The 127,251-nt window shown below is 38.8% G+C and overlaps 5 protein-coding genes across 8 annotated transcripts; 2 read left to right on the plus strand and 3 right to left on the minus strand.

Moving 5' to 3' along the window:
• The first annotated feature begins 6,898 nt into the window (after positions 1-6,898).
• LOC124862562 (protein shisa-9B-like) lies at positions 6,899-30,697 on the plus strand. The gene is made up of 4 exons (XM_047356546.1): positions 6,899-7,705; positions 10,140-10,246; positions 27,900-28,040; positions 30,098-30,697. The coding sequence occupies exons 1-4, from the start codon at positions 7,200-7,202 to the stop codon at positions 30,478-30,480; spliced, it is 1,137 nt and encodes a 378-aa protein (XP_047212502.1). The 5' UTR covers positions 6,899-7,199; the 3' UTR covers positions 30,481-30,697.
• A 9,322-nt stretch (positions 30,698-40,019) lies between these two features.
• LOC124863194 (insulin-like growth factor-binding protein complex acid labile subunit) lies at positions 40,020-42,258 on the plus strand. The gene is made up of 2 exons (XM_047357478.1): positions 40,020-40,093; positions 40,220-42,258. The coding sequence occupies exon 2, from the start codon at positions 40,225-40,227 to the stop codon at positions 41,956-41,958; it is 1,734 nt and encodes a 577-aa protein (XP_047213434.1). The 5' UTR covers positions 40,020-40,093; positions 40,220-40,224; the 3' UTR covers positions 41,959-42,258.
• A 2,942-nt stretch (positions 42,259-45,200) lies between these two features.
• LOC124862829 (putative E3 ubiquitin-protein ligase UNKL) lies at positions 45,201-64,314 on the minus strand. 3 transcript variants are annotated; one of them, XM_047356980.1, is made up of 16 exons: positions 64,161-64,314; positions 63,305-63,514; positions 60,567-60,743; positions 60,213-60,346; positions 59,940-60,075; positions 59,743-59,860; positions 59,452-59,536; positions 58,378-58,544; positions 57,923-58,111; positions 57,331-57,381; positions 57,061-57,238; positions 56,878-56,967; positions 56,561-56,797; positions 56,239-56,426; positions 55,899-56,156; positions 45,201-45,301 (listed from the first exon to the last, which is right to left on the minus strand). In XM_047356980.1, the coding sequence occupies exons 1-16, from the start codon at positions 64,223-64,225 to the stop codon at positions 45,254-45,256; spliced, it is 2,331 nt and encodes a 776-aa protein (XP_047212936.1). In that variant the 5' UTR covers positions 64,226-64,314; the 3' UTR covers positions 45,201-45,253. The 3 variants fall into 3 exon arrangements, with proteins under 3 accessions (XP_047212936.1, XP_047212935.1, XP_047212937.1); XM_047356979.1 differs by lacking the exon at positions 45,201-45,301 and adding an exon at positions 50,320-55,723; XM_047356981.1 differs by lacking the exons at positions 45,201-45,301; positions 57,923-58,111 and adding an exon at positions 50,320-55,723.
• A 3,998-nt stretch (positions 64,315-68,312) lies between these two features.
• LOC124863399 (G-protein coupled estrogen receptor 1) lies at positions 68,313-72,197 on the minus strand. The gene is made up of 2 exons (XM_047357760.1): positions 72,061-72,197; positions 68,313-71,008 (listed from the first exon to the last, which is right to left on the minus strand). Exon 2 carries the CDS (start codon positions 70,575-70,577, stop codon positions 69,519-69,521), a length of 1,059 nt encoding a protein of 352 aa, XP_047213716.1. The 5' UTR covers positions 70,578-71,008; positions 72,061-72,197; the 3' UTR covers positions 68,313-69,518.
• Positions 72,198-81,432: 9,235 nt separating this feature from the next.
• LOC124863533 (probable G-protein coupled receptor 146) lies at positions 81,433-91,263 on the minus strand. Of its 2 annotated transcripts, none has more exons than XM_047357948.1 (2): positions 90,911-91,263; positions 81,433-84,228 (listed from the first exon to the last, which is right to left on the minus strand). In XM_047357948.1, exon 2 carries the CDS (start codon positions 84,185-84,187, stop codon positions 83,186-83,188), a length of 1,002 nt encoding a protein of 333 aa, XP_047213904.1. In that variant the 5' UTR covers positions 84,188-84,228; positions 90,911-91,263; the 3' UTR covers positions 81,433-83,185. The 2 variants fall into 2 exon arrangements, with proteins under 2 accessions (XP_047213904.1, XP_047213903.1); XM_047357947.1 differs by lacking the exon at positions 90,911-91,263 and adding an exon at positions 90,302-90,446.
• Positions 91,264-127,251: the final 35,988 nt, after the last annotated feature.

The raw sequence follows: 127,251 nt of genomic DNA on the forward strand, positions 1-127,251 counted from the left end.
CTTATTTTAATACAAGTTGCCAATCATCCGTAACCTGTTGCCATGCCACATATCAAACAGACTGCCAGACGTTCCTGGAGCAAAGTCTTGGTTTCTCAGTAGAGGAGTAAAAAATGAAGTGCAGTCTTCTCTACCCGGCCTCTTAGAGAAAGTTTAATCAACCAATGATACAATTATACCCATTTAGCACAGGGGTGTCAGACTTTTAAATTCAAAACTTTATCCTATAGAGGACCACAATTGTGTGGTCAATATTTACTATAGCTTTATTAATTGCATCAGCCAGGGTATCATGCAAATCCGTACATCCTAGAAGAAACTCCAGTCGTGGCATATTTTAAAATTTAAGAATAAAAGGAGTTTTGCATTCATAGAACTGTAAATTTAGACAGTTTCATAAAGTTTGAACAAAAAGACGGGACAGACAAACAGATCCATCCATCCATCCATCCATCCATCCATCCATCCATCCATTACACCCATCATTACCTAAGGGCAATTTAGAGAGACCAATAAACCTGAGTCATGTTTTTGGAGGAGAGCCGGAGAAGCCGGAGAGAACACACACATGCGTGGGGAACACATGCAAACTCCATGCAGAAAGACCCCAGGCCAGCAGTCGAACCTAGAACCTTCTTACTGTAAGACAACAATGCTACCATGCAGCCCCATATACAATTATTTAAAATAAATTTGAATATGCATTCTGATTAAGCTTGTTAGTCAGATTCAAAGTACCTTTTGAAAATAATAATCTTTATGTAGATATTAAACACACTTTTATTAAGAACACATTTCTGTATTAAAAATGTTTTTTATTGGTCTGTTGTAATATTCTAATCCTATATATCATGAGCTGTAACTGGAAAAACATCAAAATCTACAGATATAAAGGCTTAAAAACATTAGCCTGTGTGAAATTAATCTACATATTGTGTTTTCATATTGCGCATTAGGTTACGTTAAACACTTTTTAGATATATTTTAATTTATTGAATAGCAAATCAGTGTATCAATAAAATGCTGTTTACTGAAAACAAATGGTTTCAGACTGTCTCACGGCAACATTTTTAGTTCCTGTTATTTTGTGAATATTGTGAAGGTTTAGAACTACTTGGCCTTTCAATTAAATATCTCTTATGTGCATACTAAAGACAAGTGTGTACTTTGCTACCAAATACTCCTAGAAATATAAATATTTTCTCTATCAAGAGAGAAGAATTTATTCACACAAGCATCATATGTTTTTAATAAATATTGTTCTGGTGCTTTGTTTGTTTTTATTCTCTTTCTCAGCAAATTTTACTGTGGCATATCCTTTTTGTGGTGGGCATCAACAATTGTTAGCTGGACAACTGTCACATTCATGATGTAACATTTTTGTATTTTGAAACTTTTTTTAAAAAATAATTTCAGAGTTTTGTTAAACATCAAAATTAACAGACATAAATACTTGGAATATGTAATTTTCTATGTAATGATCATCTTATTTTTTCATTAAATTGCTGAAATAAATTCTTCTTTCAACGATATTATTTACTAAGATACTCTTTATATGAAAAAGAAAATCTCCACTGTAACTTTATGAGCTAAACTCTTCCAGCATATTGGTACAACAGACTCTTTAATCTCAGCACTGAGATGATGCACATGTCTGCTGCACTACTCATTTGTAAAGAAAAAAAAAAACAGGATTATAATAAAATTTCCCACTGTGTGAACACGCAGTTTGGCTCAGTTTCTGTCTAAATTGAAATACAACCCTCCCATCTGACCACCTGCTCCCGTCACAAGCGTGGCATAGAATGACAAACCTTTAGGAAAGGATTTACCTGAGGGAGTCATCTAGTTGTCACATAGTCGTAACTGATTTCTGCAGAGAAGTCGTGCAGGTATAAATCACTTGTTCTGCTTCAGAAATAACACCATAAATTAGAAAAATAAGCTAGAATAAAAAACTATGACCAAAAAATGTGGTCATAGTTTTTGATTCTAGCTTAATGTCAGTATTTAACCAATAGGAGGAATTAAAGGACAAGCCAAGAAAACTTTTTTTTACCAAATTACCAAATTATCATCCTTGGTATGTAGGGAACAATATGTTTTTCTTAATTGTACAATTTAACATTATTAAATATGGTTGTTAAAAAGTGATGAATCATCCATATGTTGTAAAATCCCACTGATGGAGGGATTGAGTAGACAACAAAACATTAAAAAAGCATATTTTTTTATCTCCAGGAAAAAGAGCATTATCAAAACAAATCTGCTTGTGCAACTAAACAGTTTTTACAAAAATTCTCTGATGTTCCATCCTTGGTTAGACTGTGAAAACTATTTATAGGGAACTTTAAAGACGATAAAAACACAAGACAAGCAACAGCTTCCCTGACAGCAATTTGTAAATAAAAGTAGCCTCTTATACCAAAGATAATTCAACATAAAACAGGGAAAGAGTGAGATTTCTCTTGTGACTTCTAAGAATTATAATTTTAGATGAAAAAGTCCTTCTAAAAATAATTTGCCAGCTACTTCTTCAGCACATCCATCCTTGTCGAAGCTCTGTCATCATTTGTTTCTTTCTTTAGATAATCAGTAATCTAAAGCTGAAGTCTGTTGTATGAAATGAACACATAAAAGACATTAATTAAAGAAGAAAATAGAGCAATTTATCTGCTTTCTTATTGACATCCAATCTTCAATTTAAACTCAAAGCTAAACAGTGAGGTACTGGTATGCATCATTTCTGCTTCTATAAACAGAAGCAAAGTCAGAGTGTCATGCCATCTGCATCTGGTCCACTGTGATTTATCAAGTCCAAAGTCAGCATTGTTTTAGAGCACTTTATGGAGTGTTGTCCTGAGGAAGATGAGTGACATCACCAGATGCAATAATGTAGACAATCTACGGTCAGGTCCATAAATATTGGGACATCGACTCAATTCTCATCTTTTTGGTTCTATAAACCACCACAATAGATTTGAAATAAAACATCCAAGATGTGCTTAAACTGCAGACTTTCAGGTTTAATTTGAGGTATTTACATCCAAATCAGGTGAACAGTGTAGGAATTACAACCGTTTGAATGTTTGCCCCCACTTTTCAAGGGATCAAAAGTTATGGGACAAAGTAACAATTATAAATCAAAGTTTCCCTTTTCAATACTTGATTGCAAATCATTTGCAGTCAATCACAGCCTGAAGACTAGAAGGCATATACGTCACCAGACACTGGGTTTCGTCCCTGGTGATGCTTTGCCAGGCCTCTACTGCAAATGTCTTCAGTTCCTGCTTGTTCTTGGGGTATTTTCCCTTCAGTTTTCTCTCTGGTGGCTTTTACAGTATGCTCGTATGGTCGTTGTCCATCTGCACTGTGAAGCGGCGTCCATTGAGTTCGGAGGCATTTGGCTGAATATAAGCAGATAATATTGGAACACTTCATAATTCATCCTGCTGCTTATGTCAACAGTCACATCATCAATAAATACAAGAGAACCAATTCCATTGACAGCAATACAAGCCCACGTTGTTACCACTATGCTTCACTGATGAGATGGTATGTTTCTACTCATGAGTAGTTCCTTTCTTTCTCCATATTCTTCTCTTCCCATCACTCTGGTACATGTTGGTCTTCGTCTTATCTGTCCATTGGATGTTGTTCCAGAACTGTAAAGGCTTTTTTAGATGTTTTTTGGCTAACTCTAACCTGGCCTTCCTGTTTTTTGAGGCTCACCAACGGTTAACATCTTGTGGTGAATCCTCTGTATTCTCTCTGGTGAAGTCTTCTCTTGATTGTTGACTTTGACACACATACTCCTACCTCCTGGAGAGTGTTCTTGATCTGGCCTATTGTTGTAAAGGGGTTTTTCTTCATCAGGAAAATAATTCTTCGGTCACCACATTTGTCTTCTGTGGTCTTCCGGGTCTTATGATGTTGCTGAGCTCATCGGTGTGTTCTTTCTTTTTGATGATGTTTCGAACTATTGATTTGGCAACGCCTAATACTTCTGCCATCTCTCTAATGGGTTTGTTTTGATTTCTCAGCCTAATGACGGCTTACTTCACTGATGATGACAGCTCTGTGGATCTCGATTTGAGAATTAACAGCAACAGTATGCAAAATGCAAATATCACACTTGAAATGAACTCTGGACATCTCATCTGCTCCTTATGAATTGGATAATGACGGAAGAGCACACACCTGGCCATAGAACAGCAGAGCAGCCAATTGTCCTATTACTTCTGGCCTCTTGAAAAGTGGGAAGCACACATTCAAATGGTTGTAATTCCTACACCCTTCACCTGATTTGGGTGTAAATACCCTCAAATTAAAATTGAAAGTCTGCAGTTTAAGCACATTTTGGTTGTTTCATTTCAAATCTATTGTGGTGGTTTATAGAGCCAAAAAAGATGAGACTTGATTCGATGTCCTAATATTTATGGACCTGACTGTAAATGCCACTAGTAAACCAACCAGGGGTTCCTTGACATCTCAGCAAAGCCATAGGGACAGGCTGATTACTTCCATGTTGCCTTAAATTGATGCAGTAATTCAAGCAAGAGGAAGCCTGACAAAGTACAGTACATGGGCATTATTTTTAGTTGGCGGACATTTCTGTATTTGTTTTCATTTATTGGTTTTGTCAAAAAACAATTTTCTGATACACCACATTTTTTTTTTTTATTAGCTTTGATTCATACACACCAAACTTGTTTTGCTCATAGTTGGTAATCAGGCTTTCATTTCTTTGTACAGGTCCTTCTCAAAATATTAGCATATTGTGATAAAGTTAATTATTTTCCATAATGTCATGATGAAAATTTAACATTCATATATTTAAGATTCATTGCACACTAACTGAAATATTTCAGGTCTTTTATTGTCTTAATACGGATGATTTTGGCATACAGCTCATGAAAACCCAAAATTCCTATCTCAGAAAATTAGCATATTTCATCCGACCAATAAAAGAAAATTGTTTTTAATACAAAAAACGTCAACCTTCAAATAATCATGTACAGTTATGCACTCAATACTTGGTCGGGAATCCTTTTGTAGAAATGACTGCTTCAATGCGGCGTGGCATGGAGGCAATCAGCCTGTGGCACTGAGGTCTTATGGAGGCCCAGGATGCTTCGATAGCGGCCTTTAGCTCATCCAGAGTGTCGGGTCTTGAGTCTCTCAACGTTTTCTTCACAATATCCCACAGATTCTCTATGGGGTTCAGGTCAGGAGAGTTGGCAGGCCAATTGAGCACAGTGATACCATGGTCAGTAAACCATTTACCAGTGGTTTTGGCACTGTGAGCAGGTGCCAGGTCGTGCTGAAAAATGAAATCTTAATTTCCATAAAGCTTTTCAGCAGATGGAAGCATGAAGTGCTCCAAAATCTCCTGATAGCTAGCTGCATTGACCCTGCCCTTGATAAAACACAGTGAACCAACACCAGCAGCTGACACGGCACCCCAGACCATCACTGACTGTGGGTACTTGACACTGGACTTCTGGCATTTTGGCATTTCCTTCTCCCCAGTCTTCCTCCAGACACCTTGATTTCCGAATGACATGCAGAATTTGCTTTCATCCGAAAAAAGTACTTTGGACCACTGAGCAACAGTCCAGTGCTGCTTCTCTGCAGCCCAGGTCTGGGGAATGCGGTACCTGTAGCCCATTTCCTGCACACGCCTGTGCACGGTGGCTCTGGATGTTTCTACTCCAGACTCAGTCCACTGCTTCCGCAGGTCCCCCAAGGTCTGGAATCGGCCCTTCTCCACAATCTTCCTCAGGGTCCGGTCACCTCTTCTCATTGTGCAGCGTTTTCTGCCACACTTTTTCCTTCCCACAGACTTCCCACTGAGGTGCCTTGATACAGCACTCTGGGAACAGCCTATTCGTTCAGAAATTTCTTTCTGTGTCTTACCCTCTTGCTTGAGGGTGTCAATAGTGGCCTTCTGGACAGCAGTCAGGTCGGCAGTCTTACCCATGATTGGGGTTTTGAGTGATGAACCAGGCTGGGAGTTTTAAAGGCCTCAGGAATATTTTGCAGGTGTTTAGAGTTAACTCGTTGATTCAGATGATTAGGTTCATAGCTCGTTTAGAGACCCTTTTAATGATATGCTAATTTTGTGAGAGAGGAATTTTGGGTTTTCATGAGCTGTATGCCAAAATCATCCGTATTAAGACAATAACAGACCTGAAATATTTCAGTTAGTGTGCAATGAATCTAAAATATATGAATGTTAAATTTTCATCATTACATTATGGAAAATAATGAACTTTATCACAATATGCTAATATTTTGAGAAGGACCTGTACTCATCAGCTCCCACCTGGAAGGAAATGGACGTTGGACCACTAAAGAAGGACTAAACATCACTTGACCCCACCCCCCGTACATTGAGCTCCTGTCAACCTCAACTCTGTGAATAGACTCACCTTCTCCAGGAACTCCAACTAACTCTCCATCAGTAAGCCCTACTCGCTTAATATCAGCCCATTACGTTTCATCTCCACAGTCATCTACGTCTCCTAGTGCCCTCCTGGAACCTGGTCCTGAAACCTGCAGAACATCATTTGTGTACATATTATACAATAAATCATTTATTAACTTTCACCATCGAGTCAGTAATTGTCACCTGCAGCCTTATCATGAAACACGATAATTCTCAAAGATGCTCAAGATATTTAGTTTGTTTTGGGTAGATTTGGATTTCAGATCGTCTCTGTGCTGTGCATTTTTGCCACAGCGCAATAATAATGGGCTGTAAGGGGTTGTAATTAGAGCTATTGCACAGCCCTCTCTCTCTTTCTCTATACTGCCTCTGTTCCTCTCTCTCCCCCAATTTCGATCACAGTGTCTGCTTTGTCTTTCTCACCTCCTGTCTGTTTTTAACGCGTTTGGTGGAGTGAGGCTGCCTCAGAGGTATTTGACACCCTCCAGCACATTTTTGAGCAGAGCTTTAGAAGACGCTTAATTGCAACTTGCTTCAGTCCGCTTCCCTCCAGATGTCTGAACTGCTTCCGAACATCAGATTTAATTTTTTTACCTTAAGGTGAGAACGTTAAGCACAAAGCGGCACTGTGCTTTTACGCATGGAGGTTGGAATCAGTCTGACATCAACGCAGAACTGCCTTTCAAGATGCAACCGAGTACATGAGACCTTTTAAGGGCTTGAAGAAGGGCTTAAAAGGAGAGCAACGATGCGAGGCACTGAGTTGCTGCTCGGTTACTTTCTGGTGAAAGTTCTGGTGTGTGACGCGGAGGGCGAACTGGATCAAACCGCGGATCGCTTCATGATAATAACGGGGTTTAACGAGTCAGCAGAGGGGGAGAGCGCAGCCACAGAAAGCCCGCACACGGAGGACAAGTGCCGCGGCTATTACGACGTAATGGGTCAGTGGGACCCGCCGTTCGTGTGCAGGACGGGCAACTACCTGTACTGCTGCGGCACCTGTGGCTTCAGGTTCTGTTGCGCGTTTAAAAGCTCCCGGCTGGACCAGACCACTTGTAAGAACTACGATACCCCGCCGTGGATGATGACCGGCAGACCTCCACCAAAAGTGGACGTGGCGCTGGAGTCAGCCAAGGATAAAACCAACCTCATCGTCTATGTCATCTGCGGGGTCGTGGCCATCATGGCACTTATAGGGATTTTCACCAAGCTCGGTTTGGAAAAGACGCACCGTCCTAACAGAGATATGACAAGGTATGTAACTCGCAGCTTGAGGTGTGTGTAAATAAATTTGATTATTATCAAATTTACCAAAACAATATTTTTTATGCAGAAATCTTATGGCCATGTTTTGGCCTGTGCAATATTTGAAAAGGCTGCTTAATTGACAGTTGTCCAACAGACAGACATTAACAGAGGGCGATCCACCAAGGTCATTGCTATAGAAGCTGACAGTTCATAGTGCTGTTTCCAAGCACATTAATGGAAAGTTAAAAAGAAAGGAAAACGTGTTGTACAAAAAGGAACAGGGATAGCCACTGAGAAGATTGTGGAGCAATGGCCATTCAAGGGTTTGAGGGTGATTCAGAAAGCAGCTTGCAGCTGGAGTCAGAGCTTCAAGAGCCACCACACTAGACTGTTTTAAAGCTGATTTTATCTGTAGCGCCACATGAAACTACGTCTTTGCGAGAGAAAATATTAGCATTTAAAGCAACAAAAAAACAGGTTTTTGAGTGGGCAACAGTGTCATTTTGGAAACAAGTTGTGAATTTGAAGCTTTAATGTCTCCTAAAACAAAACAAATAATAAAAAAAATACTTTTCTACTTTTCTGGTGTTCAGTCAACAATACTCACCAGGCATTTTTTTTTAACATGCCAAACTTATTTAAAAACAGATTTCTCAAGAGAGGGAAAATGTTGCATACCTACAATGATGAGATACATTTATAGATTGTTTTTGTCATACCAGTTTGTTAAGAAAAGGCTTGTTTATGACACATGCAAGCATTTATTTTTTTAACTACACACATAAACAGTGAGTTATTATTTAGCTCATGGAATCTGCCAATGGATATGATGACTGAATATTACTATAATTGATACTGCAAATCTATAAAAACAAATTGCATCATAGAAATTCACGTTGTTGATGCAGACTGCAACAAAATAATATCCTTGATGAGGCAAATTCAAAAGAATCAGAATTCTTTATAGCATTCTAGAAATTGGAATAAAAACATTATAATTCCTTATGACAGGACCAGTCAGGTTATTAAATGGTCTAAAAAGTAAAATTTGATGGGCAGGCCCTGGGCGGATACCTGAGTAACTCCCCAGGCATGATGCAGTTTATGTAAGAACACAATTTGTCATAAGGAATGAACAATAGTTCCAACCTAAATGTTTTTAGTTGTCATTATTCTAAAGTAGTCGGGATGCCCAACAACATTACCATCAGTGAGGTGGAAAAACACATTTTTGAATCCTTTCAAATCACAGTTTGGGATGGTTGGCATCTTTGTTTACTTCCAGGCAACTAGACTGTTTGAGCACCATGTTTAAATATGAACCCATGTTATAAATATGATGGGTAACATATATTTAAAGCTCTTCAGCAATCTGACAGACGGTACTGGCAATATTAATGCTGTGAAACAGCTTTCATAAAATAACACATTTGCGACCACTGATTATTTCATACTTATGTCAAAACACCTGATATTTATAAGTTGACTTACCCCAAGTGACAGACTTGTCTGGTATGAAGCTTTATTAGGAACAAAGAGGGTCAAAAGAAACGTACAGTTGAGTTGCATTATATAAAATAAAGGTCATGGAAAACATAGACCTTTTTCCATAGGATATAATTAGGAATGTAGCAGCCAGTGGTGCTAATCACATGCATTTAAAAAAGTAATGATCAACTTGTGAGATCAGTTCAATAAAAGCAAGACTTTTGGCAGCATGCTGGTCTGGAACATACAGGTTTGTGTTAATACAATGTGCCAAGTGGGAAAGACAACAGCAATAACCTTAAAGGAAGAACTGTTGCTGTGCATCTATCTTGGATAGGTTATGAACCCATTTGAAGTCCAGCATTTACAATGAAAATTATTATTCACAACGTAAAATATTAAGTACAATTGCCAGTCTTCCCAGGATTGGACGTCCCAGCAAACTCACCTAAACATCATACTGTGCAATGCTCAGAGAAACTGCAAAAGCCCAAAAGTCTCTGAAGGTTACAGTTAGCATGTTAAATTTTAATGTATGGGTAGTTTGGAAAGGTTTCCTTGAGAGATGCTTTTCTACAAAAAGAATATGGCAGCATGACCTAGGTTTGCTAAGAGTAATCTTAAACAAATCAATGCAACAATGTTTTTTAGACATTTGCTGAAAACCATAACACTGCATAACAGCACAATCACCTTATATCAACTGTCAACCATGGTCATGGAATGCTAATTGGGCTTGTTTTGCAGCCACCGGGTCTCAGCACTTTGCAGTCCTTGAATCAACCATGAACTTTTCTGTGTACCAAATATTAGAGTGTCAAAAGGGAGGCCATTTCCAATAGAAATTTGATGGTCTTCATTTTTATTTTTTTTGTGCTGGGCAGCACAAACATTGTTTGTGTGTGTTTTTACAGAATGATAACCTCTCTCAAAGTATTCTTTATCTTTTCAGAGCTCTTGCACACGTGATCCGCCATCCTGCTTCAGAAGATACAGATGACATCGGACTGAGCCAACACTATGAGAACCTACAAACGAGACTGACACTTGACAATTTCCGTAAGTAGCCCCCCACCCCTCACAAAGATTATAAAACAACATCGAGCTCCACTAAATATATTTGTTTGGGAATGTTCATGCTATTGGGGCTGTTGACCTGTAGTTGCTTCTGATACTTTATTTAAAAAAAAAATCAATTTAGGCTAAGTGTGTTTGCATCAAAAAGTAGACTTTTTTAGCAAAACGAGCAAGAAATTTCTTGTTTTATAAAAATGAATCCATAACCTGTAGTTTAGTTTAATCTCAGCAGCTAAACAAATGCTAAAATATGTGAAACAAGTGTTTTTAATTCGAAATGCAGATTTAGGTAAGTAAAGCTAAACACAGGAAACATAAACTCAACTTACTTTGTACAAGTTTTGTAAATATAAAGCCAGGTTTCCTCAACAAAATTAAACTAGGAAGCCAAAAAATGGTAACAGGCTGGTTTAATGTGCTACTTCATTTTTGTTTAATTCAATTTGAATTGTTAGGGTTATGATTATTGATTAATTAATATTCATCAATAAATATAATTAAAAATCATAATTTGAGAAAATCAATTTCTTAACCAAAAATCCTAATTTATGATTCGAAACCAGAGACGTCTTCTGGTGTTGTAACTGTGGCTCAACGCCTTTGATAATTACAACCATTAAATACTCTGTAATAATTGATAACTATTACTAGATGTCACTGTTTAATCAACCGTTTCTGCCGAAACGTTGGGAACTTTAACCTTATTTTCACTGACAAATCACTCTTGCACAAAATAAACACAAACGCCTTCTCTTTATCTATGTGAAATTTATTAAATCAGCAGCCTGATATACCTCGCTATTCCGATTCAATAATCTTCACCTAATCAAACATGCAAAGTTCTACACAGAAGGGTAAAAAAATATCTAACTAAACAGATAAAACAAAACAGCAGTGGGTGTGTATGGAATCAAACCAGCAGTTATGGCAAACAAATGAAAATGTGACGCGGAGTGGAGTTTTGGGAAGCGGCCCGCCAGAAGGTGCAGCTCAGCGGGACACGGGCGGTCATAAAACCCCGAAACAAAGTTGTAAGCTCAGTGCACAAAAAGGATCATAAACCTTTTTGGCGGCAAACCAGTAAAACATGAAGTTGAAGACAAAGAAAATGGTTGATTTTCACCATAAGGTTATTATAGCAGTCCAGCTTCACACCGCACCTGCGCTCAGGTGTTCGAACAGTAAAAACACAACTTGTGAGACTCGGCAGCCTCCGAAATTCAACAGCAGTCAAGTTTCAATAAGATGTTGCATGCACATACAATTCAGAACACATTAGACTATAAGTGGCGATTCTACATCGCACTAAAACCTCCTCTACCCTGCCCATGCTATTCCTAATAATAGGTAAATTTTACTTGTCGTCTCCTCTGAGCAAATGGAGAGGGGGGGGGGTGAAGTGTTCCACGCGTCCGCGGATACTCAGCAAAGCAGTCCGTTTTCTTCCTTGGTGGCCTCTGTGGCAGAAAGGTAGAAAAATTATGACGGACTGTCACTAGTCGACTGGTACAAAAAGAAGGAGGAAAAATTGCGTCTTCTTGAAAACTCCATGGTTTTTTTGGTTACGTGTTAAACTCAAGTCTTCGATCGGTAAAGTTGAAAACTTACAAGCCTTCTTATTCCTGTAAGCTTAATTCGCTTAGTTTTCTCGTTGGCCAACGAAGGAAAATGAATGAAATCCACTTGGGACCTCTTCTCCAGAATGCTGCTTCAGTTGCGTGGTAACCGCGTCTAGGTCCCAAGCTGAAAGCATGGTGGGCCATCTCATATTCTGTTATATAGTTGACGGTGGCCTCAGGGCTGCGACGCCCTCGTCCTATCAGCCGTGGTGCCCCCCGGGACTTGTAGGAACAGACTATCCTGCAGTACAAAATGGCCGATGACGTTGGAAAGGCATAATGGCATTGAGCAACGTGCAAATGGTCCAATATTCAGCAAACAAGTGGTCCAACATTCCCCCCTAGGTTCAAAGGGTGAGATGAATTGCGGTCTTTGAAGCTACTGGGACCATTCTGTTTTTAGCTGAACAATCAGTGATCCGTGGCGAAGCAAAACAACAGGAAACCGTCTCTGTGTTCCTGTTGGCAGAAACGGAGGTTCACCATTCAGTTAGTTCCTCAAAAGCCTATGATTGGGCAGGATAGAAGTTAGCCTGGGCAGGGCTAAACTCTGACTAACTCATACCTTTCTATGTTGTTCAATGAGAAAATACAAGACAATACATTCATATCATCATTACATTCTTTTGATCATCAGCTTTGGTAACCCTGAGACAAAGTGAAACAACAACAAAGAGATACAGTACATATATATGTATATATATATATAAAAACACTAAATCATGGTTCATAGCTTATTCGTCCAACTTCTATTAGGCACTGGAACCTGACTGTGTCATTGGCAAAGGCGGTGCTATGAACAGTGGGGGAATGAATGTGAGGGAATCAATCCTGGCCTGTAAACGCTTAACTTGCCTGTATGCGGTGTGTTATCTTTAACCAAACCAACGTTTACACCGGTTTAGGGTTAAACCATTAGCTCTTCCAAATGATGATGGGGTTTAATATAACTCCTGTCTCTAAACTATCTAGATGCATGCAAAAAGAGAGAGAAAATAATAATTGAATTGCAGTACCTAGGCTATAAGCCAGGTGTGTTTGTGGAGGTTGCAAGGTGTCTGCTGTGCTGGACTTAGGATTTTCTCTACTAAGTGCAGCAGGTTAAACATCCTTGGATGTAGACCCGGGTGTCATGAGACATTGGAGGCCAGTGTGCCATCTGTTGGAGGGTGTTGAGTGTGGCTTTGTAGCTCCTATGGCTTCCTACAGGAGAGTAATGGGCGTAGGTTAATGTGACCCCCTTTGGTCTGTTGTAACCATGGTGAAAGCATGGGAGAGCTGTTTGATGCCAATCTGCACACTGGAGGTGCACACTCTGTTTGTCTTAAGGAGAGGGCGGAACCTGTCTGCTAAAAGGAGTGTGTGCTTGTGTTGTGCCTCAGTTAAGAGGGGATCTTTTTGGCACAAGCGGTCATACAGCTCTCTACTGGTTGATGAATTCTCCAGGCAGAATGCTAGTAGCACTTCTGGTATGAACAGGGTTTCCAGGTGTACACCTTCCATCACTTTGGGGTTGTAAGTGTTCACACCTGGGTTCTTTAAAGAGCAAAGCAATGCATGACTGCATCTGGGAGACGTTTTCTGGATGGTTGGGTGCAGCTGTGTCTCAGAGGTGCCCATGACTGGCTCTGACGAGGGCCTGAGAGGTTCTTTGGGCTCCTCTAAGCTGGTGACTTGGTTGGTCACACAGGTTGGTGTACTGCTTGCACCCAGTGGATTTGGCACTTCCGCCTGGACCCAGAGTTGGTCCTGGTGGCAGTCAATGAGTGGGGCCAGCCTGTCCAGTAGGTCCTGGCCACCGAGAAAAAGGTCTGTGTTCAATGTGCACATACAGATGGGGTACACCAGAGTCATGTGTGATTTCCAGGTCCACCCAACTAGTGATGCATGATCTGTCTTGGGTGTGGCTAGTGATGCTTACATCACAAGCTTCGGCCTGAAATGGTTCATTGAGCGAGAGCATGGCTCTACTCACCTCCTAAAACAAGACCGAGAACATCAGGCTGATCTCTGATCCCTTTTTAAAATAGAAACTCAGTTGGAAACGTCCTCCTATAATGATCAGACAGTATAGATGACGTGCATGTCCATTTTGGTTTAGTTTACCTGAGAACCTTAGAAAGATGGTTTGTGGTGTTTCTCCTGGAGAGGTCCCAAGGGGTACTTGGAGTTTCCCAGGTTGGTCTCCCAATCCGATCAGGTAGACTCTGATGGCTGTGGAGACTGGGTCCACGCCTAGTCATGCTGACGGGGATTTTGGGTCTGGTTTAACTGGAGGGTCGGGTTCCTGTTTCCAGGGCTGTGGTGGCATGGTGTCCTGATGCACCGCTTCTGTCACCATCTTACGTAAGGCCTCCTCCATCTCTTTCCCCATAATCCCTTCTGCGTGTCGGTTCCATCCTTTACCATCAGGTTTACCTTTAGGCTCCACGTGATGGTCAGGTCGTCTGTTCGACAGGAAGTGGTCCGGCAACTTTAACTGTGGTTGGTATTCAGTACCACCCCTCCGGTCCAGCTGACCAAACCTACGTTGTTCCCTGAACCTGTTCTTAACATGGGTCCTGGTTGAAGGCATTTCCTGATCTTCCAATGCAAGGCTGTTCCTTTCTGTCTGTATCTGTAAAACCCTAGCCTCGCCCTCTGATCCCTTGGTTGGGCGAGCACGTGTTTCCCACGCCATCTGAGCAGATTTCTGGATCTCTTGCATGCTCATGGTCTTTGTTCTGCAATACATAGTAACATTGTATCGCACTTTCATGAAGGTTGTGGAGGAACAGGGATTTAAAAGCATGTTCCTCCTCAATGCCGGGAGCATTGCGTCCTCGGATGTAAGCAGCTCTCAAGCGCCGGTAATACTCCCCGGGTGCTTCGCTTTTCTTTTGCTGGATAGTGAAAGCCCCAAGTGTGGCGGAGGCCCGGTCCGTGTACACAGAATATTCTTCCCTTAAAGCTTCGCAAAGGGTTTTTTTATCTTCCACCTCAGCCCTAGACCCTTCTGCTTCTACATGTTTGCCTTCAACCATATCAGAAGATGCTGATGCTTCCTTTGGTTCCACCTGTGTGTCTCAAGAAGTCAAGTGAAGATGCAACTGGAGAGACTGAATCGGAATAAGGCTGCAGGTCCAGATCATGTCAGCCCTAGAGTCCTGAAGGCCTGTGCAGAGCAGCACTGTGGGATTCTGCAGCACCTCTTCAACCTTAGCCTGGCCCAGAAGAAGGTTCCAGTGTTGTGGAACACAACCTGTCTTGTTCCAGTACCAAAGAAAACTCACCCATCAGTCCTCAATGACTATAGACCTGTTGCTCTGACATCCCACATCATGAAGGTCCTAGAGAGACTCCTGTTGGCCCACCTGAGTAAGCAAACAGTAAACCATCAGGACCCCCTTCAGTTTGCTTATCGCTGTGGAGTTGGAGTTGAAGATGCCATCATACACCTGCTTCAACAAACCCACTGTCATCTGGACAAAGCCAGCAGCACTGTGAGGATCATGTTCTTTGATTTCTCCAGTGCATTTAATACAATCCAACCTAATTTGCTTTGTCAGAAACTCCAGAAGACTCAGGTGGAGGCCTCAACAATCTCCTGGATCAAAGACTACCTGACAAACAGACCACAGTTTGTGAGACTGAAGGGTTATGAGTCTAACCAGGTAGTCAGCAGCACAGGAGCACCACAGGGGACTGTACTCTCACCATTACTTTTCACTCTGTACACCTCAGACTTCCAGTACAAGACAGACTCCTGTGATCTGCAGAAATACTCGGATGATTCTGCAGTCGTGGGGTGGATCAGAGATGGACAAGAGTACAGGAAGATGGTGGACCGCTTTGTGGCATGGTGTGGAAACAATCATCTCATTTTGAACGTGACTAAAACAAAGGAGATGATTGTAGATTTTAAGAGAAACAGGAATAAGTCAAAAACAATTTCTATCATGGGAGAAGACGTTAGGTCCTTTGGTGTTTGCAGCAAGATGCTGCAGATCTTCTATAAGTCTGTTGTGGAAAGTGTGATCTCTTCTGCCGTCATCTACTGGGGAAGCAGCATCAGAGCCAGGGACTTAAAAAAGCTCCACAAGCTGATAAAGAAGGCTGGCTCTGTTCTGGGGACTCCTCTGGAACCTCTGGAGATCATTGTGGAAAGACGGATTCTTCATAAAATGAAGAACATTATGGAGAACCCTGAGCATCCTCTTCATGAGACTGTCCTACAACAACAGAGTGTCTTCAGTCAGAGGCTTCTTCAGATCTGCTGTAAGACAGAGCGCTATAGGAGATCCTTCCTGCCCACAGCTATCAGCATTTACAATGGCTCTTTGAAGAAACCCTCATAATGAGCTACAACAACATTTAATTTCCCTTTGGGATTAATAAAGTATTTTTGAATTGAATTGAATTGAATTGAACTGAATTGAATAACGGTCTCGGACTCCAGGGGTCAGGCTCTCCATGAAAACATGGACGCTCCTGGATGTTGTCTTCCAGATGAGCTTCAGTTTTTCCCGTGCTGATGGACAGTACAAATCTAAAAGACAGCGTTCAACTTCCCTAAGATAATCATCAATGTTTGATTCTGCATTATTAGGATCGAAACGCTCTATGTCTTTGGCCAGAGACTCAAGCTGGCGGGTGCGCAATCCACTCTCAGGGATTGGTGCCGGCCCATCTGAGTCATCATCTGAGAGTTCACTCCGGCTGCACTCAGGGTGTGTCAGTGCATCCCGCTTCATCCTTGGGGGAGGCAGTGGAGGCTGCTCAGGGTACAACGGTGGGCCCTGTGCTCCCCGGACTCAGGTCCTGGGCCGCGGTTGAGGGCAGTAGGAACCACCGGAATCCCAGGGGCGCCTCTCCTGTCGCCTTGGTGTAGGTGAGGGATCGTAGAAGACCGTACTGCGAGTCAAGTTTGAAGGTTGCTCGCCTCTAAACCTTGAACTATTTACTCCTGCTGGATCCACAGCCAGCTATTGTTCATGGCTGCTGATTACAGTGGGGTGGGGCATCTCACCACTCAACCTATTCTGACTATTTACACCTGTTCTGGCCTCGGTGGATGAATGGGGAACCCCATGAGCCTGGAAAGGTAATCTCTGGAGAGCAGCTTCTACATCCCCCAGATCTGACCTGCAGATTCTCTCAGGGTATCGCAGGTATGGCTCACCTTCAAAGGTTTCAACCTGTGAGGTGGGTTTCTTTTCGCCCCCATTCCTCCAGGGATGGGGGAGTGGCCTGGTTACACTCAATTGTCTTCAACCTATTTCCAACTTCTGTTAGTTCACCTCTAAAGACATCCACCATCTGCAAAGTATCATTCAGCTCGAACTGCAGTTTAACACGCTGGTCAACCTCCAACAATAACCTTCGCTGATACAAAAGGAGTGAGCTGTCCTAACACATCTGAGACCTGTCTTTTGGTAGCTTTTTAATGACTTTGAGCAACTCCTGAATCGTGGCTTCACATTGCTCAATGCCATAATCATTGAGACCTTTACGCTCCTCTGGGGATAACAGAATCAATGACCCAATCACCTCTTGTGCCTGCAATCCAATGGGGTCCTGCGACATACCCACATCTCCAGCTGCAGACTGGGATGTTTCCACCATCTTTGGCTAAAATGCACAACAACAAAGCTGTTCAGCTCTGACGACCACTAAACAATTAGCAGTAGTACAAACAAATTGGACTGCTCAGTTATGTATAATTGCTAAAATCAATTAGTGATACAAACAATCTAAGCTGTTCAGTGATTAAATGATGGCTAAATTAATTAGCAGCAACACAAACAGACTAAGCTGTTCAGTGATTGAATGATAGCTAAATTAATTAGCAGCTACACAAACAGACTAAGCTGTTCAGTGATTGAATGATAGCTAAATTAATTAGGAGCAACACAAACTGACAGCTGTTCAGTGATTAATGATGTACTTAAAATGGGTGCACAGGTTTGAGTATTCACTGTGGCTTACCGTATGCTTTACTGGAAATAATCAAGCACACACAACACACAAGGGAGGAAAGAGAAAAACAAACAAAAGAAAAAAAATATTTTTTCTTGAAATAGCCCAAAACCAACTTCAAAATGAAATTTTAAAAGTGGGAAAACGAAACGAAAACATTCAATGCTGTTCTTAGTTTCAAATAAATGTTAGTGCTGCCTAATATGGATCATTTACCTTCTAGTTGGTCTACAAAGTTAGACAACTAAGTTCGTTTTATGAGTCAGATCAAACATGCTTCACACAATAAAACCCAGCAAAACTCTTAAATTTTATCCAAAAGTGGTAATGAATGATCAATAACTTCAACTTTAAACTTAAGTTGGGCCGTCCCCTGGACCTCCTTCCGGTGGGACGTGCCTGGAACACCTCCCGAGGAAGGCGTCCAGGAGGCATCCGGTATAGATGCCCGAGCCACCTCAAATGGCTCCTCTCGATGTGGAGGAGCAGCGGCTCTACTCAGAGCCCCTCCTGGATGGCCGAGCTCCTCACCCTATCTCTAAAAATCCCTCATGAGGATGAAAATATCGAGGCACGTGACGTCACCCGGTATGGCGGAGCCGGGGTCCCACCCTGGAGCCAGGCCTGGCGTCGGGACTCGCCGGAGAGCGCCTGGTGGCCGGGTTGCTCCTCGCGAGAGGTCAACGATCGACTTTGTTGTCGTATCATCAGACCTTCGGGTGAAGAGAGGGGCTGAGCTATCCACTGATCACCACCTGGTGGGGAGTTGGATCCGCTGGAGGAGAAGAAAGCCGGACAGACTTGGCAGGCCCAAGCGCATAGTGAGGGTCTGCTGGGAACGCCTGGCGGAGCCCTCGGCCAGGGATGTATTCAAATCCCACCGCCGGGAGAGCTTTGACCAGATCCCGGGGGATGTTGGAGACATAGAGTCCGAGTGGACCATGTTCTCTGCATCTATTGTCGATGCTGCTGCCCGTAGCTGCGGCCGTAAGGTCTGCGGTGCCTGTCACAGCAGCAATCCCAGAACCCGGTGGTGGACACCGGCAGTTAGGGATGCTGTCAAGCTGAAGAAGGAGTCCTACCGGCTGTGGTTGGCTTGTGGGACTCCTGAGGCGGCTGACAGGTACCGTGAGGCCAAGCGTGCTGCAGCCCGGGCTGTGGCAGAGGCAAAACCCGGGCCTGGGAGGAGTTCGGTGAGGCCATGGAGAAGGACTAACGGTTGGCCTCGAAGCGATTCTGGCAAACTGTCCGGCACCTCAGGAGGGGGGAGCAGTGCTTCGCCAACACTGTTTATAGTGGGGGTGGGAGGCTGCTGACCTCGACTGAGGACATTATCGGGCGGTGGAAGGAGTACTTCGAGGATCTCCTGAATCCTGCCATCACGCATTCCGTGGTGGAAACAGAGGCTGGGGACTCGGGGTTGGACTCTTTCATCACCCAGGCTGAAGTCACCGAGGTGGTTTAAAAGCTCCGCGGTGGCAAGGCTTCGGGGGTGGATGAGATCCGCCCTGAGTACCTCAAATCTCTGGATGTTGTTGGGCTGTCATGGTTGACACGCCTCTTCAACATTGCGTGGCGGTCGGGGACAGTGCCTCTGGACTGGCAGACTGGGGTGGTGGTCCCAGGGGACCGGAGGGTGTGTTCCAACTACAGGGGGATCACACTCCTCAACCTCCCTGGTAAGGCCTACGCCAGGGTATTGGAGAGGAGAGTCCGGCCGATAGTCGAACCTTGGCTTCAGGAGGAGCAGTGTGGTTTTTGTCCCGGCCGTGGAACACTGGACCAACTCTATACCCTCTACAGGGTGCTCGAGGGTTCATGGGAGTTTGCCCAACCGGTTGTGTTTTGTGGACCTGGAGAAGGCATTCGACTGTGTCCCTCGTGATGCCCTGTGGGGGGTGCTCCAGGAGTATGGAATCGGGGGCCCTTTATTAGGGGCCATCCGGTCCTTGTACGAGCGGAGCAGGAGTTTGGTCCGCATTGCCGGCACTAAGTCGGACCTGTTCCAGGTGCATGTTGGACTCCGGTCCTGTTCATAACTTTTATGGACAGGATTTCTAGACGCAGCCAAGGGCCGGAGGGGGTCTGGTTAGGGGACCAGTGGATTTCGTCTCTTCCTTTTGCAGATGACGTGGTCCTGCTGGCCCCCTCTAGCCAAGAACTACAGCAGCCGAGTGTGAAGCTGCTAGGATGAAGATCAGCTCCTCCAAGTCCGAGGCCATGGTACTCGACCGGAAAAGGCTGGCTTGTCCTCTTCAGGTTGAAGGGGAGTTCCTGCCTCAAGTGGAGGAGTTTAAGTATCTCGGGGTCTTGTTCATGAGTGGGGGAAAAATGGAGCAGGAGATCGACAGACGGATCGGTGCGGCTGCCACAGTAATGGGGGCACTGTGCCGGTCCGTTGTGGTGAAGAGAGAGCTGAGCCGAAAAGCAAACCTCTCAATTTACCGGTCGGTCTATGGGTCATGACCGAAAGAACGAGATCCCGGATACAAGTGGCTGAAATGAGCTTCCTCCGTAGGGTGGCCGGGCACTCCATTAGAGATTTAACACTTGTATTAGATATTATAATTCTGCACTACCATACTAATAATTTGTTTATGTATTTTAAGCAGTCAACAGTCATGAAATCTTTAACTGAAAATATTAGAATGTGAACACCTGATTTCCTCTTCTGAATTTTTTTATTGAATTCAGTAATGGAAAAACAAAAACACCCAATCAAAAATCCTGCAGGCTGGTGAACGCATTAGTCATGCCATCAGAAATCACCAAGCACAGACTCTAATTACGAGTGACAGCCTAGAGCTCTTTCTCGGTCAATGCCAAAGACTACGGCCTCATGCCTTTTAGCTCAGCCTTGTTCTTTCATTCATCAACATGAACGCCTACACACACCTACAGCGATGTACACATGCAGCGTTTCTTTTTTTCCTAATCTACCCTGCCAATCTTCTGAAGAGTCTCACATGTGACAAATCCCATCTGTCCTATAATAACATTACACTGAAAAACTGTTTTTTTTATGCATAGTCAAGCAGCATTTTGTTTTTGACATTATTTAAAACAATAAAAGCCCGTATGAACATCATTCAAAACTAAAGGATCTTTGAAATGTTCTGCTAATTGTTAGGTTCAGTGTCAAGTGGCAACTGGAAAAAAAATGTAGCTGCTATTTTTAATGATAATAATAATACATGATAATCGTTGGAAACAGTGGTGCAGTTGCTGCTCTTGCCTTGCAGCAGGAAGGTCCTGGGTTTGAATCCCGGCCAAGGGTCTTTCTGCAACCAGTTTAAATGTGCTCCTTAAGCATGTGTAGGTTCTCTCTGTGTTCTCTTCCACCCACAGTTCAAAAATTTGCTTGTTAGGTTAACTGGTCTCTCTAAACATCCCTCAGGAGTGAGTGTGTGTTTGCATGGGTGTTTGTACTGTGTGCCTCCGTTAGGGCAACACAAACACACACAGGGATGGACTAGCGACCTGTCCAAGGTGTACTCCACCTCTTGTCCAATGACTGCTGGAGGTAGGTGCCAGCAGGCATAGAAAATGGATGGATGGACAATAATAAACTGTACAGACGAGATGTGAGTCAAGTTTTCCATTTACAAATGATCAATAAAATGACCTAAAGACAAAAGTACTGACTATGGTAAACACAAACAATATTCACCCACATTTAAGAATTTCGAAGAGTTAAGAAATAGAGAATTTTGTGATCTTGACTTTGAGAGCCAGGAACTATTGAAGAAGAGAATTTGGTTTAAATGGGCTTCAGTGGTACAGGTGTTCTTTTGACAGCAATCCTACGAAGGTTACAAGGTAAGATGATATTTTTTCACACATTAATCTCTGCTGTACAGGTGTGCTTTCTAAAGATAAAGTAGTAAGCAGTAATTTTTTTTTCCAGATGTTTTAAAGCAGTGACTGAAAGGCTTTGTTTAAATCCTTCTAGAATGGGCAACTGTCCTTGGAACACCAGTAATTCAGGTTTTATGAGCCTTTCCAGTTCCATCATACTTAAATCTTACAGGATACCTGCTTACATGGAGCAGTTGTGAAGCGGGTTCTCTTTTTGCCCTGGGAGTCCTGGGAGTCATCCAGAGAGAACAAAGTCTTCCTTCATTGCCATAAGTTCACAGATGTATGACAGCCCATTTTCTCACCTCTAAATGGAGATGTATTACTGCTGCATAACCTCGGATAACAACTGAGAAAAGGATACTGAATAAAAAGTCTACATATGACTCCATCTCTAGAGAAGATAATTACATTTCGCCGATGGATAAAGTTCAAAATAGGCTATTTGAACATCAGAATCAGAATCAGAAAAGCTTTATTGCCAAGTACGTTTTTGGAAATACAAGGAATTTGTTTTGGCGTAGTCGGTGCAATACAATACAAATTAAACAGTATAAACATATCTACAATATAATATAAATATATATGCACAGTTTTAAGTGAGTGAGAGTAAATATAGAGCAGTATAAGATGCAAGAGCAATACAACAGTGCAGGTGATCATTGTGCAAGCATGGCAATGCAAGTAAAGCAGGAGTCCATGCTGAACGTTAATGTAACGCATAGAGTTACAGGTTACGGGTGTCCTGTCAGCAAAAACAGGGGGGGTGTGGGGGAAAGGGAGAGTGTCAGGGTGGTTTCCGGGCTTTGTTAACCAGGCTGGTGGCAGATGGGAAAAAACTGTTCTTGTGGCGTGAGGTTTTGGTCCGGATGGACCGCAGCCTCCTGCCAGAGGGGAGTCTCAAAGAGTCTGTGACCAGGGTGGGAGGGATCAGCCAGAATCTTCCCTGCCCGCTTCAGGGTCCATTGATATATAGTTGATTTGTGGCTCCCTTCCTGATGGTTTGTGATTAAAAAAAAAAGGTTTAAGCTAAGCTATCATTACAATTACAGCTGACTAATTACTTGCAACCATTGAAGTACAAAGAAACTTAATCTTCATAGTAGTGTAAACACTGATACTGCCTGTGATTTGTGCATTAACTCACACTGAATTTAGAAAAATAATGTAAAGATGTGCCAGTATATCTATGGCAGATAAATGATTTTTTGTTAAATCTGAGCTATGCATGGGCCAGTGAACTTTCACAATATCATAACCTTGAAAAATACTAGTTTCAGTGTATTAACACACACAAAAAAAAAAAACTCAAACCAAGAATGTATGCCGTGAACAAATGACATTTGAAACTTCTCATGTTTTTTTTTTTTTTGCTTTAAATTAGAATTTTGTCTCGAGTCCCAAAATTACTTAATGAAGCGAAACATTCCTTTTAGCCATTGTAATAAAAATAGTAGCTGTAGCCTTTTCTTGTAAAATTTATACAAAGTGCAATCAAAAAGTTAGCATACTAAATTCAAATTCTTCATGAGAGCCTTCTTTTAAACATTTGAGCACATTCTTGTTCCGACTTTACCGAGGTTCCCCTTTCGGTCTGCTAAATCAAAAGGGGAACTGTTGATTCAAGTACACTTTAATTGAATTTAAAGAGGAACTGTGTTAAAGCTTACTCACCACTGCTCTAATCCACCTATGAAAATAAGAGCAGCAATGGTCATGAGATGTAAAGGTAAACTGGTATCACAGACAGCAGGAAAGCATGAATCTGTGGGTACAATATGAGCCAAGCCATTGGATAATCTTACACTTTCCGTTTGTGTACTCTGCAGAACCACCTTTCACTGCACTTGCAACTGAAATTATTTTGGGGTCATGTCCCTACCAGCTTTGCATGTCTAAAGATAGAAATTTTGCCCATTCTTCTATGCAAAATAACTGAAGCCCTGTGAGACTGGATGCAGAGCATCTGTGAACATCAGATTTCAAGTCATGATTCTTTGTTGGATTTAGGTTTTGACTTTGACTGGGCCATTCTACCACATGCATAAGCTTTGATCTAAACCATTCTATTGTAGATCTGTCTATATGTGTGGACTTGTTGTCCTGTGTGAAAGTGAACCTCCAACCAGTCTAAAGGTTTTTAGCCTCTTACAGTTTCCCCACAGGAAGACACTGCCACCACAGTTCACGTTGGGCGCTTAGGGTGATCTGCAATGTTAATTTTCTGAAACATATAGCAGAAAATGTTCTGCATGTTGGCCAATAAGTTCAGTTTTGGTCATATCTGACTAGACAACTTTGTTCTACCTGTATGCAGTGTCGCATAGATAGCCTGTAGAAAACTGCAAACAAGACATCTTTTTCACCAATAGCTTTCCTGGCAAAGTATTTCATAAAAGCTAGGTTTGTGGAGTCCAAGTGATAGCTGTCCTGTCAACAGATTATCTCACTTGAACTGTGGATCTCTTCTTTGATTAATGTTCTCCTTGCTCAGCCTGTCAGTTTTTGTGGATTGCCATATCTTGATAGGTTTCCAGTAGTGCAATACTCCATTTTTGGAAGATGGATTAAACAGTGTTCTGGGAGATGGTCAAACCCGGGGAATTGTTTTATAACCTAAAGTTGTTTTCAAAATTCTCCACAACTTTATCTCTGACTTGCCTTTAATATTTTCCAAGAAACCTTTAAGGCCTTCTCAGAACAGTTATATTTATGTTGAGATTACATTACACTCAGGTGGACTTTATGTAGTTATCAAATCAACTTTAGAGGCAACTGATTGCACATTTTTGGGGGGTATCACAGTAAGGTGGGCTGGATTTACTGTATATGCACGCCAAACTTTCAAATTTGTTTTTTTTTTTGTAGAAAAGTTTGAAAACCATGTATTATTTTTCTTCCACTTCTTTGAGTTGGTTTATCAGAAAATAATGAAAATAAAAATATAAAGGTTTTGATTTTAGTATTTGGAAAAGATTCAAGTAGAATAAGGGGCAGTATTTGAAGCAATGAATCAAAATAGCAATCAGCATGAGGATCCTGACATAGAGCTTGAGCAGATTTTATTGGGAAACAGCAAAATGGCCAAGATACATCTTATGCACAATGCTCAGATGAATGCTGGTGAGTTCTCTCTGGTTCCATGATGGCAGCTCCATGCAAATGCCAAAGTGATCCGTAAAGGTATGTCATGGTTGGGTGTATTACAGTACCACTGTGTATTCTTAAAGGAGCTTAAGTGTGGACTGTTTACCATTTGTATATACTATGCAACAAACTTTTTTTGACAAATGCCTGCACAAAAATATCCATTCCATATAATATTTTAACAATATATCTAAATTGTTAGACAATTGATTAAGTAAGTAACCTATATATATGGTACATATGTATACAACATAAACCTTGAACACAAATCTACTCTTTCAAGTGAAGAAGTTCTAAACTCAAACAATATTGACAGGAAGAAAATGGAACATCTTCATCACTAACTTGAAAGTAGCTTCCTTTAAATAACAGTTCCGAGTGTTAACTTGCTTATTTTCTCCATCACCCATGGAGTCTTTAACCTTACAAGTCTCCAAGAGTGGCTTACTTTTTTTCCACCCAGCAGCTGATACAAAAGTTGCACTGGTACAGATGTCACGCTGACGACACTGTCGGATAAATATTAAAATAATTCATACGCCAGGACAAGTCAGGCTACAAAAAGGTCAGATGTGACAGAAAATATAATAAACATCTTGTCTAAAGTGTTTGGTAGATGATAGTTATTTAGGTAATTTAGTTTAGAAATGTATACAGTAATTCTGACTGTAACTGGAAATAAACTGCATAGTTTACAAATGAGGTTTTCTGGAGATGACCCAAAAATAGTTTTCCAAACAAATAACTTGCATAGAGTGAAGCTGGATGGAGCCTATTTAGATCTACATGCACTACTAATTTTATTTTAAAATCATGCATCCAAACATTTTGGCAAATATGTAATTACAGAATAACACACTGGGTAAATCAAATTAAAATTGAGTATTGTATCCTAAAGAGAATTTAAACTTTCATCTTGAAGAGATCACACCAAACGAGAGCCTGTGTTCATGGCCCACTTAGTAATGAAATGGAAACAGGTCAGTAAACTCAAAATATAACCTGAAAATTTAACACAGATAGACAGGATGTCGGTTTTTAAATAAAAAGGTCACAGTCGCTGGATTCTTTGTAGCAAAATCTTTGGTTTGGGAGATGTTGATTTTATTGATCAGATATCAAACAACTGTTTATACTGCATTGTTGGTCATGCCACTTCAGAACTGGAATGGCTTTACAACCTAGAGTTGCTCTTTTTGCACCAAAGCTAACACCATCTAAAGTTAATTTAAGTTGTGTGATGCATTTAGAATACAAAAAACCCCACAAATGTGATACAGAGACTGTGTTTTGAAAAAGGAAGGCAAGCTGAGATGGGCATTCCCTATGTAGTGTATGCCATTGTAAGCTTTGGATAATGATGGAAAGAGGCTAAAATTGGTCGTTAGTCGTAGGTCAGTTGTATCAGCTTCTCTGATACAACAGTATAACAGACAGCCTTTGTCACGGTGTAGTGAGAAAGATTTGTTAAAAATGTCCCTACATTATTTTGTAAGACTGCATTGATAATTTGAGACTTTCCAGTTTAATTAGCACATTATTAAAGTTTCTTGCTGACCAAAGGGGAATAAGAGCCTAATTAACCTATTTTTTTTTATTAACGATCTGTTTTTAATCAGAACACTTTTTAGACCAAAGATTTTTGGACTCGGTTTCTTTAAAACTTTGTAAATGGAAGCTATCAACAATAATAGTGAGACACTGATGGTTGCTGTAAATTAACTAAGTGGGACCTCTTCTTATACTACAGGTTGCCTAAGCGACACCATACAATACCATTTGCTAAAACAAACCCTGAACACATTTTGCTTTTTTAGAGAAAAATTTGAACAGTTCCTTTTTTATACATTACCACATTGTCTATTAGTCCATGACAAACACCATGTTTGTGTACAAGGTGGTCCATAAGTGTAACTGGTACCAGTCCACCTTGCACAAAAACGTTTATGATAAATTTTGGAATAATTATTCCTGTGACATTATGTCTTGAAAAAGACATAACTTGCAGGACACTGGCCCTCAAGGACTGGAGTTTGACACCACTGCTCTAGGAGGTTGGAAAGGAGGTTCCAGACAATCTTTTAACCACTGATTTAGGAAGAGGAGTATGGCTTTTGTTCTGGTTGTGGAACAGTGGATCAGATCTTTACCCTAGTGGAACTACAAGAAGGGTCATAGGAGCTTGTTCGTCCAGTCCACACATGTTTAGTGGATCTGGAGAAGGCTTAGGATTGTGTCCCTCAAGGCATTTTGTGGGGTGTTAAGGGAGAATATGGTACTGGAGTTGTTTTTATGACCTATCTAGTACTGGTACAACAAAAGCAAGAGCTGTATCCACATCTTTTGTATAAAATCAGTGCAGATTGGATTCCACCCGGGCTGTTGCTTAACTGTTGATCAAGCTTGATGTTTAGTCCACTAAGAAATGTTTTTTGGGGTCATCAAGACGTTTTCCCTAAATCATGAAGAAACTGTATTGCCATGCAAATAAGTTGTTTAGCTCCTACTACTGCATTGATGGCCAGATGCAGTTTTTAATGGAAAAATACAACTGTTGCTGTACAAATGTTTGTTTTCAATGTCTGGTGTCTACCTCTGCAGCAAGCCCATAGTAGAAAGAAATTATTATTTGCATTATAAGTCTTATCATCATTGCAATGCTGAAAAATTTTATTGCAAATCAAATATTTTACCTGGTATTGTGCTTTTTGCAATTTGAAATGTTCCACTAATCTTCATTAAACTGAGCAACGAGAGGACACTCCGAACATCTGTTCCTTCTTTCACGCCAGGGAGGCAGGAAACCAGCCCATTTGCTGTATACCCCTTAATTTACCAGATGTCTACTATAGGATTAGTTCAGTGCAATAAAGACCAGTCAAGATTCTCCAGCTGCATCTCAAAAGAAGCCTTCTTTAGAGAAATGTGACACCGTCAAGTTAGAAAAATGTAAACCTTGAATGCAAAATTTGTGGTATAATCAGTTTTAGTTCTACAAACACCAGAAATGTTAGCGGTTGTTGTGCTAATGACTTATTCTTTTCTTATTTTAGACCACAATCAGATGAACAATGTGGCCCAATCTCCAACTTTAGTATGTCAGCCATATCCAGCAGTGGGACAGATCACCAGTCCATATGAACAACAGACACCCCTCAAGGATCTCAACACGTACAACACTCTGAAGGCTGTGGGTAAGAAGTAGTTTTTTATGAGAACAAAAACAGCAGTTGTGATTTATCATTTGATATAATTAAGGAGAAGTTAAAGGCTTCCTAAGAACATTTTGATACCTAATTAATATAATTATCTGCATTACATATTGAGTTAAACAAGTAAACTGTAAGTACAAACAGTTTATTTTAAGCCTTGGAGTTGTGTCTTTCCTTTGCAGCAGTTCTTGTAAATGATTGCAGAGTCCATCAATGTCAGCATGGAAAGAAACAGAGAGCTTATTTATAGTAGCAGGTTTGTGCTAAAATTAAAAAGTCTGTTGTCAAGAAGCATTTGTACAAAAGATCATCTATCTCCATATCACAACATGGCACTAAATTACAGTTTCTTTTCCTTTTCATATTGTACATTTCGAGCTATATACACAAAGATGCAGAAATTAAAATATCAATGAGATTCATATATAATAAAATAACTTTACAGAACACACTTGTTTCAACTACCATTATAAGCTAAGAAAAACAGTATCAAAGTATGCCGGGAATGGATTTTGGTCACCATTAAAGCAAAATGCTAGTCTTTTTATGGATTCTACCTGAATATAAACCCTGTTTTTCTCAAATCTAATACACTGATTACAGTCATCATAATTCTTTCTGTAAACTTAATCAAATTTTGCAAGCTTTAAAAAGTTCACACAAGCATCTCATTTATCCTTGTTGTCAATCCACCACAGTACCATCATGCAAACTGATTAGAAAGGAAAATGTTAAAAGTCCTGATTATATCAGATAAGCATATGTCAGGATGCAAAACAGTGTAAACATTTGGGATAATTTAAGCTTTAAAGAATTAAATAATTAAATTCAATTAAATAATTCCTAAGGTTTTGCTCACATGGTGTCAAATTTTCCACATGTTGTCATGTTACATCCACAAACATCAATGTATTTTACTGGGATTTCATTGTGTAAACCAACACAAAGTAGTGCTTAATTGTGAAGTGAAAGGAATATGATACATAGTTTTTCAACATTTGTAATAATAGAAATTTGAACAGTGTGCCGTGAAAGTATTTAGTCCTTCTGAGTCAATACATTTTACAGCAGTTATAGCTGCAAGCCATTTGTAGATGTGTCTCAGTTTTGCACATATAGAAAATATTTTTTACTTATTATTCTTTGCAAAATAGCGTAAGCTCAGTTGGACTGGAAGGAGAGCATTTAGGATGATCACTTTTTTTTAATTGTGCCACAGATTCTGAATTGGATTTAGGTCTGGACATTGGCCATTCAGACAACCAAAATGATTGAACTAAACCATTCTATTGTAGCTTTGACTGTAGGGTTTTAGTCTCACTGGAAGGTGAACTTTCACCCAGCTTCAAGTCTTTTGCAGCCTATTACAGATTTTCTTCTAGGATTATCCTGTTTCTTTTTGCAGATGGTGTGTTCACGTTGTAAGTTTTCTGCCACGCATAGTGTTGTGCATGTAGACAGAATATGTTTTTGTTTTTTTTTCTCATCTGACCAGAGCACCATTTAAATTTTTAGCAATTCACCATTCTTGCTGATCTTCCAATATGGGCCAAATTTGTACAATAAGTTTTCCGTGTTCAGATGATGAATTGAACACAGCTCTGTGAGATGTTCAAGGCTTGGGATATTATTTTATAACCTAACCCTGCATTAAACTTCTTCACAAAGTTAATCTCTTTAATTTCTGCTGTGTTCCTTGTTCTTCATGATGCTGTTTGTTCACTAATGTTCTATGACAAACTTTTAAAGGCTTTCACTGAACAGCTGGATTTATTCTGAGATTATAATAAACACAGGTGGGAGTAAAAGGGACCAAATGCATACAAAAGCCTTTAGCCTTTTATTAGTAAAAAATGTTAATTACATAACATCCCAATATATAAAACTAAAAGCTTGTGACTGTTGTGCAACAAAATGTGAAAAAGTTCTAGGAGCATTCATTTTTTTGGAAGGCACTGTTAGATGTGATGCATGGTTCAATTATTGAAGAATGACAGCTGAACAATAACAATCTCATCTTATTATTTCCCCATTTTTAGCAGAGAAAGCAAATGACAAGTACCAAACCAACCGCAGGCAAGCGATTGAGATGACAGCCAAGGGCAGCCTTCCCATGGAAAGTGTGGATATGGAGTCAGAACCTCCAAATCCTTACAGCCCACCAAGACAGCACTCTATGAAGCACAACGAACACAAGTACAAAAGCCACAGGAGCCACAGCTCCCAGTCACTGTCCCACATCTCCAACATAGCAGTCAGCCCAGGGGGGCTGAGATCCTGGCAAAGCAAAGACATGCTGGGACTCCGACAGAGCTATGGCCAAAAGAAACCCGGCATCACAGAGAAAGAGCTACACAGCTCCCGCTACATGCCTCCACAACCTTACTTTGTCACCAACAGTAAGACAGAAGTGACAGTATGAGCGTCTGTCATCTTCAGGCTGAAAATAAGACCGAATTTATATATTTAAAAAAACTGTAAGTGCTGCCGATGAGTGGGGCAACATGGACTGTACTAAGTGCATCTGTTTTTGGAGCGAGCAGCAAGATGCCATCTAAAGCGGTGATGGGGCCCTGAGTCTGTCATTGAGCCTCTTGGGGGCACTGTAATCAAAATGTCGTCTTTGATGCTCATATAATCTCACTCTACTAAAGATGCATAAATTACCTATCACAATGTTGGGATGTGAGACACTTATTACTGTCACAAATATCTACTGAGATATTTAAGGAGACTGATCTGTGTTTTTTTAATGTATAGTTGAAAGATAATCCAATCAAACTGAACTAGCCTGTGGTTGTGTATTGATCAAATGAATCACATGTACTTCAAAAAGACTTAGAAACTAATCCTAAACTAAAAATAGTATTAGTTATTCCATCGATAGTACAGGTATAAAATGATGCTCATTATGCAGGATTATTTTTTTTCACATATCGTAAATCTTTCATGTTAATTATAAGCCCTCTAAAGTATTACCTCAATTTATATTGCAATTCACAATTTCTTATACCACCACCCCATGCAGGAACTGTACACATTTAAGGAAATGCCTGTTGTAATTTTTTTATTTAAATAGTGGCACAAATCTGACTCTAAAGTTCTTGTTTGTTCCAGGTTTATCATAGTGTTCTTAAAATATAATGAACACAGTCTGTAAATGTGCTACTGTTGATTTAAATGGCTCAAGACACATTAAAACGTCTATTTAAAACTTGTGATTCTTGTGTCGCTTAAAAAGATGTATATTTTTGGTTTAGGATTGTAAGGCAGTTCAACATGTTAGGTTTGTTTAACAATAAAGAAAAACGCATTAAACAAAAGGAAATTTTTCAATTAAGTGAATATGTGTTATGTGTTAGATAGAGAGTATAATAGTGTGATCGAGGACTTTCGCTTTGTTTATCACTCTAGTTCTGTTGTTATCAGATAATTTAAAATGGACTTTAACTGCCGTTTTCTTCTGTTTACACCCTGGTTTTCAATCATAATTGAAGTTTTATCAGACCTCTGGGAGCTCCGTCATTTTCTTAAGATGCCAGGAGACATTTTTGTTAATTAGCAAATCATGTTTCCTACCAACAGGGTTGTTCCCTTTGGAAATTAAATTAGCACAGTAACCCAGTTCAGTCAGACGGTGTGCAACAGCTGTGCGCTTGGTTGTGAAAGTCTTCGCACTACAGCCATCACTTAAAAAAAGCTTTTAAAAAGTCAAATTAAACAGGACTGTACTGTTTATTTGATTTACAGAACATAGGAAGCAGGACTATGAAACTTAATGGACACTAAATAATGAATTCATTATGTCAACATCCCTGTTGTGTCAAGGTAATGGGGAAAACTTGATTGAATGTTTTATACATTCATTTTCTTTACTATATTTAACATATCGAAGTCACACAGGCAATAGTGTGAAATTGTCTTTGAGTTGAAACAAAAACAAAGCTCCTAGCTTAATTAACATTTTTCTGATTTTGCTCTGTTTCCAAATACATAGATTTAAATCTCCAGAATCATTAAAAAGCTACAATAATTCTTGCCTGTTAACGAAAGCTGCACAAAACATTGCAACTTATTCTTATCTATGCCAGTCAGATACTTTTGCTGGACAAATAGTCTTTTCTTTGCAGAGTCCGTGACAATGTGCCCATCTACCATCAGCTGTAAAAGAATTTAAGCAGGGCTTGTCATATTATCCTCATGCCAAAGCTGCAGCTTCATCATGTCCACACCAAAATGGCAGCGCTCTAAGTAAATCCTTGTAACACACTTTGACATTATGGCTGCTAAGTACGTAGTTTTTAGTCGCTGCTCTGGCTTCAACCAGAATGATACTGCCAAGCATTTTCAGAGAACAATCCATGTTCTTTACAGCACAAAAAAAACACTCCATGTTTAGCCCCCCGTGCCATACAAATTAGTATGTGCAGGGCTTCTCATGCCTGTTCTCCCTGTGCACATGTGGGTTCTCTCTCGGTACTCCGGCTTCCTCCAACAGTCCAAAAACATAACTGGTAGATTAACTGGTTACTCTAAATTGCCCTTAGGTATGAATATGTGTGTGCATGGTTGCTGGTCCTGTGTATCAACAAATGACCAACAACCCCACCCCCACCCTATAAGGACAAGCAGGTATAGACAATGAGTGGATGGTTAGGATTCTTTCCATAGAAGAGCTCTAAAGAAATGCACACATCTCCAGACTCAATCCTAGTTAAGCTGTGCTTAAGTTTAACTGCTAACTCTTGTTGTCAGGTGGCCTAAGTTAAAGCCCCAGCAAAGTAAGTAGTAGTGAGGAGAATGAAGGAAAAAGTGCAAATAATAGCCCATTGGGTTGATAAAAGACATTTTTAATAGTCGCAGCATGAATCATTATAATCAGTTCCAGGTGTTTGAGCTCTAATGTCATGTAAAGAATTATAGGTTCCTTCCCTGAAAAATGTTTTAATATTTCAAACTAAAACAAATTTTATTTGCAATAACATAACAAGAAAACAAACGCTATGATTAATGTTGTATCTCCCCTCAGCTATGGTCACATGAACATACATCTTCACCGTGCAATAACATTGTTCTCAGTAAGACTGCAATCCTCGTCGACAACATGTATAACATTTTCAGTTTTAGAAAAAACAGGCAAATGGGTTAATGGGTTGATTTTAGAGGTGAGAAACACATGTGGTAAGTGCTCAGCGGAAATCCATTTTACAGCAAACAAAAGACTTAAATGTCTGACTGATATGACCCCATTAATGGGTTCTACACTGCAGGTCATCTCTGCTAACGGGGACACCAACAGGGAACTCAAGGGTTTATTAAATGTACATTATGGTGTCATATTTGTTGATCTAAATATAAATACAGTCACATATGGTTTGTAATTATGTCACAATCTTCTTATTTATATACAATTTGTTAATCGCCCAATAAACAGAGCACAGTGGCAAGCTCACTTTATGTTCCTATTATAAAAACAGAAAAAACAGTAAGAGGCTATGAGTGGTGAGCTGTCAAGTTCTCTTGCTATAATATGAAGGGACTGCTAAAGCCTTTTTTTTTAATGAGCTTTAGAGGCTTATTTAAGGTTTGAGAATGATTCTGGTTTTGCTAAGGTTATTGTTTTTCCACACAAAAAATATAGCAGCACAAACTTTCTGTTGGCTTGACAAATTCTATGTAAGCTAGACCTTTTATTGTGGGCACAATAGGTGTATATTAACTCAAGCGAATAGAAAGATTGTGCACTGCTACCAGTTTTGGAAAAGTTTGAGCATGTCAACGTTGTGCACAGTAGTGTGCTTTAATTGAATTTTTCAGGTCAGGCTTCTTAAATAGGTCAGAATGAAACTGTAAAGTACAAGTCAAGGACAAAATAAATAAACCTCAGGTTTTCTTTCCCATAATAAGTGGTTGCTTGCAATAATACCATATGGCATACTAACATGAATGAATAAATATAAACATGAATAGAATGTACTCAGTATATTTTCTCTTTTTCATTACTCCCTGTCAGCTTTTTATGCTATTGTAACGTTGGGAGTTTTACACCTCAACATTCTCATACACTCAACATTACTGCTCTGTAATACATAAGTGGCACAATAATACTGTAGAAAAATATGTTATTCAGAAATCATTTTCCCACTTGCTTTACACGATAAATAAATTTAACACAATCATCAAATAAATGTAGTTAAACACTGTGAATAGTTATATGTTTGTATTTGTCTTCTACAGGAAATAGTTTTGTAAAATTCACAGTTACAAGCTATGAAACTGAACAGAATTGGATCAGCAAAATATAACAGCAGACCATAGAGAGTTTGAAGTAGAAATAATAATTAAAAAAAACCTCACACACTTATCAGCAACCTAAGGAATATAATATAAATATGACACAACAAATTTACTGTAGTTATCACAGTACCTTCCAAAGGTATTCATGCCTGTTGAACAGTTTTCCATTTTTTAATTTTGGAGCCTCACAAATGCATGACTTTGTGTTAGTCTATCATTCCTAGTAAAATACATGTAAATGTATGCTATGTTATTGTTGTTTTTGCTTACAAGGACAAAGGACATCAACACCAACCTGAATATGAAGCTGAATATTGGCCAATAGATCTGAGTAAAAACATACCTGTTCATTCAAACTCTTGAAATAACAACCTATCACTTTTAGTCATTTTTACGAATTATAAATTGCAACCAAATAAAAAAATATCCTCACATGTATGTTTTTGCTTTATGGTTATGGAAAAAAAATATAATCTGAGAGCCTTACCACCGAAATAAAATTTGTTATAAACAATAGTTTGAACTGGCTCATTATCTACTCTGATCTTAGTTGATTACCAAACTGTGGCCAACTTCCAGTATCTTACAGATGTCAAGACAAAGCCATTTTACTCTCTCTCCTCCTAGAAAGCAGCAATTGACTGTGAGCTCCAACTGTTATAAATAGCCACTGCAGGGGTGTTGAGGTTCCTTGGCTGTCAATGGATGAGGCTGCACTGAGGTACAGAGCTGCACTAAACAGTAGCACCTTCATAGGTGAAAGGCCACAGAACAACTTGGTTATAAAGATATTTTCTTAGATATGTTTCTAAATTAGTCATGAAGAGAAAGCTGTCCAACAACCCGCCAGTGGATGGCAGTGTTGAATTAAAACAGAAAAGCTCTTACATGAGTACAGGAGCCTAATTTTTAGAGTCTAAAAACTGGGCTATGTACAACAGATTAGACAAAGAGGGAGGGCATAGCATTATGCACATCCAAGGGGCCACTAACCAGCACAAGAGGAACAATCATGACTTTACTGAATGGGTTTTCAAATGTAGAGTTTAGGTTTTACTGCCTGCAGTTGGATTTTATATATCCAACTTTAGATAGGATGGTTCTGTCTGGCTGTCCAGGCCTTATAAAAGTGTAGTTCTGTTATTAATGCATTGGTGTAACTAACTCTGAATTATATTTACCACAGGAATTGTTTTATGTTTAAAAGGTGGCTGGGCTGTGAAAGAAAGATGTCCACCAGTTCTTTAACAGTAGCTTATAAAAGATTTTGAAATTGTTGTGTTAAAACATATTGATAATATCATTAAGATTACTATGAGGTTACATTTGAGGTCATTATGCAGTTACAATAGTTTATACATACTGTACCACTGATAGCATTCCTTGACTTTATTTTCCCAAGTTTGAAAGGAAAGACATGAAGACCTTTAACAATTCCAAAGGACAGGAATCCAAATTAGGATGACATTGTGATTTGTAGGCCCCTCTACTGCTGAAGAACAATAGTACATGTTATTTTGTCCAACAATAGGTTTGGTTCGGCTATGAATAACTATTAATAATTAATAATTAATATTAATTAATTATCATAACGTTAGTAATTTAATCAAAATTACCAAGTCGGGGCACCACCTGATTATCAGGAATTAATAGCCAAACAACTGTCAATCTCTGACAGTGAATGTCTGGTGAGGTGGTATTACAGAACAATGGGAGTGAAGGAATGAATTCACCCACTAGAGTTCTCAAACAGCAAGCACTGCACACATATACAACATAAACACTATCAACTTCTCTCCAGGACATAAGAATGTATTTACAAAATACTTAAAGTTCAAGTTAAAATACTTTAGCCAAGAAATTCTTTAACTAGGCTAGCAACACTTAACTAAACAACTAAGTAAAAATTAAAAGAATAAAGAAAACTAATGACAACAGAAAAAATGTAAAAAGGAACATTTAAGAATAAAACTGAATCCAATAACCAATAAAACAATGCAGTGATATCCCAGTTCAATGTGAATATATATGTTTAAGAACCAAGGTTTGTTTTGAGGAATTTGGAAAGAGCCCAAATTAGCCTTAAAAGCTAACAAAGAACAACAGTTGCTATGTGTTCAAACACCCAATTTACAATGCAAAGCAGAAGGGAAAATAAAGCTTTATTTTAATAAAATAATGTTTCAAAAATCTTTTGCTGAAAAGCTACCAAACTGGTGGAGTGCTATGACCAATCGCAGTGCAAACAGAGCGAGCTGGCAGTACTAATGGTGGCTACAGTCTTAGCATTAGAAGAGCTTTTAACGTTTTTCCGTGTTTGCTGTGGCATTTATTTTTCTAATTATTTCAACAGTAAGCTGACAGGAAAGGGGTGGAGAGAGGGGAAAGACATGCAGCAAAGGTCACCTAGGCCTGGAGTCGAACCTGTGACTGGCTGTGTCGAGGACTGAAGCCTCTGAATATAGGTTGTGCGTTTGAACCCTGCACCATACCGTGCTCCATTAGCAGAGCTTTCAGCTTTGATTGCAATTTTGCAAGTTTAAAAGGACTATACGGGGGCGCGGCACTGATGGTGTAGGGGTTAAGCGCGCGACCATATACAGAGGCTCCAGTCCTCGAAGTGGCTATCTTGGGTTTGAGTCCCGGACCCGGCGACATTTGCCGAATGTCTCCCCCTCTCTCTACCCCTCTTTCCTGTCTGCCTATTGTCAAAAATAAATAAATAAATAAAGGCCACTAGTGTCGAAAAAATCATAAATCAAATATCTTAAAAGGACTATACGGATATATTGTATGCAGGTTAGTGAGAAAGATGACTCACAGATAAAATGACACAAGCTCACGTTAGTGAGTGTTCAATCCACTCATTGAAATTGTTTGTCACATCGTTAAAGCACAACTTAAAATCAATTTTGCAGCCTGAGGCTGAGTAACCAAATTCACTCGAACACTTAAGCACCACAAGCAAAGCAAAATAAAATGAAGTGAACACTATAGTTTTATCTGAAACCAATTTTATCTGCCCAGACACAACCTTTATGATGACATAAAGAGCATATTGAGGTTAGCAGGTGCGATAAACAGAGAAGACGTGGCGGTCTCTCTCAGGTAGCGTGCAAAGCTACAGTTCCCATGTTGGCCTCGCTGAGGGCAGTAGCAAGAAAAAACATTTCTCTAACATTATTAGAGACACCGTCTCTTCTTGGGGAATCTATCATTCTTTCAGAATTCTTTCTACGACTGGGTGTTACAATCACCAGATACATAAACAAGATGCTGTACTTTGGATCCAAGGTGTCTTCAAAGATGCAGTCTTTTACTCAGTCAGCGAGATTGAGATGCTCACACACGTCCTCCCAAATGCAGCCTGTGGAAAGCTACAGACAAAGAAATGCTGCCCCAAGCATAGGTTTGTAGCTCTATGAAGTCACAGGTGAAACAGCTGCTTGGAATGCGTCCTTAATGGGAGGTGGGCATGAGAATGGGCAAATACTGTGCAGTCTAGGATTCAAAGTCTTGTTTGCTCTCTGTGTGTAGTTCAGTCATTGATCCTTCAAATAGATGGGCCCAACAATCATGGATAAATTGAGAAAATAATTTTTCCTTAAAGAATTCAAAGACCGGTCAAAATTCACAGCCTTGCCAGCAGGTTCTGCCACTCACTACTAAGACTCTCCGTCTCCAGTCAGGGAACCCTTGAAAGAATGCCTTTGTGTGTGGCTGAGTGCCACAAAATGAACCAATTAGAGGTGTTTGTCAGGAGAGCAACACTCATCGAGCACTCACTGTGCCAGCCATGGCACAAGGAAATTTTCTGAGAAAAACTGTAGTTTCAGTTATTGTTCTTCTGTTGGCAAAATTATTTGATTGTTACCCTGTGACATATATTTCTAAGCAATGTTTCTGATGTTGAAAAGGAGTTTAATTATTAAATTGTCCGAGAAATAAAGATCTCTGCAAAAAGCCTAATATATAATTAATAAGCCTAACCTGGAATTCTTATCATTTTTGATAAGCTATTAATGTGCATTCATGCAATGCTCTCTACAGACAACACCGTTTAAATGGTTGGTTTATTAGAACCTCATCAAATATTTCAGTGAAAATGTACTATTTTAATGCAAAGACATCCCAAAAATCTTAAAATTAACACAAAAGGAAAACAAAGTTAATCTCAAAATTGGCAGTAGAGCATGCGACCCATATTATTTAGGCCTCAGTCCTCGACAGAGCTGTCCGAGGTTCGAGTCCCGACTCCAAAGCCCTGTGCTGCATGTCCTTTCCCCTTTCTCCACCCTACTTTCTGTTCACCTCAACAACTCATCCAAGATGTCAGAAAGAAACCCAGCACAACATATAAGCACTCCATGGCTCAATTGTCTCAGTTGGTTGGTTCTGGGTTTTTTTTTAAATGAGGTTCTGTGAATTTATATATTGTAATAGTTAATAACCTGTTGTAGAAAGACATCATATCACCATAAGCTTTTTGGAAATTAAATAAATCCTCAGAGTGGTGGAGGGGTGAAAGCTAGTCAGACATACAATATCTGTTTTAGCTCACTTTAGCAATTGAAAACAACTTAAAATAAAATTTTTCATATTGTCAAGATACAATGCTAGGTCAGTGGCCATTAACAGTGCCCAACGTTACAACAGACTGTTACAACAATATGCATGGTCCTGTTTTGTCCAGCCGAATGGCGTTCATGTGTCTATGTGGAGCATTAGTCAAGCTGCCAACTCTATCAATCTTTTTTTTCCATGTCTCCTGTTGCAACATTTCAGGCAGCTATATCAATCTGCCAGATTTACTCTGACTCATAAGATTACTCTAGCTCTGTGAAGAATGGAATAAACTTTAGAACTGTGAGTCAGCATCGAGGATGTTTCCTTGCCTTTTAAGGGCTCATATTTGTTTGAAATGTATCTTGACTGACTCACAGTCAGCTCATTTCCCAAATTGGCCGTTTGATACACATGTGTCTGACTAACTTGTTAGCATTCACCACATTCAAGGATGTACTTAATTTCCCAAAGTATTGGACCAGATCAATACAATTTATGTGCAAAGAGACATTATTTTCTAGATTTGCTTGTTCCTCGAACAATGACTGGGTCATGACTGTATAAAGAACCCTGACACCATGTAGAAGAGTAAACAGAACGTTATCCATTACAATCATCTATGTGATTAGGAACTGGACCTCTGGAACCTTCGGACCTCAGACTCAGGATAGATGAGTAAATAAAGCAGTAAAAGCACCAACACACTATTCCTTTTCCAACTGCTAATATTATTGTTGAAGGGTTCTGCAAACAGATATATTTAAAAGTTTCATATTGCACCTAAAATGTGAGTCACTAGTTGAAATCCACTATGGTTTGTGTCCTGCAACAGGGTATTGATGTTAGTTAACACCCAAACACTATTTAGGTTAAAGTTTTTATTGATTAAACTGTCTTTCAAAATTAGGATTAGTTATGATCACAGTATAATATCTTGTTTGCAATTTACGTGAGTTATAATTTTAAAAACATATCTACATAAAGTATATTAAGGAACTACTAGAAATTGAAAATGGAAATGAATGGGTTAATGGTGAACATTCAGTGCAGCTGACTTCAAAAAAAGTTTGAGGGCTTGGCATTCTTTCCATTCAGTGTACAAACAATTGCACAAGAATCAGTCATTCAGTGTTTCACGGTCTGTCCACTTTAAAGTGATTCAGCAACTAAAGGTAAGCAGGATAAATTAGACATTTAGGCAAGAAAATGATTGTAACTGAATCTAATTTAAAATGAACAGATTTTAACCACACTGTCCACAGTAAACGTTTGATTTGATATCAATCCTCTGTCCATAGCTGGAATGCAAACCATTATACTGCTTGGGGTGTTGGTACTGGGAGCATCAGTGGTGTTGCCAGACCCAGACACAGCTGGAGAGAAGGTAGCTCAGGATCCAGTTCCCTGTGCAAAAGGCTGTAGCTGTATGCATGATGACTACAGCTTGGAGCTCAACGTCTACTGCAGCGCTCGAAACTTGACTCAAGTACCAGCTGACATACCACTGTCCACTCATTGTCTCTGGCTAGATGGAAACTTGTTTACTTCCCTCCCAGCGGCGTCTTTTAGGGATCTAATAAATCTGGACTTTTTGAATCTACAGAGTGGCCAGCTGTTGACCCTTGACCCTCAGGCTTTCAGAGGCCTCAGATCCATAGCCCACATGCACCTTGAGAGAAACCGCATCCGTGCGTTACCAGGTCCAATCTTCCAGAACACACCTAACCTTGCTACACTTAGTCTGCATAATAATCAGATCAGCCGCACTGACGAAAGACTGTTTGCTGGGCTCTCGCACATGTGGTTTCTCAATCTAGGATGGAACTTACTTACAGTCTTGCCAGAGACAGTTTTTCATGACCTAGTAGGTTTGCGAGAGCTGAACCTTGCAGGGAACAGACTTGCTTACTTGCAGCCGCAGCTATTCCAAACTCTTGGTGAGCTGAAAGAACTGGATCTGACAGGAAATTACCTAAAGGTTATTAAAGCTAATGTGTTTGTTAAACTGACTAAACTGCAAAAGCTTTACCTGGCTCAGAATCAGATTGGGACTGTGGCGCCCAGGGCGTTTGCAGGCATGAAGTCGCTCAGATGGCTAGATTTGAGAAACAACAAACTGACTTCTCTACATGAAGACACATTCTTAGGCCTGCACAGTCTTCATGTATTGCGCCTTTCCAACAACTCTATCGCTGGCTTAAGGCCCAGGACTTTCCGTGACCTGCAGTACTTGGAAGAACTAAGACTCAGTTACAACAGGATTCGAACTCTGGGGGAGAGGATCTTCGAAGGACTTGGCCATCTGGAGGTTCTAGAACTAGATTATAACCAAGTGCAAGAGGCACAGATGGGAAGTTTCAGTGGTCTGTCTCATGTGGCTGTCATCAACCTATCTGGAAGTTGCTTTCAAAGTTTGCCTGACCAAATGTTCAAAGGTCTGTCAAAACTTCATAGCCTACACCTGGACAGAGGTTGCCTTATGAGGATCACAGCTCTAGCTTTCAGTGGTCTCTCTGGCTTACGGAGGCTTTTCCTTCAACAGAACAACATCACTGTGGTGGAAGATAATAGTTTTGTAGATATGGTGGGACTCCTAGGACTAGACTTAAGCTTCAATAAACTGGAAGTTCTCACAGATCACACTTTCTCTGGCCTTACTAATCTGGAATACCTTTTGTTGTCTAATAATAAGTGTCGTCAGTTTTTGCAGAATGGAACAAAGCAGGTACTTCCACGACTGTGCTACCTGGACCTCCGGGCCAATGCCTTGACAAGCATAGCTACCAATTTCTCAGAGAACATGGAGAAACTCCTGTTGTCTGGAAACCAGTGGAAATGTGACTGTAGCACACTCCCACTCAGAAACTACAGCTTGGAAAAACCACAAGTCATCCCCCGGCAGGTAGAGACCCATGCGGAGAGTGAAGAACCTGACAGTACAATCACCATATATAACAATATTACATGCACCAGCCCACCACATGCGGCTGGTCAGGACATACGGGATGTGGACAGTGAACACTTCAGAAGCTGCTGAGGATACACAGACTTGTTGATTGATACAAAATAGCTGACTTTGTGTTTCTGGCTTAGATTACATTTTTCAGTAGATTCAATTTAACAATATCACATTTTTGATATACCTTTATTTGAAGAAAAAGGATATTATAAAAAAAAAACACTTCTAAGGCATCCTAACAATATGTGTTTTATAAAGTAAATTCTCTGTCAGTTCAGTTTATATTATTATCTGAAGGAACTGTAATGATTTTAAGTTTTACTACTTATGTGGAGATAAATTTGCTGAAGATATTTAATAAAATATGTTAAAATGTCACGTACTGTGCCCTTTTTGCCTTTTATAACTGATAATTAATAAACATAAGGGGGAAAGCAGGTCTTTGCCTCTCTAGAAAAGAAAAGCAGAATGCACTACAATGACAGAAAAATACGTGAGTAGATATTCCTATACTCTTTAATAGCCTTGAAACAACCTAAGCCAAATTTTACCTTATGTACAAGACAACTGCACGTCATATAGTAACTAGGTTTACATGAATCAGATTCAAAATCATCTTTATTGGCCTGATTTGTGCGCACGATGAATGAATTTATACAATGAAGTGCAATGCGGTGCAATGAATTTAACTTTGGTTTCCAGCACTTACATCGTACTGACAATAGTTATAAATATGGAAACTTTAGACAAGATAAGGATAAAGGAGAACTATGTACAGATATGTCTATGTTTTTATATCAGGAGGAAAGAAAAGCATTTATCTGTAAATCCCTTGTTTTAAAGTAAAATAATATAATAATGCTTTTGCCTTATGAAACAAACTTTGACAGACTGTTTGGTCAAAACACAGATTCAGTAAAGCTCGGCTAAAAGTAGAAGAGACATGGACCCTTACTGTGATTGTGTGCAGTTTAATGTTTTAACATGGGTGTTATCAAACACCAGAAATTCTACCTGTGTCATTGTAAATTAATACAGCTAGCCTATAATGTACAATGTTGCCCAAAACAAAAGTTGGAATAATTCTGCCTTCATTACTCTTTAAATTGTGCTTTATTTTTCAATCTGTTCTGTTTGGAAGACGTTTATCAGTACAGTTATACAATTTAATTAAAAAAATAAATCACATTGTCACAAACATTTTAAGAGAAGATGTAAAATAATAGTTTCATTCCAAATTTATGGGCAGCGGTGTAAATGCTTTGTGAAAGTGCCACCAACTCCTTTAACTCTGCATGCCAGCTGTGGTACGTCCAGTTGCCAGCTGTTATCAACAATTTTTTACAGTGACTCAAAGCTTTTTCATGGATGTTAAACCACAAACACCAACCACAGAGGTTGATTATGCTGGACTAAGTCATATTTTAAGTTTTCCAATATCTGATAAAAGGTAAATTGCAAAGTTCAGATCTGGAAAATATTTTCATTATATAAAAGACCAGTTGGTTATTCACTGGAAGTTGCTGAATACTCAAGCTTTTCAGAGGTTAGTGAATTCCTTAAACCTGGTGTTGATATAAAAAACATTTGCTAATAGATGTGGCCATTTGCGTGCGTTTTTAAAAAGCGACTGATTAAACTAAGTTGGTCAGATAATAATAACAGACACTGGATGATGATAAAACAGAAAAAAAACAGTGCTGTTTAGGATTCTAACGTTGATGTTGAGGTTTAGGTCCAGCTCATTCTAAAACATGAATATACTTTGATATTAACCAATTAATTGTAGCTCTGGCTGTATGTTTAGGATCATTTTCCGACTGGAAGGTGAACCTCAACTCCAATCGTAAGTCTTTTGCAGCTTTAAACAAGTTTTCTTTCATGATTACCTTGTATTTGGCTCCATATATTTTCCCATCAACTCGGACCAGCTTTCCTTTCCTTGCTGACAAAAACCATCCCATCAGCATGACACTGCTACCACCTTTTTTCATGGTGTGTTCAAAGTGTTTATTTATTGCCACACACAGCATTTAGCATGTAGGCCAAAAAGTTACATTTCAGTCTCATTTGACCAGATCACTTTTTCCACGTTTGCTCTACATGATTTGTGGCAAACTGCAGAGAGGATAACTTTTGACTTTCTTTCAACAATGTAACCACGTTTCTATAAAAGCCAGATTTGTGGAGTGCACAATTATTGTTGTCCTGTCAATAGATTCTTCCACCTGAACTGTGGAAATGTTTGGGGTTCTCATAAACATTCAGTGATCCAATTATTAACTGGTTCTTTACATCTGCTACCCAACAAGGCTACTACTCCTATCAAGTGTCTGCAGGGCAGAATTCAAGAACACCCTGACCTCAACTGACCTGTCAAATCCACTGGGAGCTGTGCGTGTGGTTTTCAGGAAGACTTGAAGCAGAATGTGCACAGAGTCGCAACCAGCATCTAAACAGGTCTGCTGTCAAAATAAAGGAAAAAAAAAAAACACTTAACAATGTAAACATTTTTTTTGCACAGCTCTGTTCAAACTTAGTTGAAGTCAGGTCATATATTTGAGGTTTTTAAATAAAAAATGGATTGAAATATTTCGGAGCTCCAGATATCAAATGAAACTTTTGCTTACAAATATTTTAAACATATTTCTAGAGGTATGTTATGATCCATCTATCTGTACAGTTTTCTTAGCTACTAAATGCAACATAACACAGAAGTTCTGTAAGGCCCATGTTTTGACCCACATTATTACCGCTCATTGATTCTTTTAATCAAACCCTGTTTTTCCAATGTAGCTCAGACATATTGACTGTTGCCTTTTTTATTTCAGAAATTTCCAAACATTGCACTGATTTGACCAGATTATGCATAAAGTAACATGTATGGCAATAAAAAAGTAATGTTTGTTGAACGGGATGTTTTGCCTCTAAAGATCTCATAAATCGAGAAATATTTATCTGTCTGAACCCTCTGATCAGCTGTTACACTTGCTCAGCCGTACTGTGACTCATTTATTTATCTAACTACTTTATAATCTGAATTTTTGGATGTTTCCTGTAGAACTGTACTATTAGATGACAGAATCAGAGGGAATATGTTTTATTGCAGAGGTTTATCTTCTTGGCTGTGTACAACAACCAAAGGTATACTAGTACAAAACTGTACTTGGGACACAAAAATAGCTTCTTTTGTTAATAAATTATAAATGTTATTGTAACCTTTATGAGTAAACTTCTTAGTCTGCTTTAGGGAAAAGGGATTGTCAGTTAATTCTTCTCTCCTGTTGGACAGTGGACTCCTCATAGTCTCACCTGTTGCTCCTCCGTGTTGCTACGGCCGTGTTGCTACTGGTTGTCTGTAAACGCAGTGGTTTCAGTGTTCTGGGCTGCAGAGCAATGCAGTCTCTCTCCAGGGACTCACCTGTCAGCAGGTAAAACAATTTAGATATTTCTTCATGTTCAGAGAAAAATATGAGATAAACCATACCTAAATGTGTTAACTTTGACACTTGTTGGAGTATGGGTTTATTAACTTCTCCACCCTGTTTTATGTATTATTTCAACTGTTATGATGACTTTTCTACAGCCTACCTACTTCCTTGGCAGATCTGGCCTCTAACTGTCTGGTGTTACTACGGAAAGAAAACATTTTGCATCACAGCATTACTCTACCATCAGGTCTCTTTTAATTAAATATTTTACTCTTTAAACTTGTAATACTCGTAATATTTATATTACTGCATTACACATGTGAACATTGCCCAATCATTCTTCTGTGGTATTATCATGTCAAATAAGTCCATTCCAGTCTGACATGGAGCAGGTGGCTATTTTGATCTAGCATTTTACCAGCTTGGGTCAGAATGTTGTGATACCCTTTACCTGATGGAACCAGTTCAGAAAATTCATGTAAAGGGTGTGAGGGTGTTTTATTTCCAGTGTTCGGTGTTCCACCTTTCTGATCTCCTCACTATTCTCTGAAGCAGTATTCTATTCTATTATCATTAACACCCAGAGGTCGCTCACAGACAAGCCTCTCTCTTCATCTTTGAGCATGAAAGGTTTCCTAGTAGGTTTCCGGTGCTGTGCAAATGTGTGCAATCAGATTCTCTTCAGTCTCTTAAAGGATTGTGTTCACTTAATGATATTGTAAAGCAGGAACCTTTCCATTCAGATAGACAGGTGTCATTTACTGTTTATCTGATCAAGCCAAGAGTCTGGAATCACATACTGGTAAAATACATCATAAGCTCCAGTAGAAGAACCTGGATGAATTTATGCATATTCATTATATTATATAACAAGGTTGTTTATACTGCATTTAAAAAAAAAAAAGATTGCTAGCAGTTTTTATACGATCAGTATAACATCAAGTGATTCATGATGTTAAGGTACTTTTCCCCAAAGGGTCCTGCTGTGCTGAGACCAGCTCCACGGTTAGTGACAAAACCTGAATGATACAGTGTTTTTCGTACTTGGTTGTACTTCTGACTAAATAAAATAGTTTCTGTTGTTGTCTTTGCAGACACTCACTTTGTCCTCAGAACCTCAGGCCTCAGCGGAGCAAAAACAAAGCAGGACACTGAATCTGGCCCAGAACAGTATGTCAGCTGTGTCAATATTAGAATCAAATGGAGGTGTGGCCACTTTTCTACTTTTAATCAAAGCTGTATAAGATTTGCAGATCATTTTGTTTAATATTTTTGATGGGGAGATAAATGTCCTAATAAATGACCTTATTTAGGCTGCATCAGTGCTCTACAAACTCATGCAAATTCTTCAGTTATGACATTACAACTCCATTTAAAACCAAAGCGTCTTCACATTGCAGGCATCTTTAAATTAAATATTTATAGGCTTTTGGCCTATGGAAGCAAATCGTTACCATATTTCAAATGAAAAAGCATTTTCAGAAATGCTTTTTCATTTTAAGAATGTGGCTGCATTGTTTGACTCATAAATTAAATTAGTAATCAATAATCCTATTTGCATTTTTATTTTCTTCTTCAAGACTGCTCATTCTTTCACTTAATTAAAATGAAAAAGACATTTGAGATTTATTTTTCAAAATGTACCCCAACAAATAGATACCAAAATTCAATTTGAAATGTAAAATTTGAAAATGAAAAAGCATTTACAGAAATGCTTTTTCATTTTAAGAATGTGACTGCATTATTTGACCCATAAATAAAATTAGTAATCAATCATCCTATTTGCATTTGTATTTTCTTCTTCACAACTGCACATTTTATCCCATAATCAAAAAGAAAACAAAGCAGACATTGCTTTTTCGTTTTCGTGGTCTGCCCGCAAAGTACTGCCCAGAACTCGAAAACGAAAAAGCATTCCGAGCTGCGGGCGCAGCAGAGTGGCAGCTGATGCTGATTATCCGCAAACGGGATGTCATAGTTGTTATAGCCTGTTACCTTTAAATAATGATTTCATTATTGATTATTATTTAATAAACAGCTTTAGACCCATAACATAAGGTGATTGTATTTACTTGACATGGAAAATAAATAGCACTATGTGTATGTGTGACGTGTTGAAAGGATGACGAAGATTTATTGCACAAACAGACGGTTTATTATAGAGCACGAGCGGCTATTCTGAATTGTCACTCACAGAAAATTATAAATAAATGCTTAAAAACACGCTGGATGTCCCAGGCCATAAGGATGCCACAGCCTGCCACCGGAACTACCAGTTCTGCCTGCCACTGCCACAAATTGAGCTCGACCCTGCTGCAATTCAATCAATTTCTCGGCACGTTTGCAATGTAATGCAATGCAGACGTGCACAGCGCCCCCTACCGAACAAGATGGGTAGCTCGGTCAGCAGGGAGCTGAGGAAGAGCGGCTGCTGACGTCACTCTGCTGCGCCCGCAGCTCGGAATGCTTTTTCGTTTTCGAGTTCTGGGCAGTACTTTGCGGGCAGACCATGAAAACGAAAAAGCAATGTCTGCTTTGTTTTCTTTTTGATTATGGGATAAAATGGGCAGTTGTGAAGAAGAAAATACAAATGCAAATAGGATGATTGATTACTAATTTTATTTATGGGTCAAATAATGCAGCCACATTCTTAAAATGAAAAAGCATTTCTGTAAATGCTTTTTCATTTTCAAATTTTACATTTCAAATTGAATTTTGGTATCTATTTGCTGGGGTACATTTTGAAAAATAAATCTCAAATGTCTTTTTCATTTTAATTAAGTGAAAGAATGAGCAGTCTTGAAGAATAAAATTAAAATGCAAAGAGGATTATTGATTACTAATTTCATTTATGAGTCAAACAATGCAGCCACATTCTTAAAATGAAAAAGTATTTCTGAAAATGCTTTTTCATTTGAAATATGGTAACGATTTGCTTCCATATTTGGCAGGGACTCTCCGGGAAGTGATGTTGAAATACGATCTGCTCCAGGTGACCTTTGTAAACTGTACACAAATGTTATTTGCTTGTTAAGCTTTCCCAGCTGGAGATGGTGGAGCAGCTGCTGGGGGCAGACTGCCACCTTGTGGCGGGCAGAATGAGAGACCTGGACAATTCACAGAGGAAACACCTTACAGGAAGGCTTTCAGTATCAACAAGTAGGAGAGAAATGGAAGTGGCTTTTAAAATGCTGACTCAAAGTTTTACACCGAGTTTAGATTTCTGATTGTCACTTATCTTGTGTCCACAACAGATGACTTATGTTATCAGGGGCTATTGTCTCATCGTTGCACAATCAATTGCTTACCCAGAACACAAGCAGTAAAATTGTATGTATGTATAGATACACTCACCGGCCACTTTATTAGGTACACCTTGCTAGTACCGGGTTGGACCCTCTTTTGCCTTCAGAACTGCCTTAATCCTTCGTGGCATAGATTCAACAAGGTACTGGAAACATTCCTCAGAGAGTTTGGTCCATATTGACATGATAGCATCACACAGATGCTGCAGATTTGTCGGCTGCACATCCATGATGAGAATCTTCCGTTCCACCACATCCCAAAGGTGCTCTATTGGATTGAGATCTGGTGACTGTGGAGGCCATTTGAGTTCAGTGAACTCATTGTCATGTTCAAGAAACCAGTCTGAGATGATTCGTGCTTTATGACATGGCGCTTTATCCTGCTGGAAGTAACCATCAGAAAATGGGTACACTGTGGTCATAAAGGGATGGACATGGTCAGTAACATACTCATGTACTGATGCTCAATTGGTACTAAAGGACCCAAAGTGTGCCAAGAAAATATCCCCCACACCATTACACCACCAGCCTGAACCGTTGATACAAGGCAGGATGGATCCAGGCTTTCATGTTGCTGATGACAAGTTCTGACCCTACCATCTGAATGTTGCAGCATAAATCGAGACTCATCAGACCAGGCAACGTTTTTTCAATCTTCTATTGTCTAATTTTGGTGAGCCTGTGCGAATTGTAGCCTCATTTTCCTGTTCTAAGCTCACAGGAGTGGTACCCGGTGTGGTCTTCTGCTGCTGTAGCCCATCTGCCTCAAGGTTCAACGTGTTGTGTGTTCAGAGATGCTCTTCTGCATGCCTTGGTTGTAATGAGTGGTTATTTGAGTTACTGTTGCCTTTCTATCAGCTCAAACCAGTCTGGCCGTTCTCCTCTGACCTCTGGCATCAACAAGGCATTTGCGCCCACAGAACTGCTGCTCACTGGATATTTTCTCTTTTTCGGACCATTTTCTGTAAGCCCTAGAGATAATACTGCATGTAAATCCCAGTAGATCAGCAGTTTCTGAAATACTCAGACCAGCCCGTCTGGCACCAACAACCATGCCACATTCAAAGTCACTTAAATCACCTTTCTTCCCCATTCTGATGCTCGGTTTGAACTGGAGCAGATTGTCTTGACCATGTCAACATGCTTAAATGCATTGAGTTGCTGCCATGTGATTGGCTGATTAGAAATTTGCGTTAACGAGCAGTTGGACAGGTGTACCTAATATTGTGGCCGGTGAGTGGACCCCCAATGTATATATATATATATATGTGTATATCTCAATGTTATAAAGAATTCAGTTTCAAGTTTGAGATATCAAATTAATCTCTTTATGTTTTTAAATTACTCTTTAAAATTGACATTTTATGCTGACAAAATCAGTTTTTGCATTATTTAAGTGGTAAGAAAGTAAATTTTTTTTATATGTTTACATCCCTTTTTCTTTAGGTCAGTCAACATGATACCATGTTACCTGTTTGATGCCTTGTCTGATGAGTTCTTTGAAACTGCAGTGATTTAAATATTCTTTATACATATGATTTTTACCTTCCCTGCTTTGTCTGGACCCATAAAAATATCTATTTTTAGACAATCTTCATGTTATTCGAGTCACTTGTATTTTTCCTAGAAAAAAAAAAGTTCCATTCTGTGGGATTTTTAAGATCCTGAACTGGAAATTTCTCAGGACAAAAATATTCACACGATTCGGATGAAAAATTATTTTAATTCTCAAGATGATAAAAATAATTTGTGAACTCTGTAAACCATTGCATAACTGTAGTGTAACAATTTAACAAGTGTTAACAAACTAGTAATACACTACAGTAAATGTGATACACAATCTTCAATGTAAAAAAAAACCAAAACAAACATCTAGTATTCTAAGACTTGGACCTGCTTTTGTGTTCACAACACAAAAAATATCAATATACAAACAGAATAATTTCTACAAATATCAATAGATTTTCCTACATATCCATATAGCTTGTCACAAAGACGGGACATATTATAATCTATAAATAATGACTAAACTGAGATGCGGTTCTTAGATTTAACACATTCTTCATTAAAATTTCCATGTTACCCTGAAAAAAAGCATATTTCCTTAAATTATTCAATTCTGACAAATAGAAACTTGAAAACTTGCATTTTTAAAGTTCTAATATATTTTATTGAATAGCAGTTCACAACTAAATGCTACATCATAATCAATTAACTGTGCTTCAGAATATCTAGTCTATTAGTTGAATATCTAATTTTTAACAATACATTCATTAATTCTTGGGTTTTATGTTAAAATAACATGTTTTAAATTTCTAAAGTACATAAGTTCCATGTTTAGATTAATTTGACTTCCTACTAATAATTTTGCTTAATTTGAACAGCTCCATACATCACACTCATATAAATGTACAAGATTGCATAAATCTTCTGGCTCCATTTTCAAAAAGGTTAAGAAAATAATAATAATAAAAAAAGACACCACAAGTAACATTAACGCAACACACAACAAACTATTCCAATGTAGAGCAGAGCATCATGATACATGTATTAATATTCATTTACAAGTTTTCCTATTTGGTGCTTTTCATTAAAACAAAAATAAGACATTTTGGCGTCAAATAGCTCATTCAGAACAAATAATTCAGGTAAATTCAGTGGTTATGTATAGCTGGAGTTGTTGATTCTGTACGGCAAATACAGACAAAGATTGGCAAAGAAAATTAAATATTTAGTTTTATATCGTCAAACCGCTGAGTCACATTAGCTTAGCAATTTACCTTTCAGCTCACATGGCTTAAATGGTCAGGACTGTAAGCAATCACATTGTGGTTCTCAAAAATTACTGTAAGGCACTAAAATTTTGATTTTGATTCAGGTTTTTTTTTTCTTATGTCAAATCAACACTATGTGATTATTAAAAGGCACAGATTTATTTGAAACTAATTGGTCCATTAAGGAGATAAAATAAGGGCGGTGGGATGCACAAACACGAGCTGCACAAACCAAATGAGTAACTATTTATCTGAATTTATTTGACATTTTTTTAAGAAAACTTTAAATAGGCCTAGTGGATTTCTTGAAATACGGCAAATCGCCGAAGCGAATCAGTTAAACTTTTGTCTGTATTTGTCATTGATGCTTCACAATCATTTTCTGTCCTGGGAAAAAGTAAATTTGACCATCACTTCAAGAAATTAAAAACAAAAAAATATTAAGTTTTACACAGAAAGCACCTTACAGTCATTGTAGGCCTGCCATAACAATTACAATGCACACCTACCGATTTAGTAGCTATTTAGATAAAGCAAAGTCAAAGGAGATTTAATTAACACAGTACTGTAGTGAAGTTTATATGGCCACTTCAGAAGCACAAAGACCATTTACCAAGACATTTCTTCGCTGCAGACAACAATGAAACCAACACCAAGATTGAGCTTAAAGTCAGCCAGCCGAGAAAAATGTGGCATAAAACAAACAGATTTTGTAAGGATTGGACTCATTTCTGAACATCTGTGTATAAATGTGTAAGTAACCAAAGAATTTTATCTATTAAGGTACTAGGTGATTTACCTCTTTTAAGTATTTACTTTAACCAATTTAGCCTTTTTATAGAAGTAAAAAAAAAGGAGTAGTGGGTTAAAAAAAAGAAAGAAAAGAAACTAATACAAGTCTTTGGTAAAACCAAAAAACAACAGAGTCCATTAGACGTCTAAGCTAAACAAGTCTTGTTACCGACTTCTAGAAAATTTACATCATATTAAATCAACATTAAAGCAAAAATGCATCCAAAACAGAATTTCAGCTGTTCTTAAAAGGTTGGACCTCATCTCAGTTTCATCCAAATAACCTTTGTGCTTTCAACTTTGATTTAGAACGAGCTAATCTGGCCAAAGCCAGAGCATTATTCTGTTCAAGGGTTGGTTTTCCCCTTTACAGTGCACGCTATTCTGACAGCTACTAAAACACCACTTTGGTTTATTTTGACATTTTTACACGAGACATCTTTAGCATTGTTGGCTTCACAAACAAAACAAAATAGACCAAAGGACTCTGTGAATTAGCTGCACTGTACACCCTTATCCAGTACACAGATTTTAACAAAGCCAAAAAAAAACAAAACATGATAGAATTTAATCAATTAATAGAAAAAAAACCAAAAGAACCACAATCTATAGTAGTACATGTCAATGACATCATTTTATGTGACTTACAAAAGTACTACAACCGTTTTCTCAAATGGGTTTACAAATGAATAAGTCACTCAAAAAATGAAGATGCATAAGAGATTTTTTTATAGGTGATGAAATCTGAGTGGATGTACAACATTCAAACATCTATTCAAACATGTATAAGAAGAAACTACATTAATACCTTTTCGAGTAGCAGCGAAGCTTGCAGAAGTAATTAAGCCTTACTTACATTATTATAAGTCAGTACAAATATCCTGGCAGTGTCACACAGTGCAGACATTTTTAGTACTTTTTTATAGGTGGTAGCTATATCGCATAACATGCAATACTAGAAGTGTTTAGCCCGCTTTATATGCTGTAAGGTGATCATAAAAATGCTCAAATGCGATAAAGTTTATGATATTTTTCCTCTGAGTTGCTTAATTGTCATTTGTGAGAATGTAAACAATGCGTTATCCCATATCCATAAGTAGCAAAAGGTATACTTTGAGATACATGATTTTCTACTTAATTTAAAGCAAGAATAAAAAGTTTTTGTCTTTTTTTTTTTTTTTTACACAGTAGAAGGTCATTTCAGTTAGAGGAACTCAAGCACAAATCCTATGCAAAATCCACCCCATGATCAAACTATAAATTGTTCATGTACTGCAGAAATCTTTCAGAAAAACAAGTAACTCAACTGCTCAAAAAAAGCATTTTGCAAGTTTCCGTACAAATTCCATGCATCCTAAGTTTTGCATACTCCCAAATGTAAAAAATTGTAATACCTAATTTCAAAGAGTGAAGCTGCACCAATAGAGCACCACAACCAAGGAATGAGCTGCTGGCTGGTTAGGTTGGAGGAGAGTATGGAGGTTTGATTTTTTTTAGGTATGAAGTCAGGACACAGGCACTGACAGTTTAAGTTCGAAATGTTTTTTTTCACTCTGCAGAAATACTTACTGGAATTTGGCCAAAAACAATGGAATATATTCATATGCACATCTAGTCATACACATGTTGATACTTTTGCAAAGTTAAACACGCGGAAACCTGTGCTCAAGCTTCAACTACTCGTCTTGGTTTTGACAATTCTATACATAACCTTTTCAACTAAGACAAGGCACTTTAGAGTCAGAGGCTGATATGTTCTAGACAGAGTCAGAGGCTAGAGATTCCTACAAAAAGAAACAAAAAATATCACCACTTTAGGCCTATACCAAATACAATGCATGCTTTTCTACTGAACAGTTGTTGTTTTTTATTTCTACATAAAACTTACTGATTGAAAAACAGCCTTTAACATGTAGCATGTGCCTCACTGATATTACAGCTGCTGGTTATGCCTACAATGCAGTTCCCATTTGCACTTAATTGATTAAAATTTTATAAATCTGACTACAGTAGAAACTATTAAGTACTTTTCTATGAAGTCTTAATATGCAGAACCATGCTGTGATTTAACAATATGAAACAAGGAATATTCAAATGTTTCACAGTACACACAGAAGCTTCAGACATTAGCTTATGTAGAAAAACAAAGTATAAATCTAAAACAAGACAATAGAATACCTACAAAACAGCTTAAAGCAAACAACTACATACCCATTAATAAAGTCCCAGGTTAACAAAGTGCTCTTAATAAGAAATCAAACTTCTTTTGAAACTTGGTCAAAATAATGATGTTTGACTGGTTGCATATAAAAGGTATGGTTAAAAACATATTTATGGTTTTTTAAAACAGGGTTATTCGAAGAGGAACACTTTTAATCTTTGTCACGGCTTATTTAAATGTAGTACTAAAACACTACAGAATTTGTTTGATTTGTTTTCTTTTACTAGTGCAGAATAAAAATAATTTTATCATTCAAATGAAATACTTACTGTGGGTAAGCTGTGTACTTATGCCACGGTCATTTCAACATCAGTGCTTTGTTCTGTTAAATGGTAAATACGGGACTAATTAAGTGAAATATAACGGTGTCAGTCACGTTTAGATGCAGGAATATCTTTTTGCTCAACTCAATCCTAGGCTAACATTTATTAAATTTACACGTGTTCCTCTGTAGGTAAAGAAACATTAAGAGTTTTGCCCATTTTATGTTAGTTTCTGTGTAGAGATCACTATTTACCAGTTGGTTTTATTTTTTTTTCTTTTATAAAATAATTCTGATTACAAGAATGCACCAAACCAATTAAACACTTAAATTAGCTTTATACATGTTTCTAAAATATTCACTGAAAAGCTTCAGTTACAGTCCCTTCAAATATATATTCAGGGAGCTAAAATATTCTTCCACCTGTGAGAATGCTGCCAAAAATACTAAAAATCTATTCCCACCAACACAAACCCACACTGATGTGTGTTTGCTGGTTAAACTAGTTTGACCTCCATTGTGCATTCACTGTAAAATCTGTCAGGTTTGCGATTCACGATTGTGCTTTTATTTGCTTTAAGAAACCTCATAATTTGTAATTAGCCGAAACGCCGGCATAATGCATGTGTCTGGAGAAAAGACGTCCTGCTTAAAAGCATAGTCGTTTTAATCTAAATGCAATCTGGGAACTAAAATAACATTTACATAACGTGAGCAAAAACAAATGAATGCCATATATGTAACCTTAGTTATAATACTATTGGTTCTGTCAGTCAAACACCATTTTTATTTGAATATATTTCAACAACTACAAGAAAATTTGTTGTTTAGAAAATGTATTATCTATATTAGTAGTTTTCCAAAGGGCTAATTCTTTAAATAGTACCTTCAATTACAGTACATCACCACTTTAATATTTTTGTTCTACAATAAGGACATTCTGTTTTACTAGGCGCACAGGTCTCACATAGTACATAATGTTGGCAAGGTTGCAGAACAACGCAACGATCATGCTTTTGGCAAACTATACATTTCTTTGACTGAAGCTGATATATTACCTGTTGGGGGAAGAAAAGAACCGGGATCAGCTACAACTTAGGAAATTCCAACTCATGCAGACTTTAAAAAGAAGCATGCGTGATAACAGACGTGGATGTGTGGAACAACTGAATAAGCTGTTTTAAAACTATGCAGTTGCTACAAATGAAATGTGTGAGATCTAGGCTTTCTTACCCCATCTATAAGATCTAGGTCATTACATAGCTGACTCTGGATTGAGTGAAGCTTTGACAAGGGGAGCTGCTCCAGCTCTCCATAGCTACGGAGAAGAGGTGTTCCGGGGGTGCGGCAAAGCATATCAAAGTCCCGCTGGAGCTCCTTCAACTTGCGCTCCGTTTCTTCCCATTTCTGCTCTGCCAGCTGCCGCTCCGCCTCAGCGGTCTTCGCTTGTTCCTTTGCTTCGAGAGCATCCTTCTGACAAGCTTCACAGGCCTGGAACAGAGGTAGGTGTTTTGTTTGGAAACAAAAGAACCCTTTTTTTTTAAATGTCCTGATGAAAGTGAACTCCCCTTACTTGTTTAACCTGGTGCCAGGCCTCCTCCCATTGCTTGATCTTCCTCTTGGCTTCATCCAGCTCTCTAAAAAGACGTGCCACATCTGCACTGCTGGTTGTGGAGGTTAGGGTGCTAAAAACTGGGGATGGGCTTGGTGAAAAGCTGCCACTTACAAAGTCCCAAATGCTGTTTGCTCCTCCATTTAAGCCTAAATGCACAAAGCAAAAAGACTACGGTTAGGTTTTATCATTTAGGAAAGCCATTGCAACCTACGGAAGTTTCTAATATAATGAAATGTTTTTAAGTTCACTTGAGACAAAATATCTAATGCAACCAGCTTACCCAGAGAGTTCTGGGAGGAAGAGGTGGGCGTTCCCAGTAAGCTATGTTCTTGTTTGGCCAGCATGTTTGAAGGCTGATTTTGCTGGGAAACTGTCCCAGAAAGCAGAGACTGTGACAGGGACTGGGAAAGGGAGCTTAGTGGGGAGGTGGAAAGTGATGATGAGGAATTAAACGAGGACGAACGCGCCAGAGATCCTGGAATGTTGACAGGAGCAGATCCACCAAGCACCCTGTGACCTGAAGGAAAACGAAGAAGCAGAGAATTTACAGCCATTTGAGCCAACAACCGACAGACTGCTTATATAGACGCGCCTTACTTGCCAGTCCTATATTGCCCTCTAGCTCCTCTAATTCTTTTTCAAGAGAGGCAACGTTAATGTCACTAAACTTGAGATCCAACGCTGACCCTGATGGGGGAAACGACATAAATCTGACATTTTACAACAAAAAAACAGGAAGAGTTCTCAGCCTTTTTATCTATTAGTTGCACACGGACTTACCAATGACGGACTCCACTGTGTTGCTCCCTGGATAGAACGGAGTAGCTTTTGCATTCATTGTTGATAAGGTGGTGGGTGAAGAGCTATCTGAACCAACACTAGAGGCCAAGCTGGATGCTATGCTGGAGGTAAAGCTTGATGCCAAAGGGTTCCCAACAGAGAACATCGTGTTTTGTGTCTACAAGTCAAGCACAGATGTTATCATCATGTTCTTAAGTAGAACTGTTCTGTAAAACTGTTCAAAATATAGAAACTAATAGACGTACAAACCTGCTTTTCTTGGTCCATCGATTTGTGATCCATTTGCCCTTTGCTCTTAATCTACAAATGAACAAGAGACACAAAAGCAGCAAATTTCAGCAACAAAGAATGTCACTCACATATTTAGAGCTCATTAAGAGACATTGTAAAACTGAAGCAACAGGTTAAAAATATTTGTATCTCTTTATTCTGGCTTTTGTTAGTTTGTATCGTGAAACAGATAACAAATAATATTAACAACAATTCTTTTTTCTTTTTTTCTGCAGCTTACATTCTCATATAAATGAGTAAGTAGACCCTTTTAGCCAAATTTTATAACAAAACCAAGACTTTTCAGCTCTCACAGAAACAGAAATATCACCAACAACTACAGCTTTGATTGGAATTCAGAAATGCTCTGTGTTAGACTAAACAAAATCACCACTTCTTCTACTGATATTCTGAACCCAGAATGACCAACAAGCTATAATAGTCGAGATGAAATGGCATAAGTGATGAGATTAAAATGACAGGGGAAAGAAAATAATGCAAAATAAATTCCAGTTGTAAAAATTGGCAGAGTTTTATCCTTTCTAGATCTGAACAGAGCGATTCTGTGTACCTGATCCCCACGTTCAAAGCCGGGAGCTTTGGGATAGTTAGACGTCAGAGGTGAGACACGGGATGTGGCGGACTCTGAACATAAACTAGTATTAGTTAGGGGTATTGGCTTGCTGATGGACCCCACTGGGGATAACAAACTGTCGCTTCCTGAGCTTGGTGTTACAGTGGAGTTACTAGAACATGAAACCTGAGAAAGAGAAGCGCACATGACTTGAACAAAATAATGATCAAAAAAATAACAAATGAAATCAAAACTGCCATTTCAGATAGACTACAAAGTTGATGAAATGAAAATCTATAAAGACTGATAGAAAAACAGTGAAATGTCAAAGTAAAAGAAAAAGACATGTATGATAAATGTAAGAAAAACAAGGATAGCAAGTGCAGTAAACAACCTTAGTTGGGCTCTGGTCAATTTGCTATCATTGAACGGAAAAACAGAGAAAAACATACATGTCCTACTTGTCCGTTGCTACTGGTTGCGTTGGTGCTAAGGTTGGCTCCACTGTTCCACTCAGAGATTGGACACTCAGAAAACTGCTGGGAGCCCAGCTGGGACTGCGAACTTGAATGTATTGCTGAAAGCAATGAGTTCATGGTCTCCTCTGTAGAAGGAATTCCTACAAAGATTCAAATAAATTCATTCATCTAAACTTTCAGTGAAATACGCTTTAGCTCTTTTCACACATGGTTTGCAGCTTTTGTTTGGAAAAGAAGAAAACAAAGCCCCTCCTGGTGGAGCCTTAGTTTGCTTACAAATAGCTACTCAGAATCATAGTCAGCAAGGAGCAAGAGGTTTCACTCTTTTTTTCTCTTAATTTGGTTTTGTGGCTATCCCCGGTGCTGGAAAAGATGTTTATCGTGCACATCTTACAAACCCTACCTGGGATCAATAAGAGACCCATTTAAACACGTTAGGCTTACTTTAGAAGTGGCTAGTAGACATGAGTCACGGTGCCCTTCTCGTGGTGAGTTAAATACCACTGTACCACAGTTTTAACGCAATAACTTAAAACATATAATGAAAATAAATTATCTAACCGCTTTAATTTAAAGATTGCCAGATTTCCAACTGTGACTCTAAAGCAGCATTACCTTAATAAAAAAGGTGATTAGTGCTCCAGTAGTTTCCACAACTTGGCTGTCTGTGTTTTTTGTGAATGGGAATAATTCTACATAACCAAATTTGCCTGTTATGTTTATGGGAAAAGTGTAGTGGCCTTCTTTCAATCAGCTGAGCATAAGTGTGCAACACCAAGGGTGAAATGGACAGTAGTGTATTACTCTAAACTTTATACAGTCGGAAACAACTCTGATTACTTCACCGCTTTCTGTAGAACCTTATTAAAAAGGAGTTTAAACCACAGGAAATGTGGATGGTCTTAAAAAATGTAACTACTTAAAACCTTGGTATTTCTTGCAACTGGTAACTGGCCAATGCCTAGTGGCGAGTGGTGCAAATTAGAAGGTTCACTATTCCCATTTTAAAATGACCCAACAATTGTAGTTTTTTAACATTAGACTTACTTTCCACATGTGCAAATGCACAAAATGGTCCTCTGGGACAATAACCTGTTTGTCGTTTATCATTGCATTTAGTGGATTTGTAGATCTGAAACAAAGAAAAACCAATCATATGTTAACACTATGCAACACTTAAACACCTTTGATTAGAAGAGACAAAAATCTAAACTGTGTGTCACAAACTTGGTTTAAGAACGATTTCTGACAGAATTTAACCTTAAAATCTTCATTTCACTAATATTTTAATGAAATAAATAATTTTCTAGTGATTGCTTTAAAACACATCTCACTCACCTCTGGGTGAAACTGCTGTTCAGTACGAGAGTGACAATACTGGCAACTGTCTCCACTGTCACACTTTGATGGCTCACCCCATTCGTCACCATGTTTCACATTAGGGCAAGGAGTTGACCTGCATGCAGTCAATACCTTTAACATGCTAATGCAGGGACACACCATAATATTTTCCTTAGTACTAAACAATAGCTCACCTGTACTTGAACTTCCGTGGATTTCGCCTTCGATCCCTGCTGTTGTGGTAGTGGGGACACGCGTAGCCCTGTCTGCATAATCTTGGCGGTTTAGTACACTGATCTGTTTTATAATTGGCTAACACGAAGTTGGTGTCTGCAAAATGAGAAAAAATACCTTTTAATGTCATATTTCTTCCTTTCGTTTTGCAAAAATAGCAACAAGTTTGCTTCTTTACAACTAAAGTGTTCCTTGAATGCAAACCTTGCTCCATTTAAGAGGTGAATACTCACCTTTCCACCGGGGATCTTCAGTCAGAGTTTTCTCAATCATAGCTTGGCTGGCGAGTACACCAGGTTGCAAGTCTGGGATACCTTCCCCAGATCCCAACTGGCCATTCTGGAGGGCCTCTTGTGCTTGTATTTCTCTATGAACATAGAAAAAATAAAATTATTTCACTCATTTCTTAAGAAAAAAAGAACTAAAAATAACCCATACACAAGTAAACTGTGAAGGGAAATGATGTTAAAAAACTGGGCTTCTTTTTTGTCTTAAAAATCTTTGCAATGACCTTTAATATTATTCTGTGTCCTCACTCTTAAAAGTGTATAAAATGGGGTTTCTTCCCCATTTGCTTTGCACGTTACCTGATATCATAGACTGGAGGTCGGAGATCATGTGGCCCGTGAGCAAAAGCACAGTGGAGGCCATTCTTCACACAATGCCCTCGAGCGTCAGTCTCATGGATACAAGTGCCAGTCTTGTAATATCGTAGATGGTACTTGCGCTCTGTGTCACCAGTGGTGCGGTGTAAATACGGGCAACTAAGAAAACAAGCACACAGAAAATGCAGATATCTAATCAAATTTGATTTCAAATATAGCAGGTTTGAAGATTACATCATCACCATATTTGAAGGGCAAAAAATAAGCCTGCAACTTTAGGAAAGCCTAATCTATGGGTCGTTTTAAAACGCACAGAGATTACACGTCTTCATAAAAGCAATAACTTATTCTACCTGCATACCTTTTTACAGAAAACCCTTTAATGCTTTAAGAAATGTGTGACCAGCAAGCCTCTTGAATAAACCAAATTTTCTTTTCATGAGCTATAGTTGCTATAGCAACACACAAGGTCATACAAAAATAGCTTTTATTACAGAGGAGGAACTGTGAGGTTTGCAGTATACTATACATGTTTCATTAGTCTAGAAAATTGTTAAGCATTCAGTTAATTAAACTGTTATTACTGTTAATTAGCTGTCACGGAGCAAAGCTGCATTAATTGGAGAGGCACTGTCAGCCCTTTTTTTATTTATTCTAATATGTATTTTTAATTAATTAAAATTTATTTTTAATCAGACAGTAAAACATTTTCAACACCCTTAAAAAAAGTTTTTGGCAAATGGCAAAAAAAAATAAATATATACGGAAATGTATGGAGATAAACATACAACTTACTCTAAACATTGTGAGAATCTAGTACTTTTAAAGATGTCACGTTTTGAGAAAAATACCATCACCTTTGGTTTAAAAACAATATAAAAGCTGCATAAATGTAAGCTAGAAAAGAAGAGCCAGCTAGTCAAACAAGGAGCCAATCAGAAGAAAATATAAACCAGTCATGCAACATAAAGGATAAATTCATCAATTTTACATTGTGGGCAATGTTGATGAATGCAGCAAATATATGTAGGAACGCCACTATAGATGGATTTAATGTCACTTCACTTCCTTATAAAAAGACACACCTCCTTTTTTTTGTGTTTGTGTGTGTGTGTGTGTGTGTGTGGGTGGGGGGGGACACTACAGTTTGATTAAGACTCAATGCAACTGCTGGGCAGCTCAGTGCAATAAAAGCTTGAAATAATCAAACAATAATAATCGAACACCTAAAACTTACTGTTTTAGGTGTTCGATTATCATACTTTCCATCATAAGGTCTGCTTTAAAGGGGGTGTGGCAGATTCACAATGACTGGATGTCTGAGACCTTCAAAATTCAGACAAAAACAGCTTGATCCTCCTAAAGAATGTCTAAACTAATTCACTAATTCGCTAATTCTGTTCATGTTTTTAAGTGCCTGTACAACAAAAACACACACGTATTTTTTTTAGCTCGAGCAAAACTTAGGATGCAAAACGTGTTCAGATCAAGGCACTTTTAATTAATATTATATTTATTTGCCCAGGAAACTAACAGCAATTAAAATATTCCCTTGTGCATTAATCATTACAATGCTATCAAATAACAGAGGATTTGACTAAAATACCTTATAACACATTACGATAACTTGACACATGACACAGAGTTTTTATTTAGTACCTGCATATGCATAATCAATAGAAAAGCATCTGTTTTGTCCTAATTTGCAAAAACGGAGGTTGTTTCAGACATGGTAAAACTAGGCATATTACATTCAGCAATTGGTTTACACTTTTGGCTTTGCCATTCCTTTAAAATAAGCCTTTCAATTGCTATTGTGGGAGAATGACCCATGATTACATAAAGTGAATAGAAAATCTTTTTGTATCATTGTAAATAATATATACAATTAATTATTTGGAGGAAACCCAGAACATCATGCGTTAACTTTTTTTCTGTTTGCAATATAACATAATCTTATTGCTAAAAGTTTTGTTCTCACAAAACTGTATTTCATTTACCCAAAACAGAGTAGAATTTTTTTAAATCATCCAACCAGTCTGTTACAGTACCTGCTGAAATGATACATAAGCCCATCCTTAATTAGTCTTCACAGAGTCCAGATTCCATTAAAAGTTAAACATATCTGAATTTAAAAATGAAACTATAACATTTAGTTTAAAAAAATTATTTAAGGAGAAAGTAGTTCTGTTTAAAGGTGTTTTGGAAAAGAGTTCTCAGTCACTGTCTTAAATAGGAAAAATATGAAGTTATACAGTAAGGAACATCACCTTAAACAACATTCATTCCTCTAAAAACATTTATTAAATATCATTAATTGAAAGTTCCATGGCAAAATCTTTTTTTTTTTTTTTTTTTGTATTTCCGTGACTTTGGGTCGCAATGTTTCAAAGATTTCATTGTTTCAATGTGTAAGAACATGCATTACACCAGATATTCTTCATTTTCTACCTACATATATCATATTCATATCAAAATAACGTTTTTATAATGCCCTTTCAGAAGAAATTGTTTGTTTTAACATCCACCTGAGCTGAAAACTTTAATAACCTACCTTGTAAAACTCACTCTTTGAAGCAACAAATAGAAGCTATGACCACAGAATAAATCCACCAAATGATTGAAATTCTTAATTTATCGATGATATGATTAAAAACGATTGTTGTTCCAAACATGTCACTCACCCTGCAACGTGCTTGTTTATGGTAACGGGTACTTACTCATCTCCATCGGGGCAGATCCCTGTGGTCTCGTCGTATTTCGTGCAGTACACGTCGGGGCTGTAGTTAAAGGTCCCGTCTCTTCTTCTGATGGGTCGCCTTCGTCGCTGGTTCAGAAAATGCCAGTGAAAGCAAGTAAAGGGTCTGTGCTGCGTACACTTGTGCTGGAGGAACAAGGGACACTGTTCCGTCCTGAACTCCTTCAAGTATCTGCAACAGCGAGAGGAACAAAAAAACAACGCGGCGTCGTGAGCCGAGCTTAAAAACGGCTTCCCGGTAAATCCCGAGCGGACAAAAGCAAAAGGGAAAGGACAGAGATGCGTCGTGTTGTAAAATACTACTATAGAGTATGTTGGGTCGTCAACGTTGGCTCCGCTATTCCGAACGATAACTACGCATCCTTTTTCACGTAACAGTTGTTCACAACATCCAAGCGTACGTCTATAACTGTGCGTAGAAAGAAGGAACTTAAAATAAGGCCGAGCTATTTACAAGCAGAATGGTTAGCGAGTTCCTTGCTAATCACTTAGGGAACCAAGAAGTCTGTATAATGTTAAATACACGATTCAAAATCATTCCACATTGTTGTGGAACAAATGCCAACGACCCGACAACGGACTGTTAGGCAGCAAGGCGAAAGAAGACGTCCGTCTTCTCTGCCTTGGCGCTAGTGTTGTTAGCAGTCGTTGTTTGCCATGTAACGTAAGGCAGTCACAAAGCCAGGAAAAGCACCATGTTTTTAACGCACACACGAGAGTTGAGAAATACTAGACGTGCAAACGCATAAAGGTGCATGCTCAACTGGCATTTTTGTCAACAATTAATTTTCCTAATACTTCGTTGCAGCGTTACTCACGTATAGTGGGTAGGTTTCTCGGTTTGAGGAGACGCATTGGCCGCCGTTTTCGAAACCGACGGCATTTTCAGTCAAAACAATGAATTGCGCATGCGCTCGGATCTGTTGCTCGTCTGCAGGCACGTCCGCCTGCACGACAACATTCTGCAAACGGCCATACTATGGATGTTAGGGAACGTAGAAAAACATTAAAAAGCTGCCTACTTTTTTATTACCACGGAATGATGGGGAAATTAATATAAATGTATAGAAAAATTGTTTAGGATTAAGACAAGATTAAAATGGAGATACTGAGCGGAAAACTCAAAAATGAGAAGAATATTTGAGATGATCATATCATTGATATTTAATCAAACCAAATTTTGTGTTGCATGTGTGATGCCAGATACATAAAGTTTCATATAGCTTCTTGATTTTACCTTTCATATTGGATGGGACATTTAGTTGAAAATTATTTTTATTTGGAAATGACTCTTCTACCTGGTTAGTTAACCTAATAAGTCATATGAGAAAATGTAAAGTTAGTTTGTTTCAAAAGTGCTTTTAAGAACAATTTTTATTTTATTTTTTTGTCTCTAAGGACAACAATATTTTGAAAAGAAAACATAATTTTCTTTATAAAACGTTACTCAGTTTTACTCTCAACAACTTTTTTGAGAGTGGAAATATTTAAAAAAACTTTATTTATTCATTTATTTATTTCTAGAACACTGGTTAGGTTATCTAAATTAGTTGCCAACTATTACATTTTAAGTATTTATTGTAAAAGCACATGACCTCATAAATTTTCATGTCTATATTGTTATTTTTCAGTTTATCACATAACATTTTTCGATTGGACTCCAAAGTATTGTACAACTTAATTAGAAAATGAATAATAATAAAAAGTTTTATATCCTACATTAAAGGGCTGCATGGTGACACAGTTGGCAGCACTTCTGCCTCGCAGCAAGAAGGTCTGGGGTTCCAATCCCAATCTGGGGTTTCTCTGTTTGGAGTTTGCATGTTCTCCCTGTGCATGTGTAGGTATTCACCAGGTACTCCTACACTCCAAACACATCAGATTATGGTTAGATTATTTGGTTGCTCTAAATTGCCTTTAAGTATGATGGTGCTAGAGAATCACACCTAATCACATCCTAAATTAAGGATTTAATTTTACAGTGACATATTCATGGATGGATGTTACTTTGTGTTTGCAGGGATCCTTCTTGCAGTCTCACACTATATTGTCAATATATCCAACGTTACTTCATATTTGGGATATACACATACACAGTCCATTCAATGTATTTAGTTCTTTATCCCGAATTAATCCTGAATAAATCATTTAAATTTGTATTCGGATTGCTTCTATTTATTTATTCTTTTGCAATTCTGTTGCAATGTTTAAGTTATTCCCATAAATAGAAAGTAAGCAATCACAGCAGGACTGAATGTAAAAAAAAAAAAAAACCTTCATAAGCTGTAGAGTACTAAAAAATCAAATCTTTTTTAGTCTTCTGCCTTTTAGTAGACACCAGAGAACATTAGGCCAAAATTGACCGGTATTTGGAACTATTCATACTTCCATCCACCTTGACAAAAATAAAACAAATTTTAACCTGAAGAAAAGTAGTCCCAGAGCTCGATGCTGCCACCACCCATCAAGAATACATTAGGTTGCTGTCACATGTGAAACACAACCAGAACTTGTAGGAAATTACTGCAGCCACCTTAATACCACCTTTTTAACACATGGATGAGGCACAAATTTCTACAGCTAAACAGCTTCAAGACCGAAGCCATCTTAGTCGGCACTCCACATCAGGTTCGGTCATCTGACATCACCAGCATCACCTTCTCAGGTATTTCTCAAGATATTTCATTTTCCACATTAGTCACCAGCCTGGGTGTTAAAATAGACTCTGTCTCACTCAGGATTGAGCGTAAGATTTCCCTCCTTACGCACCAGGGCATCCATGGTGAAGATACCCCCCTATTTCAAGGATCTCCTCACCCCATTTACCTCCACACGAACCGTCCGTTCTGCATCAGGGTATCTCCTGAAACTTCCCAGGACAAAGCTTTGTACAATGGGAGATCAACCTTTCTGTTCAGCTGCTCCCAGTCTGTGGAGTGCTCTCCCTGATCACCTGACACCACAGACTATGGATGATTTTAAACATGGCCTTAAAACCACCTTTTTAGGAAAGCTTTTGATTGAACTCTTGCTCATTTCCTTTTGCCTCATCTTGTTTCTATGTTCTCTTTGTCATTTTTTAGCATTTATTTTATCATGTAGCATTTTGAGATTTGCTTAAAAATAAAGTGCATTACAAATAAGAATGCTTTCATAGTGCCATGGTGTTAAATGCTGTGGAATTTTTTCTGTACTCATCTGACTGAAACCTTTGTACACTGATACAATTTTTTACTTTTGTAAACTCTCTGTAAACTATGGCTTCAAAAAAAGGCTGAAAGAGAGCAAATGTCAAACAAGTCCTCTCAGGACAGCTGGACTTTATTCCTGGTTCACCTGAATCAATATAATTGATGCCAGGTAGTCATAATGACTGAATGGTGAACTTAAATCAAAAAAGCATTGGTCTAAGGGTGAGTACATTTATGCAAAACGGTTATTGCAGGTTCTTATCTTTGATGATTTTTCTTTGTTGAATGTTTGTTTTTCAATTGAATTTAGCAGCATATGTATGTCACATGCCATGTGTGAAAAAACCTGAAAAATAATTTATCAATATCAACTTTTTTTGTATCATAAAAACAAGGTATTTTAGATGAGTCCAAAGGGTGTATATTAGAAAAAAATTAAGAGTGATGATTTGTCTCCTCCTCCTCCAAACTTCTGATTTCTGTTTTCCCTCTGAATCTGGAAGGCTAATCTGTCCAGCACTTCTTCTTCTGAGTGACTTAAATATACAAATGCAATTATGTGTCTAATCTATTATTCAGTTTTTGAAGTCCACTGAGTTCACATTCTTGCAATCATACATAAGCCCTGGCTTACCCTGTTGTAATTACTTTGACAAACCCCATCCAAGCTCAGTTTACAGTTCAACAATGTCCAGCACTTTTTTATACACCAGACAAACATCTAAAGGTGACCTTTATCTATAAAACAATATTAAGGTGTATATTTAAATCAGCTCAATGCAGAATATTCTGAAAACAATCTGAAAACATTTAATAGACATTATCTGCTTTAAGTCTTGAGTGACTAAAATAAAAACTAAAAGCATTTTTGTTTATTCAGTTTTGCTACAGCATCATCCAGAGGAGGTATGGCAGAGGGAAAGTCACACCCTTTTTTATTCCTGTGACGTCAGCCACCACAAACCCTTTAACCTTGCTCAGTAGTCTCAGCTGTTCACAGATTCCACAGTCAAGCTCTTCTCACAACCTGTCAGACAACAATGTTTTTAAGTGTGCAAATCCGTGTGTATGGTTGATGCGAAGGTGTTATTTTGCCTCTCCTCAGACACTGAACACGTGAACACAGAGGGTCCTGTTAATATTAATGACCTTTACAGCCTGCTTTGCATTATTTGTTGAATGACTTCTTGCTTAGATGCCCTCAGTGGCACCTACCATGGGCTTTAAATGTGGTTTAATATGAGCAAATGTCGGTTACACAAATCCATTTTTGAAAATCTTAATAAAATAAAAGAGAAACATTTCATGATCTAATTAAGGTAGTAAAATTGTTTTGTGTCAGAAAGATTTACAATAATAATCACCATTAGTCTCATGCACTGCAGTGAGTTTTGCAATTTTGTAATCACTGAAAGAATCCTGTTCACGGCGTTCCCAGGACACTTACAGCTGGAATAACAGTTTGTGGGTTGGACTACTGTTTTTTTTCCCAGTAACAGAAAAAAATATATAAACAACAAAGTATTTTTTTTCCCCCTTATTATTGCATTGTAGATACACTACATACTACTATTAAATTATAGAAAGCGGTAAAGGAAAAAAAGAACATTTACTTATTTTACAAAATAAAGATACTTTGCTTTTTCTAGACCTTGCAGCTTCAAAGGAACTTCTGAGCTTGTGGGAGGGTATGTCTGAAAACACGCTTCCTACCAGTAAGCAAAGTGCTCTGCAGCCAGCATTTGAAGAGTTTTTAATACATGATAGCAGGATCAGAGCAGTCCAAAACTGCTCAACTTACCCAAAGATATTACAGCAGTTCAAGTTGTTTTATTTTCGGTATAAGAAGAAAAGAAAAAGAATAGATTCAGTTCATAAATAGACATAACAGGGACATTGGTCACAAATGTGCAAATAAATTATAAAATAAATGCTAACAGTGCTTATCAAAAACTTACTGAATGCTGATCCTTTTTTTAAATGCATTATTACAGAATAAAGCAGCTCCATGTTGCCAGCACTGACGAATATGGTCTTTATCTCCCCACGCAAAACAACACTGGCATCTTCTGACCACCCTTGACCTCAAAAGATCTGACAAAACAGATCAACATCCAGCTTTTAATCACTTGCAAAAATTCCAACATTTTCTGCAATATGTTTAAACATGTTTAAGTTTAAGGCCACAGAAAAAGGAACCAATATGGTCAAAATTTATTAAGTGCCTCAAGGGTTAAGTTATCTTAAAACAAGACTGTGATAAAAATTTTCTTATGTCCATAAATAGTAATAAAAGTAAAAGTGATGACTGGCATTATATACAAAACATAGTGTTTTTAAGATGTTTGGCCTGATACTTCTGGAAAAGGAACAAGGATATGAACATTTAGCATCCTTCATGCTTTGACTCAATCTGATGACATCTTCTGCTAAACAAAGCAGAGTTAGAGCATTGTGTTATACAGATGCATAGAAAATACAGACTATTTGCTGTGTCCTTGACTGTTCTGCATTTGCAAAGCCATGTACTCATTATTCATGAATAATGTGGATGGTGCACCCTTGTGAGCTTCTTGATAAAGGCCATTTTTACTTTTCTTTTTGGAAAGGATCTGTGATTTTTGTAATTGAAATGACCCTTTTAGCTCCAGTAGCTGAAATAGATAACCTGATTAGATTCAGTGTGATGGAGCACTTCCTCTATGAGATGGCTTTGGCTTTAAAGGAGCATTTGATTTCTTACAGGTGATCCTTTTAGCCAAGAAAATAAATACTTAAATATTCTCACAACCTATCTTCTCAAGAACACACAAATAAACTTGTCTTTTTATACCTATTTGAGGGTTTTGTTTGTTCATAAAACGAGCAAATAATCGGAGGCGCAACCGAACGAAGCTGAATGACCCTAAAAACAAATTAATATCTAACTTGAACATGAAAAACTTTATGGGGTAAGTTTTCTAAAAGCTGTTCTACTTATTGCAGTCACACCTCTGAAACTTTGCCCCTGACCGGGAGGTGTAAATCAATGCCATGGTGGCAGAAGCGATTCACTACTGACCAGCCGGCTTTCTGCTTGACAAAGAGACGCAGCTTGTCCCTGAAAGTTTCCCCCAGAAAGCTGTAGATGATGGGGTTAAGACAGCTGTTGGAGAATGCTGCCAGGTTAACAATGTGCCCTGTGAGCGGGTAGTCATGCCATAGGGTGGTAGCAGTCTTCTTTGATGGGTTGGTTGTGCCCTGGAGCAGCTGGATGCTTATGAAAACATTTTCCGGCAGCCAGCAGATGAAGAACACCAGAACCACCACCACGATCATGCGGAGGGCTTTCTGACGCCTGGGCCACAACCCACGGTGCTTCTGGGCCCTCATGAGGATTCGAACAATCAGGGAGTAACATATACCAATGATGGAGAAGGGGACCAAAAAACCGATGGTCACCTCCAACCACTGAATTTCAACGACGTTAGCGAAGCAGAAGTGCACCTCACCCCTGTGTTGGGTCTGTACTATAGTGAAGGGTAGGAGGGTGGCCAGGATGGAGGCCATCCAGATGAGGCCACAGCTCAGCTTGGCATGCTGCATAGTCCTTAACGGGCAGCTGCTCATGGAGCTGGCCAAGGCGATGTATCTGTCGAAGCTCATCCACGTCAGGAAGAAGATGCTGCTATGCATGTTGATCTGCAGGAAGAGGGACATGAAGGTGCAGAGGATGGCGTAGTCGTAGTACCTTTCATTCAGGTTGAAAACCTCAATGAGTGAATCTGCCACGAGGATGAGGTCGGCCACAGCCAAATTCACAAAGTAGAGATCAGGAATGGTCATCTTCTCTCTGTGGGTCAGGTTTACCACCAAGATTAGGATGTTCCCGATAAATCCAATAGGAAAAAGAAGGATAGTGTACAGGCAGGAGAGAAAGAGGCCGATAATGTAAAACTGGTACTTTTCAGAGATTTCACTTGTAGTGCTGTTTCTGAATGAAGTGTTCAGTTCTTCTGTAGTGTTATTATATATCCAGATCAAAACGGATGACCTCCCTTCCATGCTGATTTTGGTCAACCTGTTTTAAATCATAAGCCACATGTAAGTCACATCCAGCAGCTACATCATTACACCACACCAGTTCCCAGTTTTCTCTCCTTGAAGGGAAATTCATCTATGCTGTGTTGACATACTGGCAGAAGTCAAGTTAGTAAAACATTTATGGGATGTTTGATCCCATATTGACATCAAGTTTCATCTGCAAGTAAATGTTTGATGAAAAACAGAAGCACTTCCATGTCTTGAAATCAGCTTTGATCTTTGGATGAGGCGCATCATTCTGGTTGTTGAACATGTGATCCGGAGATTAGAAACTGGCTTTTTTTCTTCTCTTTTGAATCATTTAATTGGAGTGCTGCTTTGTCCTTTCAAATACACATGGTATTCTTATTCAACGAAAAAAGCCTTGAGATGCTATTGCTGTAACACCTGAGCTGTGGAAACAATACCAGAAGGAAAGTAATTAAAGGACAAAACCTTAAAAATCAGCAGTTATAAAGCATTGAATGGAATATTTATTATTATTCAACATAAAAAAAAAAAAAAAAAAGTTAATCAGAATTGGTTTGATGGCAGCCTTGATATGGTAAAAAAAAAAAGGTAATGTGCAACTCTATAAACAGATTAACATTCATGTTTTGGACTTAAACAGATGCATTGAAATCCTGCTTTAAAATCCACAGACAGTTCAAGCCCCCTCCAACCTGTCTGTGCAGACTTGATGACCATTCATTTGTAGATTGAATGAAAACAAAACGTATATTTACTTTTAATAATCCTTGCTCCTTGAGATCAGCATTCAACACATGCACACACACAGTTTAAATCAAATCAGTTGTCTATTGAAAATTACACTGGATCATCTTTAGGCCCAAAATCGCAGACTCTTCCCATAATACCATCCTCTGTTTGGTAAACATGACCTTTGATATTTACAGTCTTCTGGGATTTATTTACTCCTCACGGCAGTAATTTAAGAACGGAACAATAAATAAAAGCATGAATTGGTTGAAAGTCGTAGGAAATAAAATATTTATTTAGCTAATTTTTCAAATTCTCGGTGGAAATCTTTTAAAAACTCAATAATAAAATGTGCACTTTATATGATTTTCTCTTGTTGGTCAGGTACAAACAATACAGACCCCACATAACCTATAAAAAACAAGATTCTAAACTTCTATATTATTAGAATGACTTCGACATCTATTTCTAACACAAATACTCTAATAACACTTTGTAAGGAAAGTTTTCTTTGTAATTTTAAATTGTTTCCCACCAAGAGAAAGCCAAGAATTACATAAAGGCTCTGAGATAAACTGCAATTAAGTACTTCAGAGATGTATTAAAGAAAATGAGAGCTTGATGATGAAATAATCTAAAACTTGAGTGACCAGTACTCTCAAGACAGAAAAAAAACTCCATCTATATTCAGTGCATAAGTATTCACAGAGGATTTAAATATGAGACTGTTAATAACCGGACTTACTTTGTATTTGTGATGTATTGCTTCCCCATGCTTGTCCAGTGCAAAGTCAGAAAGCCAGAGATTTGGAAATCCCACAGGCTTCTCTTCTGCACCATCTACCGTTTGGCCCAGCCCTGTCTGGGGATGAGAGGAGGGCGGAGAGAGGCGGGAAAGCAGGAGATGATCTGACTTCCATGTTTTGCCATCATGCTTCATCAGATTCGCTGCCTGCTTACGTCTGTTTGTGATTTTACTGTCTCATCACAGAGGTTGGACAGAGAAAAGCACAAATCTTAAAACTCAGCCTGCTGATTATAACACAATATGAAATCTGATCAGTATGTAGGTGCTATGGGAGATTTCCTTTGAAGGTTGTTGTGGCAACCACTTACATTTTTTGTTGTATTTGTTCACCTGGGTAGCCCAGCTTTTAGTGTAAAGGCCATGCAAACACACACCTCATGACCTTGTTTTTGCGGCCATATGCTAGAATGATAAATCAAATGTTGACATGATGTACATCATTGTACACTGATGGAAAATTAATATTTAATGTTTATTTAAATATGATGTTAGGTGCAACAATTATGTTTAGATTGAGGGAAAGACTGTGAGCGTTCACCCGCAATCAGTGCAAAATATAGCAGGCTCTTTGCTCCTGGCCAGGACTAGCACTATCATAATTCTAACTATGTGTCCTGACTGAGACTCAGTTGTTGTGCAGTCAGTATGTGTGGTGTTTGTTTAACAGCTGGGAGGGATTGATAAGGATAGATGCATTGATTACAGACAAACAATAATCTGCTTTAACCGAGATATTTATAACAATGTCAAGCAGAAGTAAAGAGCCTCCAGAAAGTATTCCCAGAGCCTAATGTTTCTACAGTTTATGTCACAGCTTTACTCCAAAATGGATTAAATAAAATTTCCCTCCCATTTCTACACACAATCGCAGATAATGACATTTCGTACAAATGTACCCCCCTCCCAAAAAAAAAAAAAAAGAAAAACACATAAGTTCTCATAGCCTATGTCATGCCACTCATATCTCAGATGGGTGCATCTTGTTTTTACTGAGCATCCTTCACATGTTTCAGTAACTTGATTGGAGACCGCCTCTGCTAAGTTCAGTTGATTGAACAGGATTCAGAATGGGACACACTTTATAATGTCTTATGACTGACACTGCATACCAGAGCAGAAACCAGTTGTGTTAAGGCACGAATTTGAGGAAGGATTCATAAAATATTTTAGCAACATTAAACATTCTGAAAAATACTGTGGTCTCCATTATTTGTAAACAGAAGAGCTTTAGAACCAACACGACCCTCCCTAAATCTTGCTCCCCAACCAAACTGAGTAATCAGGGAAGAAGTGCTTTGATCAGAGAGGTGGCCAAGTCAGTGGTCATGTAGATGGAGCTCCAGTGGTCCTATTTTGAGATAGAGATACACTACCAGTCAAAAGTTTTAGACACACATTCTCTTTAATGGTTTTGTTTATGTTAATGACTACTTACGTTGCATGTAGATTCTCAATGAAGGCATCAAAACTGTGAATGAACACATATGGAATTATGTAGCTCATGAAAAACAGTAAAACAACTTTAAATATGTTTTTTATTTTACATTCCTTATAGTAGCCACCCTTTTCTGTGATGACTGAAATATTAACCTTTGGCCATCTATCAATTAACCTCTAGGAAGTTCTTTCAAGAAAGACTCTTTGGAAAACCATTTCAGGTGACCACCTCATGAAGCTCATGGAACGAATGCTCGGACAGCAAAGCAGTCATCAAACCAAAGGGTGGCTATTTTGAATCTAAAACATAAAAATGTTTAGAGTTATTTCACACTTTTTGTTTACTATATTACTCCATGTGTGTTTTTCACAGTTTTGATGCCCTTGGTGAGAATATTCAATGCAAACAGTCATGAAAATAAAGAGACCCATTAAGTGAGAAAGTGTATCTAAAACGTTTGAGCGGTAGTCTGTGTATTTAGAAGGTAAGCCATAACTAAGGGACTCTACCAATCAGGCCCTCATAGTAGAGTGGCCAGATGCGTGTGGCAGCTTAAACTTTCCCAGAAAGTAGATTGCCATGTGAAGTATCAAGTCTGGGGATAAACTGACTAACAACCTCCCAACTGTGATGCATAGTGGTGGCAGCATCATGCTATGGGGATATTTTTTTCTCTGTAGCAAAAGTAGTCCTCATAGGAAGTAAGACAGTATCACCAAAATATGGAGAGATTATTCAAGAAAACCTTCAGGCTGTACTGGAACTAAAGCAATGATTCATCTGTAAGTAGGACAATGACCCGAAGCACACTGCAAAAATACTGAAGAGCAATCTGTGAATTTCCTTGAGTATAGCATAGACGGACGGAAATCCAAGTGAACATCTCTAGAAATACCTGAAAATTGCTGTCTACCAACATTGCCCATGACATCTGAAAGGGCTTGAGTTGGTCTGCAGAGAAGAATGGTAGTAAATGCCCCAAAAGGAAGGTTTGCAAAGATTGTAGAGAAACACCCAACAACAAAAGACTTAAAATTGTCATGGCGGCCAAAGGTACTTCAACAAAATATTTAGACAAAGCTGTGAACACTCACGTACATGTGATTTTGTTTTTTTAATTTTATTGTTTTAGATGAGAAAAAAAGTCAAACAAAGCTTTGTGTCTTTGTCATTGTGGGATATTGTATGTACAATTTTAAGGGGGAAAAAGATTGAATCATTTTTGGAGCAAAGTTGTAACATGACAAAATGAGCACAAACTAAAGCACCGTGAATACCTTCTAAATGTGCCATGTCTTAAAGTTTTTTTAAAATAAATTTACTACGATGGTCATAATCTAATATATTCCATGCATTAATCATGCAGGTTTTAGAAAAAATTAAAGGTTAAGGATAGCAGGGAAGAAGTGTTTTGTTTTACCGTTAAAAATATATCTGGAAAGAAACGCTGCTATCCTCACAGGTGATTAAGCCATTTTATCCAAAACAGAAATCAAGGCTGAACCTTGAACATTTCCTCAAGATCAGCTTGTGGAGTGGCAGCAACACCTATATTTAGATTGTTTTGTTATTTTTCTATTGTCTACAGAGGCAGATTTTAATCCTCACAATATGAAGCTGCAGAACTAGACAATAACAGCACAGTAAAACACCTGATGGGATAAACAAGTTAAAGCTTTTACCAGGGGAATGGACAAGATTTGGTATCCAAGAAGACAAGGATTAAATATGTTTTTGTAGCTAAATTGAAAAGCGAGGAGTGTAAATTGTCTGAAACATTTGCATTTTTCCCTCTTTCTAAATCCAGAGCTATTCAATCTGCATGACTTCACACAGATACGCAGAAAGTGGGGATGTAATGTTCATTCTAGTGAAACAATGTGTTAGCATGTTGAAGAACCAGACAAAGAGCTGAAGGAAACATCAATTCTTCTTTGAAGTTATGAGACTAACTGACAATTTTGTCTATATTGCTTCATATAAAGTTGTTTTTAAGAACATGTCAGATCTCTTACATACAGATGCATCTCAATAATTAATATGTCATCAAAACGTTTATTTATTTCAGGAATTCAATTCAAAAAGTGAAACTGATTTATAGATTAATTACACACATAATATTGTCAGTGAATCATTTATGTGTTCATTTGTATGCTAAGCCTAGATAAGTAGTAAAAAGACACAAGAATGACCCATACTCAGTTTACTGGCAGAAGCCACCAGATTTTTAGTTTTGTCTAAAGAAAAGTAACCCAGAGCATGATGCAGCTACCACCATGTTTCATTGAGGTCAGGATGGTCCTTTGGTTATGCTCAGCGTTTTTTAGAATCATAGCCCAACCTTTAAGCTTGGTTTTATCAGATGATACCATAATCCCAACATGGTTTTGGGAGATCTTAGCCAGGTCAGGAGATTTTACACCTAAAACACAGCCAGTCATTGTTGGAAAATCCTCCCTTTTCTTTGGTGTTGCTGTCGGCCTCTTGGTAGCCTCCATGGCCAGTATCTCTCTTGTTTTTTTCAATAATTTTCAAGAAATATCCAGTTTTAGTGATGTTACTGTTGACCCACAGTTTCCCCAGTTATTGGTAACCATCGTTATTGTGCCATGGCGTGTAAATAAGGCTGAGGAATTTTTGTACACTTCTCTGGACCAGTACCTTTGTACAACTAGTTCCCTCTGATCCTTTGTGAGCTCTCTGCAAATTATGGCTTTAGCTCAAAGACGCAGATGTGAAAAAGTCAGGAAAGAGAGCTGAACTTTATTTTAAGTTAATCATATTCAGTATAATTGATGGTGTGAACTAAAGACTGCTGGCTGCTGAAAAAGAATCAGAAGATGCGTCAGCAGACTATTATTTCAAGGATATGCACCATGACCTGGTGCAATCAGACAACTGCAGATTTTAATTTTATACATCCCTGAACTATAACAGATTTGTTTTTGTTGCTTTTTAATTAAACTGTACAGGATTAGAAGAAGTTTTGAAATAATTGACAGTGGCAAAACATGTTTAAAACACAAAAACCTTGTATTTTAACAGGGGGTGTGCTCTTTTGCGCTGTGCTTTAACATGAATTAAAACATTTTTATTTGTTGCAATTGTTGCACTGCCTCTTTATGTCCACAAGATGGCTCGCTGGCATAAAAAGTGAATATTTTTGCTGAAACGACTGGAACCTGAGTCCTTGGTTGTTTGGAACCACCCATATAAAGTACAGAAATATACAAATATGTTTTCCAAACAAGCACAGTGAAAAATATGAAATAATATTGGGCACAGCAAGAAGACTGAGACATCTTTTGGTAGTTGTAGATATACAGGGGTTGGACAATGAAACCGAAACACCTGGTTTTAGACCACAATAATTTATTAGTATGGTGTAGGGCCTCCTTTTGCGACCAATACAGCGTCAAGTCGTCTTGGGAATGACATATACAAGTCCTGCACAGTGGTCAGAGGGATTTTAAGCCATTCTTCTTGCAGGATAGTGGCCAGGTCACTACGTGATACTGGTGGAGGAAAACGTTTCCTGACTCGCTCCTCCAAAACACCCCAAAGTGGCTCAATAATATTTAGATCTGGTGACTGTGCAGGCCATGGGAGATGTTCAACTTCACTTTCATGTTCATCAAATCAATCTTTCACCAGTCTTGCTGTGTGTATTGGTGCATTGTCATCCTGATACACGGCACCGCCTTCAGGATACAATGTTTGAACCATTGGATGCACAAGGTCCTCAAGAATGGTTCGGTAGTCCTTGGCAGTGATGCGCCCATCTAGCACAAGTATTGGGCCAAGAGAATGCCATGATATGGCAGCCCAAACCATCACTGATCCACCCCCATGCTTCACTCTGGGCATGCAACAGTCTGGGTGGTACGCTTCTTTGGGGCTTCTCCACACCGTAACTCCCGGATGTGGGGAAAACAGTGAAGGTGGACTCATCAGAGAACAATACATGTCCTTGCACCATTGAAACCGAAGTTTGGCATTGGCATGAGTGACCAAAGGTTTGGCTATAGCAGCCCAGCCGTGTATATTGACCCTGTGGAGCTCCCGACGGACAGTTCTGGTGGAAACAGGAGAGTTGAGGTGCACATTTAATTCTGCCGTGATTTGGGCAGCCGTGGTTTTATGTTTTTTGGATACAATCCGGGTTAGCACCCGAACACCCTAACTCTGGTATGTCACCCATAATGTTGTGTGCATTTCAATATTTTGAGCAAAACTGTGCTCTTACCCTGCTAATTGAACCTTCACACTCTGCTCTTACTGGTTCAATGTGCAGTCAATGAAGACTGGCTACCAGGCTGGTCCAATTTAGCCATGAAACCTCCCACACTAAAATGACAGGTGTCCAACCTCTGTATATATACATACAATAACAGTACTCCACCCATTTAAATGGACATCTACAGTGTTTTGGATGGGAAACAGTGGAGTTCAACTGTTTGTGGTTTGGGGTGGGTGGGGGGTACCGTTGTAGGGGACAAAGTGGGAGGTCTACAGGAGGGAAGGTAAAACACTATCATCTGCCTCCACTTACCAGTCTTGTGTTCTGCTGGCTCCATGCAGCATCTGTAACAGCTACAACCACAAACTGTGAATGGAACATTCTGCCAAGTCCAGCCCTGTTTGCTCTTCTTCCAGGACAATTTCTTCAGCTGATGCTTCGATTTTAAGGGTGACCTATCTAGTTTTTTCAATGCTCTGCTTTCTGTCTTAAGAGGAAAAGCAGTCAATAGCACTAGCAAGAGAGGAAGGGTGGATTGTTTTTCAAGCATCTGCTCTGATCTACTTGTTTTCTCTTGAACTGAAGTGGTGTGTTGGGTCAGAGGAGGCTTTTCCTCGAAGAGGAATCTGTTGGATTTAATATGTTATTCTTTTCACCATCATCGTGTTTTAAATATTTATCACTTCAGACGGTCTGTGCATGTTTTGTCTTGTTTTGTTGTTCTTTTTTAAACCCCCCCACATGTTTATTTTATGCACTGAATAGCTTTCTTTGTTCCCTTTCTCATACTTTATAATTCCAACTGTGCCCTGTCCAGTCATGTTCTTGTCCTCATACTCTGTGCATTCCAATTTCACCCGTATTAAGAAAAACATCAGTGGTGTGAGGTTGCGTGTGAAATGTGTTTGACAGCCAAATAAAACATAAAAGCTGAGGACCAAATGTTCTGTCTTCTTAGGTGGCCTTAAGCTGTTCAGTGTTCAACTTGACCATCATACTTTTGGTCTAGCTGAACCTCTTAAGAAGGAAAAACAATATTAGGACTAATGCATCACATTAAAAACTGTGGGATTTGTCAGAATATCTCCATTTTCAGACTGAACCTGCATGGGGATTTTTTTCTGATGCACTTTTTATAAGAGGAAAGTAATAAGAAAATTGTATTTTTGATGTACAATTAAATATAAAGAAATAATATGGAGAAAGTCAAATGTAAATAGCTCAATTGCTTTTATTTTTCTTTGAATGCAATTTGGACTAAAATGTTTGGCTCCTGAAACCTATGCAAAGAAATATTTCAAACTGTTATATCATTTTCAATTGTAAAATGTACAATTCAAGCCTTCTATATGCTCCATTTAGTGCAATTATGACTATCTTCTTGTGGCTCCTAAGAGGTTATTAATGCAAAAAAGGCTGAGGCAACAAAAGCTTGTTAATTTGTTTAGTCTGACAATGATATCATAGGAAATGCACTAACTTTTATTTTCCTTTAGTGTAGCACTTAACTCAATCTCCACACCTTTCAGTGTGACACCTTTAATTCTATATTCAGACTCCTGCTGAGTGTTCCTGATCACCTAATCATCTCAACCCTATAGGCTCCCTGTAGCGGCACTTTTCTCAGCCCGGCAGTGGCACAACTCTCAGTCTGCAGCACTATTTACAAGATGCAGCCATGGTGTTTCTGTCTTACCCAGGAAAGACAAAACAATTCCCACAATAAGTGGAATGCGTCTATTTTCCACCAGTCTGTTTGCTCTGGGTAAGGGATCCTTAAATAAACTGTGATATTAATGCCGACACCCACTGTGGCTGCATGTCCGAGGGAAATGACAACCGACACAGCCATGACCCGATCAGGGTTAAAGGAAAGAGAGCTTACATTACTCTGATCTGATGCACACCTTAGTACCAAACAGCAGGTCAGTACTTAATACGTAATTTAAAATAGGAAAAGACATTTTCAATGAAAACACAATTTATACAGAAATTGTACTTGTGAAGTATGCAAAACAGTTTCCTCTGCAAATATTTTAACATACGATATGTTTTCATTATTATGTCATGATTTGTTAAAACAAATGTTCATAATAATTAATAATTATTTTTTTATTCAGTCTTTGGCTCAGCTAACAGGAAAATACTTAAGGAATCTAATTATTCTTTAAAAAAATAATACTGTAATTTGTATAAAAGATGGCATCTTCTTGCAAACTGTTTACATACAAAATATGCATATTTTATACATATACACAGTAAAAAGAGCATTGCTTTACTTTTGCTTTTAAAGCACTTTAAAGGCAGAATGTTTTGCACGGCTGAGGCTTCACTGTCCAAACAGGACACGTACATCTGCATGCGTTCATCACACAGAGAAAGATTTAAGGCGACTGTTTTGGTGAAGTAGGTGATTTGGATTTATCTGTGGAGATGAATAATAAACCTCTGTGATATTTGGGCAGCTGGCTTACCTCCGAGTGAGTTTGAGGTCTGATCATGGTTTCTTTTTCATTTATGAGGGAGTACACAGTAAGCCCACATGGTGATTCCTAATTACTGCTCCAGGCATGGAAGGAAGATGGCTCCAAATTACACTTAATAAAGTATATATTCAAATGTCTTTGTTGCAACATTGTAGTTCAATATTCAGCAAGAATTCATGATTAACAGTCACTTTGTAATGCTTAATGTGTCTAAGGATCCAAAATGAAATGTAAGCGTCTAAAAAAAATGTTTTTTTTAAAACATGCTGAATTTTTATGACAGCCTTTCAGTTTGATTCCCTAATGATGGTTTTATCATAACCTGATCAACAGACATGTTTAATTGCTTTTATATAGCTTTTTTTTTATTTTTTATTTCAGGCAGAGTATTATCAGGATTGGGGAGAAAAATAAAAAATTGCCACAACTGCCAAATTTTAAAACGGTAAAATTGTATATGGCCTTGCACTTGTATAGAACTTTACCAAGTCCCCAGAGAGCCCAAAGCACTTTACAGTACAATTAGTCATCCACCCATTCACACACTAACAGTAGTAAGCCACAATGTAGCCACAGTTGCCCTGGGGCAGACTGAGAGGCGAGGCTTCCATACAATCGGCGACACTGGGCCCTCTGACCACCTTCAGCAGGCAAGGCGAGTGAAGTGTCTTGCCCAAGGTGAAAACCACTGAGACAGAAAGAGCGGGGGTTCGAACCAGAAACCCACCGGTTACAGGACAAAGTCCTACCACTGTGTAACCATTTGTGCAAGATGTTTGCATTTGGAGCCACAGTATGTTTTTGCTTGCAAACACATGGTTCAAGTTGGTGGTGCTTCTCATATGCTGCAAAAATGAGATGCCTGTGAGCGATTTATGTAAAAGCTGGAAACAAACTATTCCTGGTAGACAAAATGTTTGAAAAAACATGGAGAATGAACATGAGACCAAGTTATGATCTAAAATGAAAGAAATCTGATTATTGTTTGTATGTTATGTCACTTTTGGGAAGCCATCAAAAATGTTCTCATGACTAATGTTGAAGTGTTTACGATTTAGTCTGGGACGGGGATCTAGTAAGCGAATTCTCAATTTAACAGGTCCACCTGCTCAGCAAGACAGTAAATAAAGACACAACAAACACTGTACAATTGTAACCTTTTTATTTAGCATTTGATAGAAAGAGCTCAATAATATATACTCTTTTAAATAACTGGCAGACAAAAAAGCAAAGTAGCTTAAATGCATCTGAGCAGCATTATGGTTCATGTGTCAAACTCGCATAACAAACAAGTGTCCGATATGCACGTTTTTTTTCATGATTTCTAGATTTTCTTTCTCCTGTGATCCAGAGAGTGTGAATGTTTCCACTGGCCAAAACCTCCAAACCGCTTGTGTTTGCTTACAAGACTCTGCATGGACGTCACAGACCCTGTGTGAAACTCTGCATACCTGCGGAGGTGAGAAACAACTCAAGCGAAAGGTCAGGGACAGGGCTGTCCAGCTCAGGTTAATGGGCTCATTCGAGCTGCTTATGTCTAACAGGTAATAATGTTTCAGCAGAGAAGTAAGAGGTATGCTGGTTATGTTGAGCCCTGAATACAAGCTTCACTTCTATTTGTCAAGTGCGATTCTAATGTGGTGAAAGTGAATAAATCTACAGTAGCTGAGGAGCTAGGCACATGTGAGAATAATCTCTGCCTGTGAATTAAAGTCAAAGAGAACATACTGTATCTTCTTGCCAGCACTCATAGCTGCAGGGATGATCTGCTGCTGGTAAACAGATTCGATAAACTCTAGAAGAGAATATGGTTCTTTCCCTTAAAAGAAATGTACAGATAAGTTAATATTGTGATTGGTTCAGTTTAGTGTTACTGTGCAGGATTCCCAAACAAAATAAGCCTCCCTCTAATTCAGATGGATTTTAGTTTAGAGGGCAGCTATATTGACTGCCAAAATTACGTTTGTATGAAGCACTAAGATACATTATTTAATAGAGATGCATTAATCAGTCGCCCCCAAATCAAACTATTATTTTCATTGGCAGATCAAGAACTGAAGAATCAGATTTTTTTTCTAATACATTAAATACATCAAGATTATGAACTCAAATATTTTCAATGCAGGATAAAATGTTTTGATTTTTGATGCACTTTTTTTTTTGAGTTTAATGAAACTCACATGTAAGTCAGTGCCATTTGTTTTGATGTATACTGTAACCTAGAACCTCTACCAAAGAACCTGCAGAACATGTTATATTTCTGGGAAGAAATAAATTGGAATCACTAAATCAGACCTCAAATAAAACCGTAAATCATATCGGCCAGGAAAACCCTGATCGGTGCATTTCTATTATTCCATTTCTGTGTTTGTAGCTTATTAGTTAAGCTTCAGGGTTAGAAAAGAAGAAAGCTTTAATGCTACAAAAAATTATTTATATTTATATATATATATATATATATATATATATATATATATATGATTAATATGAATTTGGGCAGTCTTGAAATAGCCAATTATCCAAACTGATACATAGAAACAAACCTACCTCCACTATGATATGCTGCTTGAAGATAGCTTCACAATTATAACTTGATGTAAAACTCTAACTTCACTGATCAATGATTGTATAAACTTTAACACCTTTAACTACCACAAGTCTTTGACAAAAAAACAGCACTTAATGTTTTTTTTACTTCCTTGATTTGTCCTGTTGCTGCAGAGAAAGATGGATCAGATCAAGTTATAGGAAGGGACAGGAAATTCCACAGTTAGCAATGACACTCCACATATAGTCCAGATTCTTGAGGAAGCTCAGTCGCTCACTGGTTCTGCATGGGTGGAGCAGTCACGGGAGGGGGGAGATAAGTGCTGGCTGGGCCAAGAGGTGGGGATAGTTTCACGTCACCACTTGCTGCACTGCTGAGTGTTCATGAGGGCAAGACCGGTCCCTGCAATGCAGCCTCCTGAGCAGCCGCTGAAGCTTGCCAGAGAAGTTTTTGTTCATCTGTCTGTACATGAGAGGCATTGCAAAGCTGCTGGAGAATGCCAGCAGCTTAGACACGCACCTCACGAAGTTATAGGTAGGCAAGTAATGCCCGTTGTTAATATAACCCGGCGCACCAACTATAGTGTGCACCAAAAGGGTCATGTAGTACGGGGTCCACAGGACAAACTGCACACAGACCGAGGCCAGCAGCAGCCGGTGTATAGATGGATCCAAGCGAGCGGAGTCCTGATCCAGAGGAGTGGACTCCTTCCTGATGCGTAAAATCAACACAAAAGCGTAAAGCACGGCCACGGTTGGAACGGCGTAACCGATGAACATCATGATGGCGTCGGCTGCCTCTTTGTTCTGCATCTTGGAGCACTCGACCATCTTAGTGGAGATGTGGTTGCACACATAGAAGAGCAGTGAGGAGAAGCTAGTCAACACCGCGCCGCCCCAAATGAACCCGCACACGTGCTTGGTGTTGTAAACACTGGACATGTACGTTCGAGGGAGCGCCCGCTCTATGTAGTAGTCAAGGCTGAGCAGTGTGGTGGAATACATGATAACCAGGGATGAGACGTTGAAGAGGATAAGCAGAGTGATGTGGACCTCGTCGTTGTACTCCCATGCATGCCAGCGAGTGAACGTAGAGCCCAGGAGCTCCACGGGCGCCACCAGGTTGAGGACAAGTCCCGCGATGGCCATGTTCACGAAATAGACGTCTGGCATGGTCATGGAGACTTTGTTGGAGAGGTTCACCACAACCAGCAGCACGTTATAGCACACCCCCAAAGGGAAACAGACCAGGAGGTAGATGAGGGAGAGGACCGACAGGATGAGGCCCAAATCGTGGCAGAGCTGGAAGTCCACGACGGTGTCCGTTTCATTGTAACGCATGCAGATCCACATCGCTGGGCTCTGATGCTGGCAAAGGACCCTCAACAGATCCACTGTAACACAGAAGACACAAGTTAAGAAATTACAGTCATAAGAGGAAATAAACACTAAGTAGCTGTGAGCTTGGGCTTTGTACTACTGATGTATTTATAAGAACAAACATTGCTCTGTCAAACATACAGTCAGCTGCTTTTTTGTCACTTAATGAGCAGATTTCAACCATCTCTGTTATTGCTTTCTGTGCTGGAAAGAGGACCAGACAAGGCCTCGACACAAAAGCAACGAGACAGCTATTGTGCTGCGGGAAACACTGTTAATTTCACTTCACTGCATCTGACTGGCTGAATACAAACGCCTCACAATGTTTGCAGCTCAGCTTCCAAACTCACACTATTTCACCATTACTGGCCAGAGCAAATGAAGGCCTTGTTCTGGTGCACGAACACAAAGCCGCAGTTTTTCTGACACCTTGGCGAGCTTTTTCTGTCCTCCTCTGGCTCCTTGTCTCTTTGTCCTACTGTAGCAGTCACATGCAGGAACAACCTTGCAAACTTTTCGTGTGGCCAAGAACTGAGGTGAAGTGCTGCCTGCTTTCAGAGTTTACCGCACTCATCTTCGATGTTCAGGTTACTGCTAAGTTCACTCGGCTGAGAGTGTGGCGATGGGTGGATTTATAACAAGTGAAATGTGAGGCAGGCTAAGTCGAAGGGTCAGTGGACGAAAGCATTTTAGGCTGGAGTTCAGGGAAAGGTTAAAAACAAAACTTAAAAAAAGAAAGGCATGCACATGTCAGCGGCTACTGGACTCAAACTTGACGTGGCTGCAAATAGGTAAAAAGCTTTCATAATGCACTCAGGTAATTTAAAATAAATTATTTAACAAGGTTCGCTCAAGGAACATGAGAAATTACACTGCATAGGTAGCAATGGCAGGATCCCAGCATCCTCTCAATTTCATTTCCTTTGGACGACATATACCTTCTTCCAAAAAGCCACTTTTAAAAAGAATGTTTCTGAAGTCATGTAAATATGTCTTGCGATAAAAATATGTGCGCTGGGTTGGACAGAATTCTCAGGAAACCTCTCACTGGCTCAAAGAGCAGTGAAGAGAGCTTTGTTTTCAGGGCGATGAGTAAGTATGCCAGTAAAAGGGAAACATTCTTCCGTTCACTTACATAACACCACTACAGAGGGGCCGTTTCTGGCCTGCAGCCTGAGACACACATGCACACTACGGCCTACTCCCTGCTCTGTAATGAGACCATAGAGGAGGCTGGAGCTCAGAGTTAAACTAGAGGTGGATCAGGGGGAGGAAAGGGTAGAGTTACCCTTTACAAAAAAGAAAAGAAAAAAAACCCTCGTCACAGGGACAGAAGCACTGGGCAGCCCTTTTGTAAACACATCTCTCTGACTCCAGCAGCTAAGTGACTCATTGACTAAAACAGACTGATAATGGCTCACATCTAGCGATGATCCAGGACCACTGATTACGAGCTATACCTTGAACATGTTCCATATTATCAGTGGCTCCTTCAACCTCTTCCATACTCTTTAATTACTTCAAGAAAAAGATGACTTCATTGGAAGTTGGTGCTTATTAAAGAGGGGCCACAGCTTGCCCTTATTCATTAGCACTGCTTTATGAAGACATTTATGCCACTGCCTTTTATTAACACATTGGCTCATGCACTTCCTTCAAACTGCTCCTAAAATGGTGTCATTTTTCAGGTCCTTCAAAAACTTCTCCATAAGTTCTGAATGAACTCATTTAAACATCACAGATGACAAGACATGGTTCCTGTTTTCCATGAGTGTACACACAATATGTAAAACAATTGCCTCATTATCTCACACTAGACTGGAGGCACACAGTGTACAAGCAGAGAGGATGAGATGTTCCACATGCAGCTTTCGGAAGAGAGTTGGTCAGGTTTATTTTCTCTAGTAAAGTAAGCAAAAATTATTTAAAAAAGAGAGAAGATTTAAATCAGACAGAGCATAGAATGTGGACCTAAAAAAAACCAGATGATGTTAAGAGAAGGTCTACTGTAAGGAAGCCATGCTGGTAGCAACCGTAACTAAGTAAGTAAGTAAGTAAGTAAAATTTTATTTATATAGCACCTCTCAAGACACAGATCACAAAGTGCTTCACAACACTAATACAAAGCACAATTGGAATAATATATTTATAAATGTAAAATAGAAGATAAAATCAAAAATAAACTAACCAAACGCAAGCCTAAAAAGATGAGTTTTTAGCTGTTTTTTAAAAGACACCACCGAATCCGCAGTCCTTATACACAAGGGGATAGAGTTCCAGAGTCGGGGAGCTACTGTTGCAAAAGCTCTATCACCCTTAGTTTTCAGCCTTGTGTGATGTACTGCCAGTAGGACTTTATCGCATGACCTCAGAGACCTGGGGGGATTGTACGGATATAAGAGTTCACTGATATAAGTTGGGGCTTGACCATGAAGACCTCTATAAGTCAGGACCAGAATCTTAAACTGAGCTCTGAATTTAATGGGGAGCCAGTGCAGCTGGATGAGTAACGGTGTGGAGTGGGAATACTTAGAAGATTTTGTCAAAAGTCTAGCAGCAGCGTTCTGAACAACCTGGAGACGTTCCAGGGAGTTTTTGCTAAGACAGGTAAATAAAGCATTACAGTAATCCAAACGTGAGGAAATGAATGCATGGATAGTAATCTCAAGTTCAGAACGTGACACAATGGGACTTAACTTAGCAAGGTTACGTAAATGATAAAAACAAGAGTGAACCAGAGATTTGATGTGGGTATCTAAGGAGAAAGCAGAGTCAAAGGTTACACCAAGGTTCCTGATGGAAGATTTAGCAAATTTGCCAAGAGGACCAAGAGCTTCCATTATCCTGGGTATAAATCTATCAGGGGCACAAACAAGGACTTCAGTTTTTTCATCATTAAGTTGGAGAAAGTTATCAGCCATCCAACTTTTGATAGATTGAAAACATACAATCAGCAACTGTAACTTAAAAACATGTTCAGGCTTAAAGGAAATATACAGCTGAATATCGTCAGCATAACAGTGATAAGAAATGCCCTCAAAAGTGCTCAGGATATGCTGTAAAGGAAGCAATTACAATAAAAATAACAAGGGCCCTAGGACAGAACCTTGGGGAACACCACAAGAAAGGGAGGCTGGAGAGGACCTGTACCTAGAGGCAGCCACACAGAAGCATCGTTCAGATAGATATGAAGTGAACCACTCTAAAGCAAAACCAGATACACCCACCCAATGTCTCAGCCTATCAAGCAAGATTTGATGGTCAACAGTATCGAAGGCAGAAGTAAGGTCCAACATCAGCACAACAGAACACTCTCCTGCATCACTACGCAACAAGATATCGCTAGAAACTCTAACAAGAGCTGTTTCTGTGGAATGAAACTTACGAAAACCAGACTGATATTTGTCAAGGATATTGTGTTTGTCCATGAAGGCTATCAGCTGCATAGATACAACCTTTTCCAGAATCTTAGATAACTAAGATCAGGCTGTATATTTTTATTGATTAAGCCAAAATGGTTTTCTATCAATACTGGTTCAAACAAAAACAACAACAACAAAAAACTCAGTGGGTCAATTTGACCTTTTGTACCCCCACCTACTCAGCATTTTACCACTTACCTGCTTCTACTTAATACCTGTAAAATAATGTAATGCTCATGTACTTAAAACCATGGCATATGGGTGTATTTTTCAGGCATTCTGCCCATTAAAAGGCTACAAGCTAGCTAGGCACTAGCCCCTACCCGCCTCTTCTGACTTCTAAAAATATATTACAATTTATGACCTTTGATCAAACAAGACTAGACTATAACCTGATTATAGAAAATTATTTTAAACTGTCAGTTGTGAAAGCGGTCAAGACACATCCTCCTGGTAGGTAGAAATCGACTCCTGGTCGGTTCCGAAACGTTCTGCAGTAGACTGCATTGTTTTATACTTGAAAACATCTGGTATGACAGAACCAAAACTGGTCGAAAAAAAGTTGTGAAATAGCAAAGGAGTGAAATGACCAGCAGCCAAAACAAACAAACCAAATACATAAGAAACTGGTTTCATCAAGGTTTTAATGCCAATTTGCCAATTCATACCCTCATTTTGCACCCACAAAACAGTAGCTCCTTCCCCTATGAACCTCCATTTCATACCTAAACTTTGACATTTTGTTTGTATGGGTATAGAGCAACCAAAACAGGATAGTGAAGGAGCAAAATCACCAACACTCATCACCACTTTGTCCCAAATTACCTTCATTTTACCATCCTACCTTTTATTAGCAATTCAACAAATTGGTGGCGGTGTAGTAGTCTTGGGGATATTCTGTTGGTACACTTTGGTATGCTCTTTGGTACTGAACAACCCTTTCAACTCCACAATCGACCTGAGTTTTGTTGCTGACCATCTCCATCACCTTATAACCACTGTGTACCCATCTTCTGATTGCTGTTTCAAGCAGCATAATGCATAGTACACAGTTACCAAATTTCAATCCAACAGAGCACCTTTATAATGAGGTATAACACGGAGATTCACATCATGAATGTGCATGTTAAATAATTCCACAATACTTTAGTCTACATGAATTTGTTTCAAGTAAGCTGAGCCTACATCACAGAACAAATCTAAAAATACATTGTAAATGCACACTGAACAAGGTTTTTGCTGCCAAATTGCATGGCTGTACTGGACTGTTTTGATATTTTCTATCCGAGCCATGTCTACCATTGTGTTGTCAGAGCCATTGCCCTTCAGGTATGCACATTTCACCAGCAGCCCATGACAATGAGAGCTCTAGTTTTCCACTAAGCTGGGGGGAAAACAAGCGAGGTGCAAGTTCACGCTGTATGGGCTGTCTGCTTTAATTTGGTGTCATGAGAATCATTCCTATCCAAGCCTATTCTGGGGCTCAGCAAAAACCATGAAGACAAGATGAACAATCAAGAATATTCTTGTTTTTCTTTTTAATGACTTAACTTTTTTTTTTTTATTAAAGCTGCATTATCATAAAGATTACCATAGGTAGGTGTAGATTTAAGTCTTTAACCCAACACTTACAGAAATGAACAAACTAAAACAAAGCCCTAAAGGCATCTGCTGAAAAGTCTCCATTCAGTTCCTGTCAAACAAGACTTGGATTAGCTTCATCTGAACTTTGTAAATGACTCCATGTGAAAATTATTTAAGTTAAATAGTCCCAGAGGGGGAGGCCCTGTTCCAACATGCGCTGGACCCACCAAAACATGATCTCCTAAAAGTGACGCCCGTGTGCCTGACTTCTCAGCATTTTGAAGCCAGAATCTCGCAAGCTGATGAGAGCAGTGTGACATACTCAGCCCGCACCCCTCATATACGCTTACAGGAACTTGTAACCTATTCACAGAAAGTCCTGCATGATGTCACATGATTTCCTATTTGTGCCTGCAGAAGAGCAGCCAAAGAAGCATAACACACAGAAAATAAGAAAACATGACCTGGTCTTAGTAAGAGACATTTGCATTTGCATATGTGACTCTAGCTAGGAAAGGACCCTTCATTTGATTCACTGCAAGATACAGACTTTGTTTAAAGCTACTGATATACATCAATTATTAACTTGCCAGTTACTCCCCACCCACAAAAACAGCTGAAGCCATATAAACTATTGTGGTGTTTTTGAAGTACTATCCCACACAGAGAGTGCTGAACAGTCAGACTGCAATTTGCAGAGGCAATGCTTACCTTATCAGGAACTAATTAATTCTTGGCCAAAAACAGGTCATGATCAGCCTTCCAGGTGTGCTTTCTGGGAATGGGTTTGACTGTGACCGGCATCAACAGAGTGAGAGTTCAACGGTCAGCACAAAGCAGGCTTACTGCCTCTAAAATGGGCCCTCTTACAAGCCTATGTTCCCTTTGGTCAAGTAGATGAAATCAACAAGTGCAAAACCTTATTCTTAAGGGCTATTTACTTTCATTTAGAAAAAGCTGCATATGCTATCCTAATGGTAATACTCAAAATAAAAGTAACACAATGTTGCCACTAGCATTATTATAATTACAGTTCATCCCTTAAACATTAAATATGATTTGAAAACCGATATTTACCTACCTTTATTCATGAAATATGGGTTATTAAGCAGATTTTGTTCAAGTTCTCTTTAGGTTATGCTATCGGTAAGGGCTTACCATTAAAACAATTCACAAATATGAAAGAGGAGAAAACTTTCTTCCTTGTTTTTCAAAAATGTACCAGATCTACTAATATTTTTTAAGGCTGTTTTGATTTTATGGTGCTCAACAAACCCTACAGTAGATGCTATTTCAACAAGAGTTCGGTGTAGCATTCGTATAAACAACATCTCTATTGGCCTTGGGGAATGTTTTAACGCACTTGAGCGCTAATTACTCCTAGGAAACATCGCCAGGTGTTGTTTTCTGAATACAAACGCGTCCTTTAATCTATGAAGGCTTTACGAACAAACTAAACTACACTAACTCTGTAAGTGTGGTAACCAAGTTACCACACTTCATTACGCAAATTACGTAAATTAATGAGTGTCACTTTTTTACTCCATCTCGATGTTGACATTACTAAAGCGTCTAAAACTTATTCGTTGATTAAATTCACCTCAACTTACTTTGAGGAGAAACACTTAAAACGATTTGTTCTGTATAAAGAGACGGGGGTGTGAGAGATAAAAAAAAGAAGATAACTTACCACAAACGTATGGGTTTGGATTGGCGACAAACCTAGGGAGGCATTGGATTCGGATGTAGCATTTCCACTGACATTTCTCGGTTGCTTCATTTGAAAACAAGCGGACGAATTAAATGTCTCTCATTTTCCTCCGCGAGAGTATTTCAGAGCGAGCAAGAGCTGCTTCACCCGATTTTCGTTAGGTCCCCCGTCATTTATCAACTTTTCGTAGCAGGCTTTCGGTCAGAAAAGGGGGCCGACCGTTAGAAACTCTACTACGCCTGGAGAGTTGCTGCAGCTGCTGAGTCCTACGGTTTACACACACTCAGCCCCCTACCCCCATTGTCTAGGCCTGTCGTTCTTTGCCGCCGCTGCTCAACGGTTGTTCTCTTCTCTGATTGGACAGAACCCAGAGGGGGCGGGGTTTGAGAGGAACACAGTGTGCACAAACAAATCTAAAACACACGTCTTTAACAATGGACACTACACAACAAACATAAAAAGTATAGTGTCCCAAGAAATGATGAGCACAGTAGCTGGCTACACCCTTCTTTTGCTCGTTCATTATAGACCATATTTTATTTTTATGCATTCAAAGTCAAGTACATCAATTGTCATGAGAGAAATTGTGTAAATATGGCAGTGAATACATATACATGTATATACAGTATGTATATACAGTATCTTTTTTGTGCACATAGAAAACAAGTGATATAGTATAGTTTGTATTTTTGTTGCTGTCTGTCTTATAGGGATGGTTACATTTTTTTTTTGAAGTGGGGTCATATTAAAAAGTAAGAAATTATCTGCATAAATAACTATTGGTGTCTTAATAGGTAAAAAGCCAGATTAGTGAGTCCTGGAGGATGAAGCTAAACGGGGAAAACATGTGATGTATCAAAACATTGCAGCTAACGTGTGTGGGCTACGTATAGATTTTGCTTAGGCTGGATGGGTACAAAGTGTATAAAACCCACTTGGGTGGGCTAAATATAACCCATATCAGCGTTACCAGTTGGGCATCCCATGTTGGTTTAAGCCTGGTTTTGAATGGGTGTTAAGAAAATAATTTCAAATTGCACATGTCTACCACCTATGTGGCTCCCACTTTTTACTACGTCCCATATGGTTTCCATTGTTACCTAAAGTTTTTCTGCATCAAATCTACACTATATTGCCAAAAGTATTTGTAAAATTTGGTCATTATGTAACCACTTTTCACCCCATTTCTTAAACATATAGGGACCTTTAACCGTTGGCTTGGAACACCAATCTCAAAAACATTATAAAGGTTTATGCAAACATTAATTATAAACCTTTAAACTATTATCCTCTTTGCCTGGCACAATTGCACAGCTTCTTGGCAGCTGATGATCATCGATAGGGAAAAATGGATATAGGAGGCGGTGCCAAGTGTTCGAAACAAAAGTGAAGTGTTGTATAAGCTAAAATCTTAAATTGATTTAAATGAATGTTATTTTTATTATATAAACACTTCTATCATTATTTTGACCAGAAATGCTTTACCTGTTGCCTTAGCAGCAACAACCCACCTGCTACCCCCATTTAGCATGTAAATAATCATCAGTTTCTGGTTTTAAGGTTCACAAAATAGGGCTTGCGTAAACTGCCATGACGCTTTGGTCTTGGCCCATTTCAAAGTAGTCATGAGCTTCAGCAGCCTGGACCAACAAATCTACATATATTCTCATTGAAGAAGCTATAAACCTTTTGTAAAGTGATTTGTTGATTTGCTGTGGCAGTAAACATAACTTGGTACTAGATCACACACTTTTAAGAAGCAAAGAACATGTCTTCCAAACACTCTCTTTTCTGGAAACTTGGCTTGGTTTAAACTGAATTTATGACAAAACAACTAACTAAATGGACAAACAAAATGTTATAGGAAACACCTTGTGTTTTTGGCATTTGTTTTAAACTTGTGCAGAAAATCATGCTTTTTAAGACAAAACCAGAGAAAAGGGAATGTAGTGTTTTCTTTATCCTAATTCTGTTGTTTTCTTAGTCACAAGAATCCAAAGTCATAACTATAAATTTAATTATGAGTAATTGCCAGAAACCAGTTCCCATCTGTGTCTAATCCTAACCCTACTCGAATAACAATAGCTAAATGTTCGTGTCTGTCTCGTTTAAGTGACATGATACAAAAAAAAAACAATATCCTTGGTGACAGGATGAAGCAGAGTGCATGCAGTTTCAGAGCTGTATTTTTTATAGCATAAAATTATAAAGTTGTTACTCAAAGTAAATTTTATTTGTTTGTTTTTTCTTTATTTCAATGAACCTAAATAACTGACAAAAGCTTGCGAACTCAAATATTAAAGGTTACTAACATTGATTTGTATTTGTTGTTCTGTGTTGTCTTGAAAGACAACAAATTCAGTTTTCTTCATTCCAGCACTGACTAAAAGATAAATAATTATTTACTTAAAAAAAGAAAACTGGCTGGAGACAAACATGTGATCAGTTAAACAAATGAGCTTATAAAAACATTGCCATACTGTAGTGTGAGCAACAAATTGTCTTTTTTTAAAGTAGGAAAGAGGATGCTTGGGAGAAGGAGAAACCATTATTGGTTTAAAACTAAGGGTAAATGCCTGCTGTTCTTTAACCCAAACAAAACAAAATTTTTGTTTTCTAAAAATTACAGAGACTTGAGGTACTCAGGGCGGATCTCATCCACCCCCGAAGCCTTTTTAACCACCTCGGTGACTTCAGCCTGGGTGATGAAAGAGTCCAACCCCGAGTCCCCAGCCTCTGTTTCCACCACGGAATGCGTGATGGCAGGATTGAGGAGATCCTCGAAGTACTCCTTCCACCGCCCGATAATGTCCTCAGTTGAGGTCAGCAGGCTCCCACCCCCACTATAAACAGTGTTGGCGAAGCACTGCTTCCCCCTCCTGAGGTGCCGGACGGTTTGCCAGAATCGCTTTGAGGCCAACCGTTAGTCCTTCTCCATGACCTCACCGAACTCCTCCCAGGCCCGAGTTTTTGCCCCTGCCACAGCCCGGGCCGCAGCACGCTTGGCCTCACGGTACCCGTCAGCCGCCTCAGGAGTCCCACAAGCCAACCACAGCCGATAGGACTCCTTCTTCAGCTTGACAGCATCCCTTACTGCCGGTGTCCACCACTGGGTTCTGGGATTGCTGCCGCGACAGGCACCGCAGACCTTACGGCCGCAGCTACGGGCAGCAGCATCGACGATAGATGCGGAGAACATGGTCCACTCGGACTCTATGTCTCCAACATCCCCCGGGATCTGGTCGAAGCTCTCCCGGAGGTGGGAGTTCAATACATCCCTAGCTGAGGGCTCCGCCAGGCGTTCCCAGCAGACCCTCACTATGCGCTTGGGCCTGCCAAGTCTGTCCGGCTTTCTCCTCCTCCAGCGGATCCAACTCACCACCAGGTGGTGATCAGTGGACAGCTCAGCCCCTCTCTTCACCCAAGTGTCCAAAACATGCGGCCGAAGGTCTGATGATACGACAACAAAGTCGATCATCGACCTCCTGCCTAGGGTGTCCTGGTGCCAAGTGCACTGATGGACACCCTTATGTTTGAACATGGTGTTCATTATGGACAATCCGTGACTAGCACAGAAGTCCAATAACAAAACACCGCTCGGATTGAGATCGGGGAGGCCATTCCTCCCGATCACGCCTCTCCAGTTGTCACTGTCGTTCCCCACGTGGGCGTTGAAGTCCCCCAGCAGAATAATGGAGTCCCTGGGAGGGGCACTATCCAGCACTCCCGACAGGGACGCCAAGAAGGCCGGCTACTCTGCACTACCACTCGGCCCGTAGGCTGAAATGATAGTCAGAGACCTCTCCCCAACTTGAAGGCGCAGGGATACGACCCTCTCATCCACTGGGGTAAACCCCAACACGAGACGGCTGAGCTGGGGGGCAACAAGCAAACCCACACCAGCCCGCCACCTCTCCCCGTGGGCCACTCCAGAGTAGAAGAGAGTCCAACCCCTCTCAAGGAGATGGGTTCCAGAGCCCACGCTGTGCGTGGAGGCGAACCCGACTATTTCTAGTCGATATCTCTTGACCTCCCGCACAAGTTCAGGCTCCTTCCCCCCCAGCGAGGTGACATTCCACGTCCCTAGAGCCAGCCTAAGCATCCGGGGATCGGGCCGCTGAGGTCTCCACCTTCGTCCACCACCCAATCCTCTTTGCACCGGTCCCTCACGGTTCCCCCTGCAGGTGGTGGGCCCACTGGGGGATGGCCTCGCGTCTCTCGTTCGGGCTTGGCCCGGACGGGTCCCGCGAGGAGCAACCCGGCCACCAGGCGCTCTCTGACGAGTCCCGACCCCAGGCCTGGAACCAGGGTGGGACCCCGGCTCCGCCGTACCGGGCGACGTCACGTACCTCGATATGTTGGTCCTCATGAGGGATTCTTGAACCACTCTTTGTCTGACCCATCACCTAGAGCCTGTTTGCCATGGGAGACCCTACCAGGGGCATTTAGGCCCCAGACAACATAGCCTCTAGGATCATTTGAGCACTCCAACCCCTCCACCACGTTAAGGTGGCGGTGCAAGGAGTGTGAAGCGGCTGGGATGAGGATCAGCTCCTCCATGTCCGAGGCCATGGAGGAGTTTAAGTATCTCGGGGTCTTGTTCACGAGTGAGGGAAGAATGGAGAGGGAGATCAACAGACGGATCGGTGCGGCTGCCACAGTAATGGGGGCGCTGTGCCGGTCCGTTGTGGTGAAGAGAGAGCTGAGCCGAAAAGCAAAGGTCTCAATTTACCGGTCAGTCTACGTTCCTACCCTCACCTATGGCCATGAACTTTGGGTCATGACCGAAAGAACGAGATCCCGGATACAAGCGGCTGAAATGAGCTTCCTCCGTAGGGTGGACGGGCACTCCCTTAGAGATAGGGTGAGGAGCTCGGCCATCCGGGAGGGGCTCGGAGTAGAGCCGCTGCTCCTCCACATCGAGAGGAGCCATTTGAGGTGGCTCGGGCATCTATACCGGATGCCTCCTGGACGCCTTCCTCGGGAGGTTTTCCAGGCACGTCCCACCGGGAGGAGGCCCAGGGGACAGCCCAGGACACGCTGGAGGGACTATGTCTCTCGGCTGGCCTAGGAACGCCTTGGGCTCCCCCTGGAGGAGCTGGAGGAGGTGTCTGGAGAGAGGGACGTCTGGGCGTCTCTGCTGAGTCTGCTGCCCCCGCGACCCGGTCCCGGATAAGCAGAAGACGACGAGTACAAGTACGAGTAAATTACAGAATATTTTGTGTCATTTTTAGATACCATTAAGCAGAGTGCATAAAGTGTTCTACTTTTCTATTTAGTAAAAGGTTTAATGAAAAAAGCTTTAGTTTCATAAACAGCCTATTAAAAAATGAAACACCAAAAGGTGCTGCTTTGTTTAATGAGGCTTTGACACAGAGGAAGTAAGAAGCTTAAGGATTATGATTTAAAGTCTTTGCTGCAATAGCACCTCTCACAAATGTGATATAGAAAATCATGTTGCACAACATGAGATCTGGTCATGCCTTCCTTCTCTTAACAGAAGTTAATTATGCCATTGACTATCCTGATGATAGATGACATCATCCCCTTGTATGCGATGCCATATGTAACACAAGTTTACAATCTGAAATGTACATCAAAAAAAACAAAGTCATGAATAAAAAGTTGAGAAGCAGCTAAACTTTTTTATTGCTCCAGAGTTATATGTAACAAGTAAATGTGTTTAACATCATTGCAGCTGCAACTAAAAGCCTTAAATTATATCTCTGAGCTTCACCTATTGGCCAGTTATAAGAGTGATGTATGCAGTTTGATGACATGAGACCCTAATTATTCAATGTGTAAAAATACTTCCTAATTTCCTGCTCTTTACCTGAACGAAAGGAGAGATACAACAGCAAAGCACTGAAGTGAAGGGCTGAATGTCCTTACTAATAAAAAGGAAAGAAAGTGGATATTTTAATGAACATTTAGGAAATATATTTTCACTCTATCACTATTTTCCCCTTCCACTATTTTCCCTGTTAAAAGGGCATCAATTTATTGAGCTAAATTTAGCTACAGAAATTGCACATCAGGAAAAAACTACACAAGTGAATAAATTTGGACTTGATTTGAGTGGACCTGTTTGTCTTGAAAAGTGGCACTAGATGACATTTGTTGTGAGTTGGTGCTTTATCAATAGGCCAAACTGAAGTTAATCCTTTTAAACATTATTTAAAACCTCATCACTTGACAAAGTGGTATTATATACATTGGTCCTTCAATGTACATGACATCATGGGCAGTTCTACATAGGGGCCAACAGGGGCCAGTGCCCTTGTAGAACTGGTCCTGGCCCCTGTTATGGCCCCTGTACTGGAGATATAATACTAGATGTCCATCTGCTAGATTAGAGGTCTGCAACTTGCAGCTCGAGAGCCGCAAGTGACTCACTTAGAATATTAAACAATGATGTTTTGCCCTGTTTTTTGCTTCATTCTTTTGTTTTGTGTAGCCATGAATAAATACTGGCCCCACCCTTGCCCTCCTGGTAAGTCTAGAACCACCACAGTTGCAAATATGCCTTTTTATAAAGATGCATTTAGCAGAACATGTTTGGATTTATTTGCATGTTCTGCATGTTGGTGCAATAACTTGGCGGACTTTGTTTGCCTGTAACCAAATACAAACCACATATTGTCCTGTTATTATTCTGTCAGTTATTATTTTACTAATCTAGGCGCAACAATGATGACTACATCTTGCCATGTTAAATGTTGCTGTAGTTGTATGAGGGAGGGACCACTTTGTCAAGTACCAGAAAAATACTGTCAAAAAATTCTAATGCTGTTTTCATTGGTAACCAGAGATTTTGTCCCCACAAACATGGATATTTTTACGAAAGCCATTTTATGTAGCTTAAAACATATTTGTAATCACAGATCGTTGTAAAGTTGTTAAAAAACTCTCGTTCAATGTTGTGTTTAATGGACTGTAAATGTAAAATCTGGAAAGATGGCGTTTCTGTTACATAAACAAGACCTCTTACATGTTTTCACATTAATGTAAATGTTGGTCCTTCACTGTATTTCAACCCAGGGATGTTAGAATGCACTACATGAAGGTCAATGGTACAAAACGTATTGCAGAACTAGCCTTTGAAATTGCCTGTTTCTATTGCTGGTGGGAAATATCTAGGGAAAAAAACTACAGTGTCTGTTGAAAATATTCATACCTTTCTAAATGTTTCACATTTTGTCATGTTACAACCATATACTTCAAAGTTTAGGGAATTTATCTGATAGACCAACACAAATTATAACATGATTGTGATCTGGAAGGAAAATAATGCATTGTTTTCACATTTTTTTACAAAGTAAAATCTAAAAAGTTTCGGAATATTTTGAATTTAGCCTCCTTTGAACAAAAGCACACCGACATGTCAGGGATAGAGTTGTTCAGTAGTTTAAAGTAGTTATGTTGTGAAACAGTATTTCAAGCCTTGGTCATCTCATGGATCATTGTTCTTGCAAAATGGAGGAGGATGTATGGAGGAAAACTAAGATTTCAATACTTTTTCAAGGCACTGCTGTTGGTGCGAAATGGGGAATAAATAAGTTATGCCTGTCATTGCTTTCAATACCTATAAGACAAGTCACATGTAAACTAAGGGAAGGTTTGTTCTTCTCTTTGTACCATTTCCATTTCTCTCTTTTTAAAAATGTTATCGCTGTTTAGATGTTTCCTAAAATGTTTAGTTTTAATTAGTTCTTTTCTATTTTCAAGTATCAGCTCTTTGGAAAAACTTAACAATCACTTCAAAGTCCAACATTTCTCTTCCTGGTGCTTATTAGCCTGATTGTTCAACAGTAAAACCGCTGTTTATCGGTTGAAGACATGTATTTGAAGATATGAGCAGTGAGATTGATGAAAGAATAAATGAATGAATAAATTTATTTGGCCTGATCTTTTGAAAAGCCCCAAAAATCCCCCATAGAATTTGGGCTATATATGTTTATCCTGCAATTTTAGTGAGTTGAAAAAAACCTGTGGCAATAAGATCCAAATTAGTTGTTTTATGGTTATAAGAACATTTTTTCAGTTTTCCAAAGCAGTAAGAAGTGATGCACTGTGAATAATAAAATTGTAATCTATCATTACATGACAAATTCTGAGTGCCTTTTCTGAAAAGCAAACACAGTCAAATAAAAAGATCTCTTTGTCCTGGGAAATTCTGCACCAAGAGTTACAGAGTGTCCCATTCCACTGTTGCACATAAGATAATTTACTTGCAAAGATAATAGAGGAAGTTTAGGAAGCCTGAGTAAAAAAAAAACCCCAAAAAAACACATTTATATTCTAAATGAGCAGAAAAAATGTAATACTTCCTTTAAATGGCCTGTTTTAATTTATTTTCAATCTATGCTGCTTTTACTAGTAACCTTTCATCTATATAACTTTGACAGACTGAGACATCACAAACTGATCCATGATGAACAGTTTTCTGACCTGGCTATTGTGATGTAAAATAAAAAAATGACTTTAGGAGATTTATTAACTTACTCAGGAATTTAGATCCCACTCCCAGCCTTTTATTGCTTTGTAAAGCTACAGTATGAAATCCTGAATGTAGGTTTAGTTATATAATGTGAAATGAATACACAGCAAACAACTAAGATTAATGAAATAAGCCTGCACATAACCGAATATGTTGGCCGTCCTGCTGATGATGCTTCAATTTATTTTATTTTATGGTTATTTTGTAAACCGTTTTATGCATTCTAGACGGATTCCTGTCTTCTTAACAGATCAAGGTTTCTTTAATTCCTAATTAGAGGTTTAAAGAGAGACAAATGCTAATCAATGCTGGAATGCATGTGACGGCATATGTGATGTAGACACTTACTGCAGCATGGACAGAAATGCGTGTGTTAGGTAGAGCCAGGGACTGAGCGGGTGTTTGATGTGAGAATGAAATCAGAATTTATCCCCAATCAAGCTCAGAAATCTGGTCCTATTCTTGGAAGCTGCATTTCCACATTAATGCTCTGTTCTGCATTTGTTGTCGCCTGAGGACTTTAGACTGCTTAACAATGTCTGGTTTGTTTTCAAAAGGTACTTCTCAGATTTAAATGCCTGTCATCTGTATGCGCACTTAGGCACCAGGTATCTAATACCAGTTTAACAACAATGAGAGCCTCCATGGGCTCTTGTTATTTATGGAATACGTTTATATTTAACGAATAACCGCCACCTTACTGGGACGTTTACTGAACGGCGTCTGATAATCGGTCAGGCACAGCAGCAGTAATAATTTGTTTATCTTGTTGGGTATTTGTATGCTCACACACAGAGGCAAACTGTACAGCATTGCGTCACAGTGCACAGTGTGCTCATGCCTCTAAGCTCAGTGGCCTGGGAGTGCACATTAAGCTCATTAAGTCTGTGGTGGAGATTATGGTGTTTCAGTCCAGGCACCAGCATCCAGCGGCTTGGGCGTCTCATCATTTTCACATTGCAGGGAGGAAGTGGATAGATTATTGCAGAAGAGCTCCTCTGACTCACTACCCAGTTGACATTTTCTAATCAGACAGATGGCTGGCTGAAACCTTGTAGTAATATATAAAAAAAGACAACATGAATATATAACTCACTACTCCCATAAAAAAGATGATTTCTTTAATGATGGAAAGGAAGCTAAAATACTCCAGAAATACTCCAAAATAGCATGATATTGCACCCTCCAAACACAGAAATAGAACATTTTACCTAATGCTGACATGTACATCTAGGAATTGGAGCTTAGACACATCAAGCCTTTATGATAATCCAAAACAATGTCATATTGTAGACATTGGAGCTGTTTGTTTTGTCATTGTAACAATGACATGGCCTTCCCATGTGACAGAATATGTTTCTATCAGCAGGATGGATGGGTGTGTACATGTGTATATTGGTGCTTTGTGTCACATCTCTAAGAATACAGTAATAAAATGCTTGAACAGGGGAACTTCTAGATGAATACCTATGACAGTGTTGCTGAAAATGAAATTCAGGAATGGTGACATAAACCACTATATTTGGCTGATGTCCCTCAGTGTGTTTTCCTGCAGAGATTAATTATGCTGGGTATATTTTTCTTGTTTCATTATATTTTTGGGAGTCTTCCTCCATCTGTCAGTGTCTGATGGTTTTTCCCCCCAAAGATCTGTTAACTTTTTGTCATTTGTCTTGGCTTTCTACAATATTTATGTTGAAACGAGAAGTACGAATTGGCCACGAATAGAAAATAACGCATCTGCTAAACTGTTTTACCCCAGGCACTAGTGGAAGAATTACGCTAAATAATCAATCATTATTAAAAACCTATACAATTCAGCCATAATAGTAAAGCAGAAGTTTAGAGGTACTTTGATGAAAGAGCTTGCATGCTCATACACACATTTTGTAAGGTCATGTGGAGAAAATAATCCATACCTACTGGAAGTAGACCTGCAGGCATAGTAGTGTTTCCAGGTAATTACAGCCAACACAGTTGTGTGCTCATTTCATTTTACTTCACTTTACTTTACTAGGAACTCAATGACACAAAGAGGAAAGAAATAGTACCAATTGGCCTCTACTTTTTTTACTTGCAAGGCATGACTTGTTTTCAGGGAAACATTAAGCAGTTTATAAGAGATGGAAAATAAAACCTAGTTGGAAATGTATGCTTATATCCTTTCTTTACTCCTAACACTGACTGTTATGATTTGCATGATTCGCTCTTTTCAGCATTTTGACACTGTCTGTTTCAAATGTATTAGATGACCTTGAACCCATGATAAAGCTAATTTAATTGAAAAAAGATCTGACACAGGACATAAGTGATGTACCATCCTCCTCAATCATCTACTGTCTACTTGTTGGCACCAATATGTATCAAAATTTGGTATTTTTAGTTTTTTTGATCGATTCAAACAATTGTAACACAACGTATAACGGATCCAAACACAAACTGGCGGCAGGCAGGATTGTGATGGATATGAATTTAATGACATAAATCAAAAGGAAACAAAAAAATACAGTCACTGGTCAATGTGGACCAAACCAGCAAGAGACATGGAGTGGAGGATGTTTAACATCTGGATCTGACAAGGACTGAAAGCAAACAAGAAATATAAATTCAGACTAGGACAAGGAACAGGTGAGTGTGATTACCCTGATGTAGAACAGCTGTGAGAGGTACTCGGCGCTTAAGACAACTGGTAACTAAAAAAACAAAAAAATAACTGAGCAAAATGGCAGCAGGGAAATGCAGAGCACAGATATAAGAATCTGAACATAGAACTAAACTCAAAGTCCTACAAGTCACGAGAAAGATATATTTTATTAACTTAGGTTAAATACGTTTTTTGTAGGCACTGGTTCATTCATTGAGTTTTGGAGGTTTCAGGTGGTTTCACAACAAAAAAGAACATGTGATCAAGATCAGGTAGTGTTCAAGTTCAAGTTTATTTAGAAGCACATTTAAGAACAAATGAAACATTGACCAAAAGTGCTGTACAGAAAGTAGAAAAACAACAGTACAAGTACAAAGTGAACAAAACATTTGTCAAAAGTCAGGCAAAATATTAAAAAAAAAACTAATCGTTGAAGTAACTTTTAAAAGCATATAAAATCAAAAGAAAGTCTGTCTCATTGACAGTTTAACAAACTAATGTATGACAAGAATATTTCACAGGACATTATTCACGCATTTGTGATAACAACACATTTTGGTTTTTGGAAAATTGTACATAATATTTTAAGTTAACATCTCCTAAAAATTATACGTATTGTCTAAAACATGTCCATGAGACTCGAGGACTGAGCTACGAAGAGGCCCACATGGCCTAATAACATTACTAAGGTCAATGAAGAGAACAAATGCTTTAATGGTAGGCATGTTTTTGAAAAAACAATGCAGGATAACCAAGGCGATGCTAAGCTGCAGGCAGAGAGAAAAGAAAGCAGGCAGCTGCTTATCTACCCATTTCTCTCCCACTAGGTTGTCCCTTGTGACAGAATGTGCACTGACCTCAAGTCAGCATTGTAATGTATCCTTTTCAATAACATTCACCTCAGCCATATGCCTTAGCAGTAGTTTTATGGCACGTTCCTTGGTTTATCTTTGGCTCTCGAGGGAAATTCATCTGTTGGCTTTTTTTAGTCGAGATCGGGTTGGCTTGAAGTAAGTGTCGAGTGCAAATAAAATTTAGATCACTGTGACCTCCATTTGGAATTTGAGTGATTAACCACCACGTTCTATACTCTGTCCGAAAAATAAGCATCTATCTGGTCCTTGCCACAAGCTTATCATCATCCCTGTGTGAAGTAATATGCATTATTTTAAAGCTGCTTACTGTTAAACACGTCTTGAAAATGCCACTATAAAATAAAACAAGTGAAAATCAACATAAACTAAATATATTTTTGAAAATTTTAACTTCAGTGCAAACATTGCACATAATGCCTTGGCAATCGCTTAGTCTGACAAGAAAGCTTTAATTGGATTGGTTGTTAGGGTAAAAAGTATGTCAAGGAAACATAAACCAATACTTATGCATAACAGCACAAAGTCAGCTAATGAGGGCATGTAATCACATCATACTATTAAACATTGAACATTTGTCATAACTATTGTGCTTTCATCAAAGCTGGCAAGTCTAAGCAGATCTCATGTACCTAATCTACTCAGGAATCTATAGGGTTTAAACACTACTGTTGTGTGGTTTTGTGCTTTTTAATTGTAATGTATTGTATTGTAACAGTTATGTGTGTAACAAAATGTGGGAAATTTATTTTTGGAAAACTTTCCTTTTTTCTAGGTTTCTCAACAGGATGAGTGGAGTGATCAGTGAGGGATCATGTGATGGCCCCCCCTGCTGCATTCTGCTGTGCTTGAAAGCCCAGATTATTCCGTTGTTTGGTCCCCCAGATGCAGCAGCGGCTGCAGCACAGGATGCCCACTGTCTGGCTCTGATGAGCAGATCTAAGCAAGATTAGTGGGCTGTTGTGGTGGATTTGCAAGAACAGTTGGCGGCTGTCCACTCACAGCTGTATGTTTGTGTGTTTTACAACACTCTGGCCTCTGGTCTGTCTTTGTGTTTGGTTCCAGCCACAAGCCATCTTTTCCTCCTATTAGCCAAACATCTCACAGAGGTTTTGAACTGAAGAATCTCCTAATTATCTGTTACAGCATGAAAGCCTTTAAGGAAACATGACACTCCTTGAAGAATTACAGAGAAGTGTCATCTGCAATCTTTGCCTTTTGGGGCCACATCAGATGAGGATTTCCACTTTTTTGCATGACTGTCAATTATTTGACATTAAAATATTTGTAATGGGATATCACTGCATACACTATAAGTCATGTTGTGTTAGTAAAGTGTTCCAGGCAACATGCAAACAAAAAAGCACATAAAAGATCGATCTTTTAATGAAAAAAACCCATCATGGACGGATTTTAGTCCCCCTGGCACCAATCATTGTTTCTCTGCTCAACACGCCAAGTCATATTTTTGCCCCCCCAGTAACTGTAGTCATGTTTCACATCCCCATAGCAGCCATCGTTTGCTGGTGAGAGTCTCTATTTACAGAAAACAATTGTCACTGTACAAATAGTACAAAGAGCTGGTGGAAAGTATTAGATGATGAATGTCTCATGAAAAAAATCAGTTTTAAAGCCTGCTCTAGCTGGGGAAATCCTTAACATTAAACAGTTCCACATTTATCACTGGCCTTGCTTGTGTTGGAAACCAGTATATTCCAAATACGTCACATCATTGTGGAAAAGTAGTGAAAAACTTGTCAGTTTTAAAAGTAAAGCCTCAAATTATGCAGGACAAAAAAAAACATTTGTAGTATTGTATTAATGTGTTTGAAATGTGTTCATCTAACCTTTTCAAAACGTTTTAAAGGGAATACGGTATTAAAATGCCTCATTTTCTGTCACTTATCTCACCCCCAGTGTAAGCATTTGTTATTTGTGGAACAAATGTATGAGAACAATTATTTTGCATACATTTTACCTCACTAGTGAAAGGTCAATTTTTTTCTGTTGATACTTAATCTTGCTACAACTACAATTAACTACAATTAATAATTAGACTGTACATGTGTTACTTTATTAAGAAATATTCTAATAGTCCTTTATAAGTACTTTGTATGTCAAATGTTTTGGCAAAACTGACATTTGTTGCTGTTTTTTTCGGAGTTTTACAAAGACAAATGTTTTTCCGGTTTGGACAAATTTCTTTCCGGTTTGGACATTTTGTTCCATTTCAGACTAAAACTGTTTTTCAAACAATATGCTGAGGGCTAATCTGAAAGGAACTTGCTTCAGGCATTTTTTAATTTCTCAGGTTGAATTGTCTCTTTAAAGGTTAGGTTGAAAAGTATGTATGCAACCATCTCTAAAAACACACACCCAATGGAGCAATGGGAATAAGACAGATGCAACATGTCAACCCACAAAATCACCTTCGAAGACCATGGCACAAGATCTTTTTTCTCTAAAACATGTTCAAAATATATGCCATCTATAAACATAGATATACTGTCTGTATAAAAATGTTGAAACTAAACTGTTGATCGAATCTTGAAGCATCCTTGGTTGTTAAACAGGAGCAGATTTAGGTGCACGTCGAAGGCTCTCCTCTCAGTAACATACTCACATTCATTTTACACGCATTTAGTTCTGAAAAACGTTCAGTGTTGCCTGACCTATGTTCTTTTGTTATTCAGAGTTGTGTTTTTGACATAAGCAGTTTTGTTTTCACGAAAACAAATTTTCTTCAAAGACTTTCCCAGTGTGCTACAAATTCAGGCGGTCAGAAGAAATTGCTCTTATTCTAAACTTTTTCTAGAAGGCCTTGGTTAACACACAGCATTGCTAACAATGCTCTGGCTGCAGAGTCTCTCTGCTCTTTCTTTGTGTGTGTCTGCGTAGTTTGATGTCGTGGTTTGGCTGTCCTCTAAAGTGTTCATTTCAAAGTGGTTACTTGGGGCCTGAATTGGACTCACTGGCTCTCTGCCTTCTTGCTGTGGTGTACCATCCACTACAACTGCTTGTATTTGTGGGGGTCTGTGTGTTTGTGTGTGTGCATATTTGTCTGTGTGTAGGTAGAGAAGTCCTTCCTGTCTACCAGTAATGTAAATCTATGTTCTACAGGGAAAATAGACTTGTTTAGTCTGCAGCTAAAGGTGTAACATACAGAAGGCTCTCTGTCTCCCAACCAACAACAAATCAACCTCTAGTTCATCTATTCTGAACCATCATTTGTAATAAATGTTCTTGTTAACAGTTTCTACCTTTATACAATAGATTGGAGTAGGAATAAGAAATGAAAAAAGCCTTGAATGCATTCATAAATGAGAATTGGAGTAGTTAGATTTATGCTCTAGACATCTTTTTTTTCATTACTAAAACAGAAAACTGCAACTATGAGGAAAACAGAATCAAACTGTTTATTTCTTAAGCTTCTTCTTTACAAAAATTTTAATTGCGAATCATGTTTCTTACTTTAGGACTCCGAGATCGCTTTCATGTGTCGACCTGAACTTCTGTTGTGGTTAAGACTGAGAAAGCAACTTTCCTGTCTCAGGAGATGAGACAGGAAATCTCCTGAGATTGCATCAACAGTTTAGTTTCAACATTTCTACACAGTATATCCTTGTTAGATCATTACATCTAGGGTATTGCAACAGTTTACTACATGAAAGATATGTCTGCAGTTCTGTAAAAGGTGGATATTTCATGCTGGTCCTCATCTGTCCCCCAGACAACACCCTTATCATTTTCACCACTTCCTGTACCAGCAGGTTTTACTAGTATTTGCCTCTTTCAGTAATCAAGATTAAAGATCACTAAATTTAAAAAGAACATTTAAAAGGTACATATTCAGGAAATCTATGCTAAATGACATTAATTTCCTCTTATTAGATTTTTATCAGCACTGACACCTCACGTTTTCTGACTTAATTTCTGTCAAATAAAAACCTTAATGTGCCACAATCACAGGTTTATTATTTTTGTTTGAAAAACGTCTTTTTATTTTTAACAACCCGTTAAGTGTTGAGCACGAAGTAGGTATCTCACACTGCGCTTTCACATATACAAGTCCTTCTCAAAATATTAGCATATTGTGATAAAGTTCATTATTTTCCATAATGTCCTGATGAAAATTTAACATTCATATATTTTAGATTCATTGCACACTAACTGAAATATTTCAGGTCTTTTATTGTCTTAATACGGATGATTTTGGCATACAGCTCATGAAAACTCAAAATTCCTATCTCACAAAATTAGCATATCATTAAAAGGGTCTCTAAACGAGCTATGAACCTAATCATCTGAATCAACGAGTTAACTCTAAACACCTGCAAAAGATTCCTGAGGCCTTTAAAACTCCCAACCTGGTTCATCACTCAAAACCCCAATCATGGGTAAGACTGCCGACCTGACTGCTGTCCAGAAGGCCACTATTGACACCCTCAAGCAAGAGGATAAGAAACAGAAAGAAATTTCTGAACGAATAGGCTGTTCCCAGAGTGCTGTATCAAGGCACCTCAGTGGGAAGTCTGTGGGAAGGAAAAAGTGTGGCAGAAAACGCTGCACAACGAGAAGAGGTGACCGGACCCTGAGGAAGATTGTGGAGAAGGGCCGATTCCAGACCTTGGGGGACCTGCGGAAGCAGTGGACTGAGTCTGGAGTAGAAACATCCAGAGCCACCGTGCACAGGCGTGTGCAGGAAATGGGCTACAGGTGCCGCATTCCCCAGGTCAAGCCACTTTTGAACCAGAAACAGCGGCAGAAGCGCCTGACCTGGGCTACAGAGAAGCAGCACTGGACTGTTGCTCAGTGGTCCAAAGTACTTTTTTCGGATGAAAGCAAATTCTGCATGTCATTCGGAAATCAAGGTGCCAGAGACTGGAGGAAGACTGGGGAGAAGGAAATGCCAAAATGCCAGAAGTCCAGTGTCAAGTACCCACAGTCAGTGATGGTCTGGGGTGCCGTGTCAGCTGCTGGTGTTGGTCCACTGTGTTTTATCAAGGGCAGGGTCAATGCAGCTAGCTATCAGGAGATTTTGGAGCACTTCATGCTTCCATCTGCTGAAAAACTTTATGGAGATGAAGATTTCATTTTTCAGAACGACCTGGCACCTGCTCACAGTGCCAAAACCACTGGTAAATGGTTTACTGACCATGGTATCACTGTGCTCAATTGGCCTGCCAACTCTCCTGACCTGAACCCCATAGAGAATCTGTGGGATATTGTGAAGAGAACGTTGAGAGACTCAAGACCCAACACTCTGGATGAACTAAAGGCTGCTATCGAAGCATCCTGGGCCTCCATAAGACCTCAGCAGTGCCACAGGCTGATTGCCTCCATGCCACGCCGCATTGAAGCAGTCATTTCTGCAAAAGGATTCCCGACCAAGTATTGAGTGCATAACTGTACATGATTATTTGAAGGTTGACGTTTTTTGTATTAAAAACACTTTTCTTTTATTGGTTGGATGAAATATGCTAATTTTGTGAGATAGGAATTTTGGGTTTTCATGAGCTGTATGCCACAATCATCCGTATTAAGACAATAAAAGACCTGAAATATTTCAGTTAGTGTGCAATGAATCTAAAATATATGAATGTTAAATTTTCATCATGACATTATGGAAAATAATGAACTTTATCACAATATGCTAATATTTTGAGAAGGACCTGTAGACATTAAGGTGAGAGAAAAACAGCAAGTTAAACTCATCTTATTTTGCATCATTAGTAATTTAAAGCCAGTATAGCTCTAAGACACGACTACACACAGTGTAACATAATTGTTCTGACAAAATATGCAGATTAACAAAAACATCTTTGGTTTTGCTTTCAATATCCTCCTGAATCAAAAAACTGTAAAGATGTGTGCAAGTGATAAACAAACATTATTTGCCAGAATGAGTTTTGGTTTAGTTACAGCATCAATCTTTTCTGAAAAAAATTAAATTAAGTTCTGTGTTTACTTTTAGAGAATGTTTTTCCCGCCAGACCATTTTTTGAGTAAGTGAAGCAGAAACAAAAACAGGAACTGAGCAAGGGCTGACAAGAAGAAAGAGAAAGAAAGGGAACACTGTCAAAATCTCTTTGGATACAGAACAAAGAACCCATGGACCTCTGTGCTTTTGACCCTTGATCAGTGCATGGAGTTTGTCATTCCTGCTTGTCCGTTTGTGCCTCTGGCTGTGAATCAGGCCATGCAGCTTCTCTTTCATTGTGAAGAATTGAATTTGTAAGGATGTTTGTATAAGTAAATGGAAGAGGGCAGGGGAGGAATTGCTAATGATCTTTATGGGAAATAAAAAGGACATATGGCGTAAGGTTGGTAGATGTATGTGACCTTCGGAGGGCTTTAATGACACTGTGTTATTGTCCAGGGAGGGCTGAAACCCAAAAGATATTGAAGGACGTAGAAAGCAGAGTTTAAAGTAAACAATCTAGACTTGATTTACAAAAAATATTACCAATGAAAAACATTTTTAGAGCTAATATCCTTTTTCAGATTCTTATTGACTTACTTTGATGTTTTTGTGTTGTATAATTAGCATTAATCTACCTGGATCTCCTGCAGGAATGGTATTGACCTTTCTGTTGTCTCCCTGTTATTGACCTGAGCACATTATCATGTGGTGAGACATATATACAATAAAATGTGGGTATTCTTTAAGGAGAAGAAAGGTTGGCAGTAGTTTTGTATCCATACTTTCTGCTGCAGATCTAATTGGAGCAGAACACCCACATCTTTTTTTGTTTTTCTTCCTCAACTCACATCAACTTTTTGTTTACCACCCATATGGGTAATGACATGGCTGTGGGGCCTTCTCATCAGATAATAATATTGAAGGAAATATTCCACTCCAAACTTACCTGACTGGTGCCTTCACAATAATTATAAAGATTCTCCACTTCCTTCACTTATTACCATTAAAGACTTACTGTACAAGCAAAAACAAACAAGACGTGACATGATATGCTGAAATTTAAAGATGATGACAGGCAGATCTTGTTTTTTTTTTAACAAGACCATGTCAACTGCTTTTTACACCATTGTTCCACAGAAACCAGCAGTCAGTGGGGTGTTATAGAGCAAATCAACATGAGAGTAGTCTCAGCAGTCTTTTCCCAATCTTGAATAAATCCTGTTGTCTTGATTTAAAAGTATAATTCTAAAGATTTTTTTGACTTACACCTATATTAAAACATTTATTATTTTCTGGACAAACTGTAAACGTGCTGCAGAAGCTCAGAGGGGCCATGGCTTTTGGAGTTGCAACCCCCCTAAGCTGTGGAGCACAGTGCCACTCAGTGTCAAACAGGTCATTCCTCTTTCTCATTTTAAATCTCTTGTTAAAACCCACCTCTTTTCATTGGCTTTTAACCCATCTTGAGAGTGTATTTTATTGTTTTGTCTACTGTATTTCTGTAGTTTAGTATTACATTTGTGCTTTTTGTGTGCTTTTATGTTCTTTAGACATTATTATTATTATTATATTTTAAGACTAGGCTTAAAACCTTCCTTTTAGATAAAGCTTATAGTTAGAGTGACTTAGGTTATCCTGAGCTATCTGTAGCTATGCTGCTATAGGCTTAGGCTGCTGGAGGACATAATGACCACCTCCCTTCACTCTGCTACATTCTCATACTACTCTCCAATTATCCATTATTTGCTGTTCAGCTATTAACTTTATGTTCTTTCTCTGTTTGTTTCTCTTCCTGAAAGCTACATCTGGCCTGGCTATGTGGAGGGGGCAGTATACTGCTGCCAACAACTTAATACTCACCTTCTACAGATGATATACTTGGCCCTGTCTTTCAGTGTGTAATCCCGTTTCTCTCGTTGACATAGCTAGTGGCTGAGCTTCTACTGTGACTAACTGTAGGTGTTCTCTTTCACACTCTTGACTCTAGACTTGAAAACTGGCTCAGAGGAGATTCAATTTCCAGACATCCAGATAAAAACAGGCTTGCAAATTGATGTTCAATTGATGTTTGAAAACCAAGTATAATTTTCCTTCTACTTTACAATTATGCACTGCATAATGTTGGTCTGTTACAAAAGATCTCAATAACACACCTTGAAATTCAACTTTCTACTGTGACAAAATGTGAAAAGTTCAAGGAATGCTTTTGCAAGCCATTGTAAATAACCATGTTTTGTCTCAAGTTACCGAATTCCTTTTCTGCTTCAACCTAAAGTTTTATTTGTAATCTTGAGGCTGAGTTCTGATTTCTAGACAACATTAAAAAATGTTTGTTAATGTTACAGTTAACAGTTTACTCCATGGTTGCTAACAGGAATGTTCAGATCTCACTGGAACTGATACAGCTGTGGAAGAGTCTCTCAGTACAAATAAGGACACAAAGGGGAGAGAGCAAGACATGTGGTACTGTTTAGGAAGCATTCCCTGACAGTCTTAATCATAAACATAACCTCTATGAACAAGTAAAATGCTGGAGGACAGGACTTAAAGGAATATAATATTACCAGTATATGTGAAACATGTTCGGGACAGAACTGGGAACCTAAATTCCAATCATTTGAAATAAGACACAAATAAAACTTTTGATCATATTTTTACACAGTGGTGAACTATGTAGACCATGTTGATAAAATTTGTCTGAATAACTGATAGATCTGACAGATCTATCAGCAAGTGAGAACTTGCTGTACAACACATTTTACTGACCTGTTTTTTTGAGTAAGTTTCTGGCTGGGTGGTGTACAGGGCCTTTCCTCTCTTTGTGCAGCTACACTCTGGGTCTTGACCTGCCCCACTCTGGGCCCCCTTCTTCTCCAGAGATCTTCTAATCTATTGTTCTGCTGTTTAATGCTTTGTTTGAGGTCTTTCCTTGTGTGCAGACTCCATTTATTTACCATATAAAACCGTTATTTCAAGGTGCACTTTCACTGCTAATCTTTATAACATTTGTTGTTGATAATAATAAAATAAAATGAAGGCACATCTGTCAGCTCAGTTCTTTCTTTCCTTTAGCCTGTACCTGCCAGCAGCCTTATGTACTGTCACGTCTAATGCTTTGTGGGAGGTTTGTGTGAAGGAAGAGCTAAGGTGGCGCCCCTGTCTGGTAGGCTTGTTTTATGAGAGGTCTGAATTCACCACACAAGATTTCCTGAAGACAGTCAAGCTAAACAGATGACAGAGTGCTGTTTGTACTGACCTTTCTCTCCCACACATATTGCTGGATTCAGTGGAGAAACACCAAATACTTTACCATTCTTTGTGTGCATAATATTTCTGGGTTTTTCAAGATGGTTGAAGGATAAATTGAGCTACAATGGTGAGTTTATAAAGAGATGTCTATAGAGGACACATGGGAGAACCTTATTGAACCACAAGGGTGTCATTACACTGTTTTTCTGACATCAGCCACATTTCCTTCACACCCAAAAACACATGACTGCAGCCCAAAGAAAAACTGCCAGCAAGAGACCCATCACTGCACCGTTTAGCTTTCACAAACTTGTTCAGTCTCATGTAGGACTTCAATACCTTTACAGCGGCTGTGCATGGGAGCCAGGCATCAAGCTTTACCAGTTAAAACAAGAAAGCCTAAATATACACATGCTCCTTCAGTCAGATAGGAGTATGTCCAGGAAGCAGATGAAAACAACCCTTGACATTCCTCTGCTTCTACATTTATATTTATGACTGTTGTTTCAATGATAATTGAAGAACAAAAATATTTCTTAGTTCAGAAGATGTTAACTGTAGATTGTCTGAATTATGTAAATGCTATAGAACTTGCAGAGAGACGGTGATTTCATCCACATTAAAGACACACACCTAAAGTATTTATCCTGTAAAATGCATGCAACATGATTTGTTGCAGAGTACGACTACAGCTGATGTAAACCACAGAAACTGCAAATGACAATATGTGTTTGTTTAAATATATGCTGAAAATCTTAAACTTTGTAAGATACAAAACTCAGCTGGAAATGTAAGGGTTAATGTTCTTTTCTGAGACTCAGGGAGAAATGGTATCATTATATTTGAAGCCCTCTAGGGTATTTCTGAATTTCTACACCTGGTTCCATTAAATCCAAAGAAAGTATGCGAGCACAAGTAAAAACACTGACAGGGCTAAAAAAGATGTATATTATCAGGCCAACGGAAAATCATTGCAAAATCCCAGATAACAATTTGGACTTCTTTTAGCAGCTCGTGTGAACAGGTCAGCTATGCTGTATTATTGTTTTCCAAATATGCAATGCTATGAAAAAGTTAATTTGTTCTTATTCTGTTTTTCTGACACACTTAATGGTTTCAGAAAAACAAACATTTTGTTGAGATTCAAAATAAAAAAAATGTAATTCATTTCAATTCAGTTTTATTTATATAGCGCCAATTCACAATACATCTCATCTCAGGGCACTTTACAAAGTCAATTCAATCAAATTATACACATTTAAAGTCAGGTACATACATTCCAATTACTCCTAACTATCAAACAGTGCAGTCAGATTCAGTTTATTATTCAAATTGGTTAAAAGTTTTTCTATCTAAGGAAACCCAGCAGATTGCATCGAGTCAGTGACTTACAGCATTCACTCCTCCTGGATGAGCATGTAGAGACAGTGGACAGTCTCTTGCATTGACTTTGCAGCAATCCCCCAAAGAATTTAGATTTAACATTGAGATTTAACGGTTTATTAGAAAGAAACCATATTAGAAATAAGAAACCATATTAGAAGGTTTTAGAAAGCTCTCCACAACCCAACCTGATGACTACCAGAGCTTAAAATAAAACCTGTCTGACAACATGAAGTAGGCTAAAATATTTTTTAAAAGCAACATGTGTCATAATCTAGGGGTGTTTCGTGGGACCAATGTGCCAATGGAGCCGCATAGTGAGTTGAAGTATTTAATAACAGAATAGACAACTTACAGCAGTGAAAACAGAACAAGAAAAATGGGCAGAATGACAGGAGTGGAGGAGGCAGGCAAACAAGTACAATCCAGTGGCGAGCAATGAAAACCAGTTTAAATAAAGAGGCAGGATGGAGAAATGTCAATTACGTAGAAGAGCTAATTAGATAAAATGTGGAGCAGTTGGTGGGAGGAATATGCAGAGCAACTGAAGGAGGGAGGCTAATTAACACAGATGAACAGGAATACAGAGAAATCCAGGGATGTAACAGGAATATCTAAACTCAGGAATGAAGCAAGAACCTGATCTACAATGAATGAACTAAAATAACAGCAATCAGAGAACAACAAACAACAGGTAGGAAACAGATCCATAAAGAAACTCAAACACGAACACCATAATGACAACATATCATACCCCAATCTAAAACAAATCCATAAAAATCATCAGTCTAGAAAGTGATATGAAACAATTTCTAATACTGTGGGACTGAATCAGTTGGAGCTGTCACTACCCGATCTGTCCCAGAAGCACAATCCGTACCGTCAGCCCAGGATTACTTCCAGGAAGGCATGATTTCTTTTATTTAATTTTTTTTTCTTTTATCTGTTTTTGGGTGGGATGTTTTTTTTGTGTATTTTATTGTAACTGTATAAATAGTACATGATTTAAAGGGGTTAAAAAAAAGACAAAAGGTGTTCATTTTGATAGACCATTTTGACTGCTCTGAGCTTGGGCATTGATTACGTCACACATAGCAAAGATTTAATTCGTTTGAACATTTGATTCTCTCTGTACTGTACACTGCAACAGTGTTGATCACAGAATGGATCCGTTTGCAATCTTTTGTCACCTGCATCAAAAGATGTAGATTTTTATTCCAGGAAAAAAATAAAATGGATGTCTCTTGTGGAGACATCAGTGGGCGCATTGACAGCGTAAATACATTACAATTCAATCAATAAGTCTAATAAACAATTTTCCACTAAAATATGTTTTCTACTAAAATGATGACAATTGCTATTAAGTGAATTAGAGCATTGTCAAGGAAAGTAGGTCCTTTTAATAGCATTCAATATCATAAATATGTTCTTTTTTATTTATCTACATTTCATTAATATCAAAATGTGTATTACATATGTTATATTAAAACTATTTACAGGATATAATTTAGCACAATGTTATAACTAACGATGGAAATACTTAGTTCCAGTAGCAGACTCAACGGCAATTGTGACTAGTAATTCTGTTTGCGCATTCGCAAATGAGCTGACGGTATGGATTGTGCTTCTGGGATAGATTGGGTAGAGACAGGAGCCACTATCCACAAATTGAGGAAATATGGACAGTAGTGGAGCAACAGTAGTGGCTGCCATACCAAAATTACTCAAAGAGTGCATCAAAGACTCATCTAGGAGGTCATAAAAGAACCCGAACAAATTTCAGACTTCACTTCCCTCATTTGTTGTGGGTCAATGTTCTGGACTTAACAATACAAAAAGTTGTGTTCTGCAGGAGGTGGATACAGTACACAGCTGATAGTCCTACTGAATAGACTGTTAGAATTTGTATTATGGCAAGAAAAAACCAGCTAAGTAAAGAAAAACCAGTGGCCATCATTACTTTAAGAAATGAAAGTCAGTCAGTCCAAACAATTGGGAAAAGTTTGAAAGTGTCCCCAAGTGCAGTCGCCAAAACCATCAAGCGCTACAAAGAAACTGGCTCACATGAGGACCGCCCAAGGAAAGAAAGACCAAGAGTCACCTCTGCTGCGGACAATAAGTTCATCCAAGTCACCAGCCTCAGAAATCGCAGGTTAACAGCAGCTCAGATTAGAGAACAGGTCAATGCCACACAGAGTTCTGGCAGCAGACACATCTCTAGAACAACTGTTAAGAGGAGACCGTGTGAATCAGGCCTTCATGGTAAAATAGCTGCTAGGAAACCACTGCTGAGGACAGGCAACAAGCAGAAGAGACTTGTTTGGGCTAAAGAACACAAGGAATGGACATTAGACCAGTGGAAATCTGTGCTTTGGTCTGATGAGTCCAAGTTTGAGATCTGAGAGTGAAGGTAAAAGGGTCAACAAGAGCTAAGCATCTCTGGGAACTCCTTCAAGACTGTTGGAAAACCATTTCAGGTGACTACCTCTTGAAGCTCATCAAATTTCTGCATGTAAGAAACTACAAGCATTATATGTCAATCAAGACAGGAAATCAATTGTTTCACTGTGAAGTTATTGTTATATGTGACAGTTTGAAGGAAGAACTTCTATAGTTAGCTAATGAAAGCAAATTTTCAACTATCTCTTGAACCCTTTAATAGAAAATGACAAGTATGTTGACCCATTTTGTCATAAATCTTCTTAAACTCAATGTTATTTTGTCTGCATTTGTTTCTGTAGTACTAATAATATTTTATTATATATCATAGTTTTGGCCTAATGCATAAAATGTAAGCCTGTTTAAAAAGTGGAAGTTCAAATCAGCTGCAGCAGTAGTTGATTTTTAGTCACCTATTCCAACTTTAAATGAATATAGGAAATACAAACACATCTAAATTCAGGCCAGGAGCAGAGTGACCTCAACCAATGGACATGTTTCAATAGACATACATCCCTAATAGACTATACTGATATAAATCATAAAGAAGAAAGACCTGAAATGCAGATATATATGCACAACTGACACACCCTTACTACAGTTTTGCAATGGGTCTTCCTATGGCGCCACATGTCTACCACTCCACCTTCCTCACTTCAAATGCAGTATACTCTGGGGATAACTGCTGGATTTTATGTTGTGTAACAACCCGGAGCTACTACCAGGATTTGAGTGAAAGGGAGGCTGTCTGTGTGTGTTGTTTGACCGGGCTGATATGTGTGAGTGTGTGGGTGCACTTGATCTGATACAGTACAGTCTGCCAGCCCATGCACTGATTATCTTTGCGGTATTTTCCAAAGAAGGTTTGAATAGGGTCGTAAACTGATTGGTTAACCTCATTCCTGCTTGTTGCATAGAGTGTTAACTGGTGCAACAGATAGGATGTTTTTGTAATTTTCTAAATAATCCACTCTTCAATTTCTATGAATATTACAGCATTAAAAATAACACGTCTGAATTCAGCTCACCCTATGGCAGCGCTCAGGCTTTGAATGTCTTAAAAACGAGGCAGTGGCACAACAAATTCGGTAGAAACACTGATAGACATCAAATTTAAATTGAAACTAAGGGACAGACACTTGCAGAGAATGTCTATCAAACCCAAGATGAAACAGAGCTGTGATAATATACAAGGAATCAACCACGCTGTTCGTGCGATCCACTCTGGAGTATGTATGTGAGACTGAAACAGTGCTGGTATTGCCAAGTAGAAGGCATCTGGATTGAGTTTCACCCTGCAGGGGTCTGGTCCTCAGCAGATGGTGCTCGCCAAACAAGCAACACTGATTAGAACCAGAAAGGCGGTCCTTTTGCTTACATGCACTCAATTCAGCCGTGCTTGTCAAATGGCCAGTTTTAATAACATGCACTTAAAAGAAATGAGGGCTTCCATGCCGGCCTCTGATCAGGGCCACTAAAGGTTTATTTAAAGGCTGGTGATGACTGATCAACAGTGTTTCTGTCTGTTTTCATTAGCTTCTATGTGAGCTGAGAATTTCTTGGTATATACATGCTGTTTAGGTTTAATTCATTTGATGTTAAATTGGTCTTTCTCTCTGAACAGAGATGGGTAATTTATTTAAATATTTAAAAAAAAGAATTTAGGACAGATGGAACTGTCCAAACATTTAATTCTAACCACAGAAACATCTTAATCAAGGTTGCCAGAAAGAGTAAACACAAATAAAAAAAACATACCTTGCAACCCTTGCCATTATATTCCTTCATTTTCATCCAGACTGAACCTTTTTGCACTTGATTTTGCAGAGGCTGATAAACACACCATACATTTTCAATATTAGTTTAGAATGACTTTTTTTCACCCCTCACTACATGCTATTCACATAACGCAAAAACATATTGCTGTGGTGGGCTATAATGGCCAAATAATTTGTTGGCTTTTTCAGAGTGGATGAGAGCCCACTGTGAGTGTTGGCAGCATTCGTGGTGGTCCCAGAGACTCAGTGACATCACTGAGCAGAACCAAGTGGCTTAATGTGGGATTTTGGCTAAAGCCTCACAAAGTGTAGTGCATTGTGGCATAATTAGAACAATAAGATTAAGGAGTAAATTGTCATCTTAAATATGTTTACCTTAGTTTCTCTTCAGAAATACTGACATTTCAGAACAATTACACTTAAATTTTGATGTCTGACTGTGAAGACAACCACTGCTTTTATATCTGTATTTACGGTCAAGCCTAAAATGATTCATGACAGATTTAGATGACTTTTTTTTTTTTACCAAAAAGTTTGTTTCTGTTCAGAAATGAAACAGTCATCTTTGAAAAGAAAATAACATAAAATAAAAAGTATCAATCTTGAAAAAAAAACATTTAGCTGTTTATTTATTAAAAATTATTTATACTGTTCTCAATAATCAATGGAATTTATTATGACATTACAGCAATTAAACCCTTCTTATAATTGCTGACAACATTTTTGTATGTTTCCAATGGTATTCTGACAATTTATAGCAACTCATTGCACCAGTTGGGATTAAATAACTTGTTGCTAGCTGAAAAATTATCGGCCATGCAGTAATTATCCAATGGGAGGCTCGTACCTATTTGCTTAGTTAAATCCAGGTGGCGACTTTTTTTTTGCCCAGTCAGTGTAGGTAGAAAAACAACATTTTCTAAAACAAAACAATAAATAGCATAAATGACAACAATGAAACAGAAAGTACATCCATAAAAAAGTTATTTTCATTATTTTTAATGTCCTGTCTTGTAAATGTTACAAGCCTTAAGATGCTTCTGAATGCAGAGAATGTCGCTTTTGTTGATGACATGTTTATTTCTAGATAAATGAGTTTCCTGAAACTTGGGACATCTGAGTCAGTTTGATCATATAGAATAACATTTTAACACCCACCCCAGTAAAACGGGACATATAAATCCATCACCCAGAACGCCTCCATCCCACCTCTTAGGGAAAGCCAACGTTATTCAGATGTAGGTCTCAGGGCATGAGAGAGAGGCTGACATTGTATGCTGTTGTTCTGATTCACATACTGTACCCAGAGGCAGCAAGACTACAGAGCCTGTCTTTAGACTTGTGTCTCACCCTTTGCTTTCTTGTGGGAGGATTCCTGTGGTCCATTCCCACAGCCTCCATGTGAGGGTCCAGTCAGGATAAATAGCTCTACCTCCCAGGCTGTGCCAGGGAGCAACTTTACAGCACTGTTCTCTGTTATCATGAATAACTTCTTTGCAGGGCAGGTGTCCCAGCAGATGTTTTGGCACCACTTTCTAATAGATCAGGCAATGAAAGTGGGAGAATCTAACTCACAATTCTCCATAAAAACTGAATGGAAACAAGGAAATTATTGACAACTCCTACATACTTGCAGTTTTGCAAAAACAATTGTTCAGTGAAAGAGAAGGCACATTGTCCCAAAGACTGGTCGAATTTTCCAGGATCACTAGTTTACAGAGAGCAGCAGTGATCTGGTAGGAAAAATAGGCATCTTATCCATTATTGTTTCGGAGGTGTAAAGTCTGCTGACCTCAGATTGAACCAGGAGATTTTATCCACAGTAACTGGTCACATTCTCGCTCTTTCACTGCTGGTGACCATGGAAACAGTCGTCTTTTGTCTGAAAGTGGCCAACGCCGACTTCAAAGACACTTCGGCTTTCGGACTGACCACTTGACCCTCGGATGCCCTGTTCATGGAGAGTTGGAACAGGAAATGAACTAAAGCTCACTCTTACCACAATCACCTCAGAATCAGGCTTTACAACAGAAAATATTAGAAGAACACGGCAGCCACTCAGAAATCAATACAAGGAGGGTGGTCTTTCAGATTCAATTAACAACGACTTTGGATGACATGGCGGCATCTTTAAAGAATTTGTGTTTTTGCATTATCATTTCCTGTTTTTGAAAAGGGCAGCGGTGATAAGAATAAATAACGAGAGGTCTCAAGAGCTCTGATCAAAATGTCACCTCTGGTATTGATGCAATGGTGTGCATGCTTTGATTGGTGATGAATACAGATCTTTTCCTTCTGATGCCTTCTTAACCTTCTGTGGCCTTCCTACTCTCTCAGTGTAATTAGAGGAAGAGTAATTTACATATCTTAACAGAAAAGAAGTAGGTTTCATTTAAAATTTTTGCAGCTGCAAAACTAATGCTATATTTGCTTGTTCAGTGGTAAAAGAAGGCCCTTGTCACAGTGACTAATGTCACAGTGGAACAGATATGTTTAATCAAAGCCACATTACTGCCATAGCCCCTGAAATATTTTTCCCAAGACCGGTATTTTGCAGGCTGCACGGTGGTGCAGTTGGTAGCATTGTTGCCTTGCAGCAAGAAGGTCCTGGGTTTGATTCCCAGCCGGGGGTCTTTCTGCATGGAGTTTGCATGTTCTCCCCATTCATGCGTGGGTTCTCACCGGGTACTCTGGCTTCCTCCCACAGTCCAAAGACATGTCTGTTAGGTTAATTGGTCACTCTAAATTGCCCTTAGGTGTATGAATGGTTGTTTGTGTGTTGCCCTGCAACAGACTGGTGACTTGTCCAGGGTGTACCCCGCCTCTCGCCCATAGACTGCTGGAGATAGGCACCAGCTTCCCTGCGACCCACTATGGAATAAGTGGTAGAAAATGACTGACTGGTATTTTGCTTTCCTCCTGCCAAACCAAACAGTGTAACTTGTTTGCAAATAATCTTTGCTTCTTTTTCATTTTTTGTCTGTAATCTGCCTTGCATTTAAGTAAAATGCCCTCTCAGATGTATCTTTTTTGTTTGTTTTTGCAGTTATAATCTTCTAAACTACATTTCATTGTGCATTTATACCCCTACCTTTTAACCAGAGGCAAACAAAAAATTCTAACTTCATATTTAATACAGTTGTGCATATCCTATTTGAAGGGTAAGATTTTCTCCAATATCACCAAGAGATTACTTCCACTGTGAAGTCTTTGTTAAATCCTACCATGCAGCAAACAGCAGATTCTGTTGGCGTCATTTCTAAGTGCTTTTTTAAACACTACCAGGCTCGATTGAACAGCAAGTTTTCTTATGAAAACAAAGAACGTGCTAGAAAAAAAACACCATATGTGCAAAACACCCTTTTATATCTTAAGAAATATATCCTGGGAGCTAATAAATTATGCATAACATTCCCTGCCAGTTCTATAATTACTGTTAAAGCATTTGTACAAAGACACATTCCATAGCAAGCTCCCCTGGTGTCAGCACAACTAAATAAAGCAAACACAAACTCGAGGCAGTTGTTTTTATATATTTTTTTTTTCCCTGTTGTTATTTGGTCATGAATTTCAACTAGGAACACTCTGATATGAAAACATATAACTCCTTTTATATAGTTGCAAAAAGCAGCATGTGCATGTTTGAGGGCGGCTGGGTGAATTGTGCTTGTGTACTTGCTGAACTGAGTGGATAAACTGACGATTCACGTGAATGAGTTCTACCACAATAAAGACTTATTCTCAAAGACAGTTTGTTCTTTTTCTAGGTCCCCAAAGACAACATGCCCATGCCCCCAAAAGACATCACTGTTTTTCAAATTCTCTTCTTTTTTTGTTCAAACTGACCTTTTCTTTCCAAAGTAGTTACAACACCTCCCCAGGGTTGTTGCTAATAACAGTCAGTGGAACGACATCAGATGGTGCTCATGTGATTACTGGATTATGGGATGCTATAAGTCCTGAAAAGGGGAGAGTTTTTTTATGCAATGAGGCATTAGAGGTTTTTTACTGAACGTGATGTAATTTACACCACTGTGATAACTTAATTATATAGGACTTCTAACTGCTTTTATCGCAATTACTGGTTCTGTTAGACATCGAATGTCGCTAAATATATCGTTTCATGTAGAAAAATTGGATAATTCTTCTCTAACAATCAAGCTGATAAATTATTACGTGACCATGAACACCTCAGATTTGACCTTTTACATATATTTAGCCATCTCACCTTTACTTTGAGAATGTCCTTGCTGGGCCCTGGTTTAAACAAGGTGGAGAAAAGAAATAGATTTATTTTCTCTTATTTGGTGTGTAAGATGACATTTCTAAAACACCTTCTCTGATTGACTGACCAGTCTTAGTGATGTCTCCTCCCGAGACAGTTCCAGATGCCTGAGGGCAGCTGAGTTCGAAGACTGAGGTTGAGATATGAAAACAATCAGAACCACAAGAAGCCTTGCCAAACCAGATGGAAGTAGGACTGATATCCGTTGTCAAGATTCAGTTGCCAAATTTTTTTTTCCCCTATAAGGTTTGCTAATTGTGTGAATATTCTAAGATTCAGATTCAAATTTATAAAAGCATGCAAATAACAATAGTTATAGTCAAGGCTTTTAATTACTCTGATCAAAGTTCCCTTATTAAACAGAGTCTAAACTTTAAATGTCAATGTCACATTTAAAGTGTGGAACAAAACACACAACTGAAAACAATGAGAGAAACATAATGCTCCATCACACCTTAGTGAGCCATAAATGGCTCAGAGAAATTCGATTACAAATATATTTCCTGAGCAAAATAATTAAAAAGTGTAGAAGAAATCAAAGATAGAAAGTATAAACACAGCATAACAGGCAAATTAATATTTAGTAACACTGTGACAATCTGGTATAATACTTACAAAAACGTTTACCTGCACTTTGTTTCAATAGTGAACCATACTTTTTAATATGAGTAATCCTTCAAAATTAAACAGTGTTTGATCAGAACAGTTGCCTAAATTCAGGAGGACACAATCGCTGGTTTTACAGTGAACTAAACCTAATGAGAACGTGTCAAAGCCTGTGTGTCCACATTAATGGACTCACTCTGGTCTCATTCAGTCACTATATTGGGATCAGTCAACACAAGACTGTATGAAGATAAAGGGATGGTTCTGTGATGGATTTGGCTAAAAGACCCAGCAAGTCACAGGCTGTGGCCCAATCACCATCCCATTTGCATTCCTCAAGGGCAAGTTGTCCAATATTATCTCTTCTCACTCCAACAGAGGCCCCTGAAGCCACAAAGAACTTGCTGTGTAGGCCTCTTCCCACATCACATACACTGGAGAGCAAAGGCTGACTTCAGAAGTGTCTAATTATGCAGACCTGTCAGCAAGGGATGCACCTGCAGGCACAGGTGTTTATGTCCTTGCACACATCTAGTGATCTTTGTTAAAGGAATTTGCACAGGCCCTTTCAGTTGTACCCACTTTTAATTATATTGCATATGCAGTTTAGTAGCAATTTTACCAAAATCCTGAAGTTAAGGTGCATACGTAGTCATACTTTTCATTTTATAAACAGAAAGTACAAACAGAATAATGCACACAAGCCCGTAAATGCATGCAGAGACACGAAATATAGCTTACTTTGTATTAGTTCATAATTTACACCTCCTCTTTTGACTGATGCTGAAAGTACTGCAGGTGTGAAATCCCAAATCTGCATGTGGGATCCAGGTTTAGCTGTTACAGTGGGAGGAGACGGCATCTATGGTGTAACATTCTGCATGGAGGATTAGGCCTTTCTGAGAGGAGATACGACTTTGCAGGATCAATGCAGTGTTAAATGTATCTGTCAGAGTCAGAAGAGGAGCAACAGCAATGCACAGACAGAGCCAACATTCCTGGGGATCAGAAGCAGCTACAGGCTTCCAGCGTTTCCACAAAACCTTCATAAGATAAGCTCAATGTATCCTCTGAAAATAAAACAAAACATCAAAACAAGAAGCAGTTTTTTTTGGGTTCATTTAAAACGATAAGAATTTTTTTTTACATGGAGAGAAATGTCCTTTAAAATTATTTTTCTTCTTTTCTACAAAAATTAAAAAGCAACGATGTATATTTATCTTTAACTGACAGCAATAATTAATACGGAGTTTGAGATGAAGATTTGTTTACATGAAGATTTCTTTACTTGTGTTGTTACTGTAACACATCTTTTTACTGTAAAGGAAATATTTCAAGCTCATGGTTCAAAACTGTTGTGCAGGTACCACTGGTGGTACTTACGCTGCCTTTAGTTGGTACTCACAAAAAAAAAAAAGTTTGTTCCAGGTATTTGCAAGGCAGCATAATTTCGAGTAAAATAACTGTAATGTACTTCTTCTAGGCACCAACATTTACACAAAATATATATTTTCAAGCACCTTAACCTATGCTTCATCAGAAACTTCATAAAAGAGAGGTGCAAAGGTGAAAATGTCATGAACTCTGAACACAAACTGAAATAGATGAAAGTGAACCAGGAAACAGTACTGGTGGCTTCCTCTGCTGTGTTCCGCTGAAACTTTGAACTTGAAATTGGGATCTAGGAATGGTACCAAATCCAACTTAACTGTTTCATGTTCAAAAATTCAAGGGCCTTTTCTCATAAACATGCAACTGGACTAAGACTTGTTAGCGTAACAGGCTACTAACAATCTATTTCTCTGCATTTGGTACTTTAAAACCCTGTAACAACATGGCAAGTAAATAAGATTGTGCAGCACTGAGTGTGAAAGATTTAATCAGATAACAACCGTCAAAAGAACAAACTGTTCCAAGTTTGAAGAGAAATTTCCTAGTACTGTATATGCCTAGTGACTAGTCTAGTAACTACACTCAAAAAAGCCAGATTGGGTGTGTGCTAAATTAATCTAAGTGTAACATGTTGCTTCTACCATATGTAGTCATGTTTTGTGGTTGAACATCATTAAGTAATGTTATTTTAGCATGATGTGGAATAATTTAAGATTTACTAAATTCAGTTATGCTGACAGAACCTAATGCTTTTTGTGTAAGGTATCAAATGGCGTGTAGAACTCCAGAACAGAAGGTGGCAGTAGTGTGCGAGCAGGGAGTGCATTTACAAACTTTACTTCCGGAAGGTGCAGAAGAAGGAAGAGCAACACACAAAGACGCGGGAAGACGGACAAGTTGGGGATGGCGGTAAGGTAAGTCATTTAATTTACCGTCCATCAACTTAAAAAATAAGTAACTGCACAGAAATTTCCCATAACTTTTTATTGTCCGCTCTATGATTTTGAACGATTAATTTCGTCACCGAGTCTTTTCGTTGTGCAATATATTCCACGTGTGCTTAGCGTCATATTAGCATTAGCTAGTCCGGTTAAACACACACACGCGTGCGCGTACACACACACACACACCTATCAGTGTTGTCGGTAAGGGTTAACAAAATGATGTAGATGTTTGTTTTCGTTTAAATATCTACAAAAAAAAAAAAAAAAACAGAGCGTAAGCATGCCAATTAATGAATTTAGCACAAGATCTATGAGTAGATACTATTGAAACATAGAATTTCAAGCGAAACCCTGTTAATTTGTTTCTCTTCATTATCTGAAATGTTTTATAGAATCACTCGAATCTTCATGTTTCCACGAATCTCTGAAACAACCTCACTCTGTATTTTAAAGTCAGGAATATGGTTTAATTTATTGACATCTATTTTTTGTTTTCAATGTGATATTATTTGGTTTATTTAAATACATTTTGACTGGTGGTCACAACTTCATCCACCGTGTAGCTTAATCTATAATTTAACTTTAAATTTTAATTTAATTGTAGGAATTAAAAAGAGCATGTGTCCACGCTCAAATTAATGGAGTATTGTTGATTTGGAAAAATTCCAATGTAAGGTATGTTTGGAGCAGATAAAGATGTGCGATTAATTTGTGATTAATTATGATTAACCATAGTAAGTATAGTGTTTGTATGTGTATTAAGTAGGGCTGTCAAACTATTAGATATTTGTAACTTATTAATAGCAATATTACTCTGTGATTAATTATGATTAGTCATGATCAAAATACTAAAATACTTGTATGTTCTCCTTTTCTTTTAGCATTCTGTGACTGCAAGGGGAGAGGCTGGGTGTCCTAGTGTTTGCAAGCCTTAAGATTTGTGGCAGAGTTATTTAAATGGCCAGACGACATACACACAGCTTTCTTAATATGTGCGATTGTATACACAGCAGATGAAAAATCCAGTGTCCTCCATGTTCGTGTTAACAGCTTGAAAATGGTACGCTCTCTCTGATTACTCTCTCTCTTTTTATCACAGACATTCAAGACCAAGTTTCCTCTGTCATCAAGCAAAACCTGTTTCATCAACCGAGTGACTGCAGTATAGGGTCATCCACCAATGTACGTATTAACTATCAACGTTGAACACTTGAACGAAAGTGGATCTGGGTATCTCTGATTATATGATTTTTTATTTCTGGCAAAAAAATAGATTTTATCTATTAGTTCACTTTACAATTCTATAGTGCAACAAAATTTTCAAGAAGTGTTTGTTTACATAGCAACTAGTGAGTGGTCACACACACATCTTCCTTAGAAAATCTCCTTCCTGTCTCATTTCTTACTAACTTAACTCACTAACTTTATCTGTGTGTGTGTGTGTTACTCTTTTTTTGTAAATTCATTTTCTCAACTCATTTTAGTGAGTGAGAGAAGTAAATCTCTTACAAATATTAATAGCTGTACAAAAATAGACATAAACTAATCATAGTTTCACTGGTTGTTCTCAGTTGTATCACGTTCTTGGTTTGGATCGGACCAAAGTGCAGACAAGAGCTTGGCAGCCGCATGATGAGAGAAAAGGCTTTTCTTTAATTAAAGGTCTCCAAAACGTAACATAATCCAGCATGTACAAACATGAGTCGAGCCAAAAACTTACATCTGTTCACAGTTCTGTAACGTAGCAAAACTGAGCATAAACAAGGGTAGTGAACGAGGAATAGTGACGGAGGAACCAGCGGGGAACAAAGAACACAGACCAACTAATATACAAGGAGAAAACAAAGGCAGGTAATCACAGGAACTAAGAACAGGTGTGACAAGCTGGTAGGGAGGCAGAGGGGACAGGTGGAACTGATTAACAACACAGGGAAACAGAACTAAACAAAAGTTAACACAAAACACAAACCAAGTCCAAGGATGTCATATCATGACAAGTTCATGGCATGAGGAGGAAAAATTTGCTGCAATTATTTGACATTTTGGCTTTCTCTCTATGAATAGATCTCTCCTTCACCATCATTGATTGCTCTCTCTCTCTGGTCATCACAGAATTTCAAGACAATTCAGGTACATTTTTGATTTTACTTGTTGAACACACACACAGGTTACAGCTTGCTTTAGCAGCAATTTGAAACTTAGCATACAAGCGAATTTGCAATATGATATTGCAAATTCATATATCATAAAATTGATTGATAAAGATGAAATAGGTTACATTTGAAAGAAAAAAATGTTTCCTGTG

Source organism: Girardinichthys multiradiatus, chromosome X (assembly GCF_021462225.1).
Source record: "Girardinichthys multiradiatus isolate DD_20200921_A chromosome X, DD_fGirMul_XY1, whole genome shotgun sequence".
Lineage (NCBI taxonomy): Eukaryota > Metazoa > Chordata > Actinopteri > Cyprinodontiformes > Goodeidae > Girardinichthys > Girardinichthys multiradiatus.

Excerpts from the sequence above, each read along its gene's own strand:
- LOC124862562 (XM_047356546.1), top strand. The coding sequence starts at position 7,200 with ATGCGAGGCACTGAGTTGCTGCTCGGTTACTTTCTGGTGAAAGTTCTG. Across the intron at positions 7,706-10,139 it reads CCTAACAGAGATATGACAAG|AGCTCTTGCACACGTGATCC; the intron begins GTATGTAACTCG and ends TTATCTTTTCAG. Across the intron at positions 28,041-30,097 it reads CAACACTCTGAAGGCTGTGG|CAGAGAAAGCAAATGACAAG; the intron begins GTAAGAAGTAGT and ends CCCCATTTTTAG.
- LOC124863194 (XM_047357478.1), top strand. The coding sequence starts at position 40,225 with ATGCAAACCATTATACTGCTTGGGGTGTTGGTACTGGGAGCATCAGTG.
- LOC124862829 (XM_047356979.1), bottom strand. The coding sequence starts at position 64,225 with ATGCCGTCGGTTTCGAAAACGGCGGCCAATGCGTCTCCTCAAACCGAG. Across the intron at positions 60,347-60,566 it reads CCTCCAGTCTATGATATCAG|AGAAATACAAGCACAAGAGG; the intron begins GTAACGTGCAAA and ends CTATGTTCATAG. Across the intron at positions 59,537-59,742 it reads AACAGCAGTTTCACCCAGAG|ATCTACAAATCCACTAAATG; the intron begins GTGAGTGAGATG and ends TCTTTGTTTCAG.
- LOC124863399 (XM_047357760.1), bottom strand. The coding sequence starts at position 70,577 with ATGGAAGGGAGGTCATCCGTTTTGATCTGGATATATAATAACACTACA.